General features: G+C 60.7%; 2 protein-coding genes across 4 annotated transcripts in view; one reads left to right on the top strand and one right to left on the bottom strand.

Moving 5' to 3' along the window:
- Window positions 1-7329, top strand: part of ENTHD1 (ENTH domain containing 1) — a gene marked incomplete at both ends in the record, with an annotated part of 70998 nt that extends 63669 nt beyond the window's left edge. Inside the window, one exon of the mRNA XM_084878302.1 lies at window positions 6716-7329. Within this exon, the coding sequence (XP_084734428.1) occupies window positions 6716-7329 (614 nt within the window). The remainder of the gene's footprint in view (window positions 1-6715) is intronic.
- Window positions 7330-34698: 27369 nt separating this feature from the next.
- On the bottom strand, window positions 34699-134101 carry CACNA1I (calcium voltage-gated channel subunit alpha1 I). Of its 3 annotated transcripts, none has more exons than XM_084880007.1 (37): window positions 133823-134101; window positions 122096-122347; window positions 104145-104257; window positions 103505-103638; window positions 88195-88292; window positions 81635-81794; window positions 79749-80064; window positions 77851-77943; window positions 74626-74935; window positions 71342-71742; window positions 64668-64819; window positions 63782-63967; window positions 63375-63492; window positions 62504-62659; window positions 61919-62012; window positions 60870-61069; window positions 59850-60335; window positions 58903-59003; window positions 57934-58057; window positions 57599-57667; window positions 56953-57137; window positions 56155-56281; window positions 54827-54952; window positions 54462-54551; window positions 52375-52567; window positions 51618-51769; window positions 49746-49855; window positions 49039-49172; window positions 47634-47704; window positions 43786-43864; window positions 42864-42985; window positions 42148-42444; window positions 41828-41971; window positions 41307-41429; window positions 38946-39108; window positions 37330-37529; window positions 34699-36621 (listed from the first exon to the last, which is right to left on the bottom strand). In XM_084880007.1, exons 2-37 carry the CDS (start codon window positions 122325-122327, stop codon window positions 36016-36018), a joined length of 6465 nt encoding a protein of 2154 aa, XP_084736133.1. In that variant the 5' UTR covers window positions 122328-122347; window positions 133823-134101; the 3' UTR covers window positions 34699-36015. The 3 variants fall into 3 exon arrangements, with proteins under 3 accessions (XP_084736133.1, XP_084736135.1, XP_084736134.1); XM_084880009.1 differs by having other exon boundaries at window positions 41828-41932; XM_084880008.1 differs by lacking the exon at window positions 133823-134101 and adding an exon at window positions 133190-133319.
- Between the last annotated feature and the right edge of the window lie 5821 nt (window positions 134102-139922).

The raw sequence follows: 139922 nt of genomic DNA, 5'->3' as shown, positions 1-139922 counted from the left end.
TACTTAATAAGCGAACTAAAAGCAGCTCAGTAGAGAAGGAATGGAAAATGTACATGAAAAAGTAATAGAAGAAAACATGGGACAGTTAAGCCAGGATAGATGCGCTGCGTCTGCCAGGTTAGGTTTGGGCTTTATTTTGGAGACAATGCAAGTCACTTAACAGTTTTAAGTCCCGTGAGTGGCTTTACCAATGTGTGTTAAAAATATTACCCTCTCTCGGAGTGTGGAGAATGGGTTTGGAGGAGGTGAAACAGGGAGGCGGCACTTCAGAGGCTATTTGGGAAAGGAAACTGGGTGAGAGCTAGGAGACAAGAAAGGGTGAGGAAGAGGGAGGTAGCCCAAGATGGAGCATGATCTGGGGGCGGTGGCCTAGAATCAGCACAGAAAGGGAGTCGCCTCACCCTGAGGTCCTGTAAGGAAGGAGGAGAAAGGCTGTATCAATGTGAGGTACGGGTTTTGTTGATTTTAATAATTAAGATGTATTAAGCCTCCAATACCATATACTGTAGTCTTGGCCTCAGTATCTTACTGTCTGATGTCACCTGCCAAGACTGAGGCGCTTGGAGTGATGTTACGGCTGTGAGGAGACTGGAGTGGATTAGAAGAGCCACTCCGGAAAATGGAAGAGGGAACTGAGGAGAGCGGACGAGATGAAGGAGTGGTCATTGGCAGCAATCCTAGGTTATGGGGTCTGTGCTTTTCTCCAGCAGTGCCGAGCAGCCTAGGGATGAGAATGAAAAAGGTAGATACATAAATTGGAATAAAGTTAGGACAGGGATTGGTAAACTACCCTGGCCACCTGAGGATATTTTTCCATTGATTTTTTAAGAGAAAGTAGAGAGGAAGTGGAGGGAGAGAGAAACATCTATGTGAGAGAGACACATTGATTGGTTGCCTCCTGCACGTGCCCCAATCAGGGAATCGAGCCTGCAGCTGAGATATATGCCCTCGAACCTGAGATCCTTCTGTCCAAGGGCCGATGCTCTAACCACTGAGTGAAACTGGCCGGGCCCACTGACTGTTTTTATAATCTCAGGGCTCTTGGAACACAACCACACTAATTGATGTGCATACCGTCTTTGGCTGATTTTGTGCTATAACAGCAGAGCTGAGCAGTTGCAACAGACACTGTATGTCCCACAAAGCCTGAAATATTTGCTATCTATTCCTTTAGAGGGGTTTGCTGACTCTCAGATTAGGAATTAGCAGCAGGTAAGGCAGAAGACACAGCAGCAAGGAGGTAGCAAGAAAGTGGTTAAAAGTGATGGATGATGGGATTTTACGCTGGACAAGAAGGGAGGTCGAGCCAGGCAGACACTGGTAGAGTAGAGAAAACAAAAGCATCATTAGATCTGTGGTCTCAACGAGGCCAAAGGGTAGGTGTATTTAAAGGAATGAGGGGGCTGGGAGAAATTCAGAAGGAAAGTAATCTTGGAAAATAAGATTTCAGAGAGAGGCAGTTCTGAGTGATGACCTGTTCTAAGGAATACTCAAGGGAATGGCTGGTTGAGGATTCAAGAAATGATGAGGTGAGGATGGATGACTAGTCTCCATGGACGCTGGCATCACTCTGGATGATGGAGGATAGGGAAGGTAATACACTAGCCTTCCGCCTCCCTTTTCCATGGTTTTGCATTTCAAAGTTTCACATACCTCTGGCCAACTGTGAACTGAAAATATTCAATGGAAAATTCCAGAAATAAACAACTCATAAGTTTAAAATTGCATGTTGGTCTGAGTAGCACAGTGGAATCTTATGCCTTCTCCTCCGTCCTGCCCAGGATATTAATCATCACCTTTGTCCAACTGTCCGTGACGTGTATGCCGTCTGCCCGTTAGTCACTGAGTAGCCATCCAAGTGGTCAGACGGTCTGTGAGGTCTCTCGGTGCTTGTGTTTATGTAACCGTTCTTTCACTTAGTGATGGCGCCGAAGCATAAGAGTAGTGATGCTGGCCATGTGGATGTGCCGGGAGAAGCCAGTCAGTGCTGCTTTCAAGCGAAAGGGGGAAAGTTGTGACCTAATAAGGGAAGAAGAGAAATCGTGTGCTGAGGTTGCTAAGCTCTGTGGTAAGAACAAATCGTCCTCCGTGAGTTGTGAGGCAGGTAAAAGAAATGTGTGCTAGCTTTATTGTCGCACCTCAGACTGTAGGTTCCAGCCGCAGCTGGTGATAACTGCTTAGTTACGAGGGAGAAGGCATTAAATCTGGGGGTGGAAGACATGAGCAGAAGACGTGTTCCAAATGATGCCAGCGAGTCACGTCAGAAAGCACTGAGCCATATGGAGACTGCACAGGGTCCCCTGAAAGGAGTGGCCACATGCACATAACTTTTATTGTTGTTATAATAGTTCCATTTTATTGTTATCATTAATTTCTTACTGTGTCCAATTTACAAATTAAACTGTATCATAAGTATGTGTGTATGGGAAAAACAGTACAATAGACCCCTTTTTTTTATTGATTTTTTACAGAGAGGAAGGGAGAGAGATAGAGAGCTAGAAGCATCGATGAGAGAGAAACATCGACCAGCTGCCTCTTGCATACCCCCTACCAGGGATGTGCCCGCAACCAAGGTATAATACATGCCCTTGACCAGAATCGAACCTGGGACCCTTCAGTCCGCAGACCGACACTACCACTGAGCCAAACCGGTTTCTGCTACAATGGACCCTTAGCACGGGGGTTAGGGATCCCAACACCTGTGTGAGCAGTTGAAAATCTGCATATAACTTTTGACTCTCAAAAGCTTCACTCAGGACTCCAGAGCCGGAAAAATTAACAATTTCCTCAAAAGAAGTGGGAAAACGATAGGAAGTAGTTCTGCAAACCCTTTCGGCTAGTCCTGAGCCACGGGTTGGGCCGTTCAGAAGCTCTGTGTTGAAGGGGCCTTGTCCCACCGGAAGTCACGGCCAAGCTGCTGCCCTGCCTGAGACAGTACAGCACCTCCTCCAGCTGCCGTCTTCCCAGAAGCCCGTGCTCACAGCAGCCCCCTCACTCCCCCCTCCCTAACGCCCGCAACCACAGTCTCCTGGCTGTCTCCATGGATTGCCTGTTCTGGGCACTTCATATGGTGGGTCATACAGCATGGGGCCTTGGTGACTGTGTCCTTCACTTTACATGCTTTTATGGTTCATCCATGTTATAGCATATATCACACTTTGTTCCTTTTTATGGCAGAATAATATTCCATTGTATAGTCAAACACATTTCATTTATCCACTCACGGTTGATGGACATTTGAGTTGTTCTCCCTTTTGACTGTTATAAATAATTCTGCTATGAAGGTTTGTGTAAAATATTTTTTAACCACTGGACAAAATCAGAATATCTTAATTTATGTGTAGAGCTAACTTGACAGCCATTATAAACCATTTAGGAAAATTGAAATAAATGAATTGGAGAATGGGGAAAAAAATCCCTGTAGTTTACAACGAACTGTATTCAAAGTACAGCTAAGTTCTAAAATATTTGTAGAAATGTATTTTTCATTTTACTTTTGCACCCACGAGTTCTAAATGCTTTTTAAATTTAAAGTTGTAATATAATGGTTCGGTGTTCCTCGGGAGTATAAAGTTAGAGATAACTGCACTTGGGCTCGTCTCATCGGTGTGATCCTCAGGCAAGCGGAGCATTAACTGGTGTGCATACATCACACGTTTACTGCAGCTTATTTGCAGTAATTGCTGGGTTTCGGCTCTGGCAGATCGGCTTGAAGGGGATGAGAGTTAAAGAGGTACCCTCATAGCTTCCAAGTGCGTCAGAGAAGGGGACCCCAGCGGGCGGGGAGCTGCCCCCAGAGCTGCCTGAAGTGTCTGGTGCAGCTGCGCTGTGTTTGGAAACAAAAGCAAATGGCGCAGCAATTAGAGGTGAAGTGGCTCCTTAGGAGCGGAGGCAGCACGGAGCCCAGAATCAAAGCTGCTAAACTGAGTGGTGGTGAGCTAGTTAGCCAGCCGCCGCCGCTGCAGAGGAAACAGGGTGGAGGTGCAGGAGAGCGGGTTTCTCACACCAGAGGCTTGTTAACACTCTGTCTGAGTTAGTGGGTCTGCAGTGAAGCCAGGACCTTTGTCCTTAACAAGTTCCCAGGTGCTGCCGCTGCCACTGCTACTGAGTCAGGGACCAACTCTGAGAACCACCCAAGTCCAGATTTTTTTCCTAATCTTTATCGTTCATATTATTGCAGTTGTTCCTAAAGCGCAGGTATTTTAACCGCATTGTATATATGTGACTAACATAAGTGGTTATCCTCAAAAAATATAAGGTAATATTTGACTTAAATATTATTTCCTCTTGGCCTACTTAAGTGTTTCTCATTAAAATCATTCTTCCTGACCAGTGTGCACTATTCCTAGAATAGTTTCTTAGTAACTTCAAGATATGCTTTGGGGCCTGGAATTTTGGAGTCTCATCAAGGACAGATAGTCTGTCCACCTGATTCATGAAACGGTCCTGCAAACGGCCATGCCTGAGCCCATGAGTGCCAGGAACCTCACCCTTTCCCCCGCTCCCACTTCATGTGTGGACAAGCACTAGAAAATGTTACGTGTTGTTTTTTTTTTTTAATTGGGCTAAAATCTGTTTTCCTATAACTTTCATCTATTTTTTTTAAATATATTTTATTGATTTTTTTTACAGAGAGGAAGGGACAGAGATAGTTAGAAACATCGATGAGAGAGAGTCATTGATCAGGTGCCTCTTGCACGCCCCCCACCGGGGATGTGCCCGCAACCAAGGTACATGCCCTTGACCGGAATCGAACCCAGGACCCTTTAGTCTGCAGGCCGATGCTCTACCCACTGAGCCAAACCGGTTTCGGCATATAACTTTCATCTATTGATCCCAGTTATAACTCATGCACAATTTGAGAAATGAAATATAAATATTGCTAAGGTTTTGTGACTACCTTCTAATAATTAAATATAGCCTCTCTTGCTTTCTCCCACTCTCCCTTTTTTTGTAAAGATTTGCATTCTTTATAGACATTTTCAAACAAGCAAGTTCTTTTTTCCAGTGAACTGCTGGAGACTGTGCTACTCCAAACTGAGAGTAAACCACGAAAGAGAAGACACGGGGCGTAGGACACAGGAGAGCCACACAGGAGGCTAGTGCAGGGACATGTCGTGTGACTCAGGGCACGTATATGTTGAGGCTTTCATCGTTAGCATGTGCCCCTTTTAACCCAAGGAGAGACAGTGGATAAGCCAGCCTGAGTCTCAAGGGGGCTGGTCTCCTCCTGACCATGTGCCGATGACATGCTGCTTCCCTTCCCATCCTGCTGCTGCGTCACTAGAGAACTCATTTCACCCGGAAAGTTCTGTGATTGGGATTTTTCCCGAGATCTGGAAAGCTTTGAAGCAGAAAATAGAAGCCGCCTACACCAGCCATAATTTTTGCAAGAGGTCCAATTGAGTTTAAAGGGATGTGAGTATGTAAAGGAAATAAAGTAAGATAGAAAGTAATAGCCCTAGCTGGTTTGGCTTTGTGGATAGAGCATCGGCCTGCCAACTGAAGGGTCCCAGATTCGATTCCGGTCAAGGGCATGTACCTTGGTTGCAGGCACATACCCAGTGGGGGGTGTGCAGGAGGCAGCTGATCAATGTTTCTCTCTCATCGATATTTCTAATTCTCTATTCCTCTCTGTAAAAAAAAAAAAAAAAAAAAAAAAATCAATAAAATATATATTTTTTTTAAAGAAAATAAAGTAATTTATAAGTCATAGGTGCTAAGTGGTAAGCATTGATTTCCCTGTTCTATGACTATAGAGAGTAAGGTTTTTTATTTTTCAATTTAAGTAGCAAGTCCAGAGTTAGATTCAAAGATTTTAGAACTAACCATTTGTACCACCTAACTCATAAATGAATGTACATAGATATTCCAAGGAGACAAGAAAAAGTTCTGTGTCCAAGAAAGTCTGGGAAAGCACGAGTACACACTGTGCCAATCGAATGGGAGGCGCAGTACGCAGTCACTAGTCTGAATTGACCCGGAAGCCCCGTTTGCCCGGATCATGTTGTTACAGCGTCAGGCACGCCGCATTCCTCATAATACACTTTGGGAAATAGTGATTTAGAGTGAAGGGCTGAAGAAGAGATTTAATACAGTTTTTCCTGAAAGTTAAAATGTTATTAAATCTTTAATTTTATGGAGAATAGACTTAGAATGCTTTTTTATTTTACATGCAGTTTCTCGGTGGAAAACTAATTGCATGCATGCACTAGTGTTCTGGATCTCAGATGAACTGGACTTCAGTCTTGACATATTTGACTATTGAGAGAGAAAAATCAGTTTCACAACTTTTGATACCTGTAGTTGGTTGTTCGTTTTGCCATAGTATTCTCTGTAGAAGAAAAAAATGGAGAAGGAATGTAAGTTGCAGGTTTCTCAGACTTTATATTTTAAATGTCAACTTAAAATGCCATCGGTAGAATGGGGCGTAATGCTTGACTTTCTGCTCTCTCTGACAAGTGGAATATAAAAATGTGGTAGTCAGGATCTGAGAGTGAAGATAAATATTGGTCATTTTATTTTAGTTTCCATTAGAAAAACTTTAGATTTTTCTCTGTTTCCTGCGTTAGGTTTATTATTATTATTTTGCACATCAAATTCTAAGTAGAGTATTTATGTTGAGACCTTTCAGATACGATTTGATGCTGTAAAATTATTCTAGCTAGTAGTCTCGTTTGTATGTTGCATAATCTTTCTCGTTTATACGTTTTAGTGTCAACCACCTCTGAGGGGACATCCTCCTTTTCTACTCTCTCCATATCGTCTCCTGACTCGGCCTCTCCGGACAAGTGTGCTCCTCTCTTACCGCGGATTTTGACTGGACCTTCCTACTGGGCTTTGTCCCATCAACAGTCTTCTTCTGTCTTCTTTGAAGATAAAGATAAGAAAGCGAGGGTTCGTCACCCCTTTGCTCCTAGGAGCCCTCTGTCTTCCGATGAAGAAACGGACAACTTCAATCTACTGGAAAGTCTTCCAGATAACTCTGATTCTGCTAAGAAGAAGATAAGTCCCATTTCCAGCAGTAATTGGGTAGGGCTTTCCACCCAAAGTGTAGACCACTTCACCTCTGTGCCCTGTCCTAGTTTCCAGACAACCAAAGGCCCGCCTCAGGAGCCTAAAGCAGACAGTTCCATTCAGGGTCTTCTAGGGGAGGTAAAAAATGCAATAGTCAAACTACACGAAGACCTGAGTATGGTGATACAAGAACTTTGTGTCATCAACAGCCATCTGGTAAGGATGAGTGGGAATAGCCCACAAGCCAGCACGGCTTCGCCGCTGCCCCAGTCCTCTGAGGAGAGCTCAGATCCAATAGAGTCACCCCAGTAACCAAATCTGATAGAGCTCATGTGGTTCCACTTCCCCGACACTGAGTTAGCCTGCGATAGATTCTCATTACTATGGCGAAATAGACTGACAATTTGGTTTTTCTTTGTCAGATTTAATAACAAGTATCTTTCACATCAATAAATTCACTTGGGTGGTTTATTTTTTTTTAAACAGAAAAGGTTCACCTTTGGTAATATTTTCAGATTTAGATATTAGTTCACTTGAAACTGAAGAGAATTTCATTCTTCCATGTTCTTTAAGTTAAAATACATTTAAACAGCAGTGCAAGTTAAGGTAAGCCCTCACAGGGGAAATGAGTATTGTAGAGTCTGGGGTGAGCTGGCAGTGAGAGGCCCTTTCCTTCTCATCTGTGTGGGGTGTCATTGGCAACAAGCCTTCGCCTTGAGTTAGGAAGACTGAGTGTGGGGCATGGGTTTTACATCTCCTCGTGCCACGTTTGTGTTCTGCAAACCAAGGCCAGAACCTCCCCCTCCTTATGGATGCCATGTTGGTTGGGAATTTAGTTGAGACAAACAGAACATGGTACAGGTGTTTTTGTTGTTCATGTATATTTCAAAGTGAATTCAAATGTTTACTCTCTTGTATTTTCAAAAATAAATTTGATATTTTCCATCTTGTATCTTTTAAATTCATTAAAACATCCTTTCACCTGGAAATATCTCAATTACTATATGAGCAGAATGGTCTCGCTTGGGGATTACAGGCCAATGCTTCTCACTCCTGTTTCGCCTGAGGATCCCTGGAGAAGCTCTTGTTAGTTTTGTATTTGGTTGATGGAACAGTATAAGGGGCTGCATGTACCCATCACTCAGTTTCAGCAACTTTCTATAAAAAGCTAAGATGATTCCTGATACAAATTTCGAAGAAATACAGGACGTGTAAACAATACTGTCATGCCTGGATGCCACTCCCAAATCAGAACTGATTTTCATGCAAACTAGTCAAGCACTGGAGGGAACTGCTAAGCAGGAAGGTCTTTGGCAGGCTTGAGAATGTCAAGGAGGCCAGGGTGGCTGCGGTGAGTGAGGAAAGGGGAGAGCGGGAGGAGACGAGGCCCGGGAGGAAAGGCAGGGCAGTGTGCCGGGCCGTGCAGGTTCCTCAAGACCTTTGTTGCAGTGTTCTAGAATACCAGCTTAATCCCAGACTTCGGTTCCTCAGGGATGGTTCATCCCCAGTTCATTCTCATTGCATAGTCATTGGATTTGACTTTGCTGGAAGGAGCTCTCTTGCTAGAGTTCACCGTGGGTGAGGCGGTTTCTGTTCCTGTCACCGGGCCAGGTTATCAGAAAGGGAGTTGGAATCTGGTGAACTCAACAAGTGGCCTTGGGGAGAGTGGCTTCTGCCGTCATTTACCCATCGGGTCTCGGTCTTTTTCAATTCCTGTTACTCCTAAGACTCTGCACCAGGCCCCGGGGTACAGTGGTGAGCTCCTGTCCTCAGAGCTTGAGTTCTAGAGAAATTTCAGAGATCAATTTGTTTTCTCAAAAATGTAAAGGCTAATAGTTCCGAGAAAGGTTCTTGAGGACTTAACCTGGCAAAGGAATTTTTAAGGAAGTCACTTTTGAGCTGAAATATGGATTCCAGGATTAAGGAAATAAATGTCACTAATGACATGTTGGCCATAAATCTTCTTTATGGGATAAAAAAAAAAAGAGCTAAAAAAAAAATCCTAAGAAATCTTCTGTTAGCTTTCTTCATACACCTGGGAGGTCCCCGAGTGGATTCGTAGGGAAGAGAAGGGTGCGGTATTTCCTTTGTACATGGGCTAGGACATTTCTGAGCTGCACCTTGCTCAGAGAGGAGAATAAAAACCCTCCAGGGATCAGACACAACTCCCTCCCCACCCCCATACCCCCATCACCAAAACGTGCTGCTTCCAATGTCTAGAAAGTTTCTGGGAGGAACCTCACAAATAACTCAGACAACAAAAACCATCCCTTTGAGAGACGACCTTACTCGCTGTGTGCTTAGTACACGCACATGGGAACTTCAGATTTTTAACTAGAGCTCGTGCATTTTAATTCAGCCATTTGTTAATTAGCAAGCACTTATTTGAGTTTCTATTTAGCCAACTCCATTAAACGAACAGAGCGAACTTGGCTTCCCTTAGAAGTGGGTATACTCTGATTGACTGTAATTATCCCAGTTTTAAAACACTTCATTAGACGTTACTCTCTTAAGTACTTTACTTGCAACTTGTGGCTCTTATCAGCCAGCTATAAAAATACTTGACAGTTTACTTACTGTCAAATGACTCGTGTGTTCCTCCTTTAGATAAGTAAGCAGCCCCGGTTAGGAGTCGGCCTTTTGCTAGACTCCGGCGACACCATGGTGAGCAGGGTGGCTGCAGTCTTGTCTCAGTTACAGTCTAGGGGAGACGCGGAGAGGCAGATGGGTAACTGGAGTGCAATGTGCACCTGGTAAGGCCTATGACCTTGGTAAGCACAGGCTGGCATGGGGGTGCCTGGGACAGAGGGACAGCCTGCTCTGATGTGGAGGCCAGGGAGCGCTTCCTGGCAGAAACGAAGTCCACACTGAATTCATAGAGCAAGGGGAGCCAGGGCAGAGAGGGAATCTTCTGGGCAGAGAGGGAATCTGGGCAGAGAGAACGGCCTGTACAAAAGCTGGGAGCAGGAGAGAACTGGGTGAGTCTGAGGACACAACGTCCAAAACGGCAGGTCAGAAGCGTGAGCACTTCGGTGGCCCTTACCCAGCAGCCCCGTCAGCGGCAGTCACGTGGTATTTCTGGCCTGGCTCTCAGAAAAGAACTGAGTGACAAGATCCTATTTCCAATAGGATCTTTGTTCCAATAGGAACAAAGATCCTATTGGAAATAAAATGTCATAGAAATGTGAGGATTAAAGGGTTCCCAAAATCCATTCACAAACTGATTAAAATAAACTTTCAATGGACTTTGGGAGACCTGGAGACTCATCTCCCCGCAGAGTGAGTTTGGGGTGACAGGGGTTTGCTCCTGGTTGTGCCAGGATCCCTCCTCTTGTTTGCCCCCCGTTTTAAAGGGGAAAGGACCGAAAGAACAGCTGGGTGGAGGGGGTACACACTCAGGGCCCCGGGGGCTGCTTTGCTAGGCTTCCTTATTTTGAATACCGTAGGTGGATTCTGAGATGTGATAAAAGGGTGTGGAGACGTGGAGCTGATTTTTATCTCTTGCAGAGTAATTTGCGGAGGCCGCGCACCTTATTGTTCCGGCCGCATGTGGCTGCCACCTTTCATCAGCAGGCAGGCTCAGAAAAGAGTAAATTGGCTCAGAAGAAACTCGGTTTTCAGGACGGTTTTGTTGGGTGATTTTGAATTCTGCTTTCTCCCTGATGATGCAGAAAGTTCTCAAAGATATGGTAATTATTGCAGAGCGGTGGCCTCCGGCGCGCAGCTCTTCGCACAGCAGAATTCCATTATGCGGTAATGCAATCTGTGCGTGCCTTTGTGCGGCAGCTGAGCACCGTCTCCCCTCTTCTCCCGCGTCCTCCTCACGCCGCAGAGCACGCGTGGCAAGGCGCACGAGCACAAGTTTGGGACTCGGTGATTAATTACCAATGTGCGATGAGAGATAGGAATGGGGGAAGGACTACCCTGTTTCCCGAAAATAAGACACTGTCTTACATTAATTTTTTCTCCCAAAGTTGCGCTAGGTCTTATTTTCAGGGGATGTCTTATCTTTCCATGCGCTAGGTCTTATTTTTGGAGGATGTCTTATTTTCAGGGAAACACGGGTAGCTCCAGGATTCTGCTTTAATGTTGTTACTCCAGCAGTAATAATAGTGGTTGACACTTATTAAATGCTAACAATGTTCTAAGCACTTTTTAAAATCCTCACCTGAGAATATGCTGATTGATTTTAGAGAGCAGGGGTGGCAGAGAGAGAAAAACATCAGAGTGAGAGAGAACATCTATTGGTTGCCTTCTTTATGCGCCCCGAATGGAGATAGAACCCGCACCCCCAATATGTGCCCTGACTGGGAATTGGACCCACAACCTTTTGGTGTACAGGATGACATCCAGCCAACAGAGCCACACAGACAAGGCATTCTAAGCACTCTTTATAAAAAAAATAAATATATTTTTATTAATTTCAGAGAGGAAGGGAGGGGGAGAGAGATAGAAACATCAGTGATGAGAGAGACTCACTCTTCAGCTAACTCCTGCATGCCTCCTACTAGGGATGGAGCCTGCAACCCGGCATAGGCCCTTGACCAGAAATGAACCCTTCATTCTGCAAGCCAATGCTCTATCCACTGAGCCAAACTTGCTAGGCCCAGTGGTCGGCAAACTCATTAGTCCACAGAGCCAAATATCAACAGTACAACAAATGAAATTTCTCTTGAGAGCCAAATTTTTAAACTTAAACTTCTTCTAACGCCACTTCTTCAAAATAGACTCACCCAGGCCGTGGTATTTTGTGGAAGAGCCACTCAAGGGGCCAAAGAGCCACATGTGGCTCGAGAGCCGCAGTTTGCCGACCACAGGACTAGGGCATAGGCACTCTAATTCTCTCAACACCCTCCCCAGGAAGGTCCTCGTGTTGTCACACTGCACATGAGAAAAGAGAGGCCTCGCAAAGCTCAGGAACTCGTCCAGGGCCACACAGGAAGGGGTAAGGGTCAAAGCCAGACCTTGAACCCTGGTCTGCCTTGGTGTGGAGCTTGTGCGTGCAATCACGTGATCACCCGGCCTCCCTGTGCAGGGTGACGGTGGCCAGGTGGGCAGTGGCCACTGACAGGGACAGGAAAGCGGAAAGACAGGCAGGTCCACTTTCCCAGGGAGGAGCTGGATCCTCGCCTTCCTCACGTGCCCTCTCCTTCTGCCTCCTGTTCCCCAGCTGGTCACCGTGCCCCTCCAGGAGCTCTGCAGGAGCAGCCACCCCAGACCTCCGGGTCTTCTTCCGCTGGTGCCCCTGTTTCTTTCTTTCTTTTTTTTTCTTTCTTTCTTTTTTTTTTTTTAAATATATTTTATTGATTTTTTTTACAGAGAGGAAGAGAGAGGGATAGAGAGTTAGAAACATCGATGACAGAGAATCATCAATCAGCTGCCTCTTGCACACCCCAGACTGGGGATGTGCCCACAACCAAGGTACATGCCCTTGACTAGAATCGAACCTGGAACCTTTCAGTCCACAGAACAATGCTCTATCCACTGAGTCAAACTGGTTTCGGCTGGTCCCCCTGTTTCTGAGGCGCCAGCTGCCTCCCTCACACCCCCAGCCCTTCCATGCCCTCTTTCGTGTCTAGACCCAAATTAGCAGCGGCTGGGGCAGAGCGAGAGCACAGGAAGGGCTGCTTTGGAGATGAGAGCCTGTCCCGTTCTCTCTCTTTCCACCTAATTAATGTCACGCAGCCGCACACACGCGGTTTTAATTGGGGACGGTTCTCGCAGGCTCGGCCCAGCCGTGGGCATTTCCATGTCTCCGGCGGGCCTCTGCCGCTGGAGAGTGTAATTTGCACTTGGAAGCCACACAGAGCAGCGAGAAACCAACACAAAATGAGCTCTGGATTCCGTTCCCTCACAGTAATATGTTCATACTTCATTAGGAAGATGGTGGGAGCACTTGGGAGCACAGTGTCTCCCAGCGTTAGCTTCCTCGTCTTTGGTAATGATGGCTATTTGCGTCCCTTCCACTCCCCTGGGCCCCGGAGGCTCCGGAGCAGCCGCCCACCCCGAGGAGCTGGCGGAATTAACCCCGAACCCCCAAAACCGAACACGGAGGGGGGGCTGGACTGGAAACAGCAATGCACTGGGCGAAGCCACTTGTGGGAATGACCACGCAGCTGGAAGAGCACACGTTCCCAAGATGCGCGGAACCGGCAGAGAGAGGAGGCCCCCGCGGCCTCTGGCCCCTACACAGGCAGAGTGGCCGGTCAGTGAACAGCCTTTGGCGAAGGGACAGGATGGGACACAACTGAGACGCTGACTTGAGCCTGAAAGAGGTGGGATTAGGGGTGACGGCTGGTCTGGGATGGAAAGCAGGAATGGCAGGCAACCCCCTCCCTGCTGACCCCTCTGGGGACCGTGCAAGAGGGCACAGTCCCCCGGGTGGTCGGGAAACGTGAAGCCCAAACGTCCTGTGTCCACGAGGCAAGGGGCCTGCACAGAAGATGCACAAGCCACACCTTCCATCCATCAGCATCCACACGGCGCCCCCGAAAAACAGGAGCCTCTGGAGCCCGCAGGGAGGACGGGCTTTTCCGGCTGCAGAGGGGCCGGGCGGGAGGCGGCCTTCTGAGAGCCCCCCCTTTGCTGAGCACAGCTGTCCTGCCCCTCGGAGGCTGGCAGATGCATGCCAGCTTCCTCACCTGTTGGCTGGGGAGCACTGCTGAGCGGGGCCTCTGCTCTGTCACTGCTCTGTTGGAGGGGACGCTGCACTAACCGCCGTAGACAGCCACTGTCCCCTGGGACAGCCAGGGCATGCGGCTCAGGAGCAGAAGGCTCCTTACCTGCCCTGTAGGCTGGGTGGGCTGGCAAGCCTCATCGGGGCCTGTGGGTTTCCTCTGGTGAAGTGCAGAGGGAGCACCTGGCTATGTATCTCCGGTTTCCGCTGCTCACAGTTCAGTCCCCTCGCGATTGTTCCCATCTCCCCGGCCTTGTGCTTCCAGGCGTTAGGGGAGCTCTGGGATACATCTCTATTCCGTGTCATGGCTCCTCGGAGAGCCAGGCGGATGAAGGATTGGGACCCCGGAGAGGCGGAGGCACCTGCTCCGGGTCACACGGCCCTGGGCAGCGGGCGGGGCCTCCCCGGGTTGTGGATGCCGGAGGTGTTGTCTCCTGGGGGGCCAGGCGCCTCCAGCTCCTTCCTCTCCGAAAGCACCCCACTCTGATCGGCTGCCAAAGATTCACAGTGGCGCCTCTGCCCTTAGAGTTGTCTGTTACAATCTTCATCTTGTAGATGAGCTTTGTGTAAGCCATTAGCATATTCTATTATCTCTAATGTACGGAAATTAGTGTTTTCTGTGGCTCATTCATCTCCCCGTCTTCCCCGCCAAGCCAGGGTTACTGGAAACAGTGCTCCCCGGAGACCAGGCCCCTCGCATTCCGAAGGGGGAGGTGGCTGTCCCTGTGACTGTCTAGATGCCTAAAGGACAGTCTTTGCAAGCCCAGGTTCTCAGCCATACCCCCCTGCTGTCTAATGTTGGAACATAAGCAGCACATGCCCGCCTCCTAGCCCATCACCAGTCCCACGTGGAAAAATAAAGTAGAGGCTTGAATATTAATGAGCAATGAGTTCATTCATTCATTCATCTATTCATAAGAACTCCTAAATTTAAAGGATCCTATCTAATAAAGAAAGGAGTATGCTAATTGGCTGTCACACCCACACAAAGATGGCGGCACCCACAGCCAATAAGGAGGGGATATGCCAATTGACTGTCACACCCTCAAAGATGGCGGTGCCCACAGCCACAAGATGGTAGCACCCAGTCCCCTCAGCCCTGCAGGGGTGGCAGGCACATGGCACGGCCAGGTCCACCCCCGGGCAAGTCCGGCAGTTCTGTGTGCCTGCCTCCAGTATCCCCCAGTCCCCTCAGCCCCCCGGCCGCCCAGGGCCAGCCCTAGGAGCAGACAAGCCTCAAATGGCAACTGCCCATCTGATGCCTGAGGCACAGGCAAGCCTCAGATGTCAGCTGCCCAGCTACTGAGGGCAACCTGAGGCTCACGTAACCAGGGCCATCTGAGGCTTGCGCTGCCGGCAGTGGCAGCAGCAGAGGTGTGATGGAGGCAACGCCTTCCCCTGATTGCCACACTGTGAGGGGGGCAGGCCGGGCTGAGGGACCCCCTTCCAGTGCATGAATTTCCATGCACCGGGCCTCTAGTGTTAAAATAACCCCATGGTGGGCAAGGTTAGGAGTGAGCAGGTGCCTTTCTGGGATCTCCCTCTGGTGTGTGCAGTTCGCCATGAAGTTCATCACTTTGAACCTGCTCTCAGGTCTCCGTGGCCGGCCCCTCGGGCATGGCTGCACACTGGGCAGGAAATGGGACAAGAACACTGTCTTCACCACGCTCCCTGGGGCCGAGGGCGTGTGACTTCCGGTGGCAATGCTGGAGATACCCGGCTGCCACCAAAACCCTCCCACTGGGAGGTCGGCTGACCTTGCTGAGAGAGTGGCCTGTCCAAGCCACGCCAGGGCCGAATGCGCCAACAGGAGAGCGGAAGCCACAGCCACACCCCTGCATTCGTGTCCCAGAGCGGCCAGGACAAAGTGCCACGGGCTCGGGGGCCTGAAAGAGCAGACGTGTGACGTCACAGCTCCGGAGGCCAGGGTCTGGGGCCGGGGGCTGGCAGGTTGGTGCTCCCTGAGGGCTGAGTGGAATATTCCAGGCCTCCCTCCGCCTTCCTCTGCTTCTGCCTCCCCCTGGCCTTCACCCCGTGTCCCATCGCACGCCCCCCCCCCCCCCGTGCGTGTCCCTCTCTGATAAGGACACCCTTCATATTGGACCGGGTCCGTGTGGGGTCCTGGGGGTCAGAACTCACCATTTATTTTTCAGGAGACACAATGCAGCCCATCCCAATCCCTGTGTCCCACCCATAGCATCTCTTCTCCTCACATGTGAATAAACACGTCCATAAAACAGGCCCTCCCGCAGGCACCCACCCGGATTGATCCAGTCCCGAGGGGGCAGCGGGCCCCACAGCCGGTCCTTCTTGTCTTGCCTCTCATCCACGCAGGCTCAGCAGGCTCATGGGATACTCACAGTGTGGGGTCAGACAGGGCTGACGGGTGCCTCAGCCTCTGTCCCTTCACCTGCATCGAAAGTTAAATCACCCACTGAAACCGGTTTGGCTCAGTGGATAGAGCGTTGGTCTGCAGACTGAAAGGTCCCAGGTTTGATTCCGGTCAAGGGCATGTACCTTGGTTGCGGGCACATCCCTGGTAGGGGGTGTGCAAGAGGCAGCTGGTCGATGTTTCTCTCTCATCAATGTTTCTAACTTTCTATCCCTCTCTCTTCCTCTCTGAAAAAATCAATAAAATATATTTTTTTTAAAAAGAAAGAAAGAAAAGAAAGTTAATCGCCCTGTTATTGTGCGAATGCAATGAAAACGTACCCACTCGCTGCCTCGCACATAGTAGGTGCCCGATGAAGATCAGCCCCCTCCTTCCATCCCGACGTGTCCCACAGACCTCACACACGTCGGGGTTTTCAGTTGACCTGACACTGTCACCCAGGCAACGGCCCCACAAGCAGGTGCTTCCTGCGCTGACTTTGTGGTCCCATCAGCCGGCCGGGAGACGCATCTCTCAGCGCCTGGGTTTTCAGAATCACCCAGGGGCACCGAGCCAGCCGGCGGCTGCCTCCTGTGACAAGGACACCTGCCGAACGCCGTGCCTGGCGCTAATTGGCCGTCGCTGTGTCCCTCCAGGCCCCGAGGTGCGTGGGCTTTTGTGTCTGCCGAGCCGCATCGTCCGCCCTGCCGCCGGGCCGGCACCCCGAGGAGCAGCATTCAGAGGAGAGGAGCAGCATTCAGAGGAGAGGAGCGGCATTCAGAGGAGAGGAGCGGCATTCAGAGGAGAGGAGCTGCATTCTGAGGAGAGGAGCAGCATTCAGAGGAGAGGAGCAGCATTCAGAGGAGAGGAGCAGCATTCAGAGGAGAGGAGCAGCATTCAGAGGAGAGGAGCTGCATTCTGAGGAGAGGAGCAGCATTCAGAGGAGAGGAGCAGCATTCAGAGGAGAGGAGCAGCATTCAGAGGAGAGGAGCTGCATTCCGAGGAGAGGAGCAGCATTCAGAGGAGAGGAGCGGCATTCAGAGGAGAGGAGCTGCATTCTGAGGAGAGGAGCTGCATTCTGAGGAGAGGAGCAGCATTCAGAGGAGAGGAGCAGCATTCAGAGGAGAGGAGCAGCATTCAGAGGAGAGGAGCAGCATTCAGAGGAGAGGAGCAGCATTCAGAGGAGAGGAGCAGCATTCAGAGGAGAGGAGCTGCATTCTGAGGAGAGGAGCAGCATTCAGAGGAGAGGAGCAGCATTCAGAGGAGAGGAGCTGCATTCAGAGGAGAGGAGCTGCATTCCGAGGAGAGGAGCAGCATTCAGAGGAGAGGAGCGGCATTCAGAGGAGAGGAGCTGCATTCCGAGGACAGGAGCAGCATTCAGAGGAGAGGAGCAGCATTCAGAGCACGGGTCTCTCTGCTCAGGGCCCGACTGACACTCTCTGAAAATCGTCCCTCGCGGGAGAGCAGCCCCTTGCCGGGGTCACCGCCAGGGTCGCCACCACCTTGGTGTTAGAGGTTGAGAAACAGCTGCCTTTTCAGCTTTTCCAGACTCATTCAAGCTGGAGGAGACTGATTTGTAAAAAGCCCAATCAAAAGGGACCAGACTTCAAGTGTTTATTCATTCATTCATTCATTTATTCATTCATTTGTTCATTCAACCAACACCCAGGAGGGCGGGTACTTTCCCCTGTGGATGCCTTTACCCCTTGAAATAACCCTGAGTGGGCCCATTCTCCTCCCTCTGGCAGATGGGGAGACCGAGGCTTGGGAAGATGGTGGGCACAGCACAGGGACCGGAAAGAGCCCGGGAGAAGAGAGAGGAAAGCAGTGGTGAGATAAGGCTGGAGAGGCCGGCGGGGGCCAGCGTGTCCACCTGGGGGTGTCCATTCAGGACAAAAAAATGCACCAGTGTCTCGGGGACCATAAACTCACAGAGGAGAGGTTGTGTGCGGCCAGACCTTGCTACCGAGGTCGGAGGCCATACTGGGGGCGCTGGGAGCAGGCTGCAGAGATGAGGAGGAGGCAGGCCCACGGTGGCAGAAGTGGCACCCCAAAGAGGCTGCAAGCGAGGTCCCAGGACCCCAAGTCCAGATTTCCAAACGGCTCACAGAGGCTGGGAGGGAGCGCGGGCGCGGCTGAGCAGGTGGGCCCAGGATGTCGGAGAAGGCTGGAGGCCTGGAGTGAGGTCAACCCAGGTCACCCCGAGCGATGGTTCCACAGAGCCGTGTCCCAGCCGTGAAAGTGACAGAGAACCACAGACGGGGCGTGGGAGAGAACGGGGCCCACAGGTGAGCCACACCGGGGAGGGAGCCGCTCGAGGGGACTGAGCATGAACTGGAGGGTAATTCTGTGCCCTGGGCCCACCTGGCCCAGCCTCTGAACGAGCCACAGGCCAGAGGCCCGACCGAAGCTGCCAGAAGTAACACAGGGCTCCACGTTTCTCTCTCTCTACATCTCTTAAAGCGACGCCGCTGTGTCCGAGCTGCCTTTTTGGCCCCCCCCTGAGGATCTCCTCCTGCCCATCCCCTCCGCCCACAGAGGAGCTGAGAGGGGGGTGGGGGCTTCAGGGCAGGGCTGAGCCAGGGCCCCGTGGGCTGAGTTGCAGGGCAGGGAACGTGGGGGACTGGGGAGCCCGAGGAGGGTGGCCTGGGTCTTGGGCAGGGTGGCCGTGGGGGGAGGAGAGGGAGGACAGGAAGGCACGAGGTTACCACAGTCACCCGGCAAGCTCTGTAAGCCAGGTGCTCCTCCCCCGGCTGGGAAGGAAATTGGACTCAGAGAGGTTCGGGAACTGGCCGGGAGCACGCACCCGTGAGGGTCAGAGGCAGGGACCGAGAGCAGGTCTGCCTGGAGCCCAGGGTTCCCGCAGCTGCGTGCACTGCACTTCCTCTCAGAGGAGAAGTGCAGAGAGAGAACCTGGGGACAGGGTCCGGGGGAGGGGGGTGCAGAATGAGAAACATCAGCTAAAAGGATGAGGGAAAAGACAGAGCGGCTGCGGGAAGGGCCTGGGCTGAGGGAGAGAATACAGAAACACGATTGCGAGCAGAAGCCTCAAGCACAGGCATCTGGGAACGTTTGGAGGTTGTCAAACTCTTGGTTGATGAGTTTCCTCTAAAGCTCTGCTCTCCATCCTACGGCATCACCTTGGGGCAGGGCCAGGGCCAGCAAGACCGAGCCAATTACACGGGCGCCGGGCCTCTGAATGCTCCCCCGGAGCTCCTCCGGGGCCCTGAGCCGCCCCCCCAACCCCATGGATGAAAGCCCTGCCGGGCCTGAGCTGCCCCACCGCCCCTCCCCCCCACCATGGTGAAAGCCACCACGTGGAGGCCGGCGCTTCCATCCCTGGCTGAGCATCGCGATGCCCCTCGCAGGCTCAGGGGCCCAACTCGATTAAAACTGGGATGCCTCTGTGGCTTTGGGATTGGGTAATGATAGAAATTTCAGCGGAGGGAGAGAAAAACCTAATGACGGTCAGACACCAGAAGGCAGGAGCAGGGAGCAGGCTCACAGCCGTGGCTGCTCAGCGTCTGGGTCCCAGGGGAGGAGCGCCTCCCGACTCTGGTTGAGGGTCGGTCACAGCTGGTTCTTGCCCGGAGTGAGACACAGGAGAGGTTATTGACGTCAGCAATAGCAACAGTAAGAATGTGTTCAGCCAAAACCGGTTTGGCTCAGTGGATAGAGCGTCGGCCTGGGGACTCAAGGGTCCCAGGTTCGATTCCAGTCAAGGGCATGTACCTTGGTTGGGGGCACATCCCCAGTGGGGGGTGTGCAGGAGGCAGCTGATGGATGTTTCTCTCTCTTTGATGTTTCTAACTCTCTATCCCTCTTCCTAAATAAAATATATTTTAAAAAATAATAATACATTCGTACCTTCCATTTGTATATCTCATGCGCCATTTACACCCTGTAGGACTTGATGACTTGCAAAGTGCGTCGCATGCAATTCCTCCATCCGGAGGACAACCCAGCAGAGCAGGCAGGAGAGCACACCATGTGGATGGAATCCTCCGGCCCCTCTCCCCCTCAGCACCAGGCACAGCCCCGCTCCCCGCTCCCCGGAGGGTAGGCGTGGCTAAGTCACTTCAAACACGGCCAAACCCTTTGCGTTACCAGTCACGTTTCCTGGCGTGGAATGGCCCGGGGCCCACGGTGGAAGACGTGGTGCTTGCCGGCTGGCTGGCAAGAGACACATAGCATAATAGCGTGGTGAAGGCCTGGGGGTGAGGGGTCCCTGGGGAAAACCATACTGGGGCCATCTGTCATACTGTCAACCATAAAGATAAATTAGAATTTAAAGAGACACGTAGCATGAATGTGTGCTGGCTGGTGCATGCCGATGTTGTCACTGCAGCAGAACCTCGCCATACTGGCTGATAGAGAGATTCGTGCGTGAGTGAGCGAAGGAAGACGCACACGGACCCAGGGCCTCCTTGGGAACGGGGAGAGTGTCAGCCAGGCGCCCGTGGGAAGCCCGCGGCCGCGGTGGGCACTGCACGGCGCTCTGTCCACCTTCCCGGGCTCTGGAGCTTAGGGCCCTGGAGCTCAGGACGGTCCCCGGCGCCCGGCCGGACTGCTCTTCCTCCCGCCCTCGGCCGAGTCCAGCTCTTACTCCCGCTGGGCTCCTGATCCAGAAGGTGTCTCCCTTCGCGTCCAATTAGGGCATGCTTCACCTCAGAGCATGTTGTAGGCCGGGATAATGGCCTGAAGCAGCGCCGAGCTGGGCCTGAGAACAAAGCCACCGGGAACGGCTTTCTGAGGCCGGCCCCTCGGAGGGCGCCCCGGGCCCCGCACCCACGGAGCAGGAGAGGCCCTGTAATTAATTTTTAAATCTGCTATTATCATGCATTTAGGCAGCGGCTGACATTCCGCTTGGTGCTGACCTTTTAAAATGTTACCGGCGGCACCGGCTTCTCTCCCACGTGAAGGGCGCGGGCCTGGAGGCTGCAAACACCTCAGCCTCCTGGACGGCTCCTTCCTTCCGAGCCCCACTCAGGGCCCCGTCTTTACGTGTCTCTGTCTAAGGGAAACACACACACACACACACACACACACACACACCGTTATTGCTTTCTGGAAATGAGGTACGTCTCCATCCCCTCATTTTCCATCCCAAAACATAGCTTTTTTTTTTTTTTTTAATTGTGCTAACATGTACACAAAACTTACCATCTTAGTCTCTGTAAGGGTGCAGATGGGTGCGCCATCAGCACCACCCATCCCCATGGCTCTCTCATCACCCACAGGGGAAGGTGCCCATCACCCGGTGACGCTTTCCCGTCCACAGCCCCGCCCTCCGTCCCGGCTCCCTGACCGTCCCTCCGGGCACCGCGCTGGCATGGCAGCGGAAGTGTTTGTCTCTCTGTGGCTGGCCCCTCTCCTCGCTGCAGCCTGAACCGGAACGCTCTCCTCTTTAAGGCTGAAGGCTGTCCCTCTGCAAGGCTGTCTTGCCCTGCCCAGTGCTGCTAAGCGGTTAGGGCCGTGAGTGGTTGACAAACTGTGAAGTCCACGATTTCTGGCCTCATTGTCACCGAGCTGGAGCAGGGACGGAGGAAGGAAAATGAGACCAGCTTCCGGGTTAGGCAGGGGTCGTGCTAGGCTGGAACCTGGGACAGAGCTCAGACTCGGGCTCTCTCTACGGCTGCCACCGTGGGAGGGAGGCTCCGGGGACCCCTCCCCAGAGACAGGACTCTGAAGGTCGCCCCACCCTCTGAGCCTCGTTTCTGTAAGGAATTTGCCAGTTTTCTTAATAATGATACGCCCTCCATCCTCAAGGCCGGCCGCAGAGGGACACTTGGGGTCAGGAGTGGGGGGTAGCTCTCCGCAGTTCACCTGGGGGTGGCCCCCCGATCTATGTTCGGTCTGTACAGAGCTGCATGTATGTCCATCCAAAGGGAGCTTGTTCCAGCCCCTGGGAAAGGGGATCCCTCCCCCCAGGAGACCAGCTGGGCACCCAGGGGGCCCGGGGCTAACGGCCTCTGGCTGGGACCCCGCAGACGCTGAGAGGCCTGGGACGGTGCTGGTCCACGTGTCCAGGTGAGGAGTGAGAGAGCAGCGCAGGCAAAGCCTCAGGATATCGGGAGCCAGCTGCCTGCTGCGGGAGGGTGGGGCTGGCATGCAGAGGGGCAGGCAGAGGGCACCGCCCCAGAGGGAGCCCGGAGGGGGAGGTCCCCCTGGATCCTTATTTAAATTGCCTCCAGAGAGGTTTGCAAACAGCCAACTCCAGCCAAGCCCCTGTCTTGGGCTCTGCACCCTCAGCACCCACTGTGCGCCTACACCCCCTTCCAGGGCACCACCGCCCGCCTCCTGCACTGGGCACCAGGGGCACCGCCCAGACCTTTGAAATCAGGACCTGACCCCCCGGAGGGTCCGTGCAACTCTGTCTTCCCTGCGGGCCTGCGGCTGCCTCCCACAAGGACTCAGATCCCGCCTCCCCGCCCCTCACATCTCCTCCAGGCTCCTGTCTGACCCCTGACCCCGGTGCACCTGCCCGGGACCCCTGTCGTGTCCGTGGGGAGGCCTGGGCGGCAGGAGGAATGGAAGGAGCACGGCCACCAAGACGGGCAAGAGAGCGCTCGACAGGCCCCCTGTCCGCATGCGTCTCTGTGGGGCTGTGGCCGAGGCTGTGGGCACAGCTGCCCCCACCCACCCACCCCCAGTCCTGTACTGGCCCCGGGTGATGAGGAGAAGGCGCGGACACCGCCTCACTCCGGAACGGAACGCGTGAGGCTCACTGTCCTCCGCGGCTCCGTGGGGCGGGAGCGGCGGCAGGGTGTCTGGGGGGGCCGGGCACATTGCGGGAAGGCTTACATAAGTTGGGAAATAAAAGTTTTCACCCAGTGTGACATTTCGCAGCCGCAGAGCCCGGGGCATCAGGGAGGGGAGGGCACTCGGCTGAGAGACAGAGAGACCGACATGGGAGGGGAGAAGTGGGGGGCAGAGGGGGGCTGCAGCTACCTTGGGTTTTCAGGGCAGGAAACGGGAGAGAAGGCGGGGGGGGGGGGGGGGGGCATGGGCAGAGGGCAGCTGAGGTAAGGGGAGGGGAGGGGAGGGAGAGGAAGGGAAGGGGAGGAAGGCAGGGAGGCAGAGGGAGCCTTATTTATTCCGAAAGCTCTGGGGAGCTGCCAAAGGTGAGAGGCTGGTGCATTCCGACTCATTTGCACTTAAAGTGGCTCCCAGGAGGTGGGGGAGGGAGGCTGGGTGCGGGGAGGGACGAGGAGGCGGGTCCGCCCGCCCGCTGGGTGGTCGGTGGTCTGGGCGCAGAGGAAGGTCAGGAGGCCAGGCTCCGGCTGCCCTTTGGCTCTGGGCCGGGCCACTGAGAGCCGAGCAGGTCCCAGCGCCAGGGGCTGCAGCCTCGGGTGGAGAGGCAGGGACACAGGGAGGCGGGAGGCTGGGGGGAGGGGGGGAGGGGGCAGCAGGCCGTTGTTACCCTCGGAGCTGGGAAGAGGCCCTGGTGGCTACACCTGGTCCCTAATGAAGGCAGCAGCACCTTCTCTAATGACTGCCGGTGCGGCCCCAGGGGCCGCTCTGAGGCCGGGCCGCCTGGCAGCTCCGGCAGCGGCACTTCTATTAACATATCACAGGCAGCCGAGCGGAGCCGGAGCCGCTCCTGGGCCCTGTTTATGAGCCGCTCAGACGTTTCTCCAGGAAAAGGGGCGTCAGGGCTGAGCATGGCCCCCTGTTTAACAGGCTCCGGGTGGAGACAGACCCGCACGGAGACCTCACGCCGCCAATTAAAATCGGGGCAGGGAGAGGCTGCCATCCCCGAGCCCATGGGGGTGGGGGGGCCGTGGGCCAGGGAGCCCCACGCAGCCCGCCGCCCTCCCCAGGCTGCCGGGCGGAGAGAAGGGCGGGAGGAGAAGGGGCGCTGAGTGAGGGCGGCCGGGGCCCCTCAGAACCCTCAGGTGACTGACGCAGGAAGATGCTGCCGTCCAGCGGTGAGGACACTGAGGTCCAGAGAGGCCGTGGGCCCCACCCTGGCCTCCCGTCCACCCAGCACCTCCTCCCCTTCCAGAGGCTGGAGGGCGGGGCCTGGTCTCCGATGGGGGATGTTGGTGGGGCTTTTCAGGACTCCCACCCGGGGCAGGGCCTCGCTGGGCTTGGGCGGAGTATGTGGGGACCTCTGTGAACGTCAGAGGTTTCCGAGCCGATTCCAGGCTCCAGACGAGGTACCCGGACAGACTCCACCCTCTCCCTTTTGGACGTGGGTCCTGGTCCGTCTCTCAGGCCAGCTCGGATCTTGTCTGGACGCGGGGGGCTTGCATGAGGAGGAGGTCCCTCTTTACAGGCCCTCCGCCCCGCTGGTCCTCAGAAGGCAGAGCGCGTACGAGGGCCGGGCTGGACAGACAGCTCCCTGGGCGCTGCAGGCACCAGCCTGCCTCCTCCTCCTGGGAAGGGCTGGGGGCGATGGAGCACTAACGGAGGAGCCAGACGTGTGCCCTCTGTGCCCCTGGGCGGGCGAGGCGGAAATCGGGGTTTGAACCTGAACTTCATAGCCACTGGGGACCTCCAAGGGCAGGATGCTGAGCCTCCCCTGACCTCCCCCCAACACACACACCCCACCCCCACTGCATCTCGTTTGCAAAGTGGGGAGAACCAGTGTCTGCTTCCCGGCTCCAGTGAAGCCGTGCAGGCGCTGGGCAGGGGGAGCCCCCCCCCGCCCCCGCACCCCCAGCCTGAGCCCCTGTTCTGGGCCTGAGTCAGTGTCCAGGTCCTCAGCGCCGGGCCCGCCTGCCGCCTGGGACCCAGGTCACTGTGAGCCCGCTCGTGAGTGGAGGAACCTCCAACGCCCGCTCGGGATAGGGGTGCGAGCCTGGGGGTGCAGCCGCTCCCCGCGGCCCTGGAGATGCTTTCAAGAGCACCTCGGAGGCGAGGTGAGCCTTCCCGCAGGGACCCGGGACAGAAAGCTGGGCTCTGGAATGAACCCGCTTGTTGTTCGAATCCCCACGCCGCTAAGCACTGGCTGTGTGACCTGGGCCCCCCACAGCGGGTGCTGGTGCCTAGACACCCCCTGCCCCCCCATCCCCCCATCCTCCACCCCCCTCCACCCCCGCCCCAGGGAAAGGACAAATACCAAGGACAAACGCCTCGCCCTAACCGGTTTGGCTCAGTGGATAGAGCGTCAGCCTGCGGACTGAAGGGTCCCAGGTTCAATTCCCGTCAAGGGCATGTACCTTGGTTGCAGGTGAATCCCCAGTGGGGGTGTGCAAGAGGCAGCAGATCGATGATTCTCTCTCATTGATGTTTCTAACTCTCTATCCCTCTCCCTTCCTCTCTGTAAAAAATCAATGAAATATATATATATTTTAAAAAAAGAACAAACGCCTGCCTCGAGGATAGCAGAGGCCCGAGCTCTGCCTCTGTCCCTCTGTGGGTCCCAGCCCTCCTGGGAGCTCCTGGCCTCGGGGCCCAGGAGAGGAGGCCATGGCAGTCGAGGTTTCAGGGAAGTGGTCTCCGGCTGATGCGGGCCATCCTCGAGGCCCGGCTCTCCCAGGCGCCTCCTCACCTGGTGCCGCCAGAGCCATCACTCAGGGCAGCAGGCCCGCCCCCTCCCCCACAGCCGGCTTCCAGCCGCCCGGACAGCTCTCCTGACTCGCCGCTCCGTCTCAGCCTGCTGCTCCTCATCACTCCCCTGAGCTGCTCTGGACAAAGCCGCCTCCTGCACGCCCGGCCTCAGAGGTTTGCAGGGAGATTCGTTTCCCGGCTCAGGGACAGGCCATCCGTCTTCTCAATCCGCCCTCAACGCCAGCCTCAGGAACTCCCGGGCCCCACTGCCCCTCCGGCCCTAAGTGCCCTGGGGCCTCCCACTCAATCCTCCGCCAGGAGCCGGCAGCCTCAGGGGGAGGAGGAGCAAGGACTTTTTGGTGACCCTACACCAGTCCTTAAGGGACCTGGCCTTCGGTGTGGGGGTTCGGAGGAGGAAGGAAAGTAGGAGAAGCACCCTGGGGCCTGTGACCTCGCTTTTTAGAGGTCAGTAGGCTGGGCCCCATCCAGCGCCAGGCCTGATGCTCAGGGGGCACCGAGAAGGCCGGCTGAGAGGCGAGGAGATACGCTGACTCTGGTGAAGAGAAAATTGTGTGTGTGTGTGTGTGTGTGTGTGTGTGTGCAGGGCCCGGAGGTATCTCTGACTCCACCCCCACTCAAAGACCTACTGGCCGCACTACATACCCCTGAAGGCTTAGAAAGTCAGTCATTCACCTAAAAGTGATGTAGCATCCGCTCCGCTCGGAGCAGGTCATGGTGAAAGGCGGAGACGATGGGAAGCGCAGTCCCTGCCTAATGAGGTGTGCGTGCTGGAAGGAAGGCTTCCGGGAGGAGCGGCCAGCCCTGCCCGGACGGGAGAGACGTGGGGTCCTTAGCCCCGTGGCCGGCAAACTCATGAGTCCACGGAGCCAAATATAACAGGACAACGATGGAAATTTCTTTGGAGAGCCACATTTTTTTAAACTTCTTCAGAATAGACTGGCCCAGGCCGTGGTATTCTGTGGAAGAGCCACACTCAAGGGGCCAAAGAGCCACATGTGGCTCAGGAGCCACCTTTTGCTGACCACGGGCTAATGTAATGGTTCTCCATGATGCTCAGGGGCCCAGCAGCCCCTGGGGACTTGGAAATGCAGACTCTCCGGCTGCGGGGACTCAGGAGCTCAGCGCCTGGGACTGAGGAGCCCTCAAGGTGCTCTGCTGGAGAACCACCGGGCCAGGGCCCAGGAAGACAGGCCCCGAGGAGCCAACATTCTGGGGATTCTCTCCTCCGGCCAACATCCTGGGGATTCTCTCCTCCGGCTTTCCAGGCTCCCGTCCAGGCGTCCGGTCACCCCGCAGGTGAACGATCACCCGCAGGTGGACATGCGCACTTGGGCACGGGCAACGCAGAAAACAGCTTTTCAAAGAATTTCATATTTCGTGTTTTTCCCAAAAGCATCAAACTAGGCACCATGGAACATACCAGAACCTCGCTGAGCGTTGCCTCGCTTAGCCCCCAGAGGAGACAGAATTAGAACTATGCCATCGCGTTGGCGGACGTAGAGAGTTCCCCGCACCTCGGCCGACTCAGACCCCTGCTCTGGCCTCTGGGCCCTCCTTCCTTCAGGACCGCCTCCCTTTATTTCGCTTTTAAAATATGTTTTATTGATTTTTTACAGAGAGGAAGGGAGAGGGATAGAGAGCTAGAAACACAGATGAGAGAGGAACAGGTCGCCTCTCTTTAGAAGCAGCCCCGTGAGGGCGCTGGCACCTGCATGGTCCGGGCTGGGTCTGGAGACATCTCCATCTTGTTCCTGAGAAACGTTTTCACTTGGTATCGATTCCAGGCGGACAAGTCCCTTATTTGTTATTATTGATGATATGGCCTCCTGGCTCCCGGCCTGAGAGTCTGCTTTCCGTCCTTCTGCCTCTTCCCTCCGGCTCCTTGTAAAACCTTCTCTTCTGTGCACGGAGAGGGGTCCACGTGGGGGCGGTTTTCTTTACCCTTTGCCCCTGCGAAGGATCAGCTGTGCGCCCTGATCTGAGATTCATGACCTTTCTCCGTTCCAGAAAACTCTCAGCCACCGCCTCTTTGAATAATGACTCTGCTCTCCCGGTGGAACTCCAAATAGATGTGCATTTTCCTCCTCCTCCCACCTTCTCGTGGTTTAACCTCCGTTTCTCGTGTCCTGTGTCTCCTTCCCCGGCCCTGCCTTGTGCCTCCTGCCAAGAGCGTCAGCCACGTCCTCTGGGTCCTGATTCCCCCTGAACTGTGTGTGTCCGCGGCTGAGCCACCCAGAGAGCTTCATGCCTCAGTTATTTCATGTCCACGTCCAGGGGTCTGCTTGCTTCTCTTCCATCTCTCTCTCTCCCCATCATCTTTGTTTCCTCATCCCTGGTCTCAATTCTTCTCTCTTTAGAAACATCTTTAACTCTTTTTTATTTGAGAGCTGCTCACGCAAACACCTGACGTCGCTGGGGCTGGTTCTGCGTGGGTGGTCTGCCAGCATGGCCGCTCCCTCCTCCCGTGTGTGGCCGTTTGAGGCTGTGGGCCTGCTGGTCCTCGGAGGGACGCTGGGAGCACCCAGACCACGGTGGTCAGAGAAGGTGACTGTGTGGGTGCGGGGTGTCGGGTGGGGGACAGCATGGGCGTCATGGGCCTCGCTCTCCTCCGTCCTCTTCCTGCTCCTCCCGGGCAGACCCTGGGCTTCCAGTGCGTGTTTCCGGGCCTGGTGCTCTCACCGGGGAGCCAGGCCTGTGTCCCATCGACACCGTCGGGGGCAGGGCTGGAGGCCTGAACGGAGTGGCCTTTTTCCTGGGGAAGAGAAGGCCTGGGCGAGGCCCTGGGGGCCTGAGGGGCTGTGATGTGTCCCTCTCTAGTGGTGTCGAACTCAATCAGAGAAGGGGCCAAAATCTAAAATCCAGCCTAAATCGCAGGCCGAATGGTTTACTGAACAGTCATAAACTGACAATGTCATAAACTGACAGCGGAGTGCAGTGATGACAGCGAGGTGCGGGCCACATTGCAAGGCCTGGCGGGCTGGATTTGGCCCGCGGGCCTTGTGTTTGACACATGTGCAGGGGGGCCCGGATGCATGGGATGGAGGTTCCCAGAAGCCCCTGGCAGGGCATCTGGGCCACAGGCCTGGAAGAGAGGAGGCCAGCCTCCAAGGAAGGACAGGGCCTCCATGCTGCGGGGTCACCCCACCTACTGCACCTGCTCTGGGGGGGGGACTGGGCCCCCTAAGGCTCCACAGCCTCTCCCTGCGACAGTAGCGGAGCTGCACAGACTCGGCCCTGGAGAAGGGCAGCCGTTGTCCCCGACGTCCGTCACCCATGGGCAGGTTGCCTCTCTGCTTCAGGGATGGGGAAACTGAGGCACAGAGGGGAATGTCACCCTCAGGCCGACACAGCTCACCCCTCTGAGCACTCGTCCCTGGGGAAATCCCCGCTTTGCAGCTTTCTGGACGTATGACACGGCTGGATCGACTCACGTATGCCTCAGTTTCCCCACCTGTAAATGAGGAGGCCTCACCGCTCCCTTGTGTGCTGGCCGTTAAGGGTGAAATGAGGCAACACGTGTGCAAGAGCCTCATCAGAGGCTTAAGCACATAATAAACCTTGATTACAATTATCAGACCACAGGGCCATTATTCTAATCTCCTCCCATTAAGCACTCTGCATCTGCAAAATAGGCGATTTCGCAACACTTCATTATGAAAATTTCAAACACACAGCCACGTTGAATTTGTAGTGAATACCCGTAATGGTGGACTTCTACCTTTCGCATTTCATAACACTTGCTTTACCGATATCCAACCATCAATCCTTTTTTTTTTTTTTTTTTTTTTTTAATATATCTTATTGATTTTTTACAGAGAGGAAGAGAGAGGGATAGAGAGTTAGAAACATGGATGAAAGAGAATCATCGATCTGCTGCCTCTTGCACACCCCCTACTGGGGATGTGCCTGCAACCAAGGTACATGCCCTTGACAGGAATCGAACCCGGGACCTTTCAGTCCACAGGCAGATGCTCTATCCACTGAGCCAAACCGGTTTCAGCCCACCTCATTTATTTTTTTTTTTTTTTACATCAGTCCAATTTCCCCTGAACAATTTAGTGTTTACTGTTTTGTATATAAAACTTACATAGAATGACATGCACAAATCCTGAAAGTCAGCTGTTGAGTTTTGACAAATGCTTATGCCTGTGAAACACAAGCCCCTGTCAGTTCAAAGGACACTGCCTTCCTTCCAGAACATTCCCTCGGGCCTCTTTCGCTCAGCCCTGCCCCTCCTCCCAGGGCACTCTTCTGACGGTTTCCCATCATGCACTCTTCTCACTCATCTTGCCTGTTGTGGAATCTTACCTCCTACAGGACGTGATTTCATAACACGGTCCAGTTTTATGTACTTGTATCAGTTACCTGTGGCTGCGTAACAAATCACCCCAAAATTAGGCAGCTTAAAACAACGACTCTTAGGGCTTCACAGTGTCTGGGGGTTGGGAGCCAGACGTGGCTCCACTGAATCCTCTGGCTTGAGGGGTCTCAAGTCTGCAGTCGGCGTGTTGGCTGGGCCGCTGAGGGAGACCTGCTCATGTTGGTGGCATCCGTTGCCCTATGGTTGTTGCCCTGAGGGCCTCCTCCCCCAGGGCAGGAGGCATCCTTCCATTCCTTGTCCCGAGGGCATCTCCATGGGACGGAGGTCATGGCAGCCGGTTTCCAGCAGAGTAGTGAGTGAGAGAGGTTGGGGTGGCCAGGAGAACGGGCCGAGTGTGTGCCCTCCTGTGCTGCTGGCAACCTGGGCAAGTCACCTCCCCTCCCAGGCTGGCCAGATTTAGCCAATAAAAATGTGAATTCCAGACGAATCATGGGTAACTTCTTAGTGCATGTCCCAAACATGACATGTGACATACTTACCATAAAAAATGTGTCTGTGGTTTATCTGAAATGCACATTTAACGGCGTGTTCCATTTTATCTGGCAACTCTGCTCTGAGAGGCCGCAATGCCTTTGCATGACTGTCTCCCTCTTGTCCTTTAGGCCCCAGCTCAAATGACCCCTCCCCCGTGCGGTCTTCCCTGAGCACCCTGTGAACAGACCTCCCCCCTCCTCCCCTGAGTCACCCCCCACATCACCTGCCCCATTGCCTTCTGGGACTCCCAGGCTCTGATGTGCCTGGAACCCACGTGTCTGTTTGCTGTTTATCACCTGTCTCCTCCTCTGAGATACAGGTTCATGAGCTCAGGCACCTGTTGCTGCTGTATCCTCAGCACCTACCATAGGCCTAGCACATAGTAGGAGCTCAACAAGTGTTTATTGAAAAAGTGAAAGGGATGCCTCCCTGGGGAGGGAGCACGAGAGGATGTGGGTGACCTCTGGGCACTGGGCACCTGCTGGTTTTGCCCACCCCGCCTGCTCCCACTGGTGGCTTGCCCATCTCCTATGAGGTTCAAGGTCAGAGCTGAGCCCAGCCCCTCCCCACAGGACCAGCCAGCCTCTGGTCCACAGATTCCCACGATAGCCCAGTCACCATGGCAACAGCAACCGGCGTTCACGGCGCTGGGAGCAGGAAGATGCCTCTCTCCTGGAATGCCACCCCAGAGTCAGAATCTAATTTTCGTCACAGCCATAAAAGCGGTTTTGCATAATCGTACATATATTAATACCGAACATGCCAGTGTTTATTTGGTTAAAATTCATGAATTCAGGTTTAAATAAAAAGTGCTAGTGGCTCAAGTTTTTCATTTTCTTTAAATGTTCCTGGGTGTGTGTGTGTGTGTGTGTGTGTGTGTGTGTGTGTTTTAAAGTCGGTCACTCCCGTTGGCAGCAACTTGCTTTTAATCCCATTATTAACGGGTGAGGGAGACCAAACAAAGGAGGTGGCACCTCAGGGGCAGTGACTGCAGCTGGAGAGCTGGGCGCTCACTCCCCAACCCTGGGGGGGCGGTGTGGGCCCCCGTCACCCCAGCACCCCTTCCTGTGTGGCCTGCGAGCACAGTGCCCCCTCTCTGGGCCTCCGTGTCCTCGAGTAGATAAAGCGGGGAGAGAGGCTCCATTGATTTTGAAAATCCATCCCTTTGGCTTCCAAAACGCAGACCCATCACTGACTCGTGTTGAGGCTCAGCACTGCACTAGGCCCTGGGCTGGGACAAGGGACCCTGGGGCTCCAGGACTCAGTCAGGAGACAGACAAAGCCATGGGAAGCTGGGAAGGCTGCCTGGAGGAAGTGACATTTGAGCTGCGAGCGGAAGGGACCATGAAACATTAGCCGGGGGGACGGGAGAAAGGGAGCAGGGGAGGCTAGCGTGGGCCTGGGGTACAGGCCACGGGGGCCAGGCTCAGGCCTTCGGGGCCACGGAGGTATTCACACAGGGCTGGGACAGAGAGAGTGAACGGGGTGCCCAGACACAGTGAGGGGGCTGCAAGGCCTGGGCCCCCGAGGTCAGGCCGGGCCGGCAGAGCATGGCTGATGCCACCAGCTTGGCCTGACCGTCAGGAGAGAAGCTCTTGTTCTCGTGGGGACTGGTGGGCAGGCCTGAAGCCGGGGCTGCCGTGGCACAGGAGAGGAGGGAAGCCAGCACAGAAGGGAGGAGCGTTAGGAGGCGGGGAAAGACTGTGCCCTGAGTGTCAGCAGGAGCCCTTGGCCCACCTGGACCTGAAGCCAGACTGCCTCAGGGCTCTTAGCTACCAAGTCACAGCCTTGTTTCTTTCCCCCCTCCCTTCCTTTTCTTGCTTTGCCCTTTCTTTTATTCTTCTTATTTTAATATATTTTGATTTTTTACAGAGAGCAAGGGAGAGAGAGTTAGAAATATCGATCAGCTGCCTCCTGCACTGGGGATGTACCTGCAGTCAAAGTACATGCCCTTGACCGGAATCCAACCTGGGACCCTTCAGTCCGCAGGCCGACGCTCTATCCACTGAGCCAAACCAGTTAGGGCCCCTTTCTTTTATTCTTAAGCTCCTTTGAGTTGGTTTTTTTTTTTTTTTTTAATTTTATCTTATTTTTATTTTTTGTCATTTGCAGCCGAGAGAGTCCTGACAATATCCATAATACGAATTCAGGAAGCAGTGCCAAATATAGGAGGCCATGATTCCCGTGTGACCCCTCACCCAGGTCCAGCATCTTAGCGACCGAACCAGAGCGTGAGAGCTGGGCCCTGCCTCCTCCCTGGCCCCGCAGGCCCTGACCCATCCCCCGGCCCTGAGAGGTCCCTGCCATGGGGCCCTTCCCCAGGTCCCAGACACCCCAGGCCCCAGCCTGGGCTCGATGGGGGACCCCACCTCCGGGGAACCTTCCCCGCCCACCCCAGCTCAACACCCACCTGCCGAGAGAGCAGCACGGACGCAGAGGCATTCTGAAATAGGCTTCTGGGTTTTATTCAGAACGGCGCTGGCGGCAGCTGCCACGCGGTTTCTCTGTGCCCAGGCCGTCTGGGCCAGCGGGGACCAGCGCCCTCAACAGGTAGGGGGGAGGGTCATTCACACCATAGAAACTGTACAGCGACTGGGAGCGCAGTGGTCACAGCAGCGGAGCCAGGCTGAGGGCTTCCCGGAGGAGGAGGCCTCGCCTCCCCCTCGGGCCCCAGCTCCCCCCGGCCCCGCCGGAAACACTGATTATTATTGCACAAAGACAGAAAGAGTATGTGTAGCGGCTTCTAAGACCCCAAGCCCTTACACAATGCAGCAAAGGGGACCCTGGACGAAGGGGTCCAGGGAGAGGACCCGAAGGGGAGACGGCAGACAGACGGGCACTGTGCACACGGCGTCTTGTGGGTGCTGCCTGGTGCCGGAGGGCGGGCGGCAGGCAGAGGCTTGGACGGGGGTGGGCCACCCCCCTGGCTGGTCGTGGGTCCCTCTGTGCGGACACCAGGTGCCTGCCAGCCCCCACCCTGCGGAGCCCCCCACACAGACAGCGCGGGGGGCGCCACCCTGCGCCCCGCTCACCCAGGGCCAGGCCTGTGGGGCGAGGGTAAGTTTGTGCTTTTGTGACGGAGGGGCCGTAGGATCAGGAAGGGCCCAGGGGCCATCGCCTAACCCTCCCCGCTGCAGCCAGTCCTGGCCGGCCAATCACAGCGCAGCCCCCAGGCCGGGAACCTCACGGGGCCTCTGGGACCAGACCCGCTTCCGGCTCCCCCGGGTGAAGCATCTGTCTCTCCTCTCGGCTCAGCTAGTCCCACCCTGGCACACGCTCTGCTCTCTGGTGCCCCTTCCCTGTGTGTGCGCTCTGCTCCGGGCCACGTGCCTGTTAAATGGGGTGACCAGTGTCCGTGCGGTCCCCCAAGCCAAGTCAGCCATGACTTAACCCACTGCCCCTCCGCCAGGCTCCGGCGCGCGGGCCCCTCGGGGAGCACGCTGAGCAATGCGTGTGCTGCTGCCTCTGACCTCCCCTCCTGCCCCGCCCCCCGCAGTGTGGGTGGGGAGGGCGCCCAGAGCCAGACAGGCCTGCCTGCCCCTCTCCTGCCCCCGCATGAACCCGTCAGCACAGCAGGGGAGGCGGCCCGGAGCTCTGGAGCAGCGGCTTGGATCTGTGCCCGGCTCCCCCCTGCAGGGATGGGCCACCCCCGGGCAGAGCAAGACCAGGAGGGAGAGCCCGGCCCGGCTAAGCCCTCACCCTGGAGCCTGCCGTCCCGCACCCTCACCGCGGCCTGCCGTCCGCACAGTGGGGTGAGGAGGGAGCGCTCGGCGGAGCAGGGCCCAGTCCAGGTCTACCTGCCTTGCCGCACGGCTCCACGGCACCGGCACCGACAGAGGCCCCGCCAGCTCTGCCTTCCCTTCCCGCCCTCTCTGAACTCAGGCCAGTTCTTCCCATTCCAGGTACTTTGGTGCTGGCCCTGGGGTGCCCCAGCCTCTGCTGCCAGGGCCCTGAGGGGTTCTGAGTCGGCCCCTCAGCCCCTCCAGGCCTCAGTTTCCTCACCTGTAGAGTGGGCCTAGCCACCTTCCCCACCCCCACCACGAACTACGAGGGGAAGGGCTTTGCAGGCCCCTGAGCTTACGCCGCTCATTACCTCCTTCCTTTGCTACAGTGCCCCGGCCCTGGGGTCCCTGAGCCAGTCTGGGAGACACCCGGAGCCTGTCTGAGCAGCTACCCCCCCAAACACCACCTGCCAGCCCGGCCTGAGCCACGTTCTTCAAGGTCCGGGTTTGGGACAGGACAGGCCCCCAGGCAGGCCCAGCCACACCATCTGAGATTTCAGAGGGAAGAGGCCTGGTTATTGCTGAAATGCAGCGTGTCCCACCCCCGACGGCCACCACCTTCCCCATCTCCCTTAGACTGGCCTGTCTGTCCACTCACTTTTAAAAGCTTAGCCTGGACCTAAGCAATATGTCTGTGAAGCCCAGGGCTCAGTTACTGCTGACTTCCTAGTAAGTACTGAAATAAATGCATTAAAATGCCCATCTACAAACTGCGCCAGAAGCATTGCTGTAGTGAAACCCGCTCTGCAGCTTGGGAAGGTGGGAAAATGGAATAGGTGTGTGTGGGCTGGCTCCAGGTGACAGGGTGTGAAGAGGGGGTGGTCCCAGGGCCCAGGCAGGTGCCCACACCTGCTCCCACCGGGAGGGTAAAAGGCCACGGCCAGCACAGGCCAGGGGCACCCTTGACCTTGCCAGCATCTCAGGGGCTGTCCTGTCTCCTGCTGCCTCCACACCTGCCCTCGGCTTCCCGGGGGGGGGGCAAGACCAGGAAGTGCCCGCTGGGGCAGGGGCCTCACCCGGCTCAGAGCCCCCTGTGCCAGCCTGGGAGTTGCTTGCCACCCCCACCCCAGCCCTAAGGAAATACAACGATCACCCCTGATTTTTCTAAAGAAACACATCTAACTGGTTTACTACGCGTCTGCGGACTCCGGGTGGGTACCTACAAGACTGTTGACACAACTAGACAGTCAGGAACAACAAGACAGAGACACCCCACTACGGGGGAGGGGGCGGGGGCGGGGTCTTAGCAGCATTTCTTCTTGAAAGAAAAAAAAAAAACGCACCCTGAATGACACTGCTTTTTTTTCTGAGCCTGTCTCCCGGGCTGTGGGGCCCTCAGAGGCCTGAGCGCCCTCTCCACGCTACCCCAAACCCTGGGGAGACACCAAAGAGTAGGGGTGCTGGTGCCCCAGCAGGACCGTCGGCCCAGGGCGGGTCCGGCCTGAGTCCGAAGCACCAGGCCAAAAGCTCTGCCTGGGCCCCAGCCTGCATGTTTAGCACTTTCTGGAAGTCATATGCTCTCGGTAAAAAAAATAAATATATATATATATGTCTGTCTCTCTATATATGTGCATATATATATATACAGGTGTCTGCACGGGGAGGGCCGCCGGCAGGCCGAGTGCGGGCTCTGCCTGGGCCGCAGCCCACCCGGACCGGCTCCGTGGCGCTGGGTGGCCGGGCACCGGGCGGCCGGACACTGGGGGCCCCTGCGGAGTCCAGGCTGGGACCAGTACGGCTGTCTGCCCCTGGCTCCTGAGGTAACGGTGAGACGGAGGGCCGGGCCCCGCGGCCCTCATCTCTTCCTCTTGCTGGCGGCGTCGGCGGGCTGCAGCTCCCCGGGGGGCCGGGCCGGGCCCCGTGTGTCCTTGCCGTGATCGGCGGCCCAGGAGGGGCTCCGGGCCAGGCCGCCGAGGGGCCCGGAGCCGCGGGGGCGGCCGGTGGGGCCGGCGGCCAGGCTGCTGGTGCTGCTGAACCTCCGGGCGGACGGCAGCCCCGCGGGCGCGGGAGGCGGGCAGAAGAGCGAGGTGAGCGAGAGGCTGCTGAGCGTCTCCGAGTGCTCGCTGCCCCCGCCCCCGCCGCCCGCGCCCCGGCCCCCCGCGCCCTCCTCGTCCGAGGGGTCCATGGAGTCGTGGTGCGTGCAGCCCGGGCTGGTGGAGCCGCCGCTGCTGTGGCTGCGCTGGTGCAACCCCAGCCCGCGCCGGCCGGCCGGGCCGCGGCCCCGCAGGCTCCCGCGGCGGGAGGCGGGGGACAGGCCGGCCCGCGGGCCCGGGGCGGGGGCGGGCGGCCCCAGGGCGCGCCGGGGGCTGTCGCTCAGGGTCAGGCTGTCCTCCAGCGTGGTCTGCAGGCTGCCCGCCGAGCTGCTGCGGCTGGCCTCCAGCGAAGTGTCGCTCCCGGTGGCCTGGGGGAGACCCGGGGGGTGGGGACCGGCCCGTGTGCCCCCACCCCGCTCCTCCAGCAGCCTGCCCACCTCAGGGACAGGCGGGCACAGCCCTCCCCGCACACCCAGCACCCCTGCTGCTCCCCTCCCGCCACTGCCCCCCTGAGCTTCTAGGTGGCTCTCCCCACCCGTTCTCTGGGCCCCAGCGGCAGCCCCATGGCCTGCTCAGACCCGGTCAGACTCTGGCCTGAGGGTCCTGCCCGCCCCTCCAGACAGCACTTCCCACCACCGCCCCCCACCCCCCACTCCACTCACGTGCTGCCTGGAAAGCCCATCCCAGAGACCCCCGAGCTCCCATCTCCCCACACCCCCCACCCCGTGCTCCACCCCTCCACCCCGCACCCCTGTGCCCCCACCTCAGGGCCCTCCCGGACCCCCACCTGACTCCCAGCCCCTGCTCCCGCCACAGACCCCTCTCCTGTGCAACGTCCCCCTCGGTGTGTGTCACTACCAAACAGACTATAGACGCTTTACCCACTGATCACGGCATTCCGTCTCCTCCCGCACCGCCTGAACCCCATGTCGCACACTCTGAACCCCATGTGAGCCCAGGGCAGGGACCCGCACCCTGGAGCCGCCTCGCCAGCTCCTGAGGGAACCGATGCCTGGAGGGGCCCCGGGCCCAGCCCCGCCTCCACCACACTGCGAGCCCTGGGGGGGCCGCCTTACCTGCCGGAGGAGGGTGCAGTTGACGCTGGGTGACCGCAGGGATGCCCAGGAGCCCTGCAGGGCGATCTTGGGGAGGGCCCCGGCCCCGGCGCCCTTCTCCTGCCCCTTCTGGCCGGAGGACACGGCGGGGTGGAAGAACTCGGCGGGCATGGGCAGCAGCGGGCTGGCGGCCTCCGGGGAGAAGGGGCTGGAAGGGGCCGCTAGGGAGGGAGGAGAGGGAGCTGGGGGGCCGGCTCAGGCTGGCAGGCCCCTGAGGGTGTGCGACTCTGGGCCAAGCCCCCTCTCCGAGCCTCAGTGTCCCCACAGTGAGCCTGCCCGTGTGCCTCCCGGGAGGACAGGCACAGGCATAGGCACAGGCACGGGGCCCAGTGGACTCGGCACAAGGACCCTGGATCCTGCCTGAGGGGTGGAGAGGAGGCTGTAAGATCAGAGGCAGCCCAGTCCCAGGGGCACAGCAGAGGTTCTGAGCGCCACCCCCAGGCCCGGCTGGACCCTCTGGGACAGCAGCAGGTGGGCACGGCACTGCACGGGCTGAGCAGACAAAAGCTGCTGGGCCCACCTGGGCCGCTCCCCTGGAGCTGGAGAGGGGCCGGGCAGGGGGACGGGAGCATGCGGGCGGGGCGGCGGGGCTGGCAGTGGCCTCTGCCCACAGCCCCCTCTGCCAGTGCCAAGGGGGGTGAGGAATGAATGAACTGGGGAGTATGTAACCACGGTGGCCGGGCAGCTTGCACATCCCAGGTGCAGGGACTTCTACGCCATCTTATTATTGAAGAAAAAGGCAGGCGAAGGGGTAACTAAAGGGAAGTGAGGATGGTCCTCGGGTGCTGTGCCCTGGCTTGTGGTCCAGGAAGTCTGGGGTCTCAGCACCCACGAAGCCAAGCCCAGCCCAGAAGCCACTGGTTTTAGGGTGAGTCCTCGGGGAAAACCACTCCTCCTCCAGCTCCTGGGAGGCGCTCAGTGTCAGGCCTCCCGGAAGAGCGCTGAGGTGAGCTCGGGGTCTTGGGGGCCCCTCTTCTGCTGGGCGGGTCTCTCTGAACCCCTCCTCAGCCCCCGCCGGGAGCCCAGGCTCCTGTCCCCCTCCGAGAGGACTCAGGGTGACAGTGGGCCCCCGTGAGGGACAGGCCAGCTCAGTGCTCTGTCCCGGTGCCCACAGCTGAGCCCGGAGCCCGCAGCACAAACACGGGATGCCAAGGGCAGGGCTGGTGGGTCCATGTCAGGACCTTTGACAAAAGGGCTGCCTCCCGCAGGGGCCTCAGCCAGGAACCGAACCCACAACCTCGCTAGGCACGTGCCCTGACCGGGATCGAACCCGCAACCTTTTGGCGTATGGGGTGACAACACTCCAACCAATTGAGCCACCTGGCCGGGCCTTGGGTATAATTTTTATCTCATCTCTAAGTAGCAGTTGACCCTCGATCTTTTACCGTTGTTGTGTCGGACCTGGGGTTCCTAGCTTTGATGGTCAGTTATTTATCTATTATAATTCTCTCTTGACTCTATAGAATAGCCTGGGGAGGGGCAGGGGGGGGAACTGAGGGAGGAACTCAGCCAGCTGCCTCGAGGCGGCCACTGAGACCAGGGCTGCGGGGAGCTGCTGGGGCCGACCCGTCCCTCACCTTGGCCGCCCTCGTCCAGCCAGGAGCGGACGGGGCTGAACGGGACCGCCTCCATCTCGCACAGGAGGCTCTCCGGGCCCGCGGAGACGGCCGTGTTGGACAAGGGGAAGAAGCACTCGCCCAGGTCCCCCACGCGGACGGGCTCGGCCGGGTCCGGCTCACCCTGCGGGGAACGGAGGCAGACGGTTAGGACGGAGGCAGACGGTTAGGACGGAGGCAGAGAGTTAGGACGGAGGCAGACGGTTAGGACGGAGGCAGATTGTTAGGACGGAGGCAGACGGTTAGGACGGAGGCAGACGGGTTAGGACGGAGGCAGAGGGTTAGGACGGAGGCAGAGGGGTTAGGACGAAGGCAGACAGTTAGGACAGAGGCAGAGGGTTAGGACGGAGGCAGAGGGGTCAGGACGGAGGCAGACAGTTAGGACGGAGGCAGACGGTTAGGACGGAGGCAGAGGGGTTAGGACGGAGGCAGACAGTTAGGACGGAGGCAGACGGTTAGGACGGAGGCAGACGGTTAGGACAGAGGCAGACGGGTTAGGACGGAGGCAGACGGGTTAGGACGGAGGCAGACGGTTAGGACAGAGGCAGACGGGTCAGGACGGAGGCAGACAGGTCAGGACGGAGGCAGACGGTTAGGACGGAGGGAGGCAGACGGTTAGGACGGAGGCAGAGGTGTTAGGACGGAGGCAGAGGGGTTAGGACGGAGGCAGACAGTTAAGACGGAGGCAGACGGTTAGGACGGAGGCAGACGGTTAGGACGGAGGCAGACGGTTAGGACGGAGGCAGACGGTTAGGACGGAGGCAGACGGTTAGGACGGAAGCAGAGGGGTTAGGACGGAGGCAGAGGGGTCAGGACGGAGGCAGACAGTTAGGACGGAGGCAGACGGTTAGGACGGAGGCAGAGGGGTTAGGACGGAGGCAGACGGTTAGGACAGAGGCAGACGGGTTAGGACGGAGGCAGACGGTTAGGACAGAGGCAGACGGTTAGGACAGAGGCAGAGGGGTTAGGACGGAGGCAGACGGGTTAGGACGGAGGCAGAGGGTTAGGACGGAGGCAGAGGGGTTAGGACGGAGGCAGAGGGGTCAGGACGAAGGCAGACAGGACAGAGGCAGAGGGTTAGGACGGAGGCAGAGGGGTCAGGACGGAGGCAGACAGTTAGGACGGAGGCAGACGGTTAGGACGGAGGCAGAGGGGTTAGGACGGAGGCAGACAGTTAGGACGGAGGCAGACGGTTAGGACGGAGGCAGACGGTTAGGACAGAGGCAGACGGGTTAGGACGGAGGCAGACGGGTTAGGACGGAGGCAGACGGTTAGGACAGAGGCAGACGGGTCAGGACGGAGGCAGACAGGTCAGGACGGAGGCAGACGGTTAGGACGGAGGGAGGCAGACGGTTAGGACGGAGGCAGAGGTGTTAGGACGGAGGCAGAGGGGTTAGGACGGAGGCAGATAGTTAAGACGGAGGCAGACGGTTAGGACGGAGGGAGGCAGACGGTTAGGACGGAGGCAGAGGTGTTAGGACGGAGGCAGAGGGGTTAGGACGGAGGCAGACGGTTAAGACGGAGGCAGACGGTTAGGACGGAGGCAGACGGTTAGGACGGAGGCAGACGGTTAGGACGGAGGCAGACGGTTAGGACGGAAGCAGAGGGGTTAGGACGGAGGCAGACGGGTCAGGACGGAGGCAGACGGTTAGGACGGAGGGAGGCAGACGGTTAGGACGGAGGCAGAGGTGTTAGGACGGAGGCAGAGGGGTTAGGACGGAGGCAGACGGTTAAGACGGAGGCAGACGGTTAGGACGGAGGCAGACGGTTAGGACGGAGGCAGACGGTTAGGACGGAGGCAGACGGTTAGGACGGAAGCAGAGGGGTTAGGACGGAGGCAGACGGGTCAGGACGGAGGCAGACGGGTTAGAAGGACGGTGGAGGAGGAGCTGGGCCAGGCCCACAGCACTGCCTTCCTGCCTCGGCCGCGGTGCTCTGCCGGGACCGCTCCCCACGCCTGGGACGGCCCTGTCCGCCCCCTGTCCACCCGGCCGGCCATCTGCACCTTCCAAACCCAGGGGGAAGGGCCCCACCTCCAGGAAGCCTCTCTGATGTCCCCGGCAGGTCACGGCTCGCTCCCCTCTTGACACTGAGGTCCCTGAGGGCAGCCGAGGGTCCCCTTTACTTGGATAACAAGTAACCAAGGCAACAAGGAGCAGCCGGGGCCGCCGGATGCTGTGCGTGGGGCCCTGGCTGAGGTTGGCTGCTGTGTGACTTCAGGTGAATCTCTCCACCTCTCTGAGCCCCGCCGCCCTCCTCTGACCCACAAGAGCTGAGAGCCTGGTGCACAAAAGCTGCCCAGGAGCCCACAGGGCTGCTCACCTTGCTGTCCGTAGGGCGGAGAGGGCAGGCTGGGGGGTCCTCGAGACTCAGGTCATCGCCCAGCAGGATGGACGAGGACTTGTCTGAGTTCAGGGAGAAGGCTTCCGTCTCGGCCAGCTGCACCTGCGGGGAGAGGTGGCGGCCTCGGGTCACCCGTGGGGCGGGGACTGGCATGGCCGGTCCCCCAGAGGGACACAGGATGGTGGTCTGAGAGGCTCAGAGGTCTGGTGAGCATGGATGGCATGCCAACCCAGGGATGGGGAAGGGGATGGGGATGGGGAGGGAGATGGGGATGGGGATGGGGAAGGGAATGGGGATGGGAATGGGGATGGGGGCGGGGGTGGGAGACACAGTGGCATCACATTCAGTGAAGTGCCAGGCCCGGGCGGGGCCCAGGGTGGGGGACTTGCCGGGAGCAGGGAGCTCCTAAGCTGGCCCACTGGCTGGCCCCCAGACCAAGTGGCCCCGGAGGCTGCCAGCGTGCTGGTCAGGGCAGGGTCCGCCCAGGGCCGGGCTCTCACCTCCTGCCTGTCGTGGCAGCCCCGGCAGCCGGCCGGGGAGGCGTAGTGGTGGAAGACGGACCCCGACAGGTTGTCGATGATGGTCAGCTCCCCCTCCACCGAGTCCTTGATGATTAAAGAGACGCTGTCCAGCCACAGGTTCTCCTAGGCGGACAGGGCGGGTGGGGACGGCGGGATTATCACGGGTGGGGCCTGCGGGGGCGGGGCACAGCTGCCCTGGTCCTCTGCGCCTGTGACACCTGAGGCCTGGGCCCGCCCCTCGTCACGGGGTCCCTCAGAGCTGAGCAGGGGGTCCCCAAAGGGCGGGAGTCCCTGCCCACCTGGGCCGGAGAGTAGCAGTGGGGGCACAGGGGCCCCTCCGGGTCTCCCCCTCCGACGGGCGGCCGCGGGCCGGGCCCCAGGCCCTGCGCCATCTCCAGCTCCAGCTCGGCGTCCATCTCGGCGTCCTCCTGGGCCTCCTTGTTGCTGTCGTCCAGGTGCTTCATGAGCACGGCCACCACCACGTTGATGAGCACGAACTGGGCGGTGAGCACGAAGCTGACGAAGTAGAGCGGCGACACGAACTGCAGGCTGCTCAGGCAGCTGCGCTCGTCGTGCGTGCAGTCCCGCAGCGTGTCCTGCGGGCGGGCGGGCGGGCGGGCGTGAGGACTGGGGTCTCGGCTCAGGCCTCCCCTGTCTCCCGGAGCCCGCCCTGCCCACCCCGGGCCGGAGCCAGGGGCCTCCGTGGGGTGCTGGGCAGGGCAGGGAACGCCAGGGCCTGGCATATGGAGGAGCAGTGACCGCAGCCCCTGCCCCAGGCTCTGGGCCCCCAGTCCCCTCTGGCCCTCGGGGGAGTCATGTCCCATAACACCTGAGCATTAGGGGCGGACAGAGAGCCCCCCTGGCCTCACCTGCACCTCCCTGTGCTCCTGGGCCCCAGGCAGGTCCCTGGCTGCTTGGGGCCTCGCCCTCACCCCCTCCCGTGTACAATGGGCGCTGGGCAGGCAGAGGGCCGGAGCACCCTGGCTCTCGCACACAGCCCAGTCTGCCCCAGTACCTTCATGATGCCGTTCCAGTTGTCGCCGGTGGAGACCTGGAAGAGCGTGAGGAAAGCCATGCCGAAGTTCTCGAAGGTGGCGTGCCGGCTCATGCCCTCGCACGGGTTGTCCTCGTTGCAGACTGAAAGGAGAGGCGGTCAGCCGGCCGGCTGCAGAGCCTGCCAGCCTCCCCTGGGAGTCCCCACTACAGCCCTGGGGGGGGGGGGGTGCCCCGTGCCCTGCCCACATGGGGAGACCAGGGCTCAGGCAGGCGGCACCCAGGCTGGGCTCAGGCCCAGGTGAGCCTGGCTCCTCCCCATCCCAAGTATCAGTGCCAGAGGGAGAGGATGGGGTGGGCCGGCCCCCGGGGAGCCCTGCTTTCTGGGGCTGGCCCTGTGTGGCCCTGGCCCGGGATGGGCACTGGCCAGTGGGCTCGGAGGGGGCATTCCCCGATGTCAGACAGCTTGGGGCTCAGATGGGCACCTGCAGCACAGGCCTGGGGTGTGCAGGAGGCCCCGGGCTGGCTCTCCCAAAAGCTCCTCCTCACGCAGGAAGGGGTGTGGATGGCGGAGGGCCTCCCTTCCCCCCACACCCCCTTGGCCTGCTGTTGGGGCTTCTCCCCAATACAAGACCCTGACGTGCCCGCTGGCGTGGCTCAGGGGGTGAGTGTTGACCTATCAACCAGGAGGTCAGGGTTCAATTCCCGGTCAGGGCACAAGCTCAGGTTGCGGGCTCAACCCCCAGTGTGGGACGTGCAGGAGGCAGCCGATCCATGACTCTCATCACTGATGGTTCTCTCTCTCACCCTCTCCCTTCTCTATGAAATCAATCAAAATATATATTTTTAAAAAGACTCTGACATGACCGTCTCAGGGGGCTCTCAGGCCTCCCCCCAAAGGCCCTTCTCCTTCCCACCCCCCACCCCCGGGCTGCCCCACTCACCCAGCTTCCCGAAGAGCTCCACGCCCAGGGCGGCGTAGATGAAGAAGAGCAGCATGAAGAGGAGGCCCAGGTTGCCCACCTGTGGAGACGGCAGGTGGGCTGGACTGGGCCCTGGTGCGGGGCGGGCTCGGGGGGCAGGAGGGAGGGTGGTGAGGGTCGGAGGAGGCTGCAAGGCCTGGGAAGGGTTGGGGTGCGGGCCAGCAGGCCCCAGTTAAAGGGCCAGCCTGAGGGCCAGGGCTCTGTGTCCATGGCTGCCACCCCCACAGGACCTCCCGGAGGGCAGGTGCCCAGTGCAGGGCACAGACAATGATAAATGCTTGGGCAGCCTCACTGTCAGCAGCCGGATCCAAGCATTTCACATTCATTAGTCCCCGCATCCACCCGCCGGTCCGTAAGCTCTCTTTTACCCCCATTCTTCAGGATGAGAAAGAAACATGCCGAGAGGCGGAATACCTTGCCCAGGGTCACGTCACTAACACTAGAGTGGGCTGGAGATGCAAAGCCAGCCCCCAGGGCCCCAGGGTCCATGCACACAATCGCTACTCCCATATACCTGTGTGTGAGGCTAGGGCCATCCCTGGGCGAATACAGAGAGGAGGGGAAGGGTGTCTCAGCAATAGCGCCTCCTCCTCCAGGAAGCCTGCCTGGATTTCCTGGGATGCAGTCTAACAGTGTGAGTGTAACTGGTGTGTCCCTGCCACGGTCTGCCCCCCTCTCCAGAAAGCTCCTGAGATCAGGAACATGGCCACGGAGAGGAGTGGGCTTGGGAATCCTGCAGAGCGGTGGGCCCCAGGCGCGTCCTGCATGCCCAGCCAGCCCTGTCCCACGGCTCCTGTGGGAGGAACGTGTCCCAGATTCCAAACCTGCTTCAGACCTGCCTGTGTGCTAGCGACCGCTTTTAACTACGGGTAAGATGAGGCTCTGGCCTTAGAAATGAACTATCTCCCGGGCCCCTCCGAAGGCCTGCAGGAATAAGTCCGGAGACGTTTGCATTAATTGCTGAAAAGGGAAACCGAGTTCGTCACAGCCTCCTAATGCTTCTTTGCTCCAGAGGAGGGTCCCCTCCCGCGCTGCTCCACAATCGCCCCGACGGCGTCGGACTAATTAAACGGCGCTCGTTCATTAACGGAACGAGCACCCAGAGAGCCCCTGGGAGGCAGCATGCGCGGCCCTGGCGGCGGGGAGGGTGCGGGAGTGGCCTGGGCCCTGGGCTCAGCTCCCCGCCTCCCAGGCCCCGGTCAGGGGATATGTGAGCCAGCGTCCACCTCACCCTCTGTCAGTCCTCCCCTCCTCCCTCAGCATCTCCCAGAGCTTGTATGGCTGCAGCCGCCCACACCCACCTCCCTGCCTCCAGCCTCTCCCTCCAGTCCATCTTACTCGGAGTCGCCAGAGCAACCTCTAAAAGGGTGAGGCCATGCCTGGCCAGTGTGGCTCAGTGGTAGAGTGTCAGCCTATGAACCAGGAGGTGCCCCGGTTGCAGGCTCAATCCACGCGGGGGGGGGGGGGGGGGGGGGGGGGGAGGGGGCGCGTGAAGGAGGCACCTGATCGATGATTCGCTCTCATCATTGATGTTTCTCTACCTCTCCCCCTCCTCTCTGAAAGCCATAAAAAATATATTTTTTAAAAAATAGCCCTGTCTGGTTTGGCTCAGTGGATAGAGCATCAGCCTGGGGATTGAAAGGTCCCAGGTTCGATTTCGGTCAAGGGCATGTACCTTGGTTGCGGGCACATCCCCGGTAGGGGGTGTGCAGGAGGCAGCTGATCGATGTTTCTCTCTCATTGATGTTTCTAACTCTCAATCCCTCGCCCTTCCTCTCTGTAAAAAATCAATAAAAAAATTTTTTTAATAAAATAGGGGAGGGGAAGGAGGTATGGGGGAGATAAGAGATCAACCAAAGGACTTGTATGCATGCATAAAAGCATAACCAATGGATGCAAAACTCTGGGGAGGGAGGGCATGTATGGGGGTGGGGGGCAATGGTAAGATATGTACACATATAATACCTTAATTTAAAAATTATAAAATATATAAAATATATAAAAATAAACAAAAGGGCGAGACTTCTCTCGTCTAGAACCCCCTGTGGTGCCCACTGCCCGAGTTTGCTGTCCTGGCATCAAAGGCCTGACCTGGCCCTGCAGACGCCCTCCCAGCCTGACCATCCGGGGAGACAGACCCGCTTGCACATTCTGTTCCCGCTGCAGGAATGACCCTCTCTCTGTCGGTGACTGGCGAATGCTTCCTCCCAGCCCCTCAGAGCCCAGCTCACCAGCCACCTCCCCTGAGGAGCCTTCCCTGATGCCTCTTTCCCCTGCGCAGGAGGAAAGGGGCTAAAGTTTAATTCCTACAGCACTTTGCGGAGAACCGAGGCAATGTCCAGGGCCAGCTCGCAGATCTGAAGGGTGAGCCCGCGGCCATGCCACGTGGTAGTGGCACTTGCGTCTCTTAAAGTGCTGATATGACTGTAATGACTATTGAGCCAGGGACCACCTGGGCACCTTCCTGTGCCCTGAGCCAACTCAGGGTTGGTCTGGGGAACCACCCAAGGTTACCCAGGGGTCAGAAAACGGGGGGTAGGGGGCGGGAAGAAGGCCAATCTAGCTGGGGGCACACACCACCCCTCCCCATTCCTAGCAGACTCTCATACAGCACGTCCTAGGACCCTGGCCCCATTCCTTTCCTGTTGGCAAGGACACCAAGGCAGGAGACGTTGAGTCGCATGCCCAGGGCCTCACAGGGGACAAAGCTTTGATCCCAGATGGGGTGATGAGTCTGGACTCCACCCACTTCCCGCCCGCACACCCCACAAGCCCAGCACGCACCCCGTCTTCCATGTGGCAAGTCTTTGGAAGAGGTTCAGTGTTGGGGAAACACACACATCTCTTTGCGCGAATGCCCCTGCTTTCAACCCAGACCTGGCGAGAGTCGTGCCGCTTTCCCTTTGCAACTGGGCTGCTGGGAAGCTCACAGAAAACTGGAGAACAGAGCTCGCTAACGTGCTTAGCCCGGGTCACTGCGGGCATGAGCTGTGCTCCCGCCTGCCCTGCGCTGCTCATCTCTCACCCTCACTGCGGCGTGCTGTGTCTGTGCCTTTTACTGAAAGATGCCTGGGGTTCCTTACGACTGGATGAGTCATAACGAATAAACGAGTGTGCACGAGGCACACCTCGGAGCAGAGGCCACCCGGCATGGGGATGTGGGGAAAGGGGAGTGAAAAGGGGAGCCGAAAGTAGTCAGGGCAGCAGGGGAGGGGGAGACTGGAATCTCAGACTTCCCAGGACGATGAAAGATGACCCCTCTATGGCCCCGACCCCATCTCCCTCCCACTGGCCAATGGGATCGTTCCCTAGGATTGTACCCACATCAGGGTCTCCTGCTGCCCCTTCTAGGATCTCAGAACAGAACCTTCTGTCCACATCACCACCTCCTTCTGCCGAGCCACCCTACAAGGTCAAGCCCCAAGTCCTCTGACCCCTTCCCCAATGTCCAATCGGTGTCAGGCCCCTTCCTTCTCCCCAGCGCAGTGCCAGCCCCTTATCACACCGCCTGCAGCATCCGTCTCCCCCTCCAGCCCCAGCCTGCTGACGCCTCCGGGCAGAATGTGGGTCCCCCAGGGCCAGCCCGGGGCCCGGTAAAGAGCGGGGTTGGCGAGTGCTTAGTGATGTCAGCAAGGAAGAGGCAAGACGCCTGCTCTGTCTCGCAGTCCCCGCACACACTGCTTCTTTGGAGACAGGTTCTTGCTGTCTCCGGGCAGGTTCAGGGAGAAGGGGCGTCAGGGCCCGCCCCCCAGGGCCCAGCACGGCCCCAGCCGCAGGCAGGAGGGGCCGCCGGAGGCCGCGGCTCTTACCTGGGGCAGAGCCTGCACCACCGTGTCCAGCAGCGCCCGCATGCCCGTGGCCATCTTCAGCAGCTTCAGCACTGTGGGCGAGACCAGCGGCGCTCAGCCCGGGCCGTGGGCCGGGCGTGTGCACGCGTGTAAACGCCACAGCACGGGGCTGAGTGGGTGTGGCACCAGGCGTAGACGTGGGTGTGAAAGAGCCCGAGAGGAGGGCCCGCCAGGGGGAGGCCAGGGGTATAGTGTGTGAGGGGAAAGCCTGAGCAGGACTCCCTCGTTCACCGCGATGAGGAGAAATGACCACCAGTGAGTGCCCGCTCTTCCTCCGGCGTTACCCTGAGCTCCGCACAGCCCCCCCTGGGGCCCCGGAGCCACAGCGGGCGCAGGGGCGAGTGAGGCCCCGTGAACTCGGGGAGGAGGCTCTGAAAGAGTGTGGGCACAGCCTGGGGCGGCCGGGGTCTGGGGACGAAAGGGGTTTAAGAAGCTGGTGTTGGAGAAATGAAAGGAGAAGCCGGTGAGGAACTCCAGTCTGAAGCCGGCCGCACGGGTCGTGGTGCGGTGAGGAGGGGCGCCGTGTGCTGTACGGAGCGGCCCATGGACGTGGGCACCTGAGTGCATGTTGGCTGTGAGCTCCTCCCGGCTTCTGCTCTCCCTGCTCAGCAGGAAGCCCATCGTGCCCAGTCCCCTCCCCCATCGCCCAGTCCCCTCCCCCATCGCCCAGTCCCCTCCCCCATGGTGCCCAGTCCCCTCCCCCATGGTGCCCAGTCCCCTCCCCCAACGTGCCCAGTCCCCTCCCCCATTGCCCAGTCCCCTCCCCCATCGCCCAGTCCCCTCCCCCATGGTGCCCAGTCCCCTCCCCCATCGTGCCCAGTCCCCTCCCCCATGGTGCCCAGTCCCCTCCCCCATTGCCCAGTCCCCTCCCCCATCGCCCAGTCCCCTCCCCCAACGTGCCCAGTCCCCTCCCCCATCGTGCCCAGTCCCCTCCCCCATTGCCCAGTCCCCTCCCCCATTGCCCAGTCCCCTCCCCATGGTGCCCAGTCCCCTCCCCCATCATGCCCAGTCCCCTCCCACATCGCCCAGTCCCCTCCCCCATCGTGCCCAGTCCCCTCCCCCATGGTGCCCAGTCCCCTCCCCCATCGTGCTCAGTTTCCTCCCCCATGGTGCCCAGTCCCCTCCCCCATGGTGCCCAGTCCCCTCCCCCATGGTGCCCAGTCCCCTCCCCCATCGTGCCCAGTCCCCTCCCCCATGGTGCCCAGTCCCCTCCCCCATCGTGCTCAGTCTCCTCCCCCATGATGCCCAGTTCCCTCCCCCATCGTGTTCAGTCTCCTCTCCCATGATGCCCAGTCCCATCCCCCATCGTGCCCAGTCCCCTCCCCCATGGTGCCCGCACTCCCCTCCCCCGTGGCCCCACGCTCACCCCGGGCGATGCGCAGAACCCGCATGATGCGGATGATGGTGGGGTTGATGGGCAGGGCCGCGTTGATCTCAATCTCCTCCAGCGTGATGCCCATGACCGACAGCAGCACGATGGCCAGGTCCAGCTGGTTCCACCTGCTCGGGGGCACAGGAGGGCAGGAGTGGGAAGCAATGTGAGAGTCACTAGTTCAGACACCTCAGCTCGCAGGAGGTCCCAGCTCTCCACCCCCTGCTGTGGCTGGCAGCCACCCTTCCACTAGCCCTCCAGACCCCGCCGGGTCCAGCTCCCTCTCTGCCCTTAGCCTCCAGATCCTCCAGCAAGAGGCTCACCAGGCAAAATAAATACCTTTGGCCTCCTGCAGGGGGAAGAAATGGACTCTGACTTCTGCCTTAAATCCTGAGCCCCTGCTCCCTCGGTGTGGCCAAGGGCTAGTCTGGCAAGCCCTCCGCACCCTGTTTGCTCCCTCTGAGAGAGGAGCCCGGGGGTGTGCAGGGCCCACGGAGCTGTGATGAGGAGACTCGGCACCAGGTGGTGCCCTATCGACTTCCTGTTCAGGGCTGCAGGCAGCACCCAGGGGCCCTGGTCATCAGTGCCCAGACACCTATTGGTTCCGCGCCTCTAGCTGCCCCAGGCTTCCCCAGGGATCAGGCCTGCTTCCCCATCCTGCAGCCCCTTCAGTGCTGCTACAGCCCGGCCCAGCCTCTCACCGGTCCTTGAAGAAGCGCCGCAGACCGAATGCCACCAGCTTCAGCACGGCCTCCAGCACAAAGACGGTGGTGAAAAAGTAGTTGCAGTACTTGAGGGCTATCTCCAGGGACTGTGGGGAGGGGGGAGGTCAAAGAGAAGCATGATCCAGGTCCCAGAACCTGCCCCTCCCTCCATCTTCCTCTAGTCAGAAAGTCTCTGCCTTTTAAGAGAATTTAATCCATTCACCTTTAGTGCAATGACCTATGTGTCTACTTTTACTCCTTCCATCTTACATAATGTGCACCATTTCTTTCACTGCTTATTTCCTTTTCTTTCTCTCTGCTGGTCTGGTCCAGGTACCCCTCTTTGGAAGCAGTGTTGGTTAATAGTTAGGGGTCATGTTTAAGAACCAGACAGCCTAGATTCGAATCCTGGCTCAGCACTTACTCCTTGTTCACTATGACTTTTGGGCAACTCACTTGACCTCTGGGAGTTAGATTTTCAATCTGTAAACTGGGGATGATAACAGTACCTTACCTCATAAAGTTGCTGTGAAAATTAAATGAGCTAATAGCCCTGTGCCAGGCAGGATTATAGATTTAAATACTTGGTAAATGTGAGCTATTATTACTCCATTTCTTCATGATAATGTGGAAGTTCCTTCCTGCCAATGGTTGCCTTCCTTTCCTCTGAATGCATAACATTCCTCTGCTATCATCTATACAAATTAAAGGGTAATATGCTAATTAGACTGGGTCCACCGGCCATCTTTTGGACCTCCGACTTCTTTCCAGACAAAGCCATGGTGGTGGGGGCCCAGGCAGAGGCAGTTATGGCAGATCAGATAGGCAGGGGAGAGCAGTTAGGAGTGAGATCAGGTTGGCAGGGGGTTGGGGGCAATTGGGCTGGCAGGGGAGGAGAGTTGGGGCTGCCTGCAGGGGAGGGCAGTTGGGGGTGACCAGGCCAACAGGGGAGAGCAGTTGGGGGTGACCAGGCCAGCAGGGGAGAGCAGTTGGGAGCATTAGGCAGGCAGGCAGGTGAGTGGTTAAGATCCAGTGGTCTTGGATTGCGAGAGGGATGTAGAGATTGGGCCTAAACCGTCAGTTGGACGTCCCCGAGGGGTTCCGGATTGGAGAGGGTGCATGCTGGGCTGGGGGCCAACACGCCCCACGCTGTGTGCACGAATTTTGTGCACTGGGCCTCTAGCTTAAAAAAGATACTAACCCCTCACCTGGAGACTGCTCCCCTCTTCTTCCCCCATCTCTGATAAGAAGCTTTTGGGATACACCTGCTGCTACAAGCCCCACACACGCCCCTCATGTACACTGCCTACAACTAGCTAGGAGCTGGTCACCCTCCCCCACCTCTGTGCTTGCCCCCAACAGCCCTGCTACCTGAAATGCCCCCCTCTCCAGGCTCCAGGTGCCCAGGCAGCAGTGGGGGCCACCTGGCTGTCGTTGAACACAAATCAAAGTCCTGGCTCCACTGCTTCCTGGCTGACTAATTGGGCAACACGTTTTCTCTCTCTGAGCCTCAGTTTGTCCGTCTACAAAATCAGAAGAGAGTCCCCTCCCCCACCTTAAGGTTGCTACGAGGATGAGAGAGTTAAAACGGCAGCATGCCTTGCAGGAAGTCCTAGGAAAAACACCCTGGCCGCTGCTACCTGTATTCAAGGTGGGGCCAGTGTCCCCTTCCCCCCCACCAGACATCGGAGACCCTCCCCTCTGGCCCTGCTCTCTCAGTCACCGGTCCTCCCAGGCCCAGAGCTCCCTGGGCACAGGGCCCAGCCTGGGCGACTCCAATCCTGCCCCACCCTGTCCCAGGGCAGGTCCTGCTGAGGGCCTCTCCCCATGAAACCTCGGCCCCCGTCGGGGGGCAGGACTGGCGCTCACCATCGGCTGGTTGTAGTGTTCCAGGGACATGGTGACCACGTTGAGGCAGATGACGAAGGTGATGAAGATGTCCAGGTAGTGGCTGGTGCACATGGAGTGGATGAGCAGCCGGGTGGGGCAGTAGGTGGCGTAGTAGGGCAGCCGCTGGGCCTCTGCCAGGGGTGGCACAGGGGTGTGGCACAGGCCACAGAGGGTGGCCAAGGCGGGCACAGAACACGTGGAGGGGGAGACAGAGGGGGGAGAGGAAGCAAGGGAGAGAGGTGTCAGTCTACCCAGGCCCCGGGAGTCAGGCCTAGGCCCCTCCCCCCAGCCACGGGGCCACAGGGAAACGGGTCAGATGTGGGGGTACGTGGCAAAGAGAGCAGGACACGGATTCTCTCCGTCCAGCCCCAAAGTGCCCATGGCAGGGGCTCTGGTCTGCGAGGGGAGGACAGGGGGCCCCCAGCTCAGGGCCGGGCATCCAGGCTCTGCCTTTGCCCTCTGCCTGGACGGAGACCCCTGGCTGACATGGGTACCACCATCTGACTCCGGGTGGACACAGATGGGGCTCAGGTCACCTGGACAGGCAGGCACTGGGCAAGGGGCCGGGCCAGGGGCACAGGGGCCGGACCCTCTGTCCCTTCCAGCTCCAAGGCCAGAGGCTGGTGTGGGACTCAGGCCTCAGCCCGCCCGGGAGGACCAGCGGCCGGCGGGGGCAGAGGAGGCCCGGGCGGGGTCCCCCCCACCCCGGGAGCCCCCCCTCCCTCCTCCCGCTCACTCCGGCGCTTCCTCTCCAGCCGCCGCTGCCGCTTCTCCTCGCGCCGCCGCGCCTCCTCGGCCTCCTGGTGCTGCCGGCACTTGTGGAAGTTCTCCACCACCACGCCCACGAACATGTTGAGCACGAAGAAGCTGACGATGAGCAGGAAGGAGATGAAGTAGAGCAGCATCCAGGGGTTGTGGTTGGGCACGGGCTGCGGGGAGCCAGAGGGGCTGAGGCAGGCTGACCAGGCACGAGGGGCTGCGGTGGGGGAGGGGGCGCCCTACCATGCTGAGCCTCCGTGCAGCTGAGATACAACGGAGCCGGCCTCCCAGGGGGCCGTGCGGTTTGAAGGAGGGTGCAGAGGAAGTGCCCGCCCCGGCCTGGCACAAGTAAGGTGCTCGGCAAAGACAGCCCCTTCCCTTCCCTGCTCCAGCTGCTGCCTCCTGGACACATGTCCACCCGTCTCCTTCCTTTCACCCACCCACCATCCACCCGCTTATTAATCTGTCCACTCACCATGCACCCATCTATTCATCTACCCATCCATCCACTTATTCATCCATCCATCCACACATCCATCTATTCACCCATCCACCCACCCATTCATTCATCCATCCACCCACCCACCCACCCATCCATCCACCCATCCACCCATCCATCCACCCATCCATCCACCCACAACACATCCATCTATTCACCCATCCACCCACCCATCCATCCACCCATCTATTCATTCACCCATCCATCCACCCATTCATCCACCCCACAACACATCCATCTATTCACCCATCCACCCACCCATCCATCCACCCATCTATTCATTCACCCATCCATCCACTTATTCATCCATCCATCCACACATCCATCTATTCACCCATCCACCCATCCATCCACACATCCATCTATTCACCCATCCACCCACCCATCCATCTACCCACCCATCCACCCACCCATCCACCCACCCATTCACCCATCCATCCACCCACCCACTCACCCATTTGCCCACCCATCCATCCATCCACCCATCCATCTACCCATCTATTCATCCATTCATCTGTTCATCCACCCACCCATCCACCCATCCACCTATCCATCCACCTAACCATCCACCTATCCATTTATCCACCCCCCCCATACATCCATCCATCCACCCAATATCCACCTATCCATCCACCCACCCATTTATCCACCCACCCACCCTTAATTTATTCATCCATCCATCTATTCACTTATTCATCCATCCATCCACTTATTCATCTGTCTACCCATCATCCATCCACCTATCCATCCATCCAGCCATCCATCCACCCACTTATTCATCCTTCCAGAAATAAGGCAGCCAGCAGGGGGAAAACATATCCCTTGTGGAGTCCGGGGTGGGGAGGGGAGTTGGGGTGGTGGATGAATGGAGAAGTACAGGAAGATGCCCCCAAGTGCTCTCATTCCCTACTCTGCCCCTGAAGGGGCCCCTACTCTCGGGGGAAACTCAAGAGCAAGAGCTCAGACTTCCCATGGGGCCCAGCCTCCTCCCTGATCCCTTCCACCTTCTTCATTCTCAAATCCATCCCCCCAGCAGCCCACAAGAAGCCCCACAGGCACGCCGGGCGCTGCCACTCCCTGGCTCTAATGCCTTCTCTGGCTCCCACTGCTCCCAGCTGAACGCCGGCCCTGCCATGCCGGACACCCAGTCCTGCTTGCCTCCTCCACACCTCCTGCCATTCTCCCCCCACTTCCTATTCTGGAACCTCTTCTCAGGACTCCCTGAATGTGTCACTCTCTTGCCTCAGGCTGCACCTACTGTCCCCTCAGCTGGCTCAGCCCCTCTCCACCCACCAGGCCCTGCACCCCTCCAGGCTGGGGCCAGCTTGGCGGGCTGTCCCTACAGAGCAAGGGGCTTTGTGAAGCCAATGGAGCAATGACGTTCACTCCCCAGGGGGTGGCTCTGCTGGGGGAGGATTGAGGCCCGGATGGGGAGGGGCGGGCCTCGCTGACAGGGGGAGACGCTGGGGCTGTGGGTCTTGCTGACACCGGTTTCAGATCACTGGGCCCCAAAACCGCCTCGCCCCTGCCCTGCTGCCCTGCTGCCCCAGCCCAGCCACCCCCACCTGCTGGTCCACAGCGACAGCATCCAGGCCGTTGTACATGATGTTCACCCAGCCATCCTTGGAGGCCAGGACGAAGAGAGACATCAGGGCCTGGCAGACATGGGGAGGGGAGGGAACAGAGGTGATGGATGACAAAGGGTCGCGGACCAGCGGAGACTGCCCGGCAGTCACACACCTCCGGACCCTCCTCTCCCCAACCCGCCTCCCCCTGCTCCACCCGGTGCTTCCACCACCCTGCTCATCTGTCGCAGCCCAGGGCCCGGGCCGGGAAATGAGTTCTGGGATGGATGGGCTCCTGCCGGCACCGGCCCTCCTCCTGTCACTGTCCCTCCACCCCCGGGTGGCAGGTGGGGAGAGGGGCTCACCTGGCCCAGGTTGTCGAAGTTGTACTTGTGATGGACCCAGCGGTAGTTGGCGGCCATGCAGTCGGAGCGGTTGGTGATGTTGCGGGTGTCCACGCCGAGACAGTGGTAGAACTTGCCCTTGAAGAGCTGCGGGGGGGGGGGGGGGGGGGGGACGCAGGGTGAGCGGCCTCCCATGGGGTGGGGGTGGGGGGGTGCCACTCAGGACAGGGGCTGCTCCTCAGGAGACACCTCCTCTGTGCACAGCCCGGCCAAGCACTCAGCCACACCATCGCCCCAAGTCCCCCCCCAGGAAGGGGCGCTGCTCTCATCCCCCCTCGCAGATGAGGAGACGGAGGCCCAGGGGCGGCAGGTAATGTCCTCAAAGTCACTGAGGTTTAGGAAGTGGCAGAGTCGAGGTTCACACCCTGGTTTGTCTGTTTCCTGGGCTCTGCACAGGCCCGAGACCAGACCCCAGTGCCTGTGCCCAAGATCCAGGTGGGGACCCCACTGGAGAAGATGCCTGCATATCCCCAGGGAAGAGAGAGACACAAGCCTCCTCCATGTCAGCTGCCTGGAAGGGGCAGGGCCACTGTCCACTCCAGCCCCTCCTGCCCAGGTGGCTCCCCTGTGGCTCTCTCAGCAACCCCAAAGAATGCCTGTGCCCAGGCTCCTCGCCAGCTACAGCCCAAAGGCAGGGCCAGGTGAGGAGCGTTCAGGCCTCGGGGCTCAGACACTCAGGAAACGGGAAGGGTCTCAGCAGCCGCTCAGACCCCAGAGGGCCAGGCCACTGCGGCCACCCCCGTCTCCCACCTTATGACCAAACCCTTTCGCGCCCCGAGGCCCATCTCATTCCTGGGCGGGGCTCCACCCCAAAGCCCACGCCAGCTCCAGGCCCTGCTGTGTCATGGCCCCCATGGCCCCGATCCTGGAGACGCCAGCCCCGGCTCCTTCACTGCCCTCCCAGGTGCTTCCCGTCTGACCAGCCCACCATCGGCTCATCTCTACGCCAGTCACAGCTCCCGGCTCACCTCCACATGTGCCCATCCTCCCCTGAGCCAGCCCACACACACCTGTCCCAATCACCCTCCTTCACGGCCCAGTGCAAAGGGCACCTTCTCAGGGTGCTTCCCCGACTGTCCCCAGCCCAGCCCCCGCTCCTGTGTAGCTCGGACCCCTGTGATCCCATTTACCCAGCCTGCCTTGCATCAACCACGTCTGTCTCCCTCTGGGACGGGGAACTCGCTGCTGACGGGGACGTGCTGCTCCACCAGGGCCCCGAGCCCCCCGGTCGGAGGAGCTGAGCGGGAGTGAGGAGCCTCTATGCCCACCTGAGAGCCGGCCCCCCTCACCTGCACCCCCAGGATGCCGAAGATGATGAAGAAGGCGCAGCAGATGAGGACGATGTTGCCGATGGGCTTAAGGGAGGAGATGAGCGTCTCCACCACCAGCTTCAGGCCCGGGGCCCGGCTGATGACCCTGCAGGCGGGGAGGGACCGGGGCACGGTCAGCCTCAGCCAGGCGGGAGGCGGCCCGGGCCGCCCAGAGTCACCAGATCTGTGGGCACAGCAGGCACTGCGCGGGGGGCTGCCTCCATCCCCAGTCTTCACACACATACACACACACATACACACACACACACATATACACACACTTGCACACTCACACACATTTACACACACACCCATACCCACACACACACACATGCACACATATATATACACACATACACACATATATACACACACATACACACACACACATAGACACACATATACACACTTGCACAGGAACACACACATGTACACACATGCACACATATATATACACACACATATACACACACACACACATAGACACACACACACGCACACACCCTCAGCCTGATGCCTGGCCCTGCTCAGCTAATGCTGGGCACAGGCCAGCAGAGGACTATGGGTAGGGAGGACTATGGGTAGGGAGGACTATGGGAAGGGAGGACTACGGGTAGGGAGGACTACGGGTAGGGAGGACTACGGGTAGGGAGGACTACGGGTAGGGAGGACTACGGGTAGGGAGGACTATGGGAAGGGAGGACTATGGGTAGGAAGGACTATGGGTAGGGAGGGCAGGAGACCCCAGGCCCCCCCCGAACACGGGGGGCTCCTCACCGCAGGGGCCGCAGGGTGCGCAAGAGCCGCAGCACCCGGAGGACCCCCAGGATCTTGGCGCCGCCGGCCGAGGCCAGGGACACCACGATGTCGATGATGGACACGAAGACCAGGAAGCCGTCCAGCACGTTCCAGCTGCTGCGCAGGTACGCCTGCTCCCCGAAGTACAGGCCCAGCGAGACCACCTGGGGGCGACGGGCAGGTCACCTGCCTCGGCCAGAGAGCCGGGCTGAGGGGAGTCAGGGGAGGAGCTGCAGGGGGCACACGCTCAGAAGGTGGGTGGTGGGCAGGACCTGGCAGGTCTGGGCGCATGAAGCAGCCCCACAGCCAGTTCTGGTCCACTCCCCCCTCTCATCTGCAAACCCAGTTCCAAGCCTCCAGCAGGCACCCCCACTGCACTGCAGACATCTCCCTGCGTTCGCCTTTCCGGCCGTTGTGATGTCCTGGAGAGCAGGACGTGGCTGATTCCTTCCCCCCCCACACACACACACACACACACACACACACCCGGTCATGCTAGCCCAGCGCTGGTACCAAGCGGGTGGTTCTCTGGGCCCCTATGGGATGCTGCTGGCCAGCAGGTGAGGGACCGCCGGGGGAGGGCCGGCCACGGGGGTGGGAGGGTCCCAGGTGAGGACGGGGCTACCTTGAGGGTCATCTCGCCCACGAAGATGGCCGTGAAGATGTAGTTGGACACGGTGAGGAAAATGCGTTCCTGAAAGAGCAGGAGACACGTGGGCCTGGGGCTCCAGGACTGCCCGGCCCCCCTGCCTCCGGCCAGCGGGCATTGGGGAGGCCACGCCACAGTCCCAGGAGATGCCCCTCCGGGGACAAGCTCCCTGCCACACCTTCCTCCGCAGTGTCCATAGCCACCGCGCTGAGGGCTCCTAGTCCCCCCCGGCCCTGCCCCCTGCCCCACAGCAGGCCCCACGGCCCGCCCCTCAGCCTGGCCCCGGCCCCGCCCACAGGCCGGCCACTCACGGTGCTGCCGGCCTCGATCTGGGGCCGCTCCAGGGCGATGGTGATGCAGTTGAGAAAGATGAAGGCCAGGACGACGTAGTCGAAGAGCTTGTGGGCGATGATGGTCTGGCACAGGACCCGGAACCTGAGCACAGCGGGAGGGGCCGTGAGGGTGGGTGTGCCCCTCACCCCCCGCGGGAGGCGGGCAAAGGGCTGAGGCCCAGGGATGGCCTAGAGCCGTGGCCGGCAAACTCATCCGTCAACAGAGCCAAATATCAACGGTACAACGATGGACATTTCTTTGGAGAGCCGACGTCTGCGCACGGGCCACGAAGTTTCAGTCGCACTGTATGCGCGCACCTGCATGTGGTATTTTGTGGAAGAGCCGCACTCCAGGGGCCAAAGAGCTGTATGTGGCTCAGGAGCCGCAGTTTGCCGACCACGGGCCTATAGGACGCTGACCCTTCTTTTCTCCATCCACCCCACAGGTGGCCATTCACATCTGCTCAGGGCGCCCCCCTGGAGCCGCCTCCCGACCAGACCCCCATGGCAACCCCCACGGCCTCAGGGTGAAGGGCACCCTCCTCGCCCTGGCACAGGAGGCTTTCCAAGCACTCACCCGAGTCCCTCGCCCTGCCCCCTGCCACGCGGACACACCTTGCCTGGTGCCCCAAGCTGCTGCCCAGACCTTCCCTCGGGCTGCTCCCTCCTGGTCCAGCCTCCACCTCCTCACAGCCCTGCCCCCTGCAGATGCCCCTGCACATCCTCCCCTGCAGGAAGCCCCCATGCCCCTCCCGACGGGAGCGCCGGCTGCGTGAGCATCTGCCCACCCTGGTGCCAGCGCCGGGCTGGCCTGGACGGAAGTCCCCATCCAAACACAGGGCAGAGGCCCTCTGAGGAGCAGGCCCCGCCCTCCATGGCCCTCCCCGCTCTGTGGGACTCTCTCCCTCCGCCTTTCACCCCGGCCCACCTCCCCGCCCGGCGGCCCACCTGTTCTCCGGGGAGAAGAGGAAGACGGACCAGTCCTCGCGGACCTCGCACCAGTCCGGCTTGTACGCGTCAATCATCTTGCGCACCCGGAAGCACAGGGTCTGGCCGGGAAGGAGGGCGGGCTGGTCAGCGCTGCCCAGAGCTGCTCGTCTCTGCCCTCTCAGCCGTCCAGCAGACGGGGGTCTCCGGGGCGACTCTGAACTCTCCCAGCAAGCTCAGAGCCCACACCCGCCCATGGCAGCGGGAGGGCGTCTCTCCCAGGGCTGGGCCCACCTCAGCTGGGCACCTCCCTGAAGCCATGACCCCTGGCCCTGCCCCTAAGGCCCTCCTCCTCCAGCCCTGCCCCCCCCCGGCCTCCCTCTTTCTGTCCCCTGGCCCTGCCCCTGAGGCCCTCCTCCTCCAGCCCTGCCCCCCCTCCGGTCCCCCTCTTTCTGTCCCCTGGCCCTGCCCCTGAGGCCCTCCTCCTCCAGCCCTGCCCCCCCCGTCCCCCCTCTTTCTGTCCCCTGGCCCTGCCCCTGAGACCCTCCTCCTCCAGCCCTGCCCCCGCCCCGGTCCCCCCTCTTTCTGTCCCCTGGCCCTGCCCCTAAGGCCCTCCTCCTCCAGCCCTGCCCCCCCTCCGGTCCCCCCTCTTTCTGTCCCCTGGCCCTGCCCCTGAGGCCCTCCTCCTCCAGCCCTGCCCCCCCCCCGTCCCCCCTCTTTCTGTCCTCTGGCCCTGCCCCTGAGGCCCTCCTCCTCCAACCCTGCCCCCCCCAGTCCCCCCTCTTTCTGTCCCCTGGCCCTGCCCCTGAGGCCCTCCTCCTCCAGCCCTGCCCCCCCCCAGTCCCCCCTCTTTCTGTCCCCTGGCCCTGCCCCTGAGGCCCTCCTCCTCCAGCCCTGCCCCCCCCAGGCCCCCCTCTTTCTGTCTCCTGAACCTTTCCTGGCCCCGGCCCCCGGCCCCGCCAACTCACGTAGTCCGCCTCCTCTTCGTCCTCCCCGTGGTCCCGGCGGCCCCCCATCTGCGTGAAGACCTCTTTGGCGAGGTGGGGCATCCTGCCATTGCAGTCCTCATGCCCGGGGCCCAGGCCGGCCGCCCTCCAGGCCGCCCGGGGGTGGGTGCCCGCCGGGGGCCCCAGCTCGGCCAGGTCCAGCGAGCCCCGGGTGTCCAGGGACAGCGTCCGGCGGTGGCGGTGGTGGTGGTGGTGGTGCAGGTGGTGGCGGTGGGCCGGGTGGGGGCCGGGGTGGGCGTGGTAGACGTGCGGGGTGTGCGGGGGCGCGGGCCGCGGCGGCCCCTCGTCCCGGGCGCCCTCGCCGGCCCGGGCCCCGCGCTCGGCGGCCAGCAGGGCCTCGTGCTCCGCGGACGGCGGCCTGTGCTTGAGGCTGTTCCAGCTGGAGCGGCGGCTGGCCCAGGCCCCGCTGCGGCCCCACGGCCCGTAGCAGGAGCTCCGGGAGCTGGACTGGGAGGAGCCGGGCGCCCGTCAGCCCCGCGGCCCTGGCTGGGGCCCCAAAGGGGCCGCCGGCCTGGCCAGGGGGTGGCAGAACCAGCGGGACTCCGGGGGCCCTCTCCCCGCCCAGCCTCGCACCCCCCGCACCCGTGGCCGGGCGGGCGTGCCCACAGTGTGCCCTCGTCTCCTCCTGCCACCTCGTTCCTTTGTAAAGGGCCATTTTCCTCTTTACAGGCAAGGAAACCGAGGCTCAGAGAGGCTGTGCCTTCCTGGTGGGGTCTGCCTGCCCCCCGAGCTCAGCTCTTTACCCTACACATCCCATTCTCCACACCAGACCCGCTGGCCCCACCCCATTCATTCACTCACTCATTCATTCATTCATTTCTTGCTGTCAGGTCCCACTCTGGCACCTGGAACCCACAAATGCAAGAGGGATCATCCCTGCCTGGTCTGGCTGACCACCCGGTGCCCCAGGCCTGGGCACCAGTTTGAAGGCGCTTCTCCCCGCAGGGAGCAGCCATCAGAGACTCCCCACCCAGGACTCACCAGGGAGCGCTGGTCGTAGCTCACCCTGCCCAGCGACATGACGCTGCTCTTGCGGGAGCCCAGGGCCACCAGCATGGGGTCCGGCTGCAGCGACAGGCGGGCAGGGGCCGCGGGCCCGGCTGGGCCCAGGTGGCCACACAGAGGGAGGCTGAGGTCCAGGTGCCCGTTGGGCGTCAGAGGAATCGGGTACAGCTTGGGGTCTGGAGAGGGGAGAGGGACAGAGAGGGAAGGGCAGACAGAAAGCCGGAACAGGAGCAGAAGAAGATATGAGACAAAGAAGCAGACATGGCCGACAAACAGAAACGGAGAGCTGTTCTGGGGAGAACTCCTCCACCAGGAAGCCTTCCAGGTTGGACCCCACCACAGGTGCCTCCCCTCTGCCCCGCCTGCAGGCTCTCAGCTTATGTTTGTGTTTATTTTCTCGGCTCATTTTTGGGTGTGTGAAACCCTTGCCTTCTGGGTTCAGGGAAACCACTGAGCTTCACCCAGCATGAGCCCGCCCTGCCATGCCCGCTGTGGAAAGCAAGGCAAAGGCCATCCAGCCCGGTTAGTGACCCGGGACATGGCGTGGGCTGGGAGGGTTGCCCAACAGGACAAAACCCGGGCATCCGAGCCCAAAGCTCTTCTCAACAGGCCACTGACTTTTTAAAAACATATATTTTTATTGATTTCAGAGAGGAAGGGAGAGAGATAGACAGACAGAGAGAAACATCAATGATGAGAAAGAATCATTTATTGGCTGCCTCCTGCATGACCCCCCCTGGGGATCGAGCCCACAACCGGGGCATGTGCCCTTATCCATGATTGAACCCAGGACCCTTCAGTCTGCAGGCCGACACTCTATCCCCTGAGCCAAACCGGCTAGGGCTGGCCTCCGACTTTTTGAGATGTAGCATTTCTCTCCATTATGAACGGAAACAACAAACGGCAGAGATTAGCAGTCCCAGAGCCCGGGTTTGAGGGGAGACCCGGAAAGGCTGTGCCCCGGGCCCACCGGGGTCTCTGGGGAGGGGTCCCGGCCCCCCCGGGGACAGGAGAGGCCCGGGTACCTCCGAGGCTGTCCAGGCCCTCCTGCAGCTTGTCAAAGTCCTCCGGGCTGGACGAACTCTGGTCCTCGTCCGAGTAGGAGCGATTGGCGTCACCCTGGGAGGCGGGCCCGCACATTGGACCGCATGTCAGCTCAACCCTCCCCTCCCTCAACCTTTTTAATGGGTGCCCCCCCAGCCCACCCCCGTTTTACAAATGCGGAAACTGAGGCTCAGGAAAGGGGAGTGAGAACCAACGAGGGCCCAGCCCACAAACCCACGTCTGCCTGACTGCGAGTTGCCCAAAGCCTCGGAGGATGGCGGAGGCAGGATCCAGAACCCCGGTCCTGGAGACTTTAATCTCAGAGATGGAGAAGGAGGCCTAGTCTTACCCCCGGGGGAGACGCGGGGACCCTAGGTGCTGCCTCCATGTGCCTGCTTCCTGCGATGGGAGGCTCACTCCCTCACTGGCAACTACCCGCCCCCCCCCCTCTTCTGGAGACCCGCCTGCTAGGTGTCTGAATTGCAGCCCTCCCCCGTCCGGACCCCCTCGCCTCCCCCCATCTCCCCAGGCCCCAGGAGGCGCTTCCCCCACAGGGTCCCAGTCACCTCCGCCTGGAAGCCCTCCACCAGGATGGCCACCAGCAGGTTGAAGAGCACGTAGTTGCCGAAGGTCATGAGGGCCACGAAGTAGAGGGAGGCCCAGGGCGAGGTGGAGGCCATGCCGTTGTAGAGGACGACGTTCCAGTCCTCCTGGGTGAGGATCTGGGGGGGGGGGGGGGCGGGGGCACGCGGCTCAGCACATCCTCAGCCCCAGCCCAGCCCAGCCCAAGGGTGGGGCAGCTGCAGGCACCTGGCAGCCCATGCCCCCTGCAGCCTCCTCTCACAGGGGCTGGGCACCCAGGGACCTCGAGGATCACCGCACTAGCTGGGGCGTGCCCACCTGGCAGAGCCTCAGACACACACACACACACACACACCCCCAAACACACACACACCGCTCGCCTGTGCTCCCACACCCCTGCCCTGACACCCACTCCCCACTGAGCGGGGCTCCCTCCCAGCTGCTCCCACAGCCCCTCCTCCATCCCGCTCAGGCGATCCGCCTGCCCGCCCCCCAGCACAAGCCCACCCCCGTCTCCCTGCTCCTCCGCCCCTGAGCTGTGTGCACACACTCATTCACCCACGTCCACACTCCGGGGAGGAGCAGTCTGAGGGGAGAGGCCTCACGGGCCCCGCGTCTCAGGGTGGGAGCGGAGGGGGCAGGGAGGGCACTGGCGGGCAGCCCAGCTGCCAGAGCCCGTCCTCAGCCTGCCAGGCCACGCCCCCCACGCTGGCCCACGAAGCCGGAGTGGAGGGACCTCCCTGTCAGGCCCCCTCTTCTCTGGATTCCCCGAGGCTGGCGGCACTGACAGGAAGCGACCCCGGGTGGGACCCCGCGCCCGCCCGCCCTCCCCGTCACACAGGGCCACGTGCTCGCCTGGAACACCGTGACGATGGCCCACAGCAGGGAGTCAAAGTTCTTCCTGTCGGGGATGGTGTCTCCCGTGTCCGTGCGGAGGCTGAACTTGCAGCCAAAGATGTGCATCCCGAGAATGCTGGGGGAGGGGCAGAGGGAGAGAGGCGGCTCAGGGACACCCGGCTCCGGCCCCTCCTCCTGTGTCTTCCCCTACACAGCCCAGTAAGACGGGAGGGAGCCGCGCGGGTCCCATTTCGCAGACGTGAACACTGAGACCCCGAGGGGACGTGCCGGCCCAGAGCCACCGGGGACTGAGAGGCGGTGGCAGGACTGACGCCCGGGCCCGGGGTGTGGCCCGAGAGCCCCGCCAGCACCCGCCTCCCTCAGCCCGGGGGGGCGGGGGCAGGGACGGCCGGGGGCGGGCCCACCTGAAGATGAAGATGAAGAGCATGAGCAGCATGCAGAAGGTGGCCACGTTGTCCATGGTCTTCATGAGCACCACCAGCTGGCGCCGCAGCGCGGGCATGAAGCGCACCAGCTTCAGCACCCGCAGCAGCCGGAAGGTGCGCAGCACCGACAGCCCGCCGTCCGCCTGCCCCACGATCTCCCAGATGCTGCCCGGAGGCCGCACGCCGTCACGCCGTCACACCATCACGCCATCACGCCATCACGCCATCACGCCGGGGCGGTGGGCGGCGGGGAGGGAGGCGGGAGGAGAGAGGGCAAAGGGAGAGACGGAGAGCTCCGTTTATTCATTTGTTCGTCCAACCAACAGTAGGTCAAGGTCACTGCTGCTCCAGGCACCCTAGGGTGGGGGTCTGTTAACCTGGATCCCATGGACCCTCCTCCAAGGAGTCTAGGGACCGAATTCAGGGATTTCTGAATTCAGAATCCAGAATCCACAGAGGTCGCCGGGCTGTTTCTCAGATTTAACTTTCTTTCGAGTGCGAACGGAGACAACGAAATACAGAGAATCAGCGGCTCCACAAACGGAGACAACGAAATACAGAGAATCGGCGGCTCCCGTGGCCTCGCGGAGAGTGGGAGTGGCTGTTGTGAAGTCCCACGGCGGTGGGTGCGGACATTTCTGAGCAGAGTGTGTGCTGCTCCCTCCCCTGGGGCGGTGGGAGTCACAGACCCGCTGCTCCGTTTCACCACTCAGTGCATTAGCCCAGGAGCACGTATGTGGCCGAATCACACACTTTTAAGATCTGTGTCCACTGCACTGCAGTGTCATCGGCTTCCTTCACCGGCTGGGCCACCCCCTCTTCCCCCCTGACACCCCAGGGGCCCACCCCCCGGGCAGAGGGGCACCTGATGATGACGATGATGCTGTCGAAGATGTTGTAGGGGTTGCGCAGGTAGTCGAAGAGCCCGAAGGCCGCCAGCTTCAGCAGCATCTCCAGGGCGAACATGCTGGTGAAGACCACGTTGCAGATCTCCAGGACGTTGGTCAGCTCCTCGGGCTGTGGGCGTCGGGAGGAGAAAGGGACCCGGTCAGGCAGAAGGCGGCACGGGTCCCCTGTGGAAGCCCCCTGGCTCTCAGACTGCCCCTCCAGCCCCCCAGGAGGGGGCAAGGCCTGGCTCTGCCACCCGGCTGCGTGGCCGGGCAGGTCAGTATCCTCGCTGGTGCTCCATCTCCCTTTACCCCGAGGCCTTGAGGACTTTGCAGTCCTGCCGCCCGGATCCCGAGAGGCCCACCGAGAGGCTGGGACCCCTCGGGGCTGACATTTGGAAATGGTGCTCTAGCCACACGCGGAGAGAGGCATCACGATGCCCGCTGCACAGAGGAAGGCACGGGCTCAGACGCCGGTCTGAGGCCCCACAGTGCAGAGCGGAAAGTGGAAGGCAGCTCGTTTGCAGAGAGGAAGCAGGCGGAGAGCAGGCCTGTGTCTGCCCACCACGGAGCCAGGCTGCCCCGCCTGAACCACAGACAAGGGGAGGACCTGCACCCCCAGCACAGCCGCCGATGCCCCAGGCGGCCGGGAGGCCCCGGGAGGCGGCTCCGTGGCACAGGGGAGGAGACGGAGGCTCAGAGAGGTGACGGGACTTGCTCAGAGTCACCCAGCAGGAATGTGGCCGAGCCGGGCACTGCACCCAGTCGGACTCCAAACTGCTCTCCTACTACACACGGACCCACCCCCCTCATCCGTTCCCTCCTCCACGCGTCCCTCCTGCACTGGCGCACGCACGCACGCACGCACGCATTCCACAGTCCGAGGGCCGCCCCGCTGCTGGCCTGTGTCCCGGGGTGAGCCGGGACACTTCCTGCCCTGGGCAGTGGGGGTTCTGGTGGCAAAGCCCCGCCAGGCACGTTAACTAACCAACCAGCCAGCAGGGGTAACCGGGAGCATGAGGGTGGCTTGGGGAAGGGTGATCCTGGAATCAGGAGCAGCTTCCTGGAGGGAGGGACACTCAGCGGAGGCTCAGAGCTGAGAGGAGCGGGTGGCAGGGACAAGAGAAGGCGCCCAGGCCGAAGGACCAGCCAGGGTCAGGACGGTGTGTGTGTGTGCCCCTCCCTGGCAACCGGACACCTAAGAGGCCTGACTGTAATTCCGTCCGGGTTAAAGGGAGAAGGGACAAAAGATAAACCAGCCCTCCGCTCCCCGCCTGCTGCCTGGGAAATACAATAAGACTGCCAGCTCCCTCCAGCCCCGATGGAAGGAGAGAGCCCCATCCCGTCTGTGATTACATGTGACTCGCAAAGCGGTCCCGGGAGGGGAGCCGAACCTGCGCCGGGCCCTCGGCGGGGAGGGCTGGGCCGGCATCCGGGCTGAGCCGGGGCCCAGATGCTGCTCCGAGCCACCAATTCCCCCGCAGGCCACACGCCACTCGGCGCTCGGAGATGAAAAATGTGGACGCTGACAGCCCGTAATTGCACATCACCCGCTCCGAGCCCCTCGCGCCGCACGCCGCTCCGCCTGCAACTGATGGCAGAGACGCGGCTCCCCAAAAGGTCACCCCCTCGCTCCCCGGCTCCCTGGCAACAGCTGTTTCTGCAGGCAAGTGCACACCTGTTAATCTGTCCCCAACGGCCCATCCATCACTCCTGCAAACCCTCCTCCGGGGGAGACAGTGAGCGGGGGAGACAGACAGACCGGCAGACGGACGTAGACACAGAGAGTGAGACCAGCTGGGGTGTGTGGAGAGAAACGGGGCAGCCGTGAGAGAGATGGGCAGAGGGAGACGGACAGACAGAGAGACAGACAGAGGCCTGGGGAGTGAGAGGCAAAGGCAGGCTGTGGAGAGACAGGACCGAAAAACACAAACCAAAGCACAATGGATCCTCATCCCGTGGGAGTCAGCGAGAGAGCAGGCAGGGCAGACAGACAGATAGACAGAGAAGCGGCCCAGACGGCAAAGACCCGCCCAGTGGAAGAAGAGGAGCCAACGGGCAGAAAAGCCAGGTGAAGCCAGAGGCCGGAGGGGAGAGGGCAGGTGCGGAGGGAATGCAAGCTGGAGGGGAGTCCAGAAGCAGGAGAGGGGGCAGGAGCAGGGCCAGCTCATCCCAACCCGACCCGCCGTGCCAGGCGTGGGAGGTGCCAGGCGTGGGAGGCGCCAGGGGTGGGAGGCGCCAGGCAGCCCCGCCTCTGGCCATTCCTGCAGAGGCAGAGAAAGGACCAGCTGGGCAGGAGTCTAAACTGCCCCCAGGAGCCCTGGGCCCCGCATCCCCAGGACAGCAATGGCGGCTGGCGTTAACGCTCCCACCCGCCAGGCGGTGCTACGCACTCTCCGTGAATTACCCCATCTAAGCCTCAAGCATGACCCTATTCCAGTGGTCGGCAAACTCATTAGTCAACAGAGCCAAATATCTACAGCACAACAATTGGAATTTCTTTTGAGAGCCGAAAACCGACTTCTGCGCACGGGCCACGAAGTCTCCATCGCACTGTACATGCGCGCCCGCACGTCGTATTTTGTGGGGCCAAAGAGCCACATGTGGCTCGCAAGCCACAGTTTGCCGACCACTGGCCTATGGTGCCCCCATTTTACAGACAGGAAACCTGAGGCTCAGAGAGGAGAGGTGGTGGCTCAGGGCCAAGGCCAGGCAGGAGTGGGATCAGATCTCAAACCCGGGTCTCTCCCCTGGGCCCACACCCCTTCACTGCCCCGCGTTCCTGACTTGAGGAACCAGCTCAGCGCAGACATGTCACTGCCCTGCTTACAAGCCTTCCACACCCCCCACCACCTACGGATACTGCCAGCCTCAAAGCCCTCCGGGCGGCAGCTCCGCCTCCCGGGCTGCCGGCCACTCCATGTGGGCATCCTGCCAGGGACACTGGGCTCTTTGGGGCAGCCTGTGCCCAGTCCCTGCTCCTGCTCCTCTTCGGCCTCACTGGCGGCCCCTAGTCATCCCCAGACTCCATCCCCAGCATCACTGGCCCCGAGAAGCCTTCCCTGACTGAGCCCTGCGGGTGCCCCCCTCCCCCAGCCACAGAGCTGGGCTGCTGGGCACTGAGCACCCCACCCTCACCTTCCCAGGTCACCCCGCACCTGGGTCGGCAGTTACATGGGGGCTGCTGACGGGAGAATGAAACCTGCTTTGACCCTCCCGCTGAGCTGGAGGCCTCGCAGGCAATCCCCCGGGGGCTGGGGCCAGCGGACACACCCAGGCTGGGTCACCCCTGCCCAGGAGGCTCCCCATACGCCTGTCGTGCTGCCCATTCAGCCTCCCCCTCTGTGTCCTGTTTCCAGCTTGCTGACCATCCTCCAGCCCCAGGACAGCCTAGCCCAGCTCCGGAGGGGTCCCCGGCCCTGACAGGTGACTGTCTCCCCATCCCCCGTCCTGTCCCCTCAGTGGAATCTCCAATGCAAGCTGAGAACCCCACGCCAGCTCTCACAGCTGCTCACCGTCACCTGGGCAAGCCATCCCCCCTCTCTGAGCCTCAGTTTCCCCATCTGGCCAGTGGGGATAAGACGCCCCCTCTGCCTGCCGCCCAGGGCTGCCATGAGGGCCACCCGGGGGAGAGATGGGACCAACCCTGACGATGGAGGCTCTGGTGCCCATGTGGACCCCACCCACATGCTGTCACCCAGCCTCCGCTATGGAGAGTCTGGGTCCACCCCCCTCCCAGGACGGAGTGGGAGGGAAGGGTAGACTTAGGGGTCACAAGGGCCCCCTGCCCGGCTGGCCCTCCCGTTCCCCGGTCCCTCTCCCAGGCCGGTCCGTGGCCACGAGGAACCTGGGACGCTCCTGAAGGCCGTGGTACCTGTGGTCGCACCTCTCATTTCAGTGCTGTGACCAGAGGGGGGCAGCCCCCCACTTCACAGATGGGGCAGGGGAGGAGTGCCAGGCCCTCCATGGCGGCCACACCAAGGCCCCTGCCAGCAGAGGGCGCGGCCGCACTGGGCCGCACCCCAAGGATGCTTCCCCTCAAGGTCACGCCCTGCAGGAGAGGGGCTGTGCTCACCGGCCTTCCCCCCCCCCCTCCCGCCCTGCCTCCTCAGCCCCGGGCCCCTCCCTCTGCAGGAGCCGCTCAGACAGGGCAGCTCAAAATAAACAGGGTGGACCGCTCCCCACTGAGCTTCGTCTGGGAGTCAGGGAGGAGGGAGCAAAAATACCCGCGCGGAGCTCTGCCGAACAATGGCTGCCACACAGAGCGGCTTTAAAAAGAGCGTTTTAAAAATCTTCCCTCCTCCTCCCCTGCTACTTTTCCTTTCATTCATTTCTGAGGTTCCAGACAGCAGGTGTAAAGCTACTCCAAAAGTGGTGTGTGAGGCTCTGAGAAAAGATTCAGAAACAATTTCCAACTCGTGAGCACCTACTATGTGCCAGGCTGCCTACTATGTGCAGTTCTCCCTCCCGCCACTCTGTGCGGAGGCCGTGAGGACTGCACCGCGCAGGCTCCTGCCTGCCACGTGGTAGGTGCTCAGTGAATGGGAGCTGATCCCCGTGAGGGGAAGGGGAGAAACCGAGGCAGACCCTAGGGAGGGGCAGTGTGAGAGCAGCTTCTCCCGGCCTGATGGGGGCCCACGGGGTGCCTTCAGGGCCAGGAAGAAGAGGCCCCACCGTATCCGAGGCTAGAAAGCTTGCCCAGGCAGGATAAGGCCGAGGCGGAGGTCCGGGCAGGGGCCCTGGCCCGGCCTGAAGCTGCGCCCGACAGGTAGAGGGAGGGATTGAACCCAGAGCACAGAGCGGCCCCAGCTGCTGTGCTGCCCTGGAGGGGACCCCTGGGAAGACAGGGGCCAGCATTATCCTGGCAAGGAGGCCCCAGAGGAACAGCTCTGACGGTAGCAGAAGCCAATCTCCGTGGTATAAACACTTCCTCCGTGGCCAATCTCAAGCTACCCGCTGTCTCTAACAGTGGCCTTGCAACATGCCTGCGTTAGGAAATTGCTCTTGCAAGTCAGTTCCAGCAAGCCACTGGGTGATGGGCCCCTGGGTCCCGCCCCACCAGCACCAGCACCCTGTGCTCCTGTCCCCTGTGGGGCCTCCCCCAGAAATGCTGCCCCTCGGCAGGCCTGAGCCAGGCAAAGGCCACCAGGCTGGACCCCAGGCCAGGGGTCCGGCTGTCCTCTCCCCAGCTCTCCCCTGCAGAGCCTCCCCCGGCCTCCTGAGACCTCTCTGACGAAGCCGGATCGGCTGGCAGCCCAGCGGCTCTGCACTGTGTGTCCCGACAGCCCCAGGGCCCGCATTTAAGCAAATGGGACGGGGCCTGCGCTGGGCAGACTAATGCAGAGGGAAATGAGAGTGGCCCACTGCGGGGTGCAGCGGGCGGGCAGGGCCTCCGCAGAGGGAGGCAGAGGGAAGCCATGGAGGCATCCAGGCTCTAACCCTGCGGGACTGGCAGGGGGCCTAAGGCCAGAGGCATCCCTCCCTGGGCCCAGCTGTCAGATGCCCTCCCAGGGCGGGGTCACCTACGGGCTGGGGGTCACTGGGAGCCAGAAATAGATGCTTTTCCACATGGAGTTGGGGCTGGAGTGGTCACCCGCTGGCACTATGAACCAGGGACATATGGGCTAACCATCCCCCACCCCATTCCTCCCTCCTGTGTCCCTACACAGTCTCCTCAAGCTCCCCATGTCCCTGCCACCTCGTGGGGACCCCCTCCTCTGAGCTCCTCTCACCTCTGAACCCCAGCTGTCCCCGATGGCCTGGGACACACCATGTGGCCGAGGAGGGAGAGGGGTGACAGCCGGCACAGGGCAAGCACAGGCCACCCTTAGGGCCGGGGGCTGGGAGACCGGGGGCTGGGGGGCCGGTGAGTGGGGCACCGGGCACAGGAAGGAGCTGTCAGCTGCACGTATGTGTGGGCAGAGCGCAAGGAGAGGTGACTGCCAGGGACAGGTCTGTGCTCTGTGCCAGGGCGATGGGAGCAGCAGAAGGTGTGGGCAGGGGAGAGCCCGGCCTCCGAAACCTCACCCCAGCGGCCCCGGGAAGATGACAGGAGGGTGCCCATGGAGAAGCCATGGGTGGGAGTCAGGTTTGCAGGGACTAACAGGGGGTATGGCCCTGGCTGGTGTGGCTCCGTGGATAGAGCATCAGCCTGCAGACTGAAGGGTCCCGGGTTCAAGTCCAGTCAAGGGCACATGCCTGGAGGCACAGCGGCTCAATCCCCAGTATGGGGCATGCAGGAGGCAGCCGATCAATGGCTCCCTCTCATCATTGGTGTTTCTATCTCTCCCCCTCTCCCTTCCAATATGAAATCAATAAAAATGTTTAAAAAAACAAAAAACAGGGGTGTGCTGTGGGTGTCTTGGCGTCCTGCTGAGCCGCTGAAGAGGAGGGGACCCCATCTCCCTTTCTCCCCCCAAGCAGATGAGCCCCCAAACTGCTGCACCCGGACACTCATCCACCCACTCACACGCCGAGCTCCCGCCTCTGGGCTGGGCACCCAGGCCACATGTCTGAACGGGACCCAGCCCTGGTCGGGGGGGACACGGACACACGTGGGTGTTGGACACACCCAGCGGCACGGGGCTGGCCGGGGGGGCCCGCCCCTCACCCACACAGCACCCAGCCCGGCCCCGGCGCCCGCCCCACTGGCCTGCTCGTGGTGCTCGATGCCCATGCTGACGGTGTTGACCAGGATGGCCATCATGATGCCCCGGTTGAAGTACTTGCTGTCCACAATGCCTCGCAGCCTGGCGCGCATCTCCCGCCACACGGCCCCGCAGAGCCAGCCGGCCCCCTCGGCCCGCTCCTCCTCGTCCTCCTTCCCCAGCCCCGAGGAGGCCCCGTCCCCGTCGGCCTCGTCCTCTCCCCCGCCGGAGCCCCCCAGGCCCGAGCCCTCCTGGCCCGAGTCGGTGCTGCCCAGGCCCGAGGGCCGGTGGCCGGCCCTGTGCTGGCAGGGGGGGCAGCCGGAGGGGTCGGAGGCCAGCATGGCAGAGATGGGCTGCATCAGCATGGGGGGCGCCGGGTGCAGGGGGCTGTGTCCCGGGCACGGCTCTGAAAAGCAAACAGAAGGCAGGGTGGGCGCCTGCGGCCACACTCGACGCTCTCGGAGGCGGCAGCACTGAGCTCACCAGCCCCCCTCCCCCCTGACCCCCGGACATAGCGACCCCTGCGAGTGAGCTGAGGCTCCTGTGCCCGCGGGGTCTGCCTGGAGCAGGCCAGCCCCGGAGCCAGGCGGCCTGTGGCTCCTGAGGAAACGGTTTCGCCTTCTGGGCTTTGCTGGTCAAAAGCTTCAGCCGGAGCACCCACCGCGCGGGGCTGCGGGTTCTCGGTGGCTAGTTGGCACGGTGTGCCCAGAACAGTGCCTGGGGCACAGGGAGGGTGCGCTGCCCTGGGCGTCACTCCCTGGCCTGCGGCCGTGCACCGAGCAGGCCCTCCCGCCGCCCTGGCTGCTGGCACTGTGGTTTGGGAAACGGCCAGGGCTTCTCAGAGAGGCGGCCAGGCTGGCGGGGTGGCCCTCGGAGGAAGCCGGCGGCCTCGGGGTTCCTCGGGCTTCCTGGCTGCACAGGGGAGGGAAGGAGGCAGGGGCCCCGGGTGGGGGCAGGCCCTCAGGCCCCAGGACCTCCCTCCACCCAAGCCAGGAGCCAGGCTGGCCCCGGGGAAGGAGGCGGGACAGGCCGCCAGCCCCGGGTGAGGGTGGGGACTGCCCGGGCAGGGGCTGGGGCCTGGGCCATGTGATCCGTAAAGCGTCTCTAAGAGGAGCCACGGAGGCTCTCTGGGTGGTTTGGTTTCTTCCTCATGTTTGTCTATATTTTCCTAAAATAAACACACTTCGCTTGTTTATTTTAGGAAAACATACAAAATATAGGGAAAGAAAAACATGGAATGCCCACTTTCACTCCCACACTTGCCTCAAATATCTCCCCAGGCCCCAGACAAGGGTCTGCCCGGGAGCCGGGCCAGGTGTCCGAAGCCCAGGGCTCGGTGCCCCCTCAGCGGGCAGATGGGGCAAAGCCCTCCCCTCCCCCGTCTCCCTCCTCACACGGACTCTGGCTGGGCCCTGACACTGTGTCCGGGGAGGGTCGGGCAGAGGCCCAGGGCAGAGTGCCTCTCCCCGCGGGTTCCCCCGGGACTCCCCTCTGCGCAGTCTCCTGGAGAGGGGCATGGGCGGCAGCCGGAGCCCCCTGGCAGCAAACACCCTGCCCCAGGTCACCGAGAATGCTGGTGCCAGCCTTGCCCAGACCCCAGCTCCTCCTCATCCAAGTGCTGGGCCCGCCCGCAGCCCTCTGGAGCCCCCAAGGCCACACCTGGACGTGTGGGGGCCAGGCCGGTGGCCCCGAGCATGAATTCCCCGCCCGCCTCCTAAGAATCGATGTCCGGACCGTGAGACCCAGTGCACGTGGTCTCACCCTTCCTTTTCAGGGCAGGGGGGGGATACCGAGGCCCACAGAGGGGCCAGGGTGTCCCATTCACACACCTGTGCCTGCTCTGGGCACGGTCCTGACACCTGCCGACTTCCATCTTGGCACCAGCTGGGGCGGGCCTGGGCCTGGGCCTGGGGCGGGGCCTGGGGCGGGGCCCCCCTGCTGTGGCACCTTTGCCTCCTCCCGGGGCCCATCTCTCCACGGAGCCAAAACTCTGACATCCCTGGCCCTGAGTTCTGGTCACCTGAAGGAGCCCCCTTCACCCTCGCTGGGCACAATGCCGCTCGCTCTGCCCCTTCCCGGGCCTGTGATGGTCAGGCCAGCGAGGAAACGGGCCTGAGGCAGACCCTGGAGCGGCCGGCGGCCCCATACGCCAGGCCCGTGCAGGGCAGCCCAGCCCCTTTACCCCTGACGGCCAGGCGTCACTGCTCATGTGTGCTCGTAAGCACGGTGGCAGCGGGAACCCACGCAGTGGGCGGGTTTTAGGGTTTCGCAGACCCAGGACAGAGTCATTCCCGTCTCTCTAGCGTGGACCCCAGGGGCGGAGCCTGAGTCCACATGCAGACCAGACCAGGGAGGGACTTCCTCCAGGGCCGGGCTGCATCCCCTGAGCCCGGGGCCAGCGCCGGCCGGGCACTGGCAGGCGGTCAGGAAAGGGGGAGAGGGAATGAGGGTGGGGCTGGATCCCCCGGGGGAGACCTGGCCGGCTCTGCTTGTGCTGGGCTGATAGGGTGATATAGGAATAGTAATAAGAATCATTACAATATTGAATAAGTATTAAAGTGTGGAACTGAAGTGCGATATCTGAAAGTGTGGAATGGAATGTAAACAAACTGATAAGCACCCTTGAGTGGCCTGTGTGTAGGAAATAAATAAAGTGACCTGTACCCCGTGTGGAAGACCGGATAGCAGGACTCCTGGGACCCGCTGATAAGACACACCATTGAAGACACATAAAAAGAGGAAACTCCACAGAAGCGATGTCCTTCTGCTCCTCCACAGAGGGTCACTCTCCACTCCCCGCTGCCTGCACCAGCCAAAAGCCCTGCCTGAGCCGCAAGCCCTGAACCCTGAGCCCTGGACGCTGAGCCGCGGGCCGCGAGCCGTTGTGAGAGGCCTCCACTCAAGCCGAGCTGCAGCTACAAAGTCCTCCGTGACCGTGTGTGTGTGTGTGTGTGTGTGTGTGTGTGTGTGTGTGTGTCAGTGCGAATCCCCGGGTGGCCTGCCTAGGATTCTGGAACCCTCCAGGACTCTGGTAAATAAACCGTGAGTGATCCGTGCCTTGCATGCTTGTCTCCTGTGTGATTTGTGCTCGGTGGATTATTAATTAAGTACCTAGGGTCGTACGTGTCAGATTTCTGGCTGAGGCACCCCAGGTCACCTGTGCATACGTCCCTCATGGAATTATTGGGACACAGGGAGACACGTCTGTGAACTGTGCCGTGTGGGGGTCCCCGATGGAGGCCCCGGGGCCCACGCGGGGCACGGAGGCCGCGGGAGGCAGGCCACTTACTGAGGTGCCTGGGCTCCTTGGCGTGGGGCGCGGGCACGGCGGCGGGGCCCCCCGGGCCCGGGGCCCGGCGCCGGCGCTGCAGGCCCTGGTAGAGGCCCAGGGCGCGGCGCTTGGCCTTGCGCAGGATGTGGCACACGTACTGGAAGATCTCCTCGTAGCAGTCGCCCGGCTCGGCGTAGCTGGCCACCGTGCTGGAGGACAGGTAGCGCTGCCGCTGCTCCAGCATCAGCCGGTGCTCCCGCTGCTTGGTCTCCGAGAACTGGGTCGCTATGACAACGAGGCACAGGTTGATCATGAAGAAGGAGCCCACCTGTGGCCAACGGGAGGAGAGGACGGGGACAGAGGGGACAGAGGGTGGGGAGAGGCAGAAGTGAGGGCAGGGCAGAGATGGAGACAGAGATGGAGGCAGAGATGGAGACAGAGATGGAGGCAGAGATGGAGACAGAGATGGAGACAGAGATGGAGGCAGACAGGGACCCAGAGGTGGAGGCGAGCGAGGAGGCAGGACAAGAGCAGACAGGGAGAATGGAAGAGGGGCAGATACGGGGCAGAACCGGGAAAGGACAGAGTGGGGGACAGCAGGTGCACGGAGAGCAAGAACAAGGAGAGATATTGAGAGGGAGAGAGAGGGAGAGAAGGGGCGGGGAGGACAGGGACAGAGGGCACGGGAGACGCAGACGCAGTGGCGGCGGCGGCGGAGCAGGGACACGGAGGGGGGTGGAGGGCCCGGAGAGATGGAGAGGCACAGCACAGGCGGGGACAGGAAAAGAGCGCTGAGGCCTGGCTCCACGGGGACGTCCGGGCCGCAGGCGGCCGTGGCCAGGCAGCTCCCCAGGCTCCACTGGGACCCCAGCTCTGGCCTCGCTGCCCGCCCACCGGGCACTCAGCACTGAGGCCCCGCCCAGGCCTCTGGGCCCTGAGGCCCAGGCCAGCCCGGCCCTCTCTGACTGCCTTTGGCCCCCGCTGGGCACCCGGACAAGAGCAGAGAAGCATCCCTGCGGTTCCGCTGGTGTGGCTTTCTCTGGGCTTGGCGGGGGGCGGGGGGAGCTGCGCAGGTGGCACTAGGAATCCTTGCGGCCTCGAGTTCCTGCAGGCTGATTCACCCTTCCCGCCTCTCCCCTACAGCGTGGCTGGGGAGCTGGGGTTCTGGAGCCGTGAGGTGAGGGCTCCCAGGCCGAGAGGATTCTGGGAAATTTCCACTCGTTCACATTTCCTGGGGACCTACTCCGTGCCAGCCCGTGGGAGGAGTTCAGATCCTACCCTCTGGAGCTCACACCTGCCCGCCTTCTACCCAGCACCCAGCCTGCCCCTGCAGCTGCTGCCCCGGGACCTCCATCTCCCCATCTGTGAAATGGGAGGCTCAGCAAGACCAGCGTAGAACCTTTGTAATCAGAAGGAGCCCTGGGGACCTGGGTCTGAGGACCCCTCAAGGGCACAGCGGGCACCTCGCCTCTCGGGGTGCCGGCTCCTCCCCTGCGGAGCAGGCAGGCGGCACTGCATGGCCAGGGTTGAGGGAGGAAGTGACCACACGGTCCCTCAGGCTCTGCCTGGCCTGGCACTGCTCCCCATCTCACTGTGAGCTCTGGAGTGCGGGGGCCTGCTCGGGGTCACTCAGTTGTTACCAACCCCAGAATAGGCCCCTAACTCCTTCAGGAGGAGCAGACAGAGCCTCCCTCAGCCTCCCTCTGGAATTCGGGGCTGCTCTAGCAATCCCAGTGGGTCACTGTCCTTCCCACCCCCCACCCCCGCCCCCAGGAGGGTCTGCCTGCCTCAGGGCCTCTGAACGCCCCCCCCCCCAGAAAGCTGTCCCTCTGGCCGTCATCTCACCCCCCATGTCCCGAGCGTTTAAGGCTCAATTCTGGTGTCACCTCCTCCCCCACCCTCCCCTGAGCTGGCTGAAGGCTCCTCCATCATGGCTCCTTAGATGCTGTCTGCTGTACCCACCTTCCCCTGGGACAGGGAGCTCCTCCGGGCAGGGCCTGTCTGACCCCCGGCTCAGGCCCCGCCCTCCGCCCAGGGCCGCGGGCAGTGCAGGCCTCTCCCAGTGTGCCGGGGAGAGACCGAGCCAACCAGGGCAGCGGTCTGCAAACTCATCAGTCCACAGAGCCAACCATCAACAGCACAACGATTGACATTTCTCTGGAGGGCCACATGTTTCAAACATAAACTTCTTCTAACGCCACTTCTTCAACATAGACTCGCCCAGGCCGTGGTATTTTGTGTAGGAGCCACACTCACGGGGCCAAAGAGCCGCGTGTGGCTCTCGAGCCGCAGTTTGCCGACCACTGAACCAGGGGATGAACCGCGGCTCTGAACAACGCCGGCTCCTGCCTCCTTTCCCCCTGGGGGCCCCTATGGTCCAAGGCCCCGACCTCCCCAGTAGGCACGGAGCACAGCCAGCAGCCGGTGTGTCTCGGGTCACCTGTCAGCTTGTCCTGAACCCCCAGGTCGCGGTCCCAGCAGCCCAGGAGGGGGTGCTGCCCAGAGGGTCAGTGTGCCCTCTCTCTCCCACCCCAGGAGGCCCGAGAAGCCAGCTCCCAGCAGAGGGAGCCGGCAGCCACTCCCCCAGGAGTGTGTCACCTTGGCATTTGGGGTTGTGTGGGGACGGTGGCTGCGGCTGCAGTCAGACACGACACGAAGGATGAGCTTCTTTGGGGAGACCGGGGGCGGGGAGGGGCAGGCAGGGCTGGCCTGGAAGAGGAGGGAGGCGATGGGGTGCCTCCTCCGTCTCCAGGTCCCCCAACAAGGCAGGGCTGCCTGCGGGGGCGTGGGGACCCTCCCGGAGTCTCGGGGAGCTTCCCCAGGTCGCAGCAGGCTCGGTCTCCTCTCCGGAGCCTGCCTGGGAAGCATCGGGGACAGGAGGGATAAGCCGGAGCCCGAGAGCTCCGTCCTGGGCCGCAGCCGGCTCAGGCCGATGGAAAGCACAGGATCCCCGGGACAAGGAGAGGCAGAGAGCAGGAGCGGGAGCAGGGGATGGACCCGGGTGCCAGAGTGAGCGATGAAGACAATCGGAGGTGACGGATGCCTCCAGTGCCGCCCCTGACAGCTCCCTTCCATCACCCGGGGCTGAGCTGCCTTTAACAGAGTGCTCCCCCTCCCCCGCTCCCGCCCGCCCGGCCGTTCCGGCTCCGAGGAGCTCCCCGGGGACCCGCAAAGCCCCCGGCCTGGGCCCTGGTGTGCGGGTCCTCGGCTTGCCCGGAGAGCCCGGGCCCCTCCGACACTTACTATGATGAGCAGGATGAAATAGATGAAGTTGTAGAAGGAGTGGGCATCCATCACGTAGTACATGATCTCCACCCAGCCCTCCAGAGTGATCACCTGCAGCCGGGACAGGGCAGAGGGGAGGGCGGGCCTGAGCCAGGCTGGTTCTCAGGAAGGGCGGGCAGCAGAGGCAGCGCCCCGGACAGAGGCCCCACTGTGTGCCAGGATGCCTGACACACATTACCTCTCCTACAGGTCACTGTCAGCTTGTCCTGAACCCCCAGGACACTTTGTGCCACCTTTCCTAGCTTGGACAGAGACCCTACTGTGTGCCAGGGCGCCTGACACACGTTATCTGTCCTACAGGGCCGCCATTGTCATCCTCATGAGACAGGTGAGAAGCTGAGGTTCAGAGAGGTTAGGGCACTCGCTCAAGATCACACGGCCAATAAGTAGAACAGACAGTTGGTCCCATCCCTGTGGCTCCAGACCCCACCCCTTTCCGGTCTCCCGCAGCCTGGGAGTCGGGGTCTCTGGTCTAAACCTCAGCTTCTTCTCCCCAGTGTGCGAGGCTGACAGAGCCCATTCAGCAGGCGGCCTGCCGCTCCGCAGAGCCTTGGGGTGTGGCAGGGATGAGGCTGGTGCGAGTCTGTCCCCACACACTCCATCCGTCCGGGAGAGGGGGGCGAGACACACACAGGGTCCTCCTCCCCAGCTCTGCTGGCAAATGCCCCTGGGCAGCCCGCACGCCCCCTGCAGCTGGAGCGGCCCAGGACGCAGCGCCTGGCTGGGGTCCCATCACACCCGGAAGCTCTGAGTTCTGAGGTCCTGCCGCTCCCCAGAGCAAAGTGAGCAGAGCAGACCCTCCCCCCAGGAAGGCCCACCCCCTCCTCCGGGGCTTCGTAACACCGCTCCTGCGCCTGCCCCTTCTTCCCTCTGAGGACAGTGGGAAGGTGACCTTGCCAAAACCGGTTTGGCTCAGTGGACAGAGTGTCAGCCTGGGACTGAAAGGTCCCAGGTTCGATTCCAGTCAAGGGCATGTACCTTGGTTGCGGGCACATCCCCAGTAGAGGGTGTGCAAGAGGCAGCTGATCAATGTTTCTCTCTCATTGATGTTTGTAATTCTATCCCTCTCTCTTCCCCTCTGTAAAAAATCAATAAAATATATTGGGGGGGGGGTGGAGAAGGTGGCTTACTGAGCACTCCCCACACGTGGGGCTGACCACTCTACTCACATCCCCCTGGCCCATCCTTCTCAGCCACTCTAGGTGGGGGAGTTGTTACCCACTTTAGAGATGTGAATACTGAGGCACAGAGACATCAAGCCATTGACCCAAGGTCCTACCGCCCTTTCTGTGAACCTCCATTGCTCTGTCTGTAATGTGGGCAGGACAGAGCCTATTGTGCCAGCAAGCCAGGCGGATTTCAATGAAACGAGTGGCAAATGCCTAGCACAAAGCCCTCACTGCCAGGTGAAGCCGCTCAATCCACCCCACCCATCCTACCCATCTCCAGCCCCCAGCCCATCCCCACCCCACACATCCCAGCCCATCCCCACCCCACCCAGCCCCACCCAGCCCCAGCCCATCCCCATCCCACCCATCTCCAGCCCCCAGCCCATCCCCACCCCACCCATCCCCACCCAGCCCCAGCCCATCCCCACCCCACCCAGGCCCACCCCACCCAGCCCCAGCCCCCAGCCCCAGGCCCCAGGCCCCAGACCCCAGCCCCAGCCCCAGGCCCCAGGCCCCAGCCCCCAGCCCCAGCCCCAGCCCCAGCCCCCAGGCCCAGCCCCCAGCCCCAGCCCCAGCCCCAGCCCCAGCCCCCAGCCCCAGCCCCAGCCCCCAGCCCCAGCCCCAGCCCCCAGCCCCAGCCCCAGCCCCAGCCCCAGCCCCAGGCCCAGCACCGGGCCGGCGCCTCGCCTGGAAGATGACGATCCAGGCGTAGCCGATGTTGTCGAAGTTGATGGCGCCCTTGTGGGGGTTGGCGCTGCCCGTGCGGCACACGTTGTAGTAGCGGTTCCAGTTGACGCAGAGCCCGCTGGCGTTGAGGTCGGGGCGCGCGGCCCCGAGGTCGTAGACGTCGTCCTTGGACAGGCAGCACTCGCGGCCCTGCTCCCGCAGCGGCGGGATCTCGTGGCAGCCCATGATGCCGTTGTCCCCCGAGAGCGAGCAGATGAAGGGCATCTCGTCGTCCTCCTCCGGCTGGTAGTAGGGGGGCAGGGCCACGTCCCCTTGTCTGTCCACGGGCGATGGAGGGCCAGGGAGGAGGAGGGGAGGGGTCACGGCCATGTCCTCAGGCCTTCCACCTGCCGGTCCCGCTGCCTGGGAAACCTCCCCCCACCTCCGCCGCGGCCACAAAGCACACACACACACACACACACACCCCTTCGCAACCACTGTGGTCAGTTCCAGGCACCCACCCCCCGGCAGGCTTCTCTGAGGGAGCCTTCCCAGGATCAAGCAGGACTGGTCCTGGGCCCCCTGAGGCCAGACTGTACCCTGCACATGCCTCCACCATTGCTCCTGGGCACATGCCCTCAACTCCGCTGGGAGGCTGGGCTCTTGTAGGACCAAGACTGGGTCCCAGGACCCCTAGGCCCCACGCACGGTTTGCTCAGCACAGAGCAGGTGCTCCATAAACAGATGCTGAGGTGTACTGACCCACCCACCCTCCCAGTGTATGGGCCTTGGCCTGGTCCCTTCCCCTCCCCGGATTCCCAGGTCCTTCTCTGTAAAACAGAGATAACCTGGAGACTGGAAGGACGGAACAATAAATGGCGTCGGGACACTTGCTATCCATTAGGAAAATCATAAAGATAGATCCCTACCTCACACCATAGACACAATAAAGCAAGAAATCCCGCCCTGGCTGGCGTGGCTCCGTTGGTCGGAGTGTCATCCCGTGTACACTGCAGGTACATGGGTTCGATTCCCAGTCAGAGCACACACCCCAGCAGTTGTGGGTTCGATCCCAGGTCGGGGCAAATGCGGGAGGCAACCGATTAATGTTTCTCTCACCCATTAATGTTTCTCTCTCTCTCCCTCTCCCTTCCTCTCTCTCTCTCTCAAATCAGTTTGGAAATTTCTTTTTCAAATAGAAGAAAATCCTACTGTTCGTGTGCAAGATTTTTCACGTTGTCACAAATCTGCAAAGAATTTCCAATGTATTTCTCAAAAACCACCTGTGTGTAAGTGGACCCGTGCAGTTCACACCCGTGTGGTTCAAGGGTCAACTACAGCTTGCTGCTTCCACTCTGTCGGCCCTGATGCCCAATGACCAGGGAAAACTGTGAAGTAAGCGTCACCAGGAGCTGAACGAGCTTCTCGGGGCCTAGTGTAGACGGGGACTCGGAGCTCAGAGGCCTTCACTGCTCACGTTAGCATCCAGCCCTTCCGAGGCAGCCCACCTCCGACTCACCGCTGCCTGTCTGCACCCCGGGGGTGAGGATCGGGAGCCGGCCTCCCTGCACCCCGGGGGTGAGGATCGGGAGCCGGCCTCCCTGCACCCCGGGGGTGAGGATCGGGAGCGGGCGCTCCGTGGGGGACCTCCCTGCACCCGGGGGTGAGGATCGGGAGCCGGCCTCCCTGCACCCGGGGGTGAGGATCGGGAGCCGGCCTCCCTGCACCCCGGGGTGAGGATCGGGAGCGGGCGCTCCGTGGGGGACCGCCCTGCACCCGGGGGTGAGGATCGGGAGCGGGTGCTCCGTGGGGGACCTCCCTGCACCCGGGGGTGAGGATCGGGAGCGGGCGCTCCGTGGGGGGAACGCTCAGCCCCGCGGTGGGGGCCCCGGGGGAGCCGCACTCACACGGTGAAGTTCTCCTCCAGGAAGCAGCGGTTGCGCAGCAGGCCGGCCCACAGCTGCACGCCGATGATGCCGAAGATGAAGAAGACGAAGAAGCAGAGCAGCAGCACGTTCCCCAGCATGGGCAGCGTGTCCAGCAGCAGGTTCACCAGGATGCGCATGCCTGCAGGGCGGGGGGGGGGGGTCAGACAGGGCGGGGGGGGGTCAGACAGGGGGGGGGGTCAGACAGGGCGGGGGGGGGTCAGACAGGGCGGGGGGGGTCAGACAGGGCGGGGGGGGGTCAGACAGGGCGGGGGGGGGTCAGACAGGGCGGGGGGAGGGGGGTCAGACAGGGCGGGGGGGGGTCAGACAGGGCGGGGGGGGTCAGACAGGGCGGGGGGGGGTCAGACAGGGCGGGGGCAGCTCGGGGCGCGCTCCAGGAGGGCGGACACGCGCTGGCCTCCACCGGGCTGGAGCTCGGGGCACAGGCACGGAGCGTGGCCATCGGAGAGCACAGGTTGTGCGGGGGGGGAGGGGGGATCAGGAGTGCAGGGCTCTGTGCCGGGTGACCGGTGGGGAGGCCAGTCGGCAGATCTCTGGATGGGCTCCGGGGTTAGACAAGAGGAGGCAATCCCGGAGGCCAGGACGAGGCGGGAGGCGAGCGCAGAGGCCGAGCAGCGGCTGCGAGCAGGGGCCGGATCAGAAACGCCTCTGGAAAGCAGCTCAGGACAATCCCTGCCCGGCGGCTCCCCCGGGCCCGGCCTTTTTGCTCAATTAATTACATTTGCCTCGTTCTCCAGGATATTAACATTCCGAAAGGCTCCTGAAAACCTGGCCGGCTGCCTTCCCCGAACGACATCCGGATCCCTCCTCCCCTCCCCACCTCCCTCGACTGCGCTGGGCCCCAGCTCACTGTCCTCCCGGGGGCCCCGGGAGTCCCAGGGCCGCGCAGCCAAGGCATAATTAGCTAATTAGGGACCCAGAACGAATCCATCATTTCCGTGTGAGGGACAGCGAGGAGGACCCGAGAGACCCCGGCTAATCCTTCTCTTCTGCCCACAGCCAAGGAATTAGCCAAGGCGCTGGGCACAGGAGATGGAGGCAGAGAGAGAGGAGAAACGCAAAGACAGAGAAAAATGAAGTGGAACAGAGACGGAGAAGCCTGGAGACAGAACAGAGATAGAGAAAAAGAGACACAGGGACAGAAACACAGAGGCTGCCTTCAAGACCTGCCACCATCTGCTCCAGACCACTCATGTCCCTCCACATCTTCCAGAGCCATGTCCTCCTCCTCCAGGCAGTCTTCCATGATTCCCACCCCCAGTTAGCCAGGATGCCCTCCTGGAGCTTATTGTTTCTGCTCTCCTAGTGACTTTTCTGGCCTTTAGCCTAGCATAGGAGCCGGGGGGGGGGGGGGGGCCCAGATTGGAAGGGAAGAGGAGAGGGTAGTCTGCAGGCAACCCCATGAGTGTGGCTGAGGGCTCTGCTCCCTCTAGCCAAGAAGGGAGACAGTATGGAGTGTCATGTGCGTGGCACCAGGGTAGAGACCATCTCTGGATGGCATTTCTTTTACTTTTAAATATTTTTTATTGATTTCAGAGAGGAAGGGAGAGGGAGAAAGGAATAGAAGCATCAGTGGTGAGAGAGAATCATTGATCAGCTGCCTCCTGCACGCCCCACGCTGGGGATCGAGCTCGCAACCCGGGCATGTGCCCTGGCCGGGAATTGAACCGTGACCTCCTCTCATAGGTTGACACTCAACCGCTGAGCCACGCCAGCCAGCTGGATGGCATTTGAAGTCAGGAGCTAGGAGGATCCAGATGACAGATGGGCAGACTGCCTCAGCCGCTCAACCCCTTCACCCTTCCCACCCGGGACCCCGAGCCAGGCCCCTCTGTTCTAAGGGCAGCTGGGCAGCAGCCAGGCAGGGGGACCCTCTGGGGCAGATGGGGACTTGGGAGGAGATGGCGGGTGTGCTTCCTGCTGGCACGGCCCCTGGAGGTCCCGGTGCTCCCCGCAGGTCGGCACGGCCCCTCTGCCAGGCCCACTCACGCCGGAACAGCTGGATTCGCAGCAGCCTCTGCCAGCGGCACCACCCGCAGCCAAGAGGGGGGCAGTCAGGCCGAGGGCAAGGCAGCCAAGCTTTCAGCCTGACCTCGGGGCTCCCGTCCCCCTCTGCAGCCAGGTGCGTGGAAGGTGCTGAGTGACTAGAGAAGGCCGAATGTGGCTCCTGCCGCTGCCAGTGCCAACCAGAGGTGGGTGCCCAGGAGGTCGGGTCAGGCGGCATATAGCCCAGCCTGAGCTGCTCCCGGCCCAGGGGGGGCGGCGATGAGCTGATGGGGGGGCCTCAGAGCCCACACCCCAGGCAGGACGTGTGTACCTTGCACCCTCCCCCCAGGAGAGGCCTCGGGCTCCTTCCCGAGGTCATCACGCTCAGGCCCTGGGGTGTGGGGTCTGATCCCAGTCCCACTGAGGTCCCCACAGCCACTGTGGCACAAACATCTATTCGTTCTTCAAACGCCCTACCCCCATGGTCAGCAAACCGCAGCTTGCAAGCCACATGCGGCTCTTTGGCCCCTTGAGTGTGGCTCTTCCACAAAATACCACGGCCTGGGCGAGTCTATTTCGAAGAAGTGGCGTTAGAAGAAGTTTAAGTTTAAAAAATTCAGCTCTCCAAAGAAATTTCAATCGTTGTGCTGTTGATGTTTGGCTCTGTTGACTAATGAGTTTGCCGACCACTGCCCTACCCCACCCCAAGTACCTGTGGCCCTCCCCCTGCGCCCCCGCTGCCTCCCTTAGAACACGTGTCCCGCTGGCCTCCAGCTCCTGCTCACACGTCTGCCCGTGGAGAAGGGTGGGGGCCATCTTGCTAAAAGGAGAGAAAGGGGGTCATGAAGAGGAGCAGCACGCTTGGGGTTGTACAAGCACGGGCTCCAGGCCTGGCGCTGCTCCTGGCCAGCTGTGGGGCCTCCGTTTCCCCATCTGTAAAATGGGCCAATGTCCCAGGGCTGTCATGACGATGAAATAACCTCACTTACGTTTCTTGTAAGCACCGTTTCTTGTAAGCACCCGATACATTTTATTTTATTATATTTTTAAAATATATTTTATTGATTTTTTCTTTTCTTTTTTTTTTTTTTTTTTTTTACAGAGAGGAAGGAAGAGGGATAGAGAGCTAGAAACATCGATGAGAGAGAAACATCGACCAGCTGCCTCCTGCACAGTCCCTACAGGGGATGTGCCTGCAACCAAGGTACATGCCCTTGACCGGAATCGAACCTGGGACCCTTTAGTCTACAGGCCTGTGCTCTATCCACTGAGCCAAATCGGTTTCGGCAGACCCGATACATGTTAGCCACGTGTCGTTAGCAGTACTTTTCCGGAAGATTCAGAAAGTCACTCCCGCTCTGCCCGCCTGCAGTCCCTCTGCCAGGGCCACGTGGCCCCCAGGCCGGCTCCTCCTCTGCCTGAGCTGTGGGGTGTCTGCCAGGAGCAGCCTCTACCCTCTGTGTGCCCGGGGAGCGCCCCCAGAACCCGGTTCCGCAGAGATGCCCTGCGTCCGTCCGCCGCCTCCCACTCAATGCTCCCAGCTCTTCCTAACAACGGCCCTGGAGAACACTCACTGCAAGGCTCCCACTGCATGCAACTCCCCACTAGCTCTGTGCACACATGTGGCCTCCCACCCTTCCAAAGCCACGTGGAGACTGGTGTCACCAACCCCACTGTATCATGGGAGACACGAGGGAGGCCCAGAGAGGAGCGTGGCTTGCCTGCAGCCAGTGGAGGGTCTGTCAGTGCCGGGCACACCTCCAGCTCCTGGGCCTGCAGCTGGGGCCAGACAGCAGCCATCCCCCACCCCTCTCCCCCGGCTTGTCAGCTCCGCCGCCCTGCCCCGGGGCCTGCCCTGGGACTCTCTCCACCCCTGCACCGCCCACCCAGGCCCAGCCCCGAGGCCTCTGCATGGAGGTGAGTTGTTGCTGATCGGGGGATTGTGGCCGGATGGGGGCCCTGCGGGGGCAGTGACCCAGGCCAGGCTCAGCATCCCCCCAGCTGCCCTGAGCTCCCCAGACCTCTGTGCCCCGCCCCCCTCCACCACCGCAGCCTGGGCCGGGTGTGCTGGGCCAGGTGCACATGCGGGCCAGCAGCCCAGACTCAGCGGGCTCAGGCCTTCGTAGTGACTGCCCTACTTTCTCACTGGAGGAAAAAAAAGCCTTTCATTGTTAAATGGCGTGGCCGGGGGCTTTGGGAGGCACTGCACGGGCTTACGGGGTGTGTGGGCCAGGCAAGGCAGGAGTCCCCGGTGCCAGAGGGGGCACTTATATATATATATATATATATATATTTCAGAGAGGAAGGGAGAGGGAAAGATAGAAACATCAATGATGAGAGAGAATCATTGATCGGCTGCCTCCTGCACACCCCACACTGGGCATCGAGCCCACCACTGGGCATGTGCCCAGACCGGGAATCAAACTGTGGCCTCCTGGTTCAGAGGTCGATGCTCAACCACTGGGCCACGCCGGCCGGACAAAGGGGGCACTTTTAGAGACAACCCAGCCCCATCGTGCCAAGGCCCAGAGAGGGCGAGTGACTTATGAAAGGTCACACAGCAAGGAAACCAAAACCCAGCCTCTTGGCTCAGAGACTCGTGCTTCCTTTTCTCCTCCCGTCTCCTTCCCTTTGCCCACCCATGGGTGCGTGGCCGGGACAGAGGCCTCCAGGGTGGGTGGAAGGGACACACTTTGCAGGGTTCCATAAAGAGCACCAGGCCCCCGAACCATCCTGGACAACGTTTAAAACCACTCACCGAGTCGAATCCTTCCCCCTGCTTTGTGCAAGGGGGGGAAACTGAGGCCCAGGGATGCTCGGGTACTTCCCAGGCCACACAGCATGCTCCAGGCAGAGCTGAAAGCCACACCTCGCATTCCTGACAGCCCCACGGAGCCTTCCTGGTGGGTCTTGTTCTTAAGCCACTTTGCAAACGGCAGGCAGCCGCCCCTGCTCTCCGCAGCTCTGTAACTAATAACCTATCATTGACTTTGCCTTTTCCCTGCTCTCCGGCCTGCCACCTAGTGGCGGACATGAACGCTACGGGCTGTTGCTGGGAAGATGAGTCCCAGGGTGAATCAGGCCTCTCAGGAAGCACTGAGGGAGCCTGTGTCCCCGCCACACGTCCCCCGGTGACTGGCAGCGGGCACACAGCTGCCCTCCTGCACACGGGAGCTGGAGCCTGGACCTGCTCCAGCCACCCCAGGCTCCTGTCAGTTAAGTTCCTCAAAAATGTGGCTTTACCTCAAGTCCCCTTTCCAGGGAGCCAGGGAAGCTGCTAGGTGGGGGAGGGAGTGCACTGGTTATACTGTGGGTCCCAGAGTGTCTGGGCTCCCAGCACGCCCCACGCCAGTTCATCTGTGAACCGGCTGCAGCGGAGCCAGCTCAGGGCGGACACAGGCTCTTCCATCTCTCCGCCTGAGCCTCCGGGGCCCTGCTGGCAGGAGGGAGGCCCCTGAGGAAGGACCGAGCCCTCTGCAGGCCTGGCCCCTGCAGTCTCCAGAACAGGAGCCTCCGGGAAGGAGCCCACCTCCCTGCCCTTCTCGGGGGAAGGCGACCTCCTGCCCGAGCCGGTTTGGCTCAGTGGACAGAGCGTCTGTCGGCCTGCAGACGGACGGGTCCCAGGTTTGATTCTGGCCAAGGGCACATGACCAGATGGCGGGCTTCATCCTCAGTAGGGGGCATGCAGGAGGCAGCTGATCAATGATTCTCTCTCATCATTGATGTTTCTATCTCTCTCTCCCTCTCCCTTCTTCTCTGAAATCAATAAAAATATATATATATTTTTTAAAAAGTGACCTCCACAGCCAGGAGCCATCTAATGAGCGCCCACACAGTGGGAGAGAGAGGGAGAGGAACACACGTGCCCATATTCCCCATGTGTGCTCATGTACGTGTGCACACACCCCTATGTGCACATCCCTCACATGTGCACACTCACATTTGCATACTCACACACATGCACACACCTTTACCTCTACATACCCTCACGTGTGCAAATATGCCTTTACATGTATGTGCACACCCACGTGTGCACACTCCTCACGTGTGCATGCACGCCCACGTGTGTGCACAGCCTCACGTCTATACACACACCCACGTGTGCGAACACACTCTCACGTGTGCACACACCCCTCACGTGTACACACACATGTGCACACCCTTCACAGGTGGGTGGGTGATAAAGCTTAAGTTCAAAGTCACTTAGCACACGTGCGGGAGCCTGGGTTCCCCTCCGTGGTGAGAAGCTGCAGAAGGCCCCCCTCACACCACCAGCTCCTTCCACACGTGGCCCCCGTGGCCGCCCGCTCCCTGAGGAAGCTGCTCCTGGAGCCAGGCTCCCCGGTGATCCACGTGGTCTGGGCTCAGGATCGAGGCCACCCCCCAGCGTCTTCAGGCCCAATCCTGGCCCCTGGGCCCCGCGGGAGCAGGACCGACCTCTGTCCGGCCCCGGAGGGGCCCAGCCCAGCACACACCTGGCACTGGAAGGGTGGCTGGGGCTCCGTGGGCCGGGGCGGGGGAGGGCGCAGACTCACTGGGCACGCGGTTGATGGCTTTGAGGGGCCTCAGGACGCGCACGGTGCGGATGGCCGACAGGTTGATGTTCTGCAGGTCCAGCGAGTACTCCACCATCCTGCGGAGAGAGGGGAGGGTGAGGGCGGCGCAGGAGGCCAGGCAGGGCCACGGGCCAGACCACAGAGGCGCCTGGCCACCCCCGCCTGCCCACGTGTGCCCCCACCTGCCCGGGAAGGGTGTGCCCAGTCCACTGGGTGGCCCCGAGCTGTCCCTCCTCTGAGAGGGGGTTGGGGCCAGTGACACCACCCTCCAGGCTGCCCTGGGATCAGGAGTTGTTGGGGACAGAGGGATGGAGGGGCCGAAACCTGGGTCCCCGCTGGGGGCCGGTGGCTCCCGCAGGAGCAGCCTCTGGCACAGGGAGGGCCAGCTACACCCTCAGAGGGAGGACCGAGGCACAGTGGCCCGGGGCTGGCCCGACGGCAGCTGGACGTCGATCCTCATCTCCGTGCAGCGGCCCCGACGTCCACGCTGAGCCCGGCCGGTGCAGGGGGCCGTGACCCCAGAATGGCTCAGGCCCGGCCCTGCCCTCAGCAGCTCCCACTCGGCAGGGGCGGGACTCGAACCGGACCCTCCCTCGGCCCTGGTGTTCCTCCTCTGGGCCTCACCACACAGGCCGGCCACCCCTGCAGCTCCGTGGCCGCAGACCTCGGTCTCCTCTGTGGTTCCCTGCCTCCCACCAGCTCCTACCTGCCCCCACTCCCCCCCCCCCCGGCCCAGTGCTGCACCCCAGCCTGACCCGGAGGCCCCATGCACCAAAGCCTTTCCCCCACCCCACCCCACCCAGGGCTCCGGCACGGCTGCCGCTGCACCTGTCAGCACCGTCATCAGCAGGAAATGAAGGCTTTTCCACGCACCACGCAAACCTGTCCGCCGGTTGTACAGCCGCCCCCCTCCCTCCCGCTGCTGGAGGAGTAATTGAGTGAAAGCTTCCTTTGCCTGGAATGCCTCATCCATCCCCGGCTTTCTAGGGCACAGGCTCTGGCTCGGCGCTCTCTCTCTCTCTCTCTCCCTCCCCCTCCCTCCCTGCCTCCCTCCTTCTGTCTCCCCCGTATGCACACACACACAATCACACACCTGCACACAACCGCTCGTGCACACACACCCTCACCCCTCACACACCCTCATTCGCACACACGCCTTCCAGAGCCCCAGTTCAGATGAGGGGGCGCGACCGCAACAAGGTGACAGCGGCCTGGAACTGGAGACAGGGACCTGAGGGAGCAGAGGAGAAGGGAGGCGGAGAGGGAGGGGTGCCAGGGGCAGCAGCCCTGCAAGAGGGGGAGGGGGAGGAGGAGGGGGAGGAGGAGGGGGAGGGACGGGGAGGGCCCGGAACGAGGGCAGAGGATGAGCTGAGAGGGGGCATGAGTGCGGAGCTGTGTGAGGATTCCGCGCGTGGGTGAGCCAAACTGTCGTCCTCACATTCTGAGGAGAGAGCTCTCCAGGCAGCCAGGGAGCTGTGTGACAGAGGCGCTGCGGGGGTGGCACACACAGGCACACACACAGGCGCTCACACACACACACACACACGCACACGCACACGCACAGGTTTAGGAGAGCCACCCCATCACCCATCGCAGGCTCAGCTCCTGCCAGCCCCTCCCCTCCCCCCCAGGAATGAAGCTCTGCCGCCGCCCAGGCTCTCCCCTGCTGCCCAGGGGCAGTGCCAGGCCCTGGGAGTGGGGGAGGGCCAGGCCGTGGGGCCCTCGCTGGGTGTGCAGGAGGTGGGGGTCCCCAGCCCCTGCCAGGTGGGACCCACCTGGCTCTGTGTTCCAGGAGCCCGGAGCCCACCTGTGAGGCCCAGCGGGTGCCAGACCAGGATGGGTGCCATCCCGGAGAGTCTCCGGGGGATAAATAGCTACCTCGCCGCGGACAGGGAGCAGGAAAAGCAAACGGCTCTGGAAGGCTGCTGCCTGCCAAGCCCCGCTCACATCCCCGCCCCGCGGGCACCTGTGTGAGCTCCCACCTCCTGAGTCCACTTCCACCCTCTGCTGCTCCCTGGCCCCGCGGGCCGCGCCACAGCCACCGGGACCGGCTGAGGAGCCCTCGGGACAACGCTGCCCAGTCTGACTCCCCGTCCCTCCTCACAGAGCCCAGGCCCACGGCCACTCAAGAAGGACCCCCCTTCACCCCCACCCGACACCCCAGATCGTCCATGTGGGAGCACACCTTCTGCAAAAGCCCAGACCTCAGCAGGGTCCCCACGGAAAAGCTCCCAAGAAAAACTTCTTGGAGAATTTAGTGTCACGATCTTAGCTGTTTGAGCTTCCTGGCTGTCAAGTCAAAAAGGGACATGTGGATAGAGCGTCGGCCTGCGGACTCAAGGGCTCCAGGTTCGATTCCGGTCAAGGGCATGTACCTTGGTTGCAGGCACATCCCCAGTAGGGGGTGTGCAAGAGGCAGCTGATCGATGTTTCTCTCTCATCCATGTTTCTAACTCTCCCTCTCCCTTCCTCTCTCTAAAAATCAATTATATATATATATATATATATATATATATATATATATATATTTTTTTTTTAAGGTACATGTGATGAGTTACTGAGTTCTGAGCAGCATGAGAGAGCTTATGGATTCATCCAGGGACTCTATTAGCCTAAACATGTCTCCCAGGTCCTAATGCTCTCCTTCCATGAACCTGAGAGGCGGAGGCGAGGTGTGTGCTGCGGCTGTCTCTCCAGCCTGGAGAATGAGACTAGGTGTACACGCCTTCAGTGATAGAGGGCACATAGTAGGTGCACAATGGAAACTCCAGAAATTCTCATTCTTCTCAGAGAGGAAGAGGACGGGCGGGGAGTGGGGGCAGACATGCAGCTAGGCGGTGAGGCTGTGGGTGTTACTCTCTGCCCGGGAAGCACACTGTCCTGATGAGACACCAACGTGGCACAGGGTGCCCACAGCTCCACCGCCCTGCCCAAGCCGGCAGCCCCCCCCTCCCGGCGGCCACAGCGCCTCCCGGCTGTCTCCTCCTCCTGCCTCCTCCCCACAGCCCGCCTTCCTTCCCCAGGAGAAACCCCCTAAAACTGAAACCCGGCCGTGTCACCCCCCAAGTCAAACCTCCAATGTCTCCCCACTGCTCTCGGGCCAAAGACCCAGCCCCGGCCTCCGCCTTCAAGGCCCTCTAGTCTGCTAGTCCCCTTCCCCAGCCCCGCTCTGGCCCCAGGCACCCAGGTGCCGTGCCAGGCCCGGGAGCTCCCAGACACACCCTCCCTCCCCCGTCCTCTGCACAAGGCCCTTTCTCCTCCCTCATCCTTCCTTCCAGGCCGCCTCCTCCTGTGTGCGCCCTCCCTGCACCCAGGCTGAACCCGCCCCTCTCTGCTCCGGCTCCTTCCCACCCTGGCCAGTCTGGTCCCCAAGCAGACTGGGGAGCAGCGGTTACCCGGGAGGGGAGCCAGGAAGCAGTGAGGGAGGGGAGGAGGGAAGTCGGATGGGGGCTGTTCACCAGCAGGGGACCACTGAGAGCAATGAGGGTGCCATCCCAGTGACACCCCTCCCCTCCGCGCCCCCCCCCTCCAGAGACCATGTGGTCCCCGGGAGGGCAGGGGCTGCAGGGCTATCCGAAAACTGGCTGAGTCCTGGCCGCGCCCTCTGTGCTCCTCAGACACAGCACCCACACCAGCCCCACTGAGGACCGAGGAGCATGAGTCCCACCTGGGACAGGTGCCCTCCCACCCTCCCCTACCGCCGGCCTCCTCCCCCCACCCCGAGTGACAGCTGTGGGGGTGCCCAGCCCCAAAAGCAGCAGCGAAGGGGCCGCTGTGGGTGCAGAAGCACCGGGCTGCTGCCCTCAGGCCCCAAGTTAAGACATCACTTGCAGGAGAGAGAAATTAGTGCCTAATTGCACAGTTACATTATCACACAGCTTCGGTGCTAAAAGTCTAAAAAAAAAACAACAAACCCCCTCCGCCAGTGCCGGCTCCCAGCGCCTAATTAGGTGAGTAATTTTGCTGTAAAGTGAGTCCTTCTGTCCTGACATCGCCCTGGGGGTGGGGGGAGGTGGTTCCAGGTGTCATCCGGGCAGAGGGACTCGGTGCAGCCAGGCTAGTGGGGCTGCAGGGCAGACAGTCACTCTTGGGGCACAGTGAGCCCCACTTAGTCCCGCCCAGGAGCCTCCTTCTCCGACTCCCCGTCCCCCTGGGTCCCGGGAGAGGCCCAGAGACCCCGGCAGGAGAGCCAACCCGGACGCCATCCCTGGCCAGCAGGGCTGACGTGGGAGACCCCAGGCAGACCCAGCCCTGGAGCCAGCACCGCCGGGGAGAGGTGCCCTCCCCGGCTAAGCACCGCCCGGACGCCCGGGGGCGCTGATGGCCATCTTGCCTCTGCGGGGGCCGGAGAATCTTGCCAGCACAAAGGAAGGCCAGGGCCAGCGCGGCCGAGCGGCCGGATGCTGGCCATATGGTCCGGCCACTCCCCGCAGCTGTACCCGAACCCCGGCTCCGCCCTCGGTACTGCCCGTCTGTCCCGTGTGCCAGTCCGTTCCCCGGGGCCGTGGGGCCGTGTGCCCAGGCTTTCTGTCGCAGCGATCGGAGTCCTGGCTGGTTCCCAGGCCTCTGAGCACTCGCTCTGCGCCTGCTCCCCGTGGTGGGACCAGGAGCCCCTGCGGTGAGGACGCCGAGGCTCGGAGAGCACCCAGGTCACACGCCAGGGAGTGGGGGGCCCAGGGACTCTGTGTGACACCCCCCAGCGCACACCTCCGCAGCCATCAGGCCAGGCCGCCCCCTGGCTCCTGAGCACCCCCTCCCCCCCAGATGGCTGGTAAGCACAGCACAGATGGCAGCACACGGGATGGGGCCAGCACGGGGCAGTGTGTCCCAGTGGTTAGAGCCTGGGTTCCCATCCCAGCTCCTGCTGCGAGTGCCCCGCGTGACCTCAGGCAAGTCACCAAACTGGCCTCACGGGGGTGCGGGGAGGGCCAGTGTTCCTTTATGGATTCAGCGCTTAGAACCGAGCCTGACACAAGCCAGAGCCAGAGTGTCAGCGAGCAGACGTCACAGCCTCCTCTGCGGCCTTGGGTCCCGCCGGCCCACCAATCACAGGATGGCCGCCTCCACCCCTCCCTGGACCCACCTCCTGCCAGAGAGAGCCAGAGCCAGGAAGCAGGCCTCTGGAAGCTCCCTGGCACAACCCCGGCACTGCCCACCCCTGGCCCTGCATCCACGGGACACCCCCGAGTGGGCCGTGCTGGTTCCAGCCTACACGCCTTGGCATCTGCCAGGCCGTCTATCTGGATGCCCTCCCCAGACTTCCAGACCCCACCCCATCTGGAAAGGGTTCCCTTCCAGCTCTCCCCGGGTGCCCCCCGTGCCTCTATCCGGGCACCCCTGGCTCTGAGGCCTGCTCTGTCACCGCCCCGTTCCACAGAGCTCCCTGTCCCCGGGGGCCCCCTCTCCCTGTCCCCGGGGGTCCCCGGCTCCCTGTCCCGGGGGGTCCCCGGCTCCCTGTCCCCGGGGGTCCCCGGCTCCCTGTCCCCGGGGGTCCCCAGCTCCCTGTCCCCAGGGGTCCCCTCTCCCTGTCCCCGGGGGTCCCCTCTCCCTGTCCCCGGGGGTCCCCAGCTCCCTGTCCCCGGGGGTCCCCAGCTCCCTGTCCACGGGGGTCCCCAGCTCCCTGTCCCCGGGGGTCCCCAGCCTCGCCCAGGGCCCCCCACGCCAGCTTGTCAAACAGACGGCGTGAAGGCCTGGGTTGGGGAGCATGCTTGGCGCTGACAAGAAACATCGATGACTGAGATTTAACGTCTTTCCAGGAAACACCCCTCCCGGGAGAGGATCCTGTGCGTTGCTGATAAAAATAGTGTGTTTCCTCAGTCTTTCCAAGGGGCCCATGGGGGCTTTCTTAAAATGGAGCTTAAGATGTAGCCCATGGAGGGGAAGCTGAGATGCTGGAAACAGCGGATCGTGGGTCAGGAGGCAGCTCGGTGCTGACTCAGGCTCGTAACCAGACCCCCAGCCCACGCCCCTCTCCCCGCCCCTAGCACTCAGGCGGTGATTCGTGGAGGGAAGGCATACGGAGAGTGAACATCAGAGGGCAACACCATTCACGTTGGCCAGTACTTATTTATCGATCAATTTCACCCATCTATCCTCACACGAGAATAGGGGTTAGTGACTGATAAAGAACATGGGGATAAAAGGGAGAGATCAGCCGAAACCGGTTTAGCTCAGTGGATAGAGCGTCGGCCTGCGGACTGAAGGGTCCCGGGTTCCATTCCGGTCAAGGGCATGTACCTTGGTTGCAGGCATATCCCCAGTGAGGGGTGTGCAAGAGGCAGCTGATGGATGACTCTCTCTCATCGATGTTTCTAGCTCTCTATCTCTCTCCCTTCCTCTCTGTACAAAATCAATAAAATATATTTTTTTTAAAAAGGGGGGGGAGAGATCAACCAAAGAACTTATGTGCATACATATGAGCCTAACCAGTGGTCAAGGAAAATAGGGGGTTGGGGGCATGAGTGGGGAGGGGTGGGGGATTGGAATGGGGGTTGAGGACAAATATGTGATACTTTAATCTAGGGGTGTTGAACTCAATCAGAGAAGGGGCCAAAATCTAAAATCCAGCCTAAATCGCGGGCCGAATGGTTTACTGAACAGTCATAAACTGACAATGTCATAAACTGACAGCGGAGTGCAGTGATGACAGCGCGGTGCGGGCCACATTGCAAGGCCTGGCGGGCTGGATTTGGCCCGCGGGCCATGTGTTTGACACATGTGCTTTAATCAATAAAGAATTTTTTTTTTAATGATGCTGAAGCCAACTCAGGTCAGGTTCAGAGAAAAGGGGGAGTTGGGGGTTACAGAGTGGAAGGAAGGGCTGCATAGACAACCCCGAGCTGGCGGGACCTCAGCAGCAGGAGACCCTGGATCCTCTGCAAGGCCCCCGCCCCGCCCCCTCCCCCGTGGCCGTGCTCCAGTGCCCGCACCTCTGGGCGGAGCTGCCAGATAAAACACGGCTGGTCAGTTAGGTGTGAACTTCCGATAAGGACAAGCTATGATGTTTTAGACTGTAAGTCCCCGATACTGGTGTACCTCCTGTCCACCGCCCAGACAGCTTAGCTTCGTTCGGTCGGAGGAGACTTGGCACCACACAGGACAGAGAGCCTCTGAGCTCTGTCTACCAAGCTCGGGGGAATGCCCCTCTCCGGGACCCTGTCCCCTCAGGGCTGGCGAGGCCGCCCAGGTCCTCCTCCCGGGCACATCGAGAGGAATAGTTTGGCCTCTGAACTGGTCAAACCCCTCCCGCTGGGAGGCAGCTTGGGCTCGGGGCCGTCGTACCTGAGCACATCGGAGATCGGCCTCCTGCAGGCGCTGTGACCTGGGCAGGCTGCCCACCTCTCAGAGGCTCCGCGTCCTCTCCGCCAAATGGGCTCACCCACCCCACATCCTCAGGACGGAGAGGGCTTAAGAGCGCCCGCCCCGCTAGCAAACACCGTGGTTTCGGCTGCCGAGGCCCTGTCTCTGCTCTCAGGGTAAGAGCCCTGGACTTGCCAAAACGACCCTCCCCACGCCCAGGACACGTGGAGTGGATGCGCCTGACCTCCGACCCACTGACCCACTGACCCACAGGTGCTGTGGGGGCCTGGATGTAGGTCTGGCCAGCCAAAGTGCTGCCTCCGGCTGCGGTGATTGGCTCAGAGAGGAGCAATGACCCACACCAGCCGCTCCAAGCCAAGCAGGGTCAATGCCGCACCCGCTGGGCGTGGCTGGGGACGGAGAGGGGGTTTGGGGTTAAGCTTGAGGCAGTGGGCTGGCTGTGAACCCCACGGAGAAAGCTGCCAGCGGTGGAGGTGGGCGCAGAGGAATGAGCAGCCGTGGGACGGGAGGACACTGTCCGGTGGTGCATTTCAGGATCCTGGGTCGAGCAGGCCCTGAAGTCAGAGACGCCTCGGCTTTCGGTGTGCCGGGTTCCCATGCGGTAGAACCGAGAGAGCCCTGCCTGATCCGTGAGTGACTGGCGGCTGGCGTGTCAGCCTGTGGCCTGAGGATGTCTGGTGACTAAGCCCCCTCCCTCATGGCATCCAGCATCCTGTTCCCATAGAAACGGACCTGAGCAGTGATCACCACTCTCTCTCCCACTCAACTCCATACGCAAATGGAGAATCCTCTACACTAGGGGTGTCGAACTCAATCAGAGAAGGGGCCAAAATCTAAAATCCAGCCTAAATCGCGGGCCGAATGGTTTACTGAACAGTCATAAACTGACAATGTCATAAACTGACAGCGGAGTGCAGTGATGACAGCGCGGTGCGGGCCACATTGCAAGGCCTGGCGGGCTGGATTTGGCCCACGGGCCTTGTGTTTGACACATGTGCTCTACACCAAGGTCCACACCCACCCCCTGGCCAGCTCGGCTCCAAGACAACGGCCCCAGACACCCTCCCCCCAGCTCTGCGAGGCCTGGACACCACGGATATGAAGCACACACGTCATGGTGTTTCCTCCTTCCCCAGGCTGGCCAGGGCGAGGCTGTGGGGAGTCCAGGAGGGTGCCTCGGCCTCGGCCCTGCCCTCGGAGCACCCGGGCCTTGGAGCAGACAAGCCTGTAGAACCCAGGATAAGTGAGCGTGTGAAGTCAGGGTGGTGAACGGAAGGGCGCCTGGGCCTGCTGACTCACGGATGGTCCTTGACCCACAGGGCAACGCACAGAAGGGAGGCCGGCTGCAGCGGCTTCTGGAAACAGCCTCCGTGATGGCCCTCGGATGCCCATCACCACAGCCAGGTCTGCCGGCAGACACAGCCCTCTGTGGAGCTGGCACCAGTCGGGATTTGACTTTAGATTTCTCCACAGATCACACGCCCTGCTTGGTCAGAGCGCTGAAGGTTCGGACCAGAGAGCTCAGAGACAGGGGAGGGCCACAGCGTTGGTCTGAAGCAGACAAAGAAACGAAGGCTCGGGGAGAGGACTTAGCCGACTCTGAGAGTTGCCCACCCAACGTGCATTCTCTTCTTCTCCTCTGGCCTGGCCCCAGAGAACAACTCTTGGTTGGTTTGGCCAAATTCAGTGGTTTTTTTCCCAGCTTCCCTTGCAGCTAAGGATGGCCACAAGAGCCAATTCTGGCCAAGTGTGTTGGGATGGGGGAAAGATCTAGGAAAGAAAACATCATTTTCCCGATCCAGCTGGACAGGTGCGGCTGGCAGATCCCTATCTCCCTGTCTCCCTGCCTCCGATGCGGACATGATAACCACCACTTCAGCAGCCACCTTGTGACCAGGAAGAAGGACCTAAAAAAAATCACAGGAACATCCCAGAGCCATCGCCGGTAACCACTGACCTCCAAACTTCCTGTTCTATCAGAGAGAACACTCCAGAATTTGCTCGGGCCACTGTTGGTTGGACGTTGTAGTTACTTACAGCCACATGCACCCTGGGAGTTTACCTAGAACCAGGACACGATGCCAGCCCGTGGAGCCAAGCTCTCTGCCTTCAACTCCTGCTGTGCCCCTCGCCAGCCCGTGACCTTGAGCAAGCCACTCCGTGTCCCCGTGCCTCTGTGAGATGGAACTTCCCCGAGTCCCTCCCACACAGAGGTAGCTGAGAGATTAGACAGATAATGCACAGCCTCAGTGCACAGTAAGCACTCGGCACTCCGCGGATGCCCTTCCTTTCATCACGCCCCTGAGTGACGCCTAAGAGGATTCAATTCCCTTTGCTTTTTAAAGTCCCACTGACGGGGCACTTCGGACCAAAGGAACTCCCAGCAAGCAACCGCGGCGGGGTCGTGCCCGCCTGTCTTTTCAGAAAGCTCTAGTGCGGGGCCGGGGAAGAAGGCTTATTGACGTTTTATTTCCCAAGGGCCTGGGAGAGTCAGGGTGGGAACCTGCACGCTCGGGAGGAGATGTTCGCAGAGTGTGACAAAGCCCGACCCAGCCTTCCCCTCCCACTCCCCGGCCAGGTGCTGCGTGACTGACGTTACTGCTATCGGTGCCAATTTTTTTTTTTTAAACCATCTGGGTCTCTTTTTCTTTCTTTATGATTTTTCTTTTCTTTTCTTTCTTTTCTTTTAAAATATATTTTATTGATTTTTTACAGAGAGGAAGAGAGAGGGATAGAGAGTTAGAAGCATCGATGAGAGAATCATCGATCAGCTGCCTCTTGCACACCCCCTACTGGGGATGTGCCGGCAACCAAGGTACATGCCCTTGACAGGAATCGAACCTGGGGCCTTTCAGTCCGCAGGCCGACGCTCTATCCACTAGCCAAACCGGTCTCGGCTGTGCCAACTTTATTAATGATAGAAATCCTCACGAGGAGTCCCGCTGTTCTGTTCACAAAGTGCATCTACTCGTCGGGAAGATTAATCTAGAAGATCCTGGATGCTGGTCAGAAAAGGAGCCCTCCACACGCCTCTCCTCCTCCCTGAGCGCCACCCACTGCGCTTCCGGGGAGGGGCTCTGGGTGGTCAGATGAGTTAGCCCAGTGGTCAGCAAACTCATTAGTCCACAGAGCCAAATATCAACAGGACAACGATTGAAATTTCTTTGGAGAGCCACATTTTTTAAACATAAACTTCTTCTAACGCCACTTCTTCAACATAGACTCGTCCAGCCGTGGTATTTTGTGGAAGAACCACACTCAAGGGGCCAAAGAGCCGCATGTGGCTCGAGAGCCGCAGTTTGCCGACCACGGAGCTGCCATGGTTCCCAGGTCCTGCCGTGTCTGCCGTGCCTGGACCCCTGGGTGAGGCCCAGGAATCTGTCTTTTAGCATGGGCCCCAGGATGTCTGTTGTCCCTTGAGTTTTGAGGAGCACTGAGTCGGGGTGTAAGGCTGTGCACGTGCTTGAGGATTGGGGTTGGGGTCACCCCATCCCAGGCCGCTTCCACATGTTGCTCAGCTGCTCCACTCCGTGCTGTCACTGTCACAGTCGGACGCTCTAAAAGGCTCTCCCCCACAGGGCAGCTCCTGGTCCCTCCCTCACCTAACTAAGGTGGGGCTCTGCCTCAACCTCATTCTGGAGAGGTCCCTGAAGCTGGCCCACCAGTCCTGGCTCACCCTACAGCAGTGTTTCCCAAAGTGTGGTATGCGTACCCCCAGGGGTCCGGGAAGAGTTTGGTGGGGATACACGTTGCACCGGAGTTCGGTGGGGATATGCACTGCACCGTGCTTAGCTGCGCCTAATTCTACGTTCTCATGAGTACGAGGGGTACTCAGCGCTACGAAAATTATAGAAGGGCACACATATGTCAAAAGTTTGGGGAACATTGCTAGAGGCTCGGCAGTGGAATTCTCAGGGAAGTTTTACTATGCAGGTGCCCAGGCCCCTCCCCGCAGCTGGCAATGGCCATTTCCTGGTTCGGCCAGGGGAGGGGGTAGAATTGGCAGCAGGACGCACCAAAGGAGAGAGGCGGGTAAAGAATATCTCAAGTTCAACAAGAAGGTCGTTGAATATTTCATGGCCTCCTAATGGACAGAGACGGAAAGGCGCAGCTTAGAGAAGACCGTGAGGTGGGCTCAGCTGTGAACCATTGCTCCATGGTTTCCGGGGCCTTGTCACACACAGGGAGGCCCCGGGGCTGCTGTCCGGGGCCCACCACGCACAGGAAGTACAGGCAATGAGTCAGGTCTCCCAGTGATCGTTGTACGATGAATTTAACAGCAGTAAGGGCTCCGTCTGACATTTGGCTTTTTAAACCACCAGCTGTATTTCGTTAGTTCCAGGTGGGAGAGTCCTGGCTTGGAGATTGGCCACCACCTGGTCCCCACACTCCCACCTGACCCTGCGGCAGAGTCACCGCCTTGGTCACTGGAACTGAGTCTGGCCGGTGAGGCCTCCTCCCCTGTCCTGTGACCGGCGGGGGCGGTGCTGGGGACAGTTCACGTGGAGAACGGGAGACTCAGGGAGGAAGGGAGCCGCCTTCTTAATGCTGAAGGACTGTCATGGGTCTGCCAGGGACGCCCCTGCCCGCAGGCTGCAGGCCGCCCTGTAGGACCAGGCCCCTGCCCTCTTCTCTGGCTTCATTCCTCAGCACCCACCTACCCCTGAGACCCTGGGCTCCAACCCTGTGCCTCTGTTCTCCTTCCTCTTCCTCAACAGGCCCTCCGGGCCTCTGCATTGCCCCCTCTGCCCGAGAGGCCCGCCCCGCCCTCTGCCTGCCCAGCTCCTCCTCCCCCCAGGGCTCCCTTCCCCCTGAGAGAGGATAGCTCACACCCCTGCCTCCATCAGTCCCCGCTCCACGCCCTCACAGCCTCTGCACTCCCATGGGACGGCATTGATCCCGATTTAGAATTCATTTAGAGTTTTATTATCTGTTTTACATCCATTTTCTTTTTTTTAAAGATTTTTTATTGATTTTTAGAAAAAGAAAAAAAGGAAGGGAGAGGGAGGGAGGGTGGAGGAGAGAGAGAGAAGCATCGATGTGGTAGCCAGACATCGATCAGCTGCCTCCTGCATGCCACCTACCCGGGGATCGAGCCAGCAACCCAGATACATATACATGCCCTGACCCGGGATGAAACAGGCAGCCTCTCCCTGCACAGGAGGCAGCCTCTCCCTGCCCAGCCCACTGAGCCGCACCAGCCAGGCCCTGAGCATTCTCTAACCCGTGAGCTCCAGGAGACCACGGTGGCCTCATCTTGTCCCCACTGCCCAGCTCGAGGCCCGGTTCAATAAGTGCTGGCTTTGCCTTGAATGCACGAATGAATGGTTCCATCGGGCGGGAGCTACAGTAAGACAACGCTGAGCTCAGTGAGAAACCACTTCCTAACACTCCCGCCGTCCCCGGGTGGAAGCGGCTGCGTTGAGGTAGTTCCGCAGGGAAGCAGCGCCTTCTGGATGGGGGGATGGAGGCCCTGACCTCTAAGGGACCTTCCCGTGCGAAGGTTCTGTCTCCTCCACAGAGGAGCCGGTAATTTGGGGATGGGGCGGGGCAGGAAGGGAGAAAACAACCTCCGGGTGTCAGGCCTGTTACTCGGGGGAGCATTTATAGCTCGGAGCCTGCCTGGGACTGTGGGGAGATGGAGGGTGGACAGGTCTGAGCGGGAGCAGAACTGGGGGGCTGGACTCTGGAGCCCGGGGTTGCTGGCTTCTCGTCCCGCCCCTTCACCCACGCACAAAGGACGGGGAGGACCTTGAGGACAGGGCTAGGCCAGAGTCCTCTGAATCCCCAGCATCCCACACACGGGTCTTCGCTATTCCTGTCCCCAGCCAGGGCCCCCCACGTAATGGGTGGGGCCTGGTGCTAAGTAAACATGCAGCCCCCTCTGCTCGAAATGCACAGAGAACTTTTACAGGATAGCAGCATCGCACTACACCGAGCGCAGCGCCCTCTGCAACTACACATGCACCGGGCTCTCCCTCGCCCCCAGGTGGATGCCGGGCTGGGGACCCCGCCCGAGGACCAAGAGAAGATACCAAACAGGGACCTCACCGCAGTGCTGAGGCCAGGCCGGCTCTCGTGCTGCTCAGCCAGGTCTTCGTTTATAAATGTGGGCAGACACGGGGTCACTAAGCGATCGAGAGGTCAGAAGGGCGGGCGTGGGAGGCAGTGCGTGGAGCCAGCGAGACAGATCACTTCCGTGGAGCCGGAGTTTAAAAAATTCCCTAAACCTCGGGAACGAGGCGAAGGGAAGGCCATATCTCCCGCACGCAACCGCGTTTCGGAGCATTAGCAGGCTCCTCCGAGGGTTCCGTTCCGGGAGCATACGTCTGATTCCCCGTTTGCTGTTAATTAAAGGTCTGGCTGCCGTGGATTTCCATATTAACGTGTGCGTGTTTAGCGGTGATTTCTTCCCAACAGAAGCGAGAACTCCGAAGGCTACGGTTTTACGACCCGGACGTGGTTATTAAGCAGCCCGTCCCCGCCTGCTCTCCCCGGCGCCCGTCTGTCTCCCGGACTCCGCTGCTTCCCGTCCTGCTGGCTCCCCAGCCGTGAGCGGAATAAGCCCCGGATGCGTCTTCCTTCGGAGACTGGAGTGGGGGTCGCTGCTCAAAACTGTTTGGAAATTCCGCCCTGACTTTCGGGACCAGGAAAGGATTTCCAAGGAGATTCGAGGGAACGTTGCATCCATAAAACAAGAGCAGGCCCGAGCTGCCCTGGATAACAATGAGCGCAGGGCGGGAAGCAGTCTCGGGAATCAACAAGATGCAGAGGAGAGAACCGGGGATGGGGCGGTGGGAGAAGGCGGGGAGACATGGCCAGTGACGGGAAGATCGAGCCCAGGAATCCCCTCCTCGCACAGAAGAAGTCTGTGAGGGGAAGGGGGGCCGATGTGGCCAACAGACAGAGGAGGGAATTTCGTGAGAATTTCGGAGAGACCAGAAAGAAGAGAGAGGACCATAATGAAGGAGAAATCAGAGGGTTTTTCCCTCCCCTGGAGTTGTGCAAGTCCCACAGGGAGCGTTCACACCCCGAGTGAAAGGTGTGAACTCCGAAGGGGAAGCAAGGCCCTTTGAGCCCCCAGCAAGACAGAGCCCCAGTCTGCCCGGAAAGAAGAGCCAGGCCCGGGCGCCCCTCGCCCCCTGGGGCGTGAACGGCGCTGTGTGCCGGGTTCTGAGGGACAGAGTGTGGCTCCAGAGCCACACAGACAAAAGCTACCCTCACTCACCGAGGTCAAAGGAGAGCCGTTTGCAAAGGCAAGACTGAAAAATGGCACTACTCACATGCCTTTCTTTAAGTAAAGAGGACACACACACACACACACACACACACACACACACGGGCACCCTCAGCCACACCAGAATGGGGATGAGAGAGGAACTCGGCAAAGGGGGCGTGGCTCGCAGGGAACCCTCGTGGCGAGGTCTGCGTGGCTGCTGCCAGGTGGCTGTGCACCGAGCCTGGCTCCCCGGGCGGGCACCTCGAGAGGGTGACATTTCTCCGCACACCGGTGGACACGTCATTTCGCTCCAGAACTCTTCTGTGGAATTTCTCACAGACTGAGGTACCAACCCCCTCCTGGCCACATGCCTGTCTCCCTCCCGCCCCTTCTCACTGGCATCGTGCACACGCATGTGCGCACACACACACACACACACACACACGCTCTCACATGTGATGACACCCACACAGGCCTCCAGCCTTTTCCCCTCCCCCTTGCCACGTCGGCCGCACGGCCCCCTTGCTGGGCATGGCTCCTGCCTGCCTGTCCTTCAGCTCCCGAGCCACTTCCCTGGGAAAGTCCTCGAGTCCCAGCCCCGAGCCTGGCTCAGAGGTGCCCTCAGCCTGGCTCAGAGGTGCCCTCAGCCTGGCTCAGAGGTGCCCTCAGCCTGGCTCAGGGGTGCCCTCAGCCTGGCTCAGAGGTGCCCTCGGAAACCGCAGCTCCTGCCCGGCCAGCGGCACCACCTACCCGGCCATGACGATGAAGAAGTCCAGGCGGTTCCACGTGTCCCCCAGGTAGCACTTCTTGCCGAAGATGCCCAGGGCCACCATCTTGAGCACCATCTCCATGGCGAAGAAGATGAAGATGAAGTCGTCGAAGACCTGCCGGGTGGAGGGAGGCGAGAAGCAGGGGGCAGAGTGAGGTCACTGCGAGACCAGGAGGAGGGGAGAGGTGGGGCTGGACTTGGGCAAAGGCCCGGAGAGGAGGATGGTGACAGAGAACTGGTGAAACCAGCTGGGCATGAGGAGGAGGAGGACAGGTGGGGGGGATGGCTTGGCTGTGCCTAGTGCTACTTGTGGGGGTGCGGGGGGGAGGAGGGGGAAAGGCACAGGGCATTGTGGGCAAGTGGGTGGAGCATTGTGTGTAGGTAGGTGCTGGGTGGGGAGGGGTGGGGCATCGTGGGTAGGTGGGTGCAGGATGGGGAGGGGTGGGGCATCATGGGTAGGTGGGTGCAGGTGAGGAGGGGGCATGATGGGTAAGTAGGTGCAGGTGGGGAGGAGTAGAGCATTATGGGTAGGTGGGTGCAGGGTGGGGAGGAGTAGAGCATAGTGGGTAGGTGGTGCAGGTGGAAGGGCACAGTGGTGGGCAGGGCGGGCCGGGCGCTCACCTGCAGGATCTTGCAGCGCTCCGACAGGCAGTCCATGTCGTCGCATGGCTGGTACATGCCGAGCGTCACGCAGTTGAGCAGGATGACCAGCATGCTGACACATTCAAACCACGTGCTCAGAGTCAAGGACGAGTCAGTGAGACCGAGTGCATCCCGGAAGGTAATCCCCCCACTGCCTCACAGGCACCCCCATTCCTGTTCTTCCGAGTTCTCAAAGGACCTTGGAGCCAGCCCACGCCCTCACCACAGACATGGCCACACGTGCCAAACCTGCCAGAGAACCCAGACCTCCCCGAGCCACCCTGCCCTGCGGGACCCACCACCTCCCGCCCCGCCTGAGAGCTCCCTTCGGGCCCAGGAAGGAGGGGCCCCTCGGCCTGGCTGGCAGCCATCTCTGAGCTATGAGGGCATCCCCACCTCTGACCACATCCCTCTGCCTCCCCCCGCCCCCCGTACCCTTCCACCCCTCCCCCATCTCTCCCCTCCCCTGACCCATGCCCCCTCCACCTCTGCCCAAGGCCTGATCTGGAGCCTGCAGAGGCCGGTCCGGTGTGCCTGGCACTGGCCGATACCCGAGTCCCCCTCTCCTCACCTGTGGTTGGATTACAGCTCATCTCCAGGCCCCGGGTGTCCGTACCAGGCCCCCCGCCCCCAGCCCCTGCGCCCAGCGAGGTGGGCCAGCCCAGGCAGAAAGCCTCCTGCGGCCCAGGGGGCAGAGGGCATCCCTCCACCAGCCCTGGGCAGGCCAGCCCCCGGGGCCAGGGGCTTGGCGTTCACGGCTGGCAGGGACGGGCACCTAGGAACGTCTGTTGCATAAGTAAGTCCATCTCCCTGGGCCCTGCCCACGCGGACCCTGGGAGCCTTCGGTGTATCCAGACGAGAACCCTCACTCCTCAATCTCACAGCCTCGCTCTGAGCTCCGAGGTGGCCACACCAGCCTGACCCTCAGCCGGATCCCACCCGAGGGGCGCCGAGCACCTCCTGCCTGGTGGGAAACTGGCTTGGTTTCCTTGGTAACAGCCTCCCTCCCATCCCGGGGGCCCCGGCTCACCTTGGGATGCTGCCTGCCCTCCGCCTCCCGCTCAGACCCTCCTTGCCCCAGCCCTGCTCCTTCCTGCCGCCCCACCCCGCTGCCACTCTCCCGCCACAGCCTGTAATTAATCTCCGTCGCTGCCAGGGCCCCCTTCTAGCCCGAGAAGCGCTCCGGCGGCAGCCTCATCATTAATTAACTTTTTTAAAGTTCAAACGTTCTAATTACCCATCCCCCCAGCTCTCCCCGCTGTCTGTCGTGCTCTCCCGCCTTCAGCCTCCTCCTCGGCTCCCTCTGCCCTTCCTGCCGGTTTCAAGTTCAACGTGCACTTCACAGGGGTCTCTCCCAGGAGCCTGGTGCCCCCACTTCTCCCTCAGGACCCCTGAGCCCATTTTACAGATGAGAAAAACTGAGGCTCAGAGGACCCAGGGGCCTCTCCAGCGTCACACAGCTGGAACGTATGAGAGCGGAGAGTCACACAGGCCTGCTGGGCTCCACGGCCAGGGTCTCCTCCAGGACACATGGCCTGTCCCTGCCTGGGGCCACCCTCTGTCCCCTGAGTCTTCGGCCCGTCCATCCTCGGCGGCTCTCACCGGGACCCCGCACAGCCTCCCCTCTGCCCTCTGATCTCCCCACACGATATCCAGGCACACTGTGTGCCCACACTGTCAGAGCGCTGTGCAGTGCTGACTCCTTTAAGCCTGGCAGCACTATTTTTACAAACGAGGAAACGAAGACAAAAGGGGGGTGTGATTTGCCCAAGGTCACCAGCTGGGAAAGGGCAGGGCTGGAACACCAACCCGGAGCCTGCTTTTCTTGTCCCCACGCGGTTCTGCCAGATTAATCTGCCTGAGCAACGCCGAGTGCCTCTCCCTGTTCAGAAACCTGCCATGTTCCCAGCACCCCCCTCAGCTTGACACCAAGGCCCCTAGACCGGTCTTAGTGAATTCCTGCGACCTCACCTCCCTCTGGCCTTGGCCTATCTATACTAATAAAAGGGTAATGTGCAAATTGGTCACGACGCCCTCACAGTAACAACCGAACAGCAGGCTTCGTGGGGCGACCAGGACGGCAGGGGGGTTAGCCAGGGACAACCAAATGACTGGCCAGCAGACTGCGTGGGGTGACCAGGCCAGCAGGAGGGTCACTAAGGGGCGACCAGGCTGGCAGAGGGGGGCAGTTGGGGATGACCAGGCTGGCAGGGGGGGAGGGGGCAGTTAGGGGTGATCAGGCTGGAAGGCAGAGGCCATTAGGGGTGATCAGGCTGGTGGGGGGGGGGCAGTTAGGGGCGATCAGGCTGGTAGGCAGGTAAGCAGTTAGGAGCCAGCGGTCCCAGATTGTGAGGGGTGTGTCTGACTGCCAGGACCGAGCAGAAACCAGCAGTCAGACATCCCTCAAGGAGTCCAGGATTGGTGAGGTGCCAGGCTGGGCTGAGGGGGACCCCCCCATGCACAAATTTCATGCACCAGGCCTCTAGTATATACAATACATATACACACACATATACATATACATATACATATACGTATACATATACATATACATATACATATACATATACGTGTGTGTGTGTGTGTGTGTGTGTGTGTGGTTTATTAATTTCAGAGAGAGGAAGGGAGAGGGAGAGAGAGATAGAAACATTGATGATCAGAGCAAATCATCGATTGGCTGCCTCCTGCACACCCCACAGTGGGGATCAAGCCCACAACTCAGGCATGTGCCCTGACTGGGAATCGAACCGTGACCTCCTGTTTCATAGGTCTACACTCAACCACTGAGCCACACTGGCCGGGCTGCACGGAACTCCATGCTGTCCCCAAGCACAGCCTGCATGCACTTTCCCTTCCCTCTACCATGACCCCAGGCCAACTCCGCCTCACCCTTCACTGCTCACCTCTTCCCAAAGCTTCCCTGGAAGCTCCTCTCACCACTCCCAGGCCGCGGTCCCGCCTCCTCTCTGGGAATGCTCCCTGCTCGCCTGGTCTAGCTGGTATCACAGTCATGAACTTGGCAATAGCCCCTCGGGACATGGCCCCAGATGTCACCACCTCCCGCTGGGTGCAGACGGGGAAGCGGGCCTGGCCAGCTGGAGTGACTTGCCCAAGGTCACCCAGTCCATGAGCAGCCCCAACGGTCTGACGAGGTGGTGCCCGCAGCGGCTGCATGGCGCTGCCTCCGTGGTTTGGGCAGCTCGCCTCGACACCGAGTCCCTCGAGGGGCCAGATGGATCGGCTTTCACCTCTAGATTGCTCGGCGGCGGACACACGGGGATGGACAGCCTCAGCCCGGCCCCAAGGCGCTCGGGGAAATCCCAGATGGCAGAGCCCGGGCCCTTGCCAAGAGCCTGTGCGGCTCAGAAGTCAGGCCAGAGCTGGCATCGCTGCCCAAGGTTCCTGACATGCTCCCCACTGGCCCGGGGATCAAAGGCAGCAGCCCTGGGAGCCGGGCCGGATCACAGGGCGTGGGGAGGGAGGCTGGCAGGGCGGCGAGGTCCCAGCCCGTGGGCTCCAGGCCTGGCCCGGCGCCTGACGGTCCATGAGTCACTGGAGAGCTCAGAGAGGCAGCTGGGCAGGCTCTGGGGCGCTGGGACCATGTGAGGGAGGACAGAGGCCCTAGGAGGGCGGTCCGGGTTCCTGGGTGATGGGGAGGCAGGGCCTTGGGTGCCAGCTCCTCACTGCCTCACACAGCAAGGCCCCCGCCTGGCATGTGAGGCTGTGCAGGTGCCACCCTGCCACTGTGCCCACTCATGGCTCAGGCCTCACTCCTGTCGGGGTGACCTTGTCACAGAACAACCCCACCCAGGCCTCAGAGCCTCTGGTCCGGGCGCCCGCTGTGCATGGGAGACGGAGGGCAGAGAGCCAGCAAGGAGACACGGTGAGCCGAAGTGAAGGGACCTTCAGACTCCTCACCCAGGGGTCCCCGAGCCAGGCTGGATTCCACACCCACTGACACCCCAGGTCTCCCCAGCGCCCAGGCTCCGTGCAGGTGCCATCGGCTCAGCGCGGCCGCGTTTGGGCGTTTGAAGCCGATCAGGTCCCTGGCGGGCAGGTGCTGTGAGGAACCCGGATGGGGAAACATCAATGGCGATCCAACGGGCAGCTCCCTTGGCAGGAAAGCCTTCCCAGCACGCCCCTGGCTGGGGAGGAAACCACTACAGTGGCCCTGGGGCTGCTCTGAACCCCCAACCCACTCCCCACCCACACCCCAGCTCAGCCCCACCTCCAGCCAACCCCTATCTGTGGCCAAGGCCCTAACCCCCCATCTCATTTCCCTGCCCTGCCTCCCTCTCCCCCCCACTCCCTCATTGTCCCCCCACCCCCACCCTGCCCAGGTCCTCAGGTCCTGGGAACTGGGGCCAAGGAGCCTGGCAGAGAGTCAATGGGCAGGTATTGAGTGGCCGCTGTGTGCCAGGCACCAGATTAACAGCAGCGAAGATGGCAAACATTTCTCAAGTGTTCTTGAGCGTTTGTATGTCAAGGAGCTTTCTAATCACACTGCATGCATTATCTCATTTAACCTCACCGCAAACAATGAGGCCGGGAGCCCAGAGGCCCAGACACAGGCCCTGTAGCCACGGGTGCTGGGAGCAGAAACAGCCCCTCTCTCTGCCAGCCACGCCTGTAACCGGCCCGGGGTCTCTTGTCCTTTGGCCTTTGGGAGAAAATAACAAAACAAACTCGCCAGCAGAGGACTGGGAGCCCAGGCTGGCCCTGTCTGCCCGTTACGTAACACGGCCTTGGATAGCAATGAGACGCTAGGCCGGCCCCTCAGGTGGACGTCCGCCTCACAGCGAGCTCCCTCTTCACGCACAGCCTTTCCAAATCCCGGTTCCCTCAGGCCTGGCAATGAGGAAAGTCGCCCGGGAACTTCAGCAAACTTCCCTAAAACTGGCAGGTACTACTGCTACACCCCCCCACCCCCATTTTACAGATAAGGAAACGGAGGCACCGAGAGCTGGTCCCCGAGCTCCAGTCACACACAGCCGCCCCGGTTCACACAGCTGTCACGTGGCAGGGGCAGGATGGGAACCTGCCTCTTGCTGACTCCAAATCCCACACTCTCAGCCACGTGCCCTGTGGACCCTAGGCACGGGGCCTGGAGCGTGTGGGCCCCTGGATGGCACGCGTTTGGTGGACCACTCGCTCGCTTTTCCTTTCTCGCCCACACTGGTGCCGCCCGAGCAGGCCTGGGTCCGCCGTGAGCTCAGCAGCAGCCCATCTGCCGGCGCCTCATGGGTAAGGAAGGGGCTATTCCACCCCTGCGTGGTGGGGAAGGAGGCCCTGTCTGCAGGAGACGGAGGGAGGGGTGCTGGACTCAGAGCCCCCGTAAGCAGCTGAGCTGGACCAGAACCCTAACTCCAACCCGGGTCCTGGCTGCAGAGTCTTGGGAAGGCCGGGATGTGAGTTAGGGAGACAGAGTCACCGGGAAGGCACCACGCCAGGGGTCCCCTCAAAACTCCCACTCCCCGGAGAGAAGAGTGAGACCACACGGAGGAGCAGTGCCTGACACCCCAGCAGGCCCCTCGGGCCAGCCTCCTCTCCGGGAGCCCGAGCCAGAGACCTACACGGTCACCATGGCAACCACCCCCCTCCATCCTGTGGGCCCAGCTGACAGTCACAGTTTCTGTAATGGGGGTGGGGGGAAGGCCCTCTGGAAGGATGGGTGGGGGTGAGAGGTGGGGGAGTGGACGGGTTTGGCTGGGTCGGCCACATTTGTTTTTATTTCTATCAAATCTGAAATCTAATCCATTTCCCAGGGTGGGCCTCCGTTGCCTAAATGAACCAAGCAGAGAACGGAGGCTGGGGGCTGCGTCCTGCTGGACCAGGGAGGCAGGGAAGCGGGGCCAGCCTCTGCAGGGGGGTCCCTCCCCGCCGGTCCCCAGGGCTCCGAGGATGGGAGCTCTTCCTGGGCCTTCCCTGGCTGGGTCTGCGGCTGGTCTCCGGGTCTCGGCCCAGCTCCGTGCCCCTCGGGCAGGGGCACAAGCACTGCGTCCGTGTTCCGAGAGCGTGTCCTGACCCAGGGCCCCGAATGTGAGGTCGTACAGCCTCGTGGTGGTGACAGGGGCTACCATTTTGAATGTGCTCCAGGCCCTGGGCTTTACAGAGGATATCCACTCACTCACTCACTCATTCATTCATTCATTCATTCACTCAATCAATCAATTTATCTTTATGAGCAATGGCCACTGGACAGCTTCTTGGCAGCTTCTATTAAAGCAGAACGGGGGCCCTTGCTAGGACCCAGCAGTGCCACTCCTGGGTCCACACTCCAGCCAAACACCCACGTAAGTCCGCCAAAAGGCACCCGTTACTCCTAACAGCCCCAACCTAACAGGGGACAGCTCAAGGGCCCCCCAGCAGGAGAGTGAGTCAGGCAGCAGGTTTTAACGAGGGGTGATTTTGACCCCAAGAACACGTGGCCATGTCTGGAGGCGTTTTGATTGTCACGCCCGGGGAGGTGGAGCACTAGCATGGAGTGAGCAGAAAACAGGGATGATCTCAACCCCCCGCAATGCACAGAACAGTCCCCCACTAAGAAGTCCCCGGCCCCAAATGTCAGCAGTGCCAAGGCTGAGAGCCCATGGGGTCCACCCATTGAATGGAATACTACACAGCAAGGAAAAAGGACCAACTGCCAGTACGTGCAACGGCATGGAGAGCATCGGAGAGCAAATAGCGGGTGAGCCCACGTACGTAAAGGGAAAGATCAGGCAGAGTTAACCTGCATCAGTGGTCGGCAAACTCATCAGTCCACAGAGCCAAATATCCCAAATATCAACAGTACAGCGATTGGAATTTCTCTGGAGAGCCACATTTTTTAAACTTAAACTTCTTCTAACGCCACTTCTTCAACATAGACTCGCCCAGGCCGTGGCATTTTGTGGAAGAGCCACACTCCAGGGGCCAAAGAGCTGTTGCATGTGGCTCGCGAGCCACCGTTTGCCGACCACAGACCTAGATGAAGGAGGTCCTTACAGCAGTGGTTTTCAGGGAGCGGCCATCAGGGGTGGGAGGGGGAGGGTGCTCCCCGGGCTGGAGACATCCTGCTTGGTCTGAGCGGAGTCAGGAGTGTGTGTGTATAGAAGGACGCCTTGAGCTGGGCATTACGGCTGGAGAGCTCTGCCGCATGCAGGCTTGACCTCAATAAAACGTGCAACGAAAAACAACGGAGCGCAGCTGCCGTGAGGAACAATAAAAACGCAACGATTAAAGAGAGCACAGGCACCTGCTGGGGCGCCAGCTGCCGCAGCCCCCACCGGCGCCTTCACCGCCACCCGCGAGGGAGGGGTGTCACCCCCGTTCCACCAGCTTGTCCGAGGCCCCCTGAGGGACAGAGCCGGGATGTACCCGCGCCGTCTCCCCTACATGTAAGGACTTGTTCTGCCCACGCCCTCGGCGGCCTGGGGGACAGGCCTGGCAGCCCATCGCACCCACTTCGCAGATGAGAAAATGAAGGCCCGGGATGGCGGGACTTGCCCACGGCGACACGGCGGCCGAGCTGGACAGAAAGCAGCCTCTCAGAGTGGGCAGACCCGCTGGGCAGGTGGTCCTCAGCCCCTGTCCCCTGCCACGTCTCCAGCGACCAGGGGCCCCCCACAGGCCACGCAGCCCTGCCCAGGCTGGCCGGCTCCGCTTATAAGCCACGGGCCCCCTCGATGGGCTGAGATCCCTTAGGCAGGGGGAGGGGACAGGGAGTGTGTTCTCCCTTCCCCGTCCCTGCGCCTCCCCCGCACCCGCACCCCGTGTCTTTAATCACCCATAATTTGAAAACTCGTTGAATCTGGCCAGAGTGTCTGGTTCCCAGATGTCCGCAGGCCGCAGTGCCCAGCGCGACAGCCGGCGTGGGGGAGTGGATGACGCGGGCCAGGGCTGCCAGCAGCGGAGGAAGCCGGGGCGGGTGGTCCAGGGAGGAAGCTCCAGCCAGGAGCCGCTCCAGACGCCACCGCGTCGGCCTCTGTGAGAACAGCGGCCCCGTCCCACCAGAGTCCCGGGCGGGGGTGGCAGGCACCTCCCCGGGGCCCACAGCCCGTGGGCGAGCCGGTCTCAGGAGCCGCCACCCACAGGAAGAGGTGCCCGCAGGGAGGCCCCCAGAGTCCTGGGCGGGGGGGGGGGGGGTAGGCGCCTCCCCGGGACCCACAGCACCTTGGACGCCCCCCTTACAGCAGCTCTGAGCTGAGCGTGGTCTGTCCTGGCCTCTCGCTCCTCCCCCCCGCCCCCCCAGGCTGAGCTCCCGTGGGCAGCGTGGCCACCCTCCTCTGGGCAGATGCTCAGGCTGCAGCCTCAGAGGAGAGACCTGTCACGCGGAGGCACCAGGGAGGCTGAGGTGGGACTTCTGCGCTGGAGGGCTGTGCAGCCTCCTCCCACCCTGCATGCCCCCCCCTCCCCGCTTTAACGTGGGCTCCGCATGCATTTAGTCAACACCCCCACTGGGCGAGGCCTGCACCGGCTCTGGGGACCCCAAAGAAGAAGACAAGGCCCCTGCCCCCCAGAAACCATCAGCACACACTCAGCGGGGACACAGAGAGATCCCGGGCTGGATGCAGGGTGACAGCCTCCCTCGGCCTCCTGGGTACCTGTCCCCGCCACACGTCTCCCCTGCCAGCCCTGACCACATACATGTACGCATACACATGGGCATCCCTTCCTGCACCCTACACACCGCCACACGTGACACCCGCCTGGACCTGGGGGCCAGCAGCAGTGGGCACGGCCCACCCTCTCCCTCACAATGGTGCCTCTCACCCCCCTGTGCCCCTGGGAAGCTCAGGAGCCCCTTGTCGGAGTGATGTTTGACCTGCAGGGTTTTTAACGCTCAGGGTTAGAAAGGAGGGAAGCCAGTGATGTTAAAATAGTTGTCAAAATTTTTTTTTCAAAACTCAAATTTGTGTTAGAGAACTATACGCACTCCATTGTCACCGCAGTGAGGAGGCGGAGCGGGCGGTGGGCGGGCCGGGTGGCTGGGGAGCCCGGGGACGGCGGGGACAGTCCCGGGAGCTGCCACCATCCCTCTGTGGTTTGTGACGCCGTTGGCCATACTCCCCAGACCACCAAGTTGTTCCCCTGCCCCTCCCACCCCTGTGAGTAAACCCCAACCACCACCAGTCCCGGAAACTGTCCAGACTAGAACCCTCCGTCTCCCTCTCCCTCCTGCCACATCCATCCCAGAGCTCTGTCCATTTCAGCACAGAAATCTCTGCCTCCAGCTGCTCCTCAGCATCCCCGCTGCCCCAGGCGGACGGCACCCTCACTCAGGAGTCTCCTCCTCCCCGTGCCTCCTGTGACACATCCACACAGCAGCCAGGGCTCCTCCAGAGCCAACGGCTTCTGTGGCTCCCTGTGGCTTCCAGGGCGTTTCCCAACTCCTGGGCGTGGCTCTCCAGGCCTTTGGATAAGGGTTCTTGGCTGGACCGTGGGCAAGGTGGGTGGATGAGTGCATGAGTGTAAGGTGGGGTAGATGGGTGGGGCAGATGAATGGAGAAGAGCTAGGAAGATTGATGGATGGATGGATGGACAGATGGATGGGTAGATGGGTGGGTGGATGGATGGATGGATGGATGGGTGGGTGGATGGGTGGGTGGATGGATGGGTTAAGTAGGTGGGTGGGTGGATAAATGGATGGGTGAGTGGGAGCCTTCTCTCCTCTCTCCTGGAGAAGCCAGGCACAGCCTGTGGGCACACTGCTCTGTCCACCTCCCTGCCCCCCCAGCCCTCTTTCCCCCAATCCCTCACATTCACACAGCACCTCAGTCAGCCAAGCCTCCTCCTGCCTTCCAATCGAGATGGAAAACGGTGCCCAGAGAGGCCTAGTTGTTTTCCTGGAGTCACACAGCAGTAAGCTGAGCAGCAGGCCTCCTGAGTGTCAGGATTTGAACTTGGGGAGCAAAGAGGGAGTCGGGAGGAGCAGAGCAGAGCTCCACAGGATGGAGGGGGACTGAATGTGGAAGGCGGCCCCACAGAAGAGCTGAAGCCAGGTTCTCGGGAAGACATTGCGGCTGATTAAGAAGACATATTGATTTCTCTCCGAGGGACACAAATGGGGCTGTTTTTCTCCCAACAGGATGGCGACGCGGTCCGAAGGCGGCCGCGGGTCAGAGCCAGCTCCTCACACAGAAGCCAGAGCCCAGGCCCGACGAACGAGTGAAAATCCAATCATGTTTTAAACGCCCCAGGAGGGGCGAACTCCTCATTACCAGCCAGCCCTCTTCCTAATTCTCTGCTCTATATCAATTACTACAAGCTTCCCGGCCGGCCTCGGGGGCTCCGGGGGCAGCGAGGGCCAGGGCTCCGGCCAAGCCGCACTCCGTCATCGCCAGGCTGGCGGCCTGCCCAAGCCCCGCACCTCTCTGGGCCTCGTTTGCCCCGTGGACCATCTCCAGTGCCAGCATGAACGGCACCCAGCACACAGTAGGTCCTTAATGGCGGCCAGTGGGTGACCGTCTTGTCCCGATCTGAGTTCACGACCCTTGTCTCCCAGACACAGTCTTCCCCTTTGCCTTCCAGAATCTGGACACCGAATGTCCTTCCAGACTCAGCCCACACTCCGGGCTGTTATCAGAGTGACTTCCAGTGACTTCCACTCAGCTCAGAAGTCAGTTCTGAGGCAGTTCCACTCAAGTCAGGAACGGTGTCCAGCACAGAGCTCTGGTCCATAAACACTTGTTAAATGAATGAATGCATCAATCAATCAACCAACCAACCAACCAGTATCTGTTGCAAGAGCCTCCTGCCTGGTCTCCCGGCCTCATGCTCTCCCCCTGAAGCAGCCTGCATGTCACTCTAGAAGCAACCATTCCAGTAAATGAACCTTCCCGCGCCCCAGCCCTGCTGGACACCCATCAATGGCTTCCCCATGCCCACACCATCAAGCAGAAGCTCTACCAGCCTGCTTCACGCTGTTCCAGCCACACTAACCTCCTGTCTGTGCTCGGCACTATTCCTCCTGCCTAGAACCCCATCCCTGCCCTGGCCTCCTGGAAAACTCCTACTCATGCAGCAAGACCCAGGCCGCATGCCCGCCGGCCGGTCAGGGGCAGCTCCTGCACCTGCAGCTCTCGTTACACGGACATTTCCACGTGACAGCTCCCGTGAGCTCCCTGAGGGCCAGGCTCTCTCTGGCCACCCGGCCGCCCTGCAGCCTCCGCCCGCCGCCATGCGCACCCCCAGGCACGGCGTGAGGCTGACGCTCACTTTGGAGAAAAACAGCCTTCTCTGCGCCAGATGGCGGGAGACGGACAATTTCCCAGGCATGTGTTGCTCCTTCCAGCAGCGCTCGTCGCCGTCTGGGTGTTCCTGTTAGGCCGGGGCTGGAGGAGGAGGGACACCGCCCCCAGAGAACCCCTTCCCCGGCCACAAGCAGGCTGGTGGGCACAGCTCCGGCCGGAGAATCCGGAGTCCCAAGCTCCAGCCCACCCTGGCATTGCCCACGGCTTAATTCGGGTAAGGCATGCTCCCTTCCTGGGCCTCAGTCTCCCCAGCTGCACAATGGGGAGCTGGCATCCCCCACCCCCGGGCCTGCCACCTCTCGGGAGGTGCTGGGAGGATCTAAGAGGACAGCAGAGGGAGCCCGGGAGGCCTCGGTCCAGGCGAGGGGAGACTGATCCGGGGGTGACCGGGAGCCCCTGAAGCCTCTGAGTGGGGAAAGAATAAACAAAGGAAAGACGGCTGGCAGGAGGGCAGGGCGGCGGACACAGCCCCTCCTGGCACACCGCACTGGCCAGCGTCCACTCAGAGCAGGAGGGCAGGTCTGGAGGAAAGGGTGAGTCCAGCAGAGAAGTGACCCCCCAAAGGGACGCAGCTCTGGGCTCCTGGTCAGGGGTTCTGTCCCCCGTGCAGGGGAAGAGCGGCAGGGCGACACCAGCCGTCACATGGGACAGGAGGGGTGAGACCCCGGGAGCTGCCCGTTTATATGGAAGGGATGGACGGACTCGGCCCCAGATGCTCCGATGGCCACACCACAGGGAGAGGACTCAGGACAGGGGGATGGGGGGAGGCGAGGGGGGACTTCCTGCGAGTCAGGAGCCCTGGGAAAGGTCCCCGAGGCTTGATCCGGGGCCTGAGGCCCACGAGGTGCAGCAGGCTGAGAGGCGGCCTGCAGAGGTCACGGGGCAGCCGGGCCTCCGACCACCAGCAAGGACATGGGGCCCAGCGGTCAGGTGAGAACCCCAGGCGGCTCCCGCCAGCTCCCTGTCAGCCCCTGTATGCAGACGGCTGCCCCTCGGCTCTCAACAATCAATACTGGCCCTGGCTTCTCACCTGACCCTTTGGTGTGGCCAACCAGAGTCCCTGTGACCCCCATTTCACAGATGAGCAAACGGAGGCTAAGCAATGGCCAGAGACTGGTCCCAGGCCCATGGGCCACGAAGCCAGCACAGGTTCACGCAGCGACCAAGCCACAGACCCTGGGCCACCTCTGAGTCTCTCCTCCCCACACCGACCCCCCAGCAGGCACACCTCCAGGCAGACCTCCTCTGGAGGCCCGGCCACCACCTGGGCCGCCATCATCGCCCCGTCCCACAGGCGCCCCCTCGTGAAGGTCTCCCCGGAGCCAGCGTGACCTTCCCCGCACGGAACGCGCTCAGTAAAGCTTGTTGGACGCTCTCCTGAGTGGGCGAGTCAACGGTGGGTGAACGGGAGCCTTCACCCCCCAATAACACGGAACCCCCACAGCGAACGGCACAAGGATGAGACCATGGCCCTGCCCTCTTTCTGTCCCAGGACGGGCCAGGTCAGAGGGTCCCAGCGGCAGGGATGTAGGTCAGGTTGATTGGCAGTGAGAGGACCCACAGAGCCCGCCCAGGCAAGCAGCGGGCCGGAGCCAGGCAGGGGCCAGAGCAGGCAGAAGGGGGCAGAGGGGCAGACGGAAAGCAGGAGCCCAGTGGCAAAGGCACAGGCCTTGCATCCTACAGACAGGAAGACTGAGGGCTAGCGAGGGCCAGGGCGGGGGCGAGGGGGGGAGTGGCAATGACTTGTTCAAAGTCACTGGCAGCGGGCGCCTCTGCCTCCCCACCCAGACTGGCGCCCTCCCCTTGCCCAGCAGAGCAGCAGCCTTCACAGATGACTGGCTTCCCGCCGTGCATGGATGATTCCTGCATGGGCGGTTTGCAAGCAGCAGAAGTGCTGGCTCAGCCCTGGCAGGAGGGGGAGGCAGCACAAGCATGCTGGGCGGGAAGGGGAAGGGACTGCAAACTCCGCGCGGGAGTGGCCCCCGCAGGCCACTGCACGGTGGCTGCAGAATGTCGATGCCGAGAGCCAGGGAGACTGCCTGGCACCGGGAAGCCAACCGCCCTGCCCCAGGGAGTGTGCAGACCCGTGCTGCCCCGGCTCTGCCCGGCCTAGGTGAAAGCTGAAGCTGGGGGTGCAGAGTGATGAAGGCCTCCATCCCAGCTCTGCCACTTCCTGGCTGTGTAACCCTGGAGAGAGGGACTGCACTGCTCTGTGCCTTGTGGTTGGTTGTTTGTTTGCTTGTTTGTTTGTTTACAGAGAGGAAGAGAGAGGGATAGAGAGTTAGAAACATCAATGAGAGAGAATCGTCGACCAGCTGCCTCCTGCACACCCTCTTCTGGGGATGTGCCTGCAACCAAGGTATTATACATGCCCCTGACCGGAATCGAACCTGGGACCCTTCAGTCCACAGGCCAACGTTCTATCCACTGAGCCAAACCGGTTTCGGCTGTGTTTCGCTTTCCACCTGTGCAAAACGGGGCCACCTCTGGGTGGTTACAGGGGTTCAGGGGTCTGATGCAGGCAGCGCAGTGTGTGCCAGCTCTCCTGGCCGCCATGCCAGAGCTCCTCCTCTGTGCTGGGTGCCGCAGGATCCCTCTCACCGTCTAACCCTCCCATTACACAGATGAGAAAACTCGGGCTCGGGCTCGGGGAACCAGAGCGAGGACATGCACCGCTGTGCCTCCCGCGACGCCAGGAAAGGCTCTCCCCGTCTGATCGAGGTGGAAAATAGGTTTCCAACTGATTGGTTCTGCGGCAGAGGCGCCCGCTGGAGGATGCTGTGATGGATTAGCCATGTCTGCACGGATGAGGGCATGGCGACCGGCGGCATAACCGGCACAAATCTGCCTAAATAACGGAGACTGAACCTGATTTTCCCCGGAAACAATGTCCTCTGGAAGCATTATGTTCTATCGGAAGGCTTGATGCCCAGTGTCTCACCGAATCTACCCTGAGCAGAGTGTGCTCAGACACACAGGGCCCCGTTCACCTCTGGGCACAGAAGCTGAGAGAGAAGCCGCACTGAGGCGCTTTTTCTGGTCTGCACGGCTCCATTTTCACCTGGTGCTTATGCAGCTGCTCTGGTCTGCGTTGCCATCCTGGGAAGTGGGGGTGATCACCCTTGCTTGTCAATTGGGGGAAACGAGGGCTCAGAGCGATTAACAAACTGGCCCGCCCTGGTCAGTTTTTCTCAGTGGTTAGAGTCAGCGCTTGGACTGCAGGGTCACGGGTTCGATTCCGATCAAGGGCATGTACCTCAGTTGCAGGCTGAATCCCCAGCCCCGGGTCGGGTGCATGTGGGAGGTAACCCATCGATGTGTCTCTCTCACATTGATGTTTCTCTCTCTCTCTCTCTCTCTCTCTCTCTCTCTCTCTCTCCATTCCCACCCCCTTCCCTTCCACTCTCTCTAGAAATCAATGGGGGAAATTATCCTCGGGTGAGGATCAACAAAACAGGAACAAAAAGAGAAACGGGCCCTCGGTCACACAGCAAACCAGAGGCAGAACCAGCCCCTGGGTCTGCCTGACTCAAGTCCACACAGCAAACCGCTCCCCCCGGAGACCAGCAGTGCAGCTAAGCCTCCGACATCTCAGACCAGAGGCCCCCAGCTGCTGCTCCCGCTTCCAACGACGCAGCCACTCTGCGGCCATGCGGGTGAGCGTGCCTCTCCCCGCGCCGGCCCAGGGCTCTCGGTGAGTCAGGTGGTGACTCAGGTCTGGCCTGGCTGGCTGAGGAGCTGAGTCAGGGAGCACCGAGCCTCCGAGGGCCGCCGGCTCCCAGCCAGAGCCCCTCAGCACCAGGGACCGACCTCCCACACTGCCCTGGGCCTGCTGGCCACGAGAGCTGCTCCCGCTGGGCTGACCCCGCGTTCCTCGGGGCTCTCGATGGGGAGCAGACTGACTCCTGCAGAGTCTGGGGAGGTGAAGGGTCACTCCTGGTTGTCACAGTGATGGAGGAGCACTGCCTACTAATATCACCAAAAGTCCCGAAATGGACAAGACAGCCAGGCCCACAGAGCAGGAGCACACCCCATATGCCAACAGTGCCCACTGGGGGGCACCAGGTTAGCCCCGCCCCTCTCTGAGCTCCCTCGCAGGGAAGCGTCCTGGAGCCCTCAGCACCTGATCACGACACTCACACACATGCCCAGGCCCCCTAAAACCCAGCCTGAGCGCCCCGCTGTCAGAATCTGCTGCAGGAGGCCGTGCGGACACCAAGGTCTGCGGGTAGACACTCACTCGGGCTGTGAGATCTCGGTATTGTGTTCACGGGGCCCAGAAACACGAGGCCTCCGCCTCCCGAACAAGCACCATGACCGTGAACTTGACAGCTTGGGGACCACAGAAACCTAGGATCTGAGTGTCCCCGGACTTTCAATGTGAACGGTGAGCCTTAGACCAGTGCTCTCAACCTCTCTACTGCCGCGGCCCTTTAACCCAGCTCCTCGTGTTGTGGTGACCCCCAACCATAACATTATTTTCGTTGCTACTTCATAGCTGTGATGTTGCTGCTGTTATGAATCGTAATGTAAACATCTGTGTTTTCCGATGGTCTTAGGCGACCCTGCTAGCGGTTCTCAGCCTGTGGGTAGCAACATCACAGCTATGAAGTAGCAACGAAAGTCATGTTAAGGTTGGGGGTCACCACAGCATGAGGAGCTGGGTTAAAGGGCCGCGGCAGTAGGGAGGTTGAGAGCCGCTGCCTTAGACTCAGCCATGGAAGTCTGGAACCTGAGCGTCCCAGACCTGGACGCCACTCAGGCTGCTCCACGCTGGTGCCGTCCGCTCCCTGGCCCAGAAGGCGGCTCAGCGGTTAGGGGGCAGCTTCAACCCGAGCCCCCCATCCCTCGCACCGGCCTCGGCTGCCTCTGGCTGTGGGCCCTGGGGAGCCCGAAGGTGCATGAGCAGGTCCCCGTGCTGGGGTGTCCTCTAAAGAGGGGCCCACAGCTCTGCCCTCCACCCCCTCCAGCAGAGACCCTCTGGTCTCCCAGGTCTGGGGCAGGAGGGCGGGGCCCGACCTCCATGCCTGACGCCTGCCCCCAGGCCCCCCACTGAGCTCTCTCCCCACCAACCAGGCCCAGCGGCCTCAGACCTCCCAAAACCCGACTCAGCAGGGAGGCCAGCAGACGTGGGCTCAGCATGTGCCTCCCCCAGCCTTTCTGGGGTGAGCCTCATCACCCCCGCCTGCACCCCGGCATCCCAGGTGTCCAAGACTGGGCTCAGGCCCTATGCTGTGTGGCCTCAAGCACCAGTAAGGACTCGGTCCTGCTGGGTGGACCCCAAACACCATAAGGCCACCGAGCCTGGGTCCCAAAGCCGCCTCCTCAGCAGCCCCCAGCCACAGGCTCACCTCTACAACCCGTCCCATGTCACAGCTCAGTGGCCCTTCCGAAACACAGGTCTCCGCACACCGCATCCCTGCCTAACCTTTGCCCGAAGGACCCAGGCCGGCTCTCATCAGCCCGTGGAGCCTACAACGTCTCCCACTACCCGCCAGCCTCATCTCGCCACGCTGCCCCTCACCCACCCACCCCAGCCGCCACGCTGCCCTCTGCCCCTCTCCTCTCCGGGCCTCTGCTCCTGCCTTTCCCCTGCCCCTCTGCCCTCCCCACCGGATACCACTCATTCCTGGAGACTCAGCTCAGACACTGCCGATGTGTGCCCAGCGACCCCCCGAATTCGCTGGGGTCCAGCAGCAAACATGACAAGCTCAGTCCGTGTCCTGGTTACGAGGTGGCAGCCCCCGGAGGAGGCTGGTGTTAGATTCAGGTGGTGACAACAGACTGAGTGGCTGAGGGGAAATCAACGGGCTGCCCTGAGAAGGCGACACGAGCTGTGATTTGAAGGATGCAGCAAAGGACTTGCCCGGGTGAAGGGAGAAGGGAAGATCATTTCAGGCAAAGGGAAGAGCGATGGGATGGCCCTGAGGTCTAGCAGAGCACAGGGGAGGCGGCGTGGAGAGGCTGGGTGAGGGGCACACCGGGTCTGGGGGGCTGGGGCAGGACTTGGCTGAGGGCAGTGGGAAATGGTTTTGGGTCTTAAACAGGAGGGGAGAGGGGGGCGACATGAGCAGATTAGAGGCAACTGTGAAGGCAGGCAGATTTGTGAGGGGCTGCTTGCCGCTGCCTCGGGCCCCAAACAGATGCCCGACCAGGAGAATGTGTGTATGTGGGAGGGGGGGGGGGGGGCGAAGACACGGTCCCTTCTAAAATGCACATCAGTGACCCTTGGGCCCTCAGTGATGGGATCAGCTGCCTGGGGCCCATGCCCAGGGGTCCTCGTCTCAGCTCTCATCACCCCCGTGGCCACCATCCTCCAAATGGTTCAGCCACTGGGGGCTGAGCCATGGGCCAGGGTCTGACTTAACTCTGTCCCCAGTTCCAGCATGGAGCTGGAGTTCACACCTGAGGGTTCACACCTGAGAGTTCACACCTGAGGGCTCGCACCTGAGGCCTCACACCTGAGGACTCCGGGGCCAGCTGGCCATTGAGAGTCGGCAGCTTCTAGAACGTTCACATCAGCAGGTCCTCATCAGCCCAACCTCCGAGCCTGACGCCTCCCCCCAGACCCTCCACTGAGCTCTCTCCCCCACCAACCAGGCCCAGCGGCCTCAGGCCTCCCAGCCGCGGCCAGCAGGCTCCTCGGGAAAGGGGGCGCCCAAGCCGGGCCCCACACGCCCGGGCCGCTCGAAGGATATGGGTTACACACCATCTTGATGCACCAGTTCCGGGGGCTGGTGGTCTGGCGCAGGCAGAAGAAGGCCACGGGCGCCAGGTCCGGGTGGGGGACATCGGCGCTGGCTCCCTCCTGGGGCTCCTCCAGGTCCGGAGGGGAGGGAGGGGGGCTCCCGGGCCCCGGCTGCTCCGTGGCTCCCGGCTCGGGGGCCAGGGCCACAGCGGAAGAGGCGGGCGGCGAGCAGCTCTCGGCCATGTCGGCGCTGAGCAGGGAGCCTGGGGGAGAAAAAGAAGTGACACATGGCGGGGGGAGGCTCGGGACACGCGCCCCAACCAGCTCCCCCAGCCCCAGGCTGCAGGCCCCACACCTCTCCCCCTGGGCCCTCCGTCCTTTCCTAGCCCCTGGCCATGAGAGGGGAAAGGACTTCGGGCCCAGATGCCTCCGAGATGGAATCCACTTCCAGGCTGGGTGGTCCCAGGGCAAGGCTGACCAACTGCAGTGTGAGGAGGTGAAGAGTGAGGAGAGTAAAGCCTTAGATTGTGCCCTAGATGATGTGGCTCAGTGGATAGAGCATTGGCCTGTGGACCAAAGGGTCGCAGGTTCGGTTCCGGTCAAGGGCGGGTACCTCAGTTGTAGGCTCCTCCCCGGCCCGGCCCAGGCTCATGCAGGAGGCAACCAATCGGTGTGTTTCTCTCACATCGATATCACTCTCTGTCTTCCCTTCTCTCCTCCACTCTCTCTAAAAAATCAATGGGAAAATATCCTCAGGTGAGCATTAAAAATAATAAATTAAAAAAAAAAACAACTTAGATTGTAGTTGTCCTATTAATTGTGTGCATTTTTTGAGCCTGGAGTTGTGTATTCATTGTGTCATCAAACGTAAGAAAAATTCGCAATAAAAAGGGGAGAGTTACTATTAAGACAGACATTATTGCCAGGATGACACGTGTTACGAAGGAGAAGTTGGGGTGCTGTGGGACCAGAAACCGGGGGACCTGGGCAAGCAGAGAGGAACTCAGGGCAGGCTCCCTGAGGAGGGACCCACCACCACTGCCTCACAGAGCCGAGAACCCAGAGACCTTATGCACCGACCTCTGGTTTACAGGTGGGGAAACTGAGGCCCAGAGAAGGGACAGGACAGACACACAGCCAGGTAACAGCAGAGACAGACTCCCTCGGGGCCAGCTTCCAGGTGTCTGACCCGTGCAGCCGCCCAGGGCCCGCGCTCAGGGGCCCATGCTTGCTCTAACGCTCTGCCATCACCACCCTGAACCGTAATGACGTTTGAAGCAGGCCCTGCCGATCAGATAGCCGGTCCTGACTCCACCTCCGGGGTGCTTCCACACCCTGGTCTTGTCTGAAGCTCACAACAGCCCCAGCAGGGTTATTGTGCCCATTTAGCAGACAGAGAAGCTGAGGCCCAGAGAAGGGAGTGCCATGCCAAGTCCACACCCGGGGGCATGGGCAGAGGCCAGATTCCCCGCCCCAGCCCTGCAGACGCAGCGACGGCTGACGGTGCCTTCAAGAGGCTACTAATCCCCGATCCTTATCCACGGGGCTCCCCTGAACCCCAGAACCGGACAGTGCCAGGCTGGGCCGTGGGAGCTGGAGATGAGGCCCGAATGCCGTGCGCCCGCCCAGCTGCCCCCGTGGCCGCGGAGCTGTCTGCTGAGCTGATGCATTTGGACGTGCCCCTGGCTCGCAGGGACAACGGGCGGGAGCTGGCACCGCCTGTCACTTCGCCCGGCTGGTCAGGGAGGCCGTTTCCTCTCGGGCTTCAGGCTTCGCTCTCGGTTCCAGAAAAACAACCACAAGCCTTACATAAGCTCCCGAGCACCTCGGCCCGCCACGTGCCAACCCCTGGGCTGAGAACTTCCTCCCCAGAGCGGCTCCCGGTCTGCCCACTCTGCGCCAGCCCGGGAGCCCACAGGTCCCTCACGCCAGCCAAACGGCACCTCCTCCGCCCGGAGCGCTGGCCGCCTCCTCCCGGCCTCTCCCTGGAGCCTCGCTCCGTCAATCCCACGTCCTGTTTTCCCAGGCCCTGGAGATCCCTTCGTTCATTTGTCCAACAATATTTCCTGAGCACCTACTATGTGCAGGCGCCGTGCGGGCTCTGGGCTCTGCCGGTGAGTGAGCCGGACTTGGCACCAGCCCCCATTCACCGCGCCAACACGCCCGCCAGGGGAAAAGACACGAGTCAATTAATCTCTCTCCCTGGGTTTCCACAGCTCTTATCACCACCGCGCATAGCGTCTTCCTTATGGATTTCCATCCTGATGATTGAGCGTCCGTCTCCTCGCCTGAGAGAAGGCTGTAAGGAAGCAGGGCCGGTGGTCTGCTTTGTTCACTGCTGTACCCCCCCGTGCCTGGAACACACTAGGTGCTCAAGAAATGCGTGTTGAGCCGGGACCGGTTTGGCTCAATGGATAGAGCGAAGGGGGACTTGGGGACTGAAGGGTCCCGGGTTTGATTCCGGTCAAGGGCATGTACCTTGTTTGCGGGCATATCCCCAGTAGGGGGTGTGCAAGAGGCAGCTGATCGATGACTCTCTCTCATCGATGTTTCTAACTCTCTATCTCTCTCCCTTCCTCTCTGTATAAAATCAATAAAATATATTTTAAAAAAAAAAGAAAAGAAAAGAAATGCGTGTTGACTAAAGTAATAAAAAGTGCTGGGGAATAAATAAACAAGGCAGAAAGGTGGAAGTGGGGGAAAACCACCTTGTCCTCTCTAAAGAAAGAGACATTTAAGATAAAAACAGGAAGCAGACGCCTCGCCGGTGTGGCTCAGTGGTTGAGCGCTAACCCATGACTCCTCATCAGAGCACATCCCTGGGCTACATTACAGGCTCGATCCCCAACAGGGGGGCGTGCAGGAGGCAGCCGATCCATGAGTATCCCTCATCACTGATGTCTCTATCTCTCTCTCCCTCTCCCTTCCTCTCTCTGAAATCAATAAAAACATATTTAATACAAAACAGGGATCATAAGGCATCATCTTGGGGATCTGTGGGAAGATGCTCCGAGTAGAAGGAATCGCATATGCAAAGTCTGGGGAGCCAGAGTGACCTCCGTGCAAGGAACAGCAATGAGTGCAGCAGGAAGACAGGGGAGGGTTATGTAAGGAGGGGTGTGCTGAGGTCTGTGCCTGTAAGCCTCCCCTCTGAGGGTGGGAGGGAGGTGGGCGGAGGGGCAGGGCTGGAGCAGGGAGGGCCACAGGAGGCTGGGGAAATGGGCTGGCCGAGGCTGGGATGTGGTGGAGGTGAGAAGGGAGGGAATACACTGTAGAGGCCAGAGAAGCCAGGCTTCCTATTGGCCCAAGGCCACCCCCCGCCCCAGTACGGCCAAACCCTTCTGCACCCACACAGGGGGAGAGCTGCACCCACACAGGGGGAAAGCTGCCCTGGCCTCGGGGGTCACGTGTGATCACCCCCTCTCCAACTCCCTGTTTAGCTGTCACCGTGGGTTCTTGTCCTTTATCTCTCATCTCTCACTGTGGGGCTACTCCTGACCACGACTGCCAAGGCCACCCCCAGCACACACAGCAGTGCCCACCCTCCTCCCCCCTCTGGCCTGTTCCCCAGTAACCACCCTCCTCCACCCTTTGACCTGTTCCCCAGGGACCACCCTCCTCCACCCTCTGACCTGTTCCCCAGGGACCACCCTGTTCCCAATTCCCTTTGCCCTGTGCCTATAGCCAAGCACCTGTCCCCAGCTGCCCAGGTGCCTATGGCTGGAAGCTTTTTGGGACTGGCAGCTGGGCCCACCTGGGCACCATCCTGTGGGCAGATGGAGCCTCAGAGTGGAGAGGACTTGCGCTAAGTGGCAGCACTGGTAGATTCAAACTAAGGTCCATCTGGCCTCAGGGTCACAGCCGCCTCCACACACAGTGTCCTTCCTCTGGAGGCTCCGGGGAGGGCCACCAGGCAGTAGTGTGGTAACTGGGCTGGCGCCATCAGCAGGGGCTGAGCAGAACAGCACCCACTGTGTCTGGGGCATACACCCACCCCTGACTCCATCAGCCTCTTGGAGTCTCAGCAGTCCTCTCTGTAAAGCTCAGCTCCCTTCCTGCTGGCCCCATGGGCCCCTGGGAATACATGATGTGGACGGGAAGGCTCTCTAGGACCCATGAAGGTGGAGGTCCCAGCATGCATGGAGTCAGCTAAGCCACCCCTAGGGGCTACCACCCCAGCCCTCTCTGCCATCACTACCATTTCTACCACCATCATCACCACCACAATCACCACCACCATCACTACCATCACCATCACCACCACTATTACCATCATCTCCATTACAACTATCACCATCACCAAGATCATCTCCATCACCAACACCTCATTGAGACCATCACCATCACATACATCGACACCACACCACCACCATCATCACCTCCATCACCATCACCAACATCATCACCACCATCACAATCACCACCATCACCACCACCACCACCACCATCACAATCACCACCATCACCACCATCACCATTATCACCATCACAATCACCACCATCACCTCCATCACAATCACCACCATCACCACCATCACCATTACCACCATCACAATCACCAACATCACCACCATCACAATCACCTCCATCATCATCACCACCATCACCACCACCATCACCTCCATCACCATCACCACCATCATCACCACCATCACAATCACCACCATCACCACCACCATCACCACCATCACAATCACCTCCATCACCATCACCACCATCACCACCATCATCACCACCATCACAATCACTACCATCACCACCACCATCATTTTTATCACTATCACCACTGTTACCACCACTATTACCATCACCTCCATTACCACTATCATCATCACCACTATTATCTCCATCACCATCACCATCACCTCTATCAGCACCACTATACCATCACCTCCATTACCACTATCATCATCACCACCATTATCTCCATCACCAGCACCACCATAATCTCCATCACCATCACCTCCATCAACACCATCAACCATCATGTCCATCAACACCATCACCATCACCATCACCTCCATCATCATCACTACTATCATCACCATCACCACCATCACCACCACTATCATCACCATCACCTCTATCACCACCATCACCATCATTTCCATTACCATCATCTCCATCACCTCCATCACCACTATCATGACCACCATCACTTCCATTACCATCACCACCATCATCACAGCATCATGGAGGCTCTCTGTCTGACTGTGCCAGGCAATGGGCAAAGGGCTTTCTCTGCATCATCTATGTTGATTCCCACACAGCCGCAGGATGTACAGGCCATTGCCATTCCTCCTTATGGGGAAGGAGACTGGCCCAGGGAAGTCCATCAGTGCCCAAAGTCACCCTGTGGTGCAGGGCAGAGTCTGGTTCCCAGCTCAGGTCACTGAGCCCGGGCACTGAACCATTGCAGGCACCAGCTGGGACAGGGACAGGTGCCCTAAACCAGCCTTTCCTCCCAGCTGAGTCACAGGCAGTGGGGTTATAGCTGCTCGTCGAGCTAAGATCCCCAGTGTGGGCAGAGAGACCCTCCAAGTGTCCCAGCTGTAGGGAACCTCCTGGAATCCTCCAGCTGGCACTATGAAGGCCTTGGGATGAGGTGTAGGGAGGCCTGAGCCTATACAGCTTGAGGTCTTGGTGGAGAAAGACCTGAAGCCTGGCCTGGTCACCCCAGACAGCGCGCGCGTGTGTGTATGTGTGTGTGTGTGTTCATAGGCACACACAGGCAGCAACTTGCTTATTCAACAGCCACACATCAGCTAATGTCACAGCTAGAAAAACAAGCAACAAATTCATTCTGAGAACATGAGAACCCAGGACTCTCAGAATCATAATATCTTAGAATCTTCCAGAACCTCAGAGGCCACAGATATTAACGACAATAACCTTAGACTCTATAGCGTGGCGTTTCAGAGCCTGGGCGCCGGAAGCCGAGACCTGTGCTGAGGGTCCAGCGGACACCAATCCACCTGGCACACCACTCAGCCTGGCAGGGTCCTCGTGGCCCTGTCTATACACTGAGGGTGACAACTGCTCTGGAGGAGGGCTGCGTGAGGATGAGCCGGGGTTTCACACAGGAAGTCCTGGTCACACACCAGACCCTGGGCCAGCACAGTGAGCCCATGCGTTCGTCCTGCGTGTGGGCGCCATCAGCCATGGAACCCCAGAATCCTGGAGAGCGGGAGCCCAGAACACAGGGTCTGCTGTCAGACTCCTGTGCTCCTGACCTTCATACAGGGAATCTCTGAAAAGATGGGCCCCAAAGTGGCCAGATCTGTCAGCACACAGATACACAGACGCACACTGTCACACAGACACACGTATGCTCTCTTACACACATAGACACACGTCTCACACACTCACTATCATACCCAATCAGATATACACTCACACACAAATACACACACTCTCATATGACACAGTCAAACACACAACACACAGATGCATACTATCACACAGACACAAATAGACACACATTTCACACACTCACTATCATACACAATCAGATAGGCACTCATACAGATACACACACTCTCATACTGACACCGTCACAACACACAGACGCACACTATCTCACGTATCCTCTCTTACACACATAGACATGCATCTCACACACTCACTATCCTACACAATCAGATATACACTCACACACAGAAGAACACACTCTCCCACTGACCCAGTCTCACACACACACACACACACACACACACACACCTACCCACACAGATGCGCACACCTCCCTCCCTCACACACACGCCAGGGCAGAGGCTGCCTCTGGGGCGCGTAGGAAAGTCTTTATGCGGCTGCAGGAACCTGCCTCCCGGAATCTTCCAGATGCCGCCCCAGAGCCCCTGGAATCCGCTGTCTGCTCCCTCTGCCACATGACAGCGCTGCAGATGCTTGACGACAGCCCGCCCACCCCCAGCCTCCTCAGCACAGGCCCCCTGTCACCAGCTCCCTCACCCATTCCCTGGGTGACAATCTCCAGGCCATCTACCCCTTGGGGCCCCATCCCCAGCCACAGCCTCCTTTGCCTAGTTGCCTCCACCACACAGGCTGGGCCGGGTTTGCACCCGGTCGCCCAGAGTGGAGCAGAAAGACGACCTCCCTGGTGCTGCAGGGGGCCCTCTCCTGACGCAGCCTGGGACCCCCAGACCCTGGCTTGCAACCCGGTCAGGCTGCGGCCCCTGTGGGGCCTGTGGTCCACTGGTCCCCTCAGATCTTCTCCAGAGGAACGGCAGCAAAGACAAGGCTCCTCTGGAGTGCAGACGAATGCCTGCAGACTGGCCCCTACGTGCGTGACCTGACAGGAGACGAGCTCTGGCCTGGCCAGCTGAGCCCGCCCACGCACTGCAGCCACTTTGGTCCTGTCACCGCGACCCACGGCGAGCCCTCCCAGGCCTCCAGGGCTCAGGGAGGGGGGCTAGCAGCCCCTCCCACGATGGCCACCAGGAGTGTGGACAGCGTTCTCTGTCCGGCCCTGACTATGTGCCCGGCACCCCGTGACAACCCGGTGAAGAAGCGATTTTCCTCCCTCCTCTTTACAGAGGAGGAGACGGAGGCACAGAGAGGTGCAGGAGTGTTCCCAAGGTCAAGAAGTACTTGGTGAGAGAGCTGGGCTTTGGATCTGGGAGCCCCAAACCCAGGTCACCAGCTCTAGGGCAGGCCACGGCCAGGAAGCTGCAGCCCACCGCCCAGGGCTCGGACCCAAGACCCCGGTTGCGTTGGACACGTGGGGGTGTGGGCCGTGGAAGGCTGTGGGAGCACGAGGTGGGCGGATGCCCTTGAGCAGGTGCTGGGTGCCTGTGGGGTTCTGAACACATGGCTCCCCAGCCACACGTCTGTCACAGGCGCTGTCGGGTATTTGTCAGCTCTCGGCCTTATGACAAGTGCCAGCGAGCGCCACTGCTTGCGTCTCCACCAGACTGTTTGAACACTTCCCAGCAGGTGACTCTGCTGATCAGTTTTCACTCGCTCGGCAGTAATGAGGGCCTCGGGTCTGAGTTCAGCCACCAAGCAGGGGGAGCCTGGTCCCTGGTGGGAGGAAGGGTGTCCTAGCAGGAAGAGCACTGCGTCTGGAGTCTCAGGGCCCAGGTTCGAGTCCCAGCTCCGCCCTCACCGCATCATATAGCCTCATCAAGCTTTGTTGGCTCTTGCATAAAATGCAAACCTGTTTCTCTATCTCACAAAAAAGGATAGCAAGGTAGAAAAGAGATCCGGAAAGTACCTTCCTGGAAGAAAAGCCGTTTCGCCGCACCGGGCCCGGGCTGGGCGCTGTAGAGACATTTGCAGGCCTTACAACACCCTCTGAGGCAGAAGGCACGTCTCAGTTTCACAGGAAGCGGACGCTCCGCGATGCTGAGTGCCCGGGCCCTCTGGGCTGTTCAAGCCTCTCCGGCCGGGACGAGGGCTGAGTGGTCCAGGGAGGAGGCTAAGGCCCTGGACCACCTGAGAGTGGCAGGTGGCCCTCACTGCCTGCCCAGTGGTCAGTGGGGGGGAGAGGGAAAACCCTGGTGCTCTTCTCATAGCGCATCATGAGACACAAGAGCAAGAGCCCCAGACAGGGCCTCTGAGATGAAGGCGGAAGGTTGGTGAGGCAGGGCCAGGCCTGTGCTGACCTCCACCCTGGAGAATCCACTTCCAGTTCATCCTCTCCTGCTCAAGGGCGGCCAAACACCGTGTGCTTTCACAGCCTTCACTGGCCTGCACCTCCATGGGTCAAACACAGCCGAGGTCTCCCCTCTGAGAGCCCAAGAGGAACCCAGGCCCTGTGCCCACATGGCCCCTGGCACAGGGGTGGCCCCAGGCCCCTGCCAGGGGCACAGAAGCTCCAAGAGGGCAGATTTTTGTCTGTTCCCTTCTGTTCACTGTAATGCCCACCAGTGTGATGAGAACGGGGCTTGGCACATAGTAGGTGCTTAACAAATACAAGAGAGGAAGGGAGACAGAAATTGGGGAGTCAGATTTGTTTTCTCCCTTACCCTGGCAGCCATGAGGGGGGCAGGGGGAGACTCAGCCCACATCTTCCTGAACATCAGCATCCATGGGCGCACAGACCTGTGGACCCACAGACATGGAGCCACCCTCCACAGGTGCGCAGACACCCACAGACCTGCAGGCCCACGGGCCCTGGACCGTAAGGTCCCCAGACCCTGCCTGCTCACACATCCACAGAGGCCCACAGACCACAGAACCCACAGGCCAGGCACCCCCAGACCACACACCCACAGCTCCCCGGGCCGTCTCCGACCCCTCAGCCCAGCCCAGGACTCCTGGGGGCACGAGGGTGGAGGGCACAGGGCAAGAGCTCATCCTGGGGATGTGTGGGAAGAAAACATTCCGCAGGGAAAAACAGGAGGGAGGGAAGGGGTCAGAAGGGAGCTGAGGCTGGGAAGGAGGACGAGAAGGGAAAAGGAGGGGGGTCGGAGACAGAAGGAGGACCCTGCAGCCTGAGGGGGGGGGGGTCTCCTGGAGCCTGCACACAGCCCAGCCTCCCCTCTTCCCAGATGCAGCGTTTGAGCACCTGGGGTGGAGGGAGGGCGCTCAGAGAACAAGGCAGCCGAGGGAGAGACGGGGGGTCGAGGAGCCCCAGGAGCCTGTTTCTTAGGCGCTGGAAGGTGTTGGGGGGCTGGCAGCTGGCGGGGGGGCGCGGAATGGTGCCTAGAAACAGACTCCCCTAGGAGGGCTGAGGCCCCGGGGAGCCCCACGAGGGGCTCAGGGTGAGGGTGGAGGAGATGGCGCTGGAGGGGGTCTAGGGGAGGGGAGCTGGAGGAGGCCCCTATGGGTTCGGGGTGTGGATGTGGGTTCAGAACCAGAGAGAGGCTGCAGCCACACTGGTCGCTGAAGCTGCCTCCCGCTGGGCTGCAGGCTCACGAGGGACAGGCCGTCTGGAGCCGGGGCGGAGGGTGGGAGAGGAGGGCTCTCGCTGCAGCCGCAGCCTCTCCCGCCCCATCCAAGGTCAAGGGGAGTCGGGCAGCAGGGACAGGGAAACTGCTGCTGCTTGGGAAGCCCTGGGGGGTCTGGGAGATGCCCTCTCAGGGGCAGCTGGGAAGGGGCATGGGAGAAGGGTGCAAAGAGTCCCTCCCCCATGACGGTCCCAGGGGCAAGCCGGACAGCTCTGAGCCGCCAGAAAGGGAGCTCGAGGCGGCTGGTGCCGGGCCCCGCAGTGGTTTGCGTTTGGTGCTCTTTCAGCCCCATTCCCACCATCCCATGTGACCTCCCCTTTTCCTTCTCCCCCCACTGCAGCCCCAGAACTGCCCCCTCCAGGTTGCCCTGCATGCCACCCACCCCATCTCTGCTCCGAGTGGACGGTGGAGGTGGGAAGGGGACAGGGGGGCTCCAGACGCCCCCTTCCCGGAGCCTGAACAGGAAGTGTGTCCCGCAAGGTGGACAAGGGTGCCCACAGCCAGCCCAGGAGCCGAGGGGAGACACTGGTCCCAGCCACGGCCCAGCCGTGTGGTGTGGGCAGGGCCTGAGTACTGCAGCCCCGGCTCCTCCGCCAGACCTTCCCCGCTGGCGAGGCCACGGACCCTCACCCCCATCTCCATAGCCTTTTCCCTGCGCCCCGGTGCCTGCTGGGGAGTCTCCGCGGCTGGAGACAGGACAGGCTGGCTCCCTGCTCAGCCAGCCTGACCACGCCAGCCCCTAGGACGCTCCTCACATGGCGTGTCAGACCCCATCACACCACCCGGCACAGACGCAAGCGCCCTCTCTCTCTCTCTCTCCACACACACACACACACACACACACACACACGCACACACACACTTGGCCCAGCACACAGACACCCAGAATCAGAATGTATATATATACACATATATATATAGCTCAGGGGTCTCCCCACAGCCAATCTCCCCCACAGTGCAGGCCCCCGGGACCCTGAGAGGGAGACAGACACGGCAGAGCAGGGACTGGTGCCTTCGCGTGGGCCATCCCAGAGCCCCCTCCTCCAGGCAGCACGAACACCCCCAGGCCTCTCACCCCCAGGCCTCTCCCCCCCTCCCCCACAACCCCCTACATGCCACCCAGGACACAATTAAAACCCAATCATCACAGACACTCATTATATAACCGCCCCAACCTGCTGAGGATTCTCTCACCCCTGAAGTCTCCGCTTGCCGGCCTGGCTGCGTGCAGGAGGCCTCGGGCACCCCCTGGTGCTGCCAGGGGAGGGTCGCAGCGCCGGGGCCTCGGAAAGTTAACCGTCGCCGGGATTCCCCGCTTCCATCCGCTCCCTTCCCCGGCGCCCCGGCTCGGCCCTGCCAGGTCCGCCGGCCGCAGAGCCGCAGCGGCGGGCGCGGGGCGCGGGGCGCGGGGCGGACGGACGGACAGACGGACAGCCGGCCGCCCGGCCTGACTTGTTGAATAAATCCCAATCCCCGCAGCGCCGGCTCCGCGGCTTCAGCCTCGGCACCGGGAGAACTTTCGTGGCCTTGGCGCGGGCACCGGTCAAAGTTTCCGGTCCTCCCTCCCCGGCACCGGCCCCGGAGGCGCGGCGGGGGGCGGCCTGGCGGGCACGCGCGGGTGGGGTGCCGGGTGGGGTGCCCGGGTGGGGTGCCCGGGTGGGGGTGCCGGTCCCCAGGAACACACGAACGCCTCCACCGAGAAAGAACCGACGCGCCAAGAAACCGGCCTGGGGATCTGCGCTCTCCCTTCCCCGTCTCCCCCACCCCCACCCGCACCCTCACCCCCACCCCTACCGCCACCTCACCCCACCCCCTCCCCCCACCTACCGGGCGCGGGCTCGGCGGGCGGCGGGGTCCAGGCTGCAGACGCGGGGGCGGTGCGGTCCCCCCGCCCGGGATCGGGGGACCCCAGCCGCGCCGCCCGCCCCGCGGCGGCTCTGGATCAGCTGCGCCCCCGGGGCGCCCGGGGCGGCGGGCGCGGGGCGGCGGGCGCGGGGGCGCCGGCCATGGCGCGAGGAGCGGCGGCGGAGCGAACCCGCGCGGACGCGGACGGAGCGGAGTTGGAGCGCGGGGAGCGGGCGGCGGGCGCGGGCGCTGCGGGCGGAGCGGCGGCAGGTGCCCGGGCGGGCGGCGGGCGGCGGGCGGGCGGGGGCGCGGGCCGGTCCCCCCGATGGGTGGATGGGTGCCTGGGGCCGCGGGCTGGCGGCGGGGCTGCGCGGGGCTGGCGGCGGGGGCTGCGGAGGCGCGGAGCGCCGGGTGCGGGCCGTGCGGCGGCGGCAGCGCCGTCCCTATACTGACACCACATGTCTTCGGGGGAAGCTGCAGGCGCGGCGCGGAGGGGGGGGCGGCGGCGACAGACCGACCGCCGCGGCCGGGGAGCCCCCCTCCTCCGGAGGGCAAGGAGCCTCCCGCTGGTGGCCACCCCTGGACACTCAGGGGCCCCATTACCGACCACCCCCATGTCCAAGGCGCCTGCTGGCCACCTGACACCTGGATTCTCATGGAGATGCTGTGAAAGGCGGGGTGGGGCCCCACTGCCTGGTGAGGGGCTGCCGGCCCAGGGCCACGGGCTCTGACGTGGTGGAGCCGGGCTGCCTGGACTCCAGTGGTTTCTCCAGGGCCCAGGCAGCCTCCCCCTTCTCACCCTCATTCATGTTTCTTCTCCGCCTTCAAGGCTTGGCGGAAAGACCACCTCCTCCAGGAAGGCTTCCGAGAGGGCTCCCGAGTGGAACAGACGCCTTTTACTCCCACTGCGAAGTCCCCTGGGCAGGCAGTCTGGGCTGCAGGGGCCTGCGAGATCAGGGACCTCAGCCCAGCCCTCCCCCTCCTCACCCCACCCCTGCTTCGTCTCATCTCCTGGGAGAGTGCACAGCAGAGGCAGGAACTGGGCTGGAGTGGGGGGAATGGGGGTGCTGAGGCCTGCCCTGGGGCCCCTCGGTCAGGCAGATGGGTCGAGTTTGGGAGGAAGGTGCCCTGGGGTTTGACCCCAGCTCTCCCCATTCCCAGCTGTGTGCCTTGGGCCGGCCCCTGACAGTCTCTGAGCCCCCAGTTTCCCATCTGTGCGATGGAGGTGAAAGCTCACACGTTGCAGAATGAAACCAGTCTAAAAAAATGCTGAGCGCTAAGCCTGGCACATAGTAGGCACTCAGCAAACATGTATCCCGTCCCACCTTTATAACCTGTCCGGGGAGCCCAGGCAAACCTCTGTCGCCAGCCCTCCGGGCCAGGTCCTGTGAGCACGCTGGCGGCTCCGGTATCTCACAGGTGTGCGCCCACAGGTGGGATGGGTTTGTTCCAGCCAGACTGGGCTTCGGACCGGAGTCTTCAGGGAAGACCCACCTCATCACAGGCCAGAGGCCTGCACTGTGCCTTTAAGACTTGTGTGGGGTTGAGAAAGGAGGGGGGTTGGGGGGGGTGCATCCACTCGGAGGGAGAAAGGGCATCACCAAAGGCACGGAAGTAGGAATACGGTGACATGGGCAGGCACTCCGTATCCTGACCGGCTGCGTGCCCGCTGGAGAGTCTGAGCCTGGGCGCAGGAAAGCACGCGGGCAGCAGGGCAGAGAGAGGATGGAGACCATGGCTCTCTCTCCGCTCTCCTCAGGCAACATTTTCATGAAGTTTGAAAGGCTGGACAAGACTCTGAGAAGCCACCGGATGGAGAATTCTCAGGACGGGAGGGGTCCTGCTTGCGTACCTGGGGTGACGCAGACCTCACTGCTGATGGGGCAGCTCCTCTGTTCTCTGGGCATCTCTGATCACTCAACGTTCTTTTATCATTCCTATTATTTAAGGATAAATCCACCCCCTCCATGATCCTGGTCCCTTCCCTGTCCCGGCAGGACTGACACCCCCTCCCCAGCCTTCTTTGAGCGTCCGCACCGGCAGGAAGTCCTGCTACGTGTCCAACCTAAGTGCCGTATGCTTCACTTAAAGCCTTCCTTGTCTGCTACTGCACTCTGATGCCCACCACACCCTCAGCCAGGGGTGGGCTCGGTGGACGTGGAGGGTCCAGCAGGTTCAAGGTCATGAGGGAAGTGGCGTGAGAGACGATCCTCACACTCGCGGGGGGTGGGGTGCAGCTCGAGGTCTCCGCAAGAAGCGAGGCTGCAGCCGTCCCTCCCCGAGGCCCTTGCTGGCGGCCGGAGCTTCATTTATTCATTATTGCTATTTATATTGGGCCTGGTATTTGCAGAAGGCTGCAGCCGCCACACACACTCATTAGGCTCCGTCATGCCCTGGGAGCAGGGGGCCTGCCAGGCAGTGGGCAATGGGCCCTGTCCTGGAACTCCCTACTGCCCCCACCTGGCCCCTGAGCCAGGCTCCTGACCCCCTCTCCCAGAATCCCCTACTGCCCCCAGCTGGCCCCTGAGCCAGGCTCCTGACCCCCTCTCCCAGAATCCCCTACTGCCCCCAGCTGGCCCCTGAGCCAGGCTCCTGACCCCCTCTCCCAGAATCCCCTACTGCCCCCAGCTGGCCCCTGAGCCAGGCTCCTGACCCCCTCTCCCAGAATCCCCTACTGCCCCCAGCTGGCCCCTGAGCCAGGCTCCTGACCCCTCCCCCAGAGACAAGGCCCAACCAGGCAGGCCCTCAGTCACCACTTCAGCGGTGGCTGGGCGGAGCAGCCCTGGCCCACCTCAGTCCGGAGAACTTTCTAGCAATGGCAGTGCCAAGAGGGATAAGCAGTCTGGGACCAATGATTCCTGCCCCAGGACAGGAGCTGGGGTCCCCCTTAGGCCTGAAGACCCTAAGATTGCGGAGTCAAAGAGTCCAGCACCCTCAGCACCCAAGCTGATTTCTTTCTCAAACACAAGATGTGTATCTGCCCCAGGCCCTGGACTAAGCACTGGACAAATATTAACAAGATTTCATTGTTTTCGCAATCTTGTAAATCTCTTCTCCAGGTGAGGAGCCATCGGCACAGAGAAGTTAGGTAAGCTGCTCCGAGTCACACAGCGACCAAACGGCAGAGCTGGGACTTGAATCCAGGGGGCCTAGCTTCAGAGTCTGTGCCCTTCAATAGAATTCTGGGTTTTAAGATTCAAAACTCTAAGCCACAACTGGCGGAGTGGCCCCCCACTGGCCCGAGATACCCTCCCATGGGCCACCCCTGCCCGGTGAGAGCACGTTCCCCCAGAAGCAGGGCTGCTCTCAGCCCCAAGCAGCACCCTGGCTGCCTAAGAGCCAGGCCCTGGAGCAGTCCGTCGAGACGGGAAGTAAGGAGAGGAGAAAATGAATGGCAGAAACCAACTCCAGCGTTCCGAAAGCTTTCATTAAGCATCTACCAGGTATGAGGCATGTGCCAGAGCGGGGGAACATCGCCAGATGGGAAGGTACGGAAGGAAGTGCTGACGGCGGGCGGAGCAGGGAGGGATCTAGGTCCGTCAGAGGGAGGGCGGGCCGGATCCTGGGCGTGCCAGCCAGTCCATCCGCCAGCCGGATTGAGCAGGCAGAAGCCAGAGGGGCCTCCGGGGACACTGGCATTCCTCCAGAGCGCCTGTGGCGACAGGAACCCGGCCCGGCAGGAGAGTGGGGGTGCCGCGGCTCACCTAGCTGAGCGGCAGGGAGCCCCCCTCCCCCCGCCAGGTGCCCTGTTACTCCTTTAGCCCACTTCACCCTGGCAGAGTCCTAGGTGAGAGGGAGCATGAAGCTCATTTCGCAGACGGGAGAGCCAGAATCCAGAGAAATTAAGTAAATTGCCCAGGGTCACACAGCTAATGAGAGGAGAAACAGAATTCTATGAGAAAGGGGGGGAGGGGGGAGAGAGAGAAAAACTGGGAAAGGAAGCTGGACATGGACAGAGGGAGAAGGGACAGACCTCAGGACCCCCAGGTTCCCTCCAGGAGGGAGGCCCAGACTCTCAGCCAAAAGAAGCAGTGATGCCCCAGAAGCTCCCTTAGATGGAGATGAGACCGTCCAGTCTGGGGCATCTGGACAGGGCTGCTAGGGGGCCAACAGGCCGCCCGTGGAGAGGGTGGCATGGAGCGGCAGCGGGTTTATTCCAGCGTGGGCGTCAGCGAGGGGACCGGCCGGCAGGGGAACAGACACCGGCGCTCGGCAGTTGGCACGTCGCCGCCTTTGTGCCTCCCAGCATGCCCTGTCCAGGTGCACAGATTGGTATGCAGCAGGCACTCAGTATTTGCTGAGTGCACTTCTCTTTTTTTTAATATATTTCTTATTGATTTCAGAAAGGAAGGGAGAGGAAGAGAAATAGAAACGTCAGCAAAGAGGATCATCGATTGGCTGCCTCCAGCACGCCCCCTCCTGGGGATCAAGCCCACAACTTGGGCATGCGCCCTGATGGGGGTTTTGGAATCACAACCTCCTGGTTCATAAGTTGATGTGCAACCACTGAGCCACCCTGGCCGGTCCTGAGTGTATTTCCTAACGTCAGGGCTCCAAGCAGTCATGTCCGGGTCCCTTTTATGGATGAGGAGGTGAAGTGACATGCCAGCAGCCACCCTAGGTGGTCACTCAGGGACACACATGGACCACCTACTATGTGCCGGCGTTGGATACACAGAGATGAGGGGAACTCCGTCCGGCTGGGACGCAGCCATGGTTAGACAACCTAGCGAAGCACAGCAGAGAGAAGCGAGGGCCCCAGGCAGGGGCCAGACAAGGAAGGCTCCACACACAGGGACCGAGGGAAGGCTGGAGGGCCCTGGGCCGATGACACCTCTCCTGCCGGACCACGGAAGGAAGGTCACCCCGGGAGAGGCCCCAGCAGGCAGAGGCCCGGGGTGTGAAGGAGCAAGGCTTGTGGTGGGAACAACAGGAAGTCCCGTGCGGCTTGGAAGTCCAGGCTCAGGGAAGTGTGCATGGGGGGCGGCAAGGTCCGGTCTGCTGAAGAGGCCCTACTGGGTGCAGCCCGAGAGCCACTGCAGAGGGCAGCGTGCTGCCCGGAGACCTGAGCCAGCCCAGAGGCCTGAGCCAGCCCGGAGGCCTGAGCCAGCCCGGGCTGCACGGCCCACGGCAGGGACTGGTCAGGGGGATGGATCTGAGGGATGTTTAGGGGGTGGAGGGCCAGGACTTGGGAACTGCAGGAGGGAGGGAGAGGAAAGACACAGGTCCCTACCCTCCCCTGGTGAACAGGGGTGCCTGCTCCGTGCCCAGCGGAGCCCCAGGTCCTCCCAGCGGCTCCGGCTCCGGGAACTCCCAGGCCTGGGAAGGCGGAGGCCCGATGGGAGGAGAGACCAGCGCAGGGAGGGAGAGATGGGAAATGCGAGATGAAGGAGGGCAGGGGCAGAGAGAGGTGAAGGGGGACAAGGTCAGGAGCAATGGGGCGGGAGGGGGCAAGAAGGGAGGGGCGCCCTCTGCCCTCTGCTTTCTCCTCTTTTCCCGGCTTTCTGCGATCACTTTCCCCTTCTCTGTTCCTCTGGCCTGTCTCCCTTCCTCTAAGGCCAGTGGTCAGCAAACTGTGGCTCCTGAGCCACATGTAGCTCAAGAGCCACGGTTTGCAACTCTGTTGACTAATGAGTTTGCCGACCACTGGGATAGGGGCTTAATCACAATGAACAACAGCCTGTAATTATTGGAATGGAGAGTCTAGGTCAGTGGTCCTCAAACTCATTAGTCAATAGAGCGGCAAACTGCGGCTTGCGAGCCGCATGTGGCTCTTGAGCCACATTTTGCTGACCACTGTCCTGGGCTGCTTCTGTCTTCTGCTCTCTCTTTGTCTTTGTTCCTCCGCCCTGCTGTGTCCCCACCTCGCGGTCCTCCCAGCTCTCCTGTCGGGCTCCCTCTGCCTGCCTCACGCTCCTGCCATGCCCTGTGTGTGTGTGTAAGTCTCCGTGCTTTTCTCTGAGGCTGGAGGAAGGATCATGGAGCGGGCACCTCTTCCTTGTATTCTCCGCCAGGCAGAGGCGGGCGCCCCGGTGCCCGGCAGTCAGGCACCCCGGGAGCCACCTTCAGTGTCACCGTCAAG

The sequence above is a fragment of the Pipistrellus hanaki genome (genome assembly GCF_964339955.1).
Source record: "Pipistrellus hanaki genome assembly, chromosome: 3".
NCBI lineage: Eukaryota > Metazoa > Chordata > Mammalia > Chiroptera > Vespertilionidae > Pipistrellus > Pipistrellus hanaki.
This window is presented reverse-complemented; position numbering and strand designations above follow the sequence as displayed.

Coding starts and splice junctions, on each gene's coding strand:
- CACNA1I (XM_084880007.1), bottom strand. CDS start 122,327: ATGGCCGAGAGCTGCTCGCCGCCCGCCTCTTCCGCTGTGGCCCTGGCC. Junction 57,668..57,933: donor AGATCGAGGCCGGCAGCACC/GTGAGTGGCCGG, acceptor CTGCTCTTTCAG/GAACGCATTTTCCTCACCGT. Junction 42,445..42,863: donor ACTGGAACGGCATCATGAAG/GTACTGGGGCAG, acceptor GCCCGCCCGCAG/GACACGCTGCGGGACTGCAC.